This window comes from Halichoeres trimaculatus, unplaced genomic scaffold (assembly GCF_033239565.1).
Source record: "Halichoeres trimaculatus isolate MK-OKI-2021-1 unplaced genomic scaffold, fHalTri1.1 fHalTri1_scaffold_22, whole genome shotgun sequence".
Classification (NCBI taxonomy): domain Eukaryota; kingdom Metazoa; phylum Chordata; class Actinopteri; order Labriformes; family Labridae; genus Halichoeres; species Halichoeres trimaculatus.
In genome coordinates, this window is record NW_027437200.1 from 1,369,193 (window position 1) to 1,513,371 (window position 144,179).

The 144,179-nt window shown below is 41.4% G+C and overlaps 4 protein-coding genes and 1 long non-coding RNA gene across 11 annotated transcripts in view; 1 reads left to right on the plus strand and 4 right to left on the minus strand.

Moving 5' to 3' along the window:
• LOC141784225 (cysteine and histidine-rich domain-containing protein 1) overlaps nucleotides 1–4,177 on the minus strand; it is a 6,694-nt gene extending 2,517 nt beyond the window's left edge. Inside the window, exons 1-6 of the mRNA XM_074661980.1 lie at nucleotides 3,946–4,177; nucleotides 3,232–3,281; nucleotides 3,070–3,126; nucleotides 2,840–2,994; nucleotides 2,644–2,747; nucleotides 150–199 (exon numbers count right to left, since the gene is read on the minus strand). Of these exons, the coding sequence (XP_074518081.1) occupies nucleotides 150–199; nucleotides 2,644–2,747; nucleotides 2,840–2,994; nucleotides 3,070–3,126; nucleotides 3,232–3,281; nucleotides 3,946–4,009 (480 nt within the window). The 5' untranslated portion in view covers nucleotides 4,010–4,177. The remainder of the gene's footprint in view (nucleotides 1–149; nucleotides 200–2,643; nucleotides 2,748–2,839; nucleotides 2,995–3,069; nucleotides 3,127–3,231; nucleotides 3,282–3,945) is intronic.
• A 9,618-nt stretch (nucleotides 4,178–13,795) lies between these two features.
• On the minus strand, nucleotides 13,796–118,397 carry LOC141811042 (phosphatidylinositol-binding clathrin assembly protein). Of its 6 annotated transcripts, XM_074698890.1 has the most exons (21): nucleotides 117,439–118,397; nucleotides 88,738–88,880; nucleotides 63,944–64,019; nucleotides 63,645–63,747; nucleotides 61,074–61,167; nucleotides 60,378–60,489; nucleotides 59,746–59,852; nucleotides 57,282–57,323; nucleotides 52,832–52,852; nucleotides 46,583–46,668; nucleotides 46,377–46,500; nucleotides 40,529–40,662; nucleotides 37,490–37,590; nucleotides 34,265–34,375; nucleotides 25,696–25,839; nucleotides 25,400–25,430; nucleotides 24,883–25,015; nucleotides 22,430–22,453; nucleotides 16,809–16,865; nucleotides 15,279–15,395; nucleotides 13,796–14,879 (listed from the first exon to the last, which is right to left on the minus strand). In XM_074698890.1, the coding sequence occupies exons 1-21, from the start codon at nucleotides 117,566–117,568 to the stop codon at nucleotides 14,865–14,867; spliced, it is 1,905 nt and encodes a 634-aa protein (XP_074554991.1). In that variant the 5' UTR covers nucleotides 117,569–118,397; the 3' UTR covers nucleotides 13,796–14,864. The 6 variants fall into 6 exon arrangements, with proteins under 6 accessions (XP_074554991.1, XP_074554994.1, XP_074554992.1 ...); XM_074698893.1 differs by lacking the exon at nucleotides 57,282–57,323; XM_074698891.1 differs by lacking the exon at nucleotides 52,832–52,852.
• Nucleotides 118,398–124,263: 5,866 nt separating this feature from the next.
• LOC141784288 (uncharacterized) lies at nucleotides 124,264–128,589 on the minus strand. The gene is made up of 3 exons (XR_012597429.1): nucleotides 128,377–128,589; nucleotides 128,013–128,102; nucleotides 124,264–125,218 (listed from the first exon to the last, which is right to left on the minus strand). It is a non-coding gene; the product is annotated as an uncharacterized LOC141784288 (long non-coding RNA).
• Nucleotides 128,590–131,164: 2,575 nt separating this feature from the next.
• Nucleotides 131,165–139,505, minus strand: LOC141811301 (ras-related protein Rab-38). Its single transcript, XM_074699306.1, has 5 exons — nucleotides 138,298–139,505; nucleotides 136,568–136,953; nucleotides 133,554–133,684; nucleotides 132,706–132,855; nucleotides 131,165–132,009 (listed from the first exon to the last, which is right to left on the minus strand). The coding sequence occupies exons 2-5, from the start codon at nucleotides 136,761–136,763 to the stop codon at nucleotides 131,791–131,793; spliced, it is 696 nt and encodes a 231-aa protein (XP_074555407.1). The 5' UTR covers nucleotides 136,764–136,953; nucleotides 138,298–139,505; the 3' UTR covers nucleotides 131,165–131,790.
• Nucleotides 138,678–144,179, plus strand: part of rab39bb (RAB39B, member RAS oncogene family b) — a 14,842-nt gene continuing 9,340 nt past the window's right edge. Inside the window, exons 1-2 of one of the 2 annotated variants that reach the window (XM_074699308.1) lie at nucleotides 138,678–139,214; nucleotides 143,222–143,497. In XM_074699308.1, the coding sequence (XP_074555409.1) occupies nucleotides 143,283–143,497 (215 nt within the window). In that variant the 5' untranslated portion in view covers nucleotides 138,678–139,214; nucleotides 143,222–143,282. Of the gene's footprint in view, nucleotides 139,220–143,221; nucleotides 143,498–144,179 lie in introns of both variants that reach the window. The other variant, XM_074699307.1, reaches the window with a different exon arrangement.

Sequence of the window (144,179 nt, forward strand, 5' to 3'; positions counted from 1 at the left end):
TGCATGTTGTTTTTATTTTGGCCACTAGATGGAGCCATTAAAAAGCTTTACAGCTCAGAATAATGAGGAAAGAAACTTGAAGTTCTGACTGAGCAGCTTCAACAGGGAAAAAAGTCCCTCTGTCCTGATAAAGATCAAGTGCTGCTCACTGTTTTACATCCTGAGTTCTTGCATCGGGTCCCAACCACGATCTCACTCTCTGTCAGGGAAAAAAAAAAAAGAGACAAAAGGTGAAACATCTTCCATTATTAGCCTCTCTAAACTAGCTTAGTTTGTCTGGAATGATCTATAAGAATAATTCTTTTTCCAAAAATTCCAGCAGAACTGTGCAAAAGTCCATATTTACACCAAAACATACTCATAAACTTGGAGACTGTCATGGTTCAGGTTTTCAGTTGGGTTTTGTATTATTCTGTATTTGTGTATTTGAGGTTCTCAGTTTATATTAGTGATTCTTGTCTCTGTGTTGATCTTAGTTATTCCTGATTGTTCAGTGTTTCCTGTTTTTGTCCTCAGTTAGTGTCCCTTGTGATTTTGATATGGTTCTTGTCATGTGTATGTCTTATTGTGGTTAACTGTAGTGTTTCAGTGTATTTTATGTATTTGGTCTCTGTCCTGAGTTTCCCTGTGTTTGGTTTGGTTCTCCTTGTGTTTGACCTGTGTCTTGTTTCACACCTGTGTTAATCGCTCCCCTGTGTTTAAAGTCTCTGTGTTTCCTTTGTTCTGGGTTGGTTCATTGTAGCTGTTTCTGTGTGCGTATGTCGTGTCTCGTGTCTAGTGTCCTGTGCCTCTTGTGCCTCTTGTTTGTTTTTCTGTAAGTTTCTTAGTACTTTTGATTTTGTTTTTTGATTTTGTCAGAGTTTTTGAGTTTTTTAATTTAGTTTTTTTGAGTTAAGTTGTAATAAAGCTTTTAGTTAATCTGCACTTGGGTCCTCCTCTTTTTGTTTCCCTGGGATTCATGACAGAGACTGTTTTTATTTTTCAAAAAAACTTGTCAAAGTACACTAAAAATATGTAATTAGGCTCAATTCATGTTTACAAAAAGAATTCTTGTAACTTTTATATGAAAAAAACTGATCGTAGGCAGTTATGTATAATATTGTGTTGATTTAATTACATAATAATCAATTACCAGTTACAGTTTTTTCATTTCTGTTCAAACAATATCAGCTGAAAATCATTAACTACAGCTTAATTTTATTTTATCAGTAATTCAACAATGTTTTTGAAAAATTAATAAATAGAAATGAGTAAATTAATCACTGCACACCTCATGGTTCATCATTGTTCTGTGTTACAGTGAGTGAGCTCACAGGTTCACTGGCAGTAGCTAACACCATGATTCAGAGTTCATGGTTGTTTTGAAAGGTGAGTAAAAGTAAGATTTACTGCACCTTGTTTCCTAGTTTTCCACACACCTTAGCCCCTCCCAGCTGTTGTCTGAAGCTACAGCTTTCAAGTTTTACCCAGAATGCCTCTATGAATGTCAACCATACAGTTATAAGACCATGCTGTTATTGGAAACGGTCTCACACACACCTGCTGCATACAGGATGACTGTAAAGTCTGTCTAAATTTAAGTATGTCTTTGTATTTTGTTGCCTTACACAAAAACACTTTCTGAAAAATGCTAAAAATTGATGTGTAAACATGCATGGCTAAATGTTTCACTGCTGTTTTCTTATGTATGCTAATTTATTTACTGACTTTCAGAAAATGCTTGGCACCAGAAGGCAGGATATTATGTAGAGCAACAAAGTGACAATCAATAACATTAAAAAGATTTTAAGCCATGTGAAACCAACTTTATTAATTGAATCCAAATCATCCAGATAATTAGAGAGGCAGCCTCAGTTTCACCCATAAAATTAGTAAATATAGAATCACATCATGAAGATAGTAAATGAATGGAAATCAATTTCAGATAGATGGTTAGTTAGTATAAATTAATTCTGTGTAATAAATCAGTAAATCTCAACTACTTTTGCAGATATTTGTTATATCGAAATTATGTTGTTGTTATTTTTTAGATACCTAGTAATTTTTAAACAGGCTCCCCTGCAAAATTTATGGATTTATTCATTTTATGCTTTCTTATTGATAAGATCACAAATATTTCAACCTGTGATGTCACTATTTCCTTTTTTTTTTTTTCATTTGCTTCATTAAATCAATAGTTTTTGATTAAAGTTGAAGTAACAAATCTATTGCCTCCGTCTTTTTAAGTAAGCAATGGTCAAACTTTATATTCCTGCTTTGTTTTGTTCTTTATTTATGTTGAATAACCTTAAAATTTACTGTGAAATTCTCTGAAAATGTCCACAGTAATTTGCACAACTTTTGGGGAAACTTTCCAGTAATATTCTAGTGCCTAAAAGTTTCAGGGAAAAGTTATGAGCGTTAAAAACAAAAGGGCACCTAAATTTTTCCCGGAAAATTTCCTGAAATCTTCAAGGATATTTATTGAGAATATCAGTGGAAAACTACAAAATTTTCACAGAAATTTTGAGAAAAGTCTTCCAGAGTGGTGGTAATTGGCCTCATGAGCTTCCTTAAATATCCCGAAATTATGTTTTTACTGTGCACAAGTCAAAGATGTGTTCAGGAAGGAAAAAAAAATGTAGGAGAGAAGATGACACTGACCTTTTTTCTCTTTCTCAGCTTTCTTAGTGATGTCAAGTTTCTCCAGAGCCTGAGCCAGAGAGGCCGACACTTTGTGGGGGAGTTTGGTCTTGGGCTCGTCGGAACTGTACACAAACAGAAAACAAAGACACGATGTTCATCTGTAAAAACATGTCCCCCCCTGATCTTTCTGCCTTTTCCTGACCCACATACAAACCTGGGTCTCTCCTTCTGAAGCGTCTCGGCAGATTTGGGTCCCTGGTAGATGATCTCAGGGCCGTTTGCCTGTTTGACGTCCGTCTTATCCGACGTCACCTCAGGCCTCATTGGCTCCTGAGGCTTCACATTGCTGTGACGACCTCGAGTGCATCCCTGAAACAAAAAAGTAGTTATCAATGTGAAGAAACTCTGACTTAATAAATACAAAAATGCACACGTTGTTGTTACCTTGATGGAGAGAAACTCTGAAAAGTCTGTAGTCCTTTTCCTGCAACATGACCAGCCCTGAATTTAATAAAAAACACAAAACTGTTATTTATTTTTTAGTCTGTTGAGTGAAAGTTGTTTTGTTTTTTTGTTTTTTTTGTGAACTCATTTTCTAGTTTTTACCTTCAGAGCGTCGTGGAAGATGGGGACGCCTGGATGAAAGATGCAGGAGTCTACGGGAGGTAAAGAGAGAAGCTGTGAGTCTGACTGCAGACCCTCAGAGTCAGCAGGGGGGACCAGCTGTTCTGGGGGGCCGGGTCACAGAGTCCCTAAAAGGAAGCTGGTTTCCAGGAACATAGTTGTGGACACATGGCCTGCTACACACGCTAAGCTATGCTAGCTCAAACTGACAGAAAACCATGTGAGAGAACATCTTTAAAATGCAAACAAATTTGGTCCCAAAAATGCTCCTTCAAAATAAAAGCATATGTTTGCAAAACTTTGCACCAAAATGGTCTTAGTAGGGATTGGAAAAGTTTCATTTTTTGTTAAGTTGGAATACATTTTCTTTAGCCCAGGATCTGGGACAGAATTTTCTGGATTTCAGATGTTTTTTTGTTATTTTTTCAAGTTACAGACCTTCAAAGTGCCATTTGAGCTCACAAACGACAAAAAACTTCAACAAGAGGAGCAACAGACAGTAAATTACACCTTATCAACTAAAATTAGACGAATCAGATCCCATCAGCACTTTTCAGAATTCAAAATCAAACTTTGAAGTTCTGTTTCACTGACTTTCACAGAGGCTACATGAGCTTTGTGACAGAAATATCAAACAGAAGGAGCCAAACTCACCCGAGTATTCAAATTAAACTCAGAAACAAACTGGGATCTTACCCTCCTTGTTCTTGTCAGCATCGTATTTAAGTCCACAGCCTTTGTTGTAGCAGAGCAGAGCCATGCCAGCCTCTCAGTGTCTTTCACTTCTGATCTGGACTCTCAAGTTCCTGGTTTTGTTCCTCCAGGGATTCTGTCCTGGTCTTAAAGCTGAGGTCAGACCTCCAGAAGTTTCTCTTGCAGCTTTAGAAAGAGAGATCCAGAAGCAGAGAGGGTCTGTGTGTCTCTGACTCTGGTTCAGGCCTGGCTGAATGAAAGATAAAAATAGACTCTCACCTCCCTCCTCCTCCTCCTCCTCCTCTCAGTTTACAGCTGTCAAAACTTATCTGAGAGTGGGGGGTCGGCGTTCCTCCTGCTGAGTGTCGCCTGTCACACCAACAGGCCTGCAGTGACCGGAGAGGAGCGATAACTTCTGGGTGTCTGTGGCTTTATCTGTTGATCCACTTTGGTCACATGGGTTTGTTTGTCTAGAAGAAGAAGTCTTCAGATTCTTTGTATACCTGACGAATATTCAATTAGGATGTATATGTGTAGATTTTTAAAAAAGCCTTCCTAAATCCAACATCTACCATGAAAATCTTTTTTTTTTTTTTTTTTTTTTTTTTTGGAAGAAACAACCTGGAAGAATTCTTCAGACCAACTTCTCTCTTAGTGTCGCTGTGCTCATGTATGTTTTCCTCAGAGACCAGATGATTGAACAACTATTTCAAATGTTATTTCTTTTCCTTTTTTTTGTCTTTTTTGTCTTATGAAACATTTCTAATTCCTAACATTAACATTTAAATTTTTATAACAATGAAACATTTCAGCATTGTGACCTTTTAAGATGATAAGATAAGATAAGATAAGATAAGATAAGATAAGATAAGATAAGATAAGATAAGATAAGATAAGATAAGATAAGATAAGATAAAAGTTAATTGATCCCCTGGGGGGAAGTTATTTTTATTAATTCATGTAAATTATTTTTTTTTACAAGACACAAAATATTTTTTCCAGGTACTGTTACATTTTAGACTTTTTTGTACGGTTATAACTTCTTTGACATACCAGTATGAAATAAAGTATTTTCTATTATATATATATATATATATATATATATATATATATATATATATATATATATATATATATATAATACTTTATTTCGTATCTATCTATCTATCTATCTATCTATCTATCTATCTATCTATCTATCTATCTATCTATCTATCTATCTATCTATCTATCTATCTATCTATCTATCTATCTATCTATCTATCTATCTATGCTATAGCAGAGGCCAGCATGACATATATCTGGTTTAAAATCAGGTTGCATGTAAACTTCTGGTGGTTATAGTTATGTCACTATTTTTGATTGTGGCCTTACTTCTTAAATACTGAACGAGATGACGTGTAAACGCACAAAAGTGTCCTTTCAAAGACAGGGTGACAGCTCTTTTAGCCTTCTCCACACCACTGTTGTGTGCTGTAGGAGAGATATAACATGTTGAACGGACTGAAAATGAAACTCTTGTGAGGAAATTTTGAACATTTGTTTGTGTGTTCAGAGAAGAAAGTCGATATTCTGCTGGAAAAATGAAGTTTATTGTTGTATGCTCACGGCTAGCAGATATTAATGCAGTTTCTCTTTGTTCGTCAGCATAGCACAAGGTTTATACACATTAAACTTACTTTAAAGTATGATTGACCTGAAGCTCTTAACTTTAAACAAAAAAGCAGATCTTCTAGCTCAGGCTAGCTATTGTTAGCAAATTATCTTCAAAGCTCCAAAGAAATAAAAACAGGTACATTTTATAGCCTTTATAGGACTTGCTACACGGTGTTGTTCTAGATACCTGGATGATTCTCTGTATACCACTGACCGACACTTTAGGAAACACTCAATTTAATCTCTGCCATCATAACACTGTCTACTGTCACTTCCTAATGTTTCTTTCGGTGAACCAGAAATGCCCAAACATCTTCACACCAATGTGAGTGATCTGTGCACAGAGCCCATTGTACAGAGAAAAGAAAAACTAATGTAAGTCTGGGTTCAAAAACATCTAACTTAACTTTATCAACACTCTATCAGCATGGTACTTTCACCCATTGAAGTTGTTACTTTAGTCAGAAGCAAAAATTCAACAATCTGAAAATATTTGGCCAAATGTGAAAACTGTAAGCAGATACCATGTACACATAACATTAGCTTGAATGCTATTATTTGTTCTTCAAATAGGAATGTGCGATGCTTAGTAACACCCAGAAAGCTGATTTTTAATTATAGCACCTAACACTTGCAGTAGAAACTCCATCCCAAACCTTTCCAGCCTTCAATAAAAAAGTCTGCAGCACTCAAAGAGTGTTTGTAACGTGGGCGAGCCAGATGAAAATACTGACATGTTCACCGCACACAGTAATTAGCTCAACGTCTCATTTTTTCATTTACTGGTGGGAAAACCTTAGTGAACATGATTACTGTTTTTATGTCATTTTTCATTGTATACATTTGTCTGTACACATCATTTCACACTGCTGTCCCCGCCTGTAGAGACATGTTGACCTAAAGCACTGATTCAGCTCAGTAACCACAAAGCCTCGGCGCTCCCACAGCCAGAGATTCAGAGCTGCTTCCACCTCCAGACTCCTGCTGAGCTCTGAATAATGAAACTGTTTGTGTTCATTTGTTCAACATCACATCAGAAATCTCTCACGGTCACCAGGCGCTGATGTATTTGATTTTATCTCAGGGTTTTTCGACTAAACAGCCCTCGGTAAGAAATATTTCACTCAAATTGCACCTTGACTGACAAACAGCAGCATTTTGTCTGGTGTGAATAATTCATTGTTGAACCACCTGCAGACACTGCTTGGTAATTTGTCTCTGTGTGTCAGGATGAAAGATATATTAGAACAAAAACTCAATATATTAAAACAACCTCTGCTACACACTACATAATTCACTGTTCTACCTCAAAAAAAAAAAAAAAAAAGCTGAAATAATTCCTGCTTTTCACTGGCAGAGGTAACAAGACCATGAATGTGTCAAGTTTGGCGGGAAACAATGGCTAAACAATCAGAGACATTTTCAGCAAGTACACTTTATCTGGTCAAGATTAAGAGAAATATGAGTATGTAGATTCCTTTGAGGATGTTTTAAGAGAGAACTCATACTGGTTCCTTCAAAACTAAATTTTAGACTGTTACAGCACAAGAGACTAGTGAGTTCAAATTTAAAAAAGAAGCAGTACTTCAGAAAATAAAAACATAAAATGTTCAAAAACATACTACAGTATTAGTAAGCGAGAGTGAAATAGATTTATTTTTTTTCACCTATGTTGAAAAAATGTGAGGCCTGTTAGCCTGCTGCTGATGGAAGCTAGCAAGCTAAAGGCAAGGTAGCTCTCTGTCAAAACTCAAACCTTACAAGAGCAATATTTATGAATATAAAAACATGAATTTATTTTGAAAATAAACAACAGAGAGAAGAGTGAAAGAAAATTCATATTTTTACATTTGCTAAACACACTGACTGTTAGCTTGCTGCTGCTGGAAGCTAGCAGGCTAACAACAGAGCAGTGCTCTGTCCAAACTCAAGCCTTACAGGATGCAATATCTGTGCTTATAAGAACATAAAATACATTCAAAAAATGTTCCCCAGAGGGAATTAGTTACCAAGGGTAAAAGATTTGATTAACTGTTTTTACCTTTACATCTGTACCAAATAATGAGACCGCTGCTGGAAGCTCGCAGGCTAAAAACCAAGCTAGCGCCCTGTCCATACTCTTACCAAACAGATTTTTTTGGATGTAAAAACATGCAACTAAAGAAAACCTTCAACTAGAAACTAAGTTATTAGCCATTTTTAGCCTGGTTATGGGTCGAGTTTTATAGATTCAAATGTGAGGCGTAAAACTACATGAAAAGCTTGAAATGGAAGCCCATATAATCAAATCTGCTAATCGTCATGATACTCTGGTTAATTCTCCCTGAGTAAAATAAAAGCAAATATGAATATTAAAGTAGGACTTAGAACTCCTAAATCTGCTCTTAACTTTCAGAGTTTTCAGTGGAACTAATAGTTTGCTTGTCCATTACTATAGGCTATGACTCCCAAAAGCACCCTGAATGACAAATTACTGACCAGAATTCATTGTAGGGTGAGGCCAAATCTGCGACTTTTGCTGTCGTCAGTAATGAGCGACATCCATGCGTGACTGCAAACAGTGAATAATACTTTACATTTGTTAAACCTGTAAAATTTCAATAGGTTAGTTTAAAAGTTCTTTTCTGGCCAAAACCCTGACTTCTGAAAAGGAAAAACTTTTCCCACAGGTGATTTTTTGTGAAAACCGTCTCCATCTTTTAATGCACCAGTCCACTTCAGACGAAGAAGTTTCAACAGTTTGTCTTAAGTTGTGTAGATCTGAAGCAGACAGTTCAACAACTTCAGAGTTACCAAACAGAGCATAAAGGGTAAAATAATAAACTATTGAACATATTTGGTGATTTAAAGCTGGTATCTCGCTCTTAAAGAGGCAGCAGTCAGAAAACACATTCTCAATGCCTGCGGCGCTGCAATTAAAAACCAGAAGACTCGCTCTCTGACGTTTAAAGACCTTCAAATTCTCTCATGTTCCACTTTTAAGTAGATTTTCAAGGTTTGCGAACTTTGACAGCTTTGAGATGTGAGTGGAGACTGGAAATCAAAGACAGACGCGATGTAGGAATGGAAAATGACTTTTTATTTCTTCCAAAAAAAGAGAGAAAACAGATCCCTAGAATAAACAAATATACTGCTGTAAAATAAAAGCCTGTGATTTGTTTGTCGACTGTAACATTTGTTTGCCTTTCCATGCTCGATACAATCCATATATTTCTGCTTTAAATAAATAGAAAATAAAATGTACAAAGAGAAATCAGGGAAGGAGTCAGATTAAAAGGTGTACTCATTTGGCATCATTGAGAAGTCATGGCTGATTCTGATGTTCAGGGAGGTCTGCAGCCCTCCAAATCCGCCCATCCCGCTGAGAAATCATCTATATACTGCTGTAAGAACGCTAATATCTTCCAGAAAAATAAAGAGTAAATGCAAAATAACGCAATTGCAAGTTATGAGTATGTCTTTAAGCTCTGTGTGAGGTGTGTGAATGTGTGTGTTTCTCTATATACAGAATAGTGAGGCAGCAATCCGAGGGTTCTTACCAAAAAACACAGATGTAGAAAAAACAAAACGTGCACAAGAGAATCTTTGATTCAACACACCGACGAAACAAGGAGATTTATCCGTTTAACAGCCTCTCTCACTCTGTTTTTGACCTCTAGTTTCACTGCAGCTGCCAGCAGATGGCGCCAAAACAGTGAGGGACAAGTCTGTGCTGCAGGTAACAAGTGTGACATCTTTGGGAGAGGTAAAACAAAACAAAAAAAAAGTTTGGTGCTAAAAACATCTGTCTGATTCAGTCCAGAGACTGATGAAGCAGCTGTTGTGGACGGCGAATGATTGGTCAAGAGACGTTTGATCCATTGCGGCCTCGCAGCCCCCCGCCCGCCCCCGCTGCGCCTGACAGACATTTCAAAACAGGGACAACAAGAGGAGCGAATTTATCTTCATCATCACCATCAATGTCATGCGTTTTTTGGAGAAAACAAGACGACAAACATCGACATTGTTACAACCATGCACTCACCAAACCCCCAGAAAGAGAGGGAGACGAGTCTGCTCTCTGAATGTTTGATACACTTGGCCTCAGCAGAGGACATTTAATATGACATCAAGATTTATCTGTGTCTCCGCCCAGATTCATGCTACAACAGTGCAGAGAGAAGTGGTAGCAGCTTTTAAAGGTTGCCTGGTCTGATCCAAAAAAGAAACTGCGGTCATTCTGGGAAATTCCCAGCTGAGCAAATAAGAGGTTGGATTTTGAGGAAAAGGGAGTCGCCAAAAAAAAAGACAAAAAAAAGGGGGGCTGCATGCTTGGCTAAAACCCCTCCCTGGGTCCGAAACGGAACAAGAAAAAGCTGTGATAATTACCATCAACGCTAAAGAGACCAGGACACAAGCCAGTAACATTTAAAGGACTTCACAGAAACCACAGCAGCCTCTCTCCTCCTACAGAAACTCAACTGCTTCCAAACCACACCGAGAAAACCTGGTTGCATCAGGCAGGATGGGATCCATGCAGAAAAACACAGTAAAGAAATGAACGCTTCAAACTGACCAAGGAGGACAACGAAATGCGACTTGCTAGCCATAAAAAACAGCCAGACATTTTCCTTTTTCTCTGATTTCACCCACCTTCACACTAGCGCCGGCATGGTTTGTATCTGACAGAGGTAACCACAAACATCAGGACTGATCACATCCTGATATGATTCATTAGATCCAAAGTGAACATGATCCCTTCCTGGATCCCTTTCCATGATAACAGCATCTAGTCCTGCAGTGCTAATTCATCACAGCAGATTAGAGACAGCTGTCCCCAAAAATAAGGAGCTATCATTTGAAGCCAGATCAGAAGATTAATGGTTAGAGAAGTTTGGAGTCAAAACGTAAAAGGTGTGATAGTTTAAGGACTACAGAGGTCATGTTTGGGACATTAGCAGATGTGTTAAAACGGGTCAGAATAGAACTCAAACACCAGACCTGTTTTCTTACTACCAAGGTTAAGATCTACACTTGTGGTCAAAGTGTCTCTTGGTATCCAGGCCATCTAGTCTAGTTTTGGTTGAATAAGTAGGGGTTTAGAGGAAGATAAAAGATTCATGTTTAAGGCCCTGTTGGGAGACCGAATGTGTCCAAGAACCAATCAAGTCTTCCACCAAAAACCCTGGATATCTCAGCTTTTGGATCAGCTTTTGGATCAGCTATTTTAGAAACTGAAAGCAAAAAGAATCAAAAGCTGTAGGATCTCTAGAACGGTTAAGTCCAACAAAGTCTTTGTTACACCATATGCAAGTTCCCTGGATACCCACGCTGGTGAGGATCCTCTCCTGGTTCATGTTGGGCTGTAAAACCTTCAACCTGTTGACTCCTGGTCTGGGTTTACTCATTGTGCCGGTTTGTTGTCATAGTCAAGATAAACACCGTCTGGTTTTGACACGCTTTGTTTTATTTTGAAGGTCAATGGGCGGTTTTCTGGTGTTTCCATGTACGACTTCCTGTCCCATTGGATCTGCTATGATCTGGTGCTGTGATAGAGCGGACCAGAGACGCATCTAGTGTATTTTGACCTTAGAAAATTAACAATGTCAAAGAGGCTGTTTCTAATGGGGCTGACTCTTCTTGGTATGTTTTGGCTTGGCTAGCGAACACAACTTCCTCGAATCAGCGTCCAGAGTGACTTCTCTCGCTACTTTAGACAAAATACTCTGACCGTCAAGCTGCTGCTGCTCAAACCAAGAAGAATTTCCATGTGGCCAACCTTAGAATCATAGGCTAACATCTGATATCGACAGTGTTTGAGAAAGATTATTACTTCTTGTTTTCTATTTTCAAGTGTAACAGTTTATAATATCAAAAAGAAGCTTTAGAGGTCAGATCAGTTTTTGGCTAGACTTCAGAAGAAGCTAAACAGTTGTCAGATGTTAGCCAGAATTGCCCAAAAGTCTATTTCAAACCCTGGTTGGACCCTTTCTTCTGTCACCAACAAAACCTCACTTCTGATGCTGAAATCCTGAAAGTCCAAACCATTTGGAACAACATGCCAATCAGAGACAGTTAAAGGCTGCTGATATCCTAACAAGTGGCAAAAAATTGTAGATGTGAGCAAAATGGGGGAGGGCGGGTTAATGTAGAGGAACATATCTACCAGACACTGGAGCGATGCTAACAGCGAGAAGAAAGTTAGCACTCTACCTAGCGAAAAAGCGAACCACAAAGCCTGAGCCCGAGAGCCTCTGGAAGGTTCCGTCTACAGCTAAAAGACAGACACCAAGAGAGATAGAAGAGCTTTAGTTACGAGATGCTGGCAGGGGTGAGGACGAGGCGGGAAACCGACCAACCGATTGACCGACCACAGACCTACCTACCGCTGGAGGATACTATGACAAAATGCTAGGCTAACACAAGACTGTGACAAGAAGCATCTAAGAGCAATATCTATCCAACAGCGACAGTGATGACTGGGTGGAGACGATCTAGACAGAAACTGGTTATTATTACTATTTTTTTACATATCTACACACCAAACAGTGACGAAGCAAGCTAAGAAAGCATCCTAGAGATAGACCAACTAGACAGAGTTGAGAAGCGAGATTCTAGAGATTGAAGCTGGACCATCGGTGATGATGGGGTAAAGACACTGGAGCGGGACCAGGGATGGGACTACAAAAAGTTCAAGTTCTTAGAACGGCAGGAAAATAAGTTTCGTTACCTGCCACAGTGGCTGGTAGATTAGACAAACTTCTTCTCGTAAAAACTCAAATAATTTCTACAAACTTCGAATCTTTTCTCAACCTTTTTGAGCCAGAATACTGAGCCGGCGACAGCTCCAAACGGCAGGATAGTCACTTCAGTGCAAAATTTTTGCCTGTGCATTTTGCAACAAAATTGGATTTTTACAAAAACAAAACAAGCACATTTTTTGGCGTCAAACTCGCAGGCTCACATTTGGCTCGAGATTTGACACAATTTGACCCTCTGAAAAATAGCCCTCAATGAAAAAACGAGCACATTGATGTGTAAGCACACACGTGAACACACGGTAAAAATGCATATATGCACACGTTTACCCAACAGTCAAACTCACGGCGAAGGATGCTTTGGCTGAGGAATGGCTGTGACCTTTTACAGGAGTCGAATTTGTTCCCCCCAAATGATGGGTGACGCCAAACGTTCAGTGTCATTTGGCTCTGTGTGCAGACAGTCTCACTTAAAGCCACTCTCTTTGATTCAGTGCAATTTAAAGTGAATTCAGTAATGTTTTAATCACCCGCTCAGTGCTGCTGTCGTCAATCGTTGGCACGTTATGTGGACCTGCTGTAGGGTAGACCTGATGAAGAAAGCTCTTATTCTAGAAACCTCTAACGTCTGAATCTGACTGGTGAGCTGAGGAGGACGCGAAGAACAGAAACACACAAGGTTAAACCAGGGCTAGCGAGAAGCTAACAGGCAGCTAACAGGCTAATTACACTTGAAACACCCTGGTGTCTCTTTAGCACAACGTAGTACTCTCTTCTGAGAGTAGCACCTGTGAAATCCTGTCCAGATGAGGAGTTTTGGTACTTGCCTGGTCACATAACTGTTTAAAAAATGTGAAAAACAAATTTCATGGCAAAAATAGTTTTTTTTCACCAGGGTAAAGAAAATCTGGGTATTTCTTGCCCCCTAACTTCTTTTGTGACAGCTTTGAGGTTACTACAGGGCTCAACTTTCAAGAATGAGTCCCCCCCCCAAAAAAAAGCTAGCACCACTAGCTCTATTTAGCATCTCTCTTTGGAGCATACGCTGCTCTACAAGAGAGGAATTGAATAGATTGAAGCATCTTTTGACTGAAGCATGAGATCTTATTGTTCCGTTAGCCACCAAGCTAACTTTGTAACAGTGGTGCTTTTACTGCACAGAAAAGAAAGCTAACTTCAGAGTGCTAAGCCTTCAGCAAAAGAAAGCTAGCACCAGTAGCTCTATTTAGCTCTTCTCTCTAGAGTAGACACTGCTAAAAAAAGAGAGGAATGGGCTGCAGATTGAAGCATTTTTGGACTGAACTGTGTCAACTTGTTGTTTCGTTGGTGACCAAGCTAAAAGAGATTCTGGATAGTTCGCTAGTTAGAACACTAGCTAGCTGGATAGTCCTCTTCCCTCCTGTTAATAACTCTGTATTACCTTAAATGTACAACCTTTGGAGGGAAAATCCAGGGAGAGGTGACAGAAACAGTAAGTAGACATTTTTACGAGAGTTGTATCCCTTTTAGCAGCTAGCTTAACAGCTAAAGTAGCTACAAGCTAGTCATGGAAATAGATTTTTGTTTGGCACGTTTTTTTCTTTGTTTTTTTTTTTGACAGACTTCTTTCTTTTGTGACCAGGCCGGAGGAATAACTTCAGCAAATATTGACAAAAAATTAAGTCCCCAATGCTAGCTGATTGTTAGCGCTAACCCTGTTTCCCATATGTGTATCTGTTGCTTCGACGCAGTACGGCTAACAAAGACTAACAACAAACATTGAGCTACTATGAACAAATGGTTTAACAAACCGCTGTACAAGCCCCAGTAACATTCAGGAGAGGCTGCAGAAAAAATCAGATCGAAAAATACAAAGATCTCCAAAAAGAGCGAAAAACCACAAAAAACACTGGAGACGATCTGAAAGCCTCCTGCTGATTGGACAATCATGGACGCAGATGAAGGGGATGGAGGAGGTGGGTGTTCGGGTGTTGTCTGGAACAACTTTCAAGCACTTACACTCTTACACATGTTTAACAAACACTTGTCGCCTCGTTAGCGGCACCACATGGTAGCCCGGAGAGGACAAAATAGCACCAGTTTGAAATAAAGCTAAATCTGCAGCAACGCTCTCACAAGCTTCGTCACTCTCCTCATCTTTCCTCTCCGCTTCTTTCTCGCTCGTCAGAAATCGTTCTCCTGAAACTTCCCTCCATCCAGAGAATTTAGAACACAAATCAGACAGTAACAGAAATCAGCAACACACACACAAACACACACACACACACACAAATATGTATGCAAGAAGTTGTTTCAGACAACAACCAGCCAGAATGACATCATCGCCACCCTCCATTCCTCCTCCTCTGTCTTCTTCTTCTCCTCTTCTTCCCTCTGTTTTTGGTGTTGGTTGGTTACTTTGTCAGTCTCTTAGTCGTTTTAGCTCCATCACATCAATCCTCCGTCCATCCCATCCGTCCCCTCGTGTGTTATCTTCTGCCTTTTTTGTTTGTTTGTCGCTTTTGGCACTCTGCTTCACCCCTGACTGGTTTACATAAACTGCATCTACAGAAAACAAAGGCCAGAGAAGGAGATGAGTGGTTTATTCTCATTGTTTTTACCCATGCATAGAAATGAGGTTCATTCAGAGAAAGGAAAAGAAACAGTTTTGAGTTAAACAAGATGTAAACTTTTAAATTGTCCACCTAAGGTCTCCAAAACTCCAAATCAAAATTAAACGTTGGCTGTCCTGTTCATTCTTTCAGCAAATCTGCATTTATAAACTTCTTTTCTCTTTTGAATCACTCCTTGACAGATCACAAAATGTACAGTTGCTGTGTTGCAGTTGCTCTCAACCTTGTTGAGGATTGGAAAGATTGAATTTTTCGATGATAGATTTCAAAGATTGTGTCCAAATAAAGGAAACAGGGTGTTGTTTTAGGACTTGTGTAGATGTGAACCGACCTGGGCTCCGGGCATGGGTGCGAAGGGGTTGGTGGGTCTGAGGACAGGCTGGTTGTACATCATTGGCTGTGGAGCCATCACTGGTACCCCGCCCATCTGACCCATCTGGGGAGGGACCTGAACAGACAGAGAGAAACAGAGAGGAGGGTGGTTCAGACAAGATTAAAGCAGATTCAAATAGCAGGATAATGAAAAAGAAGAAGGCTGAGAGAGAGCTGAAATAAAGCTGCTGATCTCTTCCTCAAAACTTAAAGAGGGGTACTCTGCCTTGTCATATCTTACACATGACTTTAAAGTACTAATCCTGGATATTCAGAGTGAGTGTGTGCAGATTTTCAAACCTCTAGATATCCATATGTTGCAGAAATCTCTGAATCTGTCTGTGCACAGATAAAAAAAACTCTAAAAATAATACCAAAGGCTATCACATAAAGATCCTTTATCTGGTTCTTAACATGTCAGAGGGTTGGGACCTCAAACACTGAGGGCGGCCCATGGCTCCACTGCCTACAGACGGCAGCAGAGTGCTGGCCAATTAGAGTGAAAGGTGTCTTAAAGTGACAGCAGCTTAAATGAAGCAGGAATAAGGGTTTTCAAAAACACCAGAAGGAGCTGTATATCATGTAAAGATACTACAGAGGCCCCAGAGGGACAGAATACAGGCTAAGCCAAGTCCCTTCAGAACTTAAGTACTTAACACATGATTTGCACTTTCGGAGGTGAGCAAGCTGCATGTATACAACCCTGCAGAGCATATGTTGACTACTGCAGGAAGATACCAGGTAAAACAGTTTAAGCTCTTAAACTGCCAGAAGGTGGCGCTCAAAGCAGCATAGGTCGATATGACCTAACTCACCACTCTCAACAACAGCTCTGAAAACTCCACCAAACACTATCTGACATCCAACATTCAACAAAATAAAAGTCTACACAGGAACAACAAACTTTAGATTTAATGTCTCAGCTTTTTCTGAAGAAGCAGAGGGTCACTTCATGCTCCATCTCTGTCATTCTCCTCTGCCCACTCAGTATGTTGGTCTTATCTTGTGTTTTATACAGAGGCTGAAATGCTGGTTTTCTAAACCACCAGTGAGAGATTTTTTTTTCAAAGCTGTGAATCATGAAAGTGATTGATGCATGTATTTAATGTAGGTTTATTGATCACAGTAGATCACAGATTGTCTCCTCTTCCTGTTAAGAAGTGATCCTGATGGTGTTTGTCCTCAGTAAGTCTTGTCCACATGGGGATGAAATATCAAGAGGAGAAGGGGGATACACTGCTGTGTGTATACAGAGAGGAAAGCTGTGGGTGCAGTGTGTGTTTGGGGACGCACATACATCAAATAAGCCAATATCCTGATAGTAATGAGGCAGATAATGTAGTTAAACACTGTAATTGAGCCCTCTGTTGCAGGTTTAGCATCAATCTGGTGCAACATGGGGATAGCAAAGTGAGAAGAGAATCTCTAGACTGTATGCAAAGGCACAAGAGGTCTGACTGGATCCACTTAATGGTTTCTGCACACTCACCATTCCATACACAGGCACTTGCGGTGTGGTCATGGGAAAAGCCATGGGAGCTGGAGCCTGCATGGGAGAAACATTCAGGTTACAGCAGGTAGAAAACACGGAAAAGTCCAGCAAACATTAGCCTGTTCACTTGGAAAGCTACTGTAGCAGAGAGGGAAATTCAGATATCTCCCTGTCTGTCCTCAGACAAACATCTGGTCCGTGTGTGTGGATGTGTGTGTGTGTGAACGTGATAAATAAAGCACACACAGTGTGATGTAGGGTCGAGGAGAATGCGTTTAATGCTGATAAAGTGTGTGAACATCAGGAGTGCAGCAGCACAGCATGCAGCAGAGGTACTTAGAGGAGTCCCGCTGGGAGAGATCATTTAAAAGAGGAGGCTCAGTAGGACGGTGTTCAGACCTGCCCTCCTCACTCCACAAATCAAATCCACTCCGCCTGAACGGGCTTCAAATTCAACGTGACAGGCAATTTGTTGCTGTTGTTTATAACCCACGCACATCCTTCTCAAAGGAAAGCGGAAGATCTCTGCTGCACGCGTCTGTAATTTATGAGAGCCGCGGTGTCAGTGAACGCCCCGCAGGAAAACCAGTTCAGGAGATTCAGAGAGAAGATGCTCACTTCTCCATCAGCAAGCATCTGAAAGGTGCACGAGTGTCTGTTCAAACTGAGCGTACGATGAGTCAAAGATTTTATCACTAATTCATGAAGTTTTTCTAAGAACCGGTCTCCAGCCGTCCAGAGTTTGCTGCAGTCAGGTGTTTTAACTCTGCAGGTCGGCCCACTCACCCTGACTCGCTCTGTTTTCAAAACTCCATCAAAAACTGCTTTCAGAAACACACTGCTGCCTTCACTGACCCAATCCATCATTGTAAATGAGACAACTCAGGAATTATTAGCTCACACAGTTTCATAAAGCTTCAATCACAGCAGAAATATAACAGATCCTGGACTGAGCAGCTGTAGTAACGATGTGTGTAAATAAAAAAGCTTCATTCAGCAGTAATTAGGCGTGTTAAATCAGCGCAGCAGTCAGAATATGATGAAGTATATCAATCAGGGGACACTAAAGCAGGTTTTACCTTCTAAGGATGAAATAACAGCAGCACATTAGGCTTTGATTACTGCTCTTTTAATGAAGCATCATTACCATGCTGTGTTAAACACTGTTTGGTCAAAGACACAATAACAACAATCATTTAACAGTCACCCAGCAGCAGAGGCAACATCAAATATCTCAAAGGCCATATCAACTGGGGAAAACTGGAACTTCAACTCTGCCTGTTGACAGTGTGGCAAAAATACCCAGTGAGCCTCTGATTCAGCAAATTAAACAACATAGAGGATGTTAGCGCAACTCTGAGTCTCCTGATCCCTACATAGAAAGTCAAAGAGGGTTTCTGCCTAAGGAGTTATTCACAAGATCTTTGCAAAAGCGTAATGAGAACTTCACCTAAAGTATCCTTATAATACTGTTGCAAGATATTCTTGAGTTATTCACAAAATATATTGACAAGGTCTTTACCAGTTCCTGCAAGTCCTTTGCAAGATCTTAGTAAGAGCTTTGTGAGATCTTTGCGGGGTTGTTGGGAATTCTGATATAGGCCTTCTCAAGATACTGACAGAATCATAACGAGCTATTCACAAGATCTTGGAGTGATTTTCACAAGACCTTAAACAGGTCTTCACGTGATCTTGACGACATATTGACAAAATCTTTACAAGATCATCATGGTATATTTACAAGATCTTAACAAGATCATCACGGTATATTAAGAAGATCTTTACCACAACTAAATCTTTACAAGATCATCATGACATATTAACTAAATCTTTATGACATCATCATGACTTATTAACCAGATCTTTACAAGATCATCATGACATTTTAACAAGACTAACAAGATTTTATTAACAAGATCTTTATGACATATTAACCAGATCCATCAAGATCCTCACAAGGCTTGCTGAATTGACAAGGTCAACCTATCAGAATCTCCTAACTGGTTTATGGCATGTCAGAGGGGCAGGGCCTCAAACACCAAGCTCTACACCAGGGCTCTAAGGCCCCGTTTACACGGAGACTCCCGCAACGATTCTTCCTTTGGGTTTTCAAAAGCCACCCGCGTTTACATGAGGACGGCGTGAAAACGATCCGCGTTCATACGACTCCAGGAGGAGAAGTCTCCTCTTCTGTTCTTTCTTTTTCTGCCGTTTTGTTGTGTGAGACGGTCGGCAATCCAACCATAACGCACATTACCGCCAACTACTGGCTCAACTGGAAATGTGGCTGAGCGCGGAGCCTTCACCTGAAACTGCGAGTGCGCATGCGGTGACGTCAGCGTTTCACCCTGAGACGCTCCGCTCTGTGTTTACACGAAGCTGGATGGAGGAGCGGATTCAGATCTTTCCACTCTGGGGAGCGTTTTCAAAAGTTTGCGTTTTCACTGAAAACGCAACGTGGTCTCGTCTAAACGGAAGGCCAAAACGCAACGAAATGTTTGCGGAATCGACCGTTTTCGGCGTCGTGTAAACGGGGCCTGAGTTAGCTCTTTTGATCACCTGCCAGTGTGACGAATATGTTTCTCAAGTTATCAGCCAATCAGAATTTCCATTAGCCAAATTTTTCTTGCGCCAATTAAATAAATTAAACTGTTGTTCTTAGACTGTTGTTTATTGTTGTGCTACTGCTGTCACACTTTGTTTTGGTGAAAACACCATGAAGAAAGGGGGAGAGGGCCACTGACACATCCCGCTCACCTGGAGAGAGTCTGTGTACAAGATGTGTGATGCAACTCTCCACGGTTGCGTTCCCATAGAAACCACGCTCATGCATGCTGTGAAATAGATGGCTGCAGTGCCTCATTTTTCACTGGCCAAGGATGGCTAGTGAGTTTTTATAATACCAACCAAATTAAATTTTCACCCTCATTTGGCGGATTGGTGGGTGTTAATCTAGAGCCGTGGTCTACACTCATACCTTTGTCCCCAACAGGCCTCCAATCAAAGTGAAGGGGGTTTGTGGAGCTGGGAGTCTTAAAGTGGCGGCTGCTTAAAATGAAATGTTTCAGGCAGAGGCTGAAATAAGGTTTTATGCAAACACCGGAGAGAGAAAAACTAGGATGCTCCATAAGTGACATTACACTGATATGTATATATTTTTTACATTTATCCATCTGAGCAGATCCCATGTCTCTTCATCCTTTTCTTCAAAGACTCAGTAAGTGGATGGAAAAAGTCTTGTCCATAGTCACATTCTATTTCAGACCTGGCAGTTCAAAAAGGGTGGTGTGTTGTTTGGGCGTTTCTGTAAAATGTGCTGTTGATGAAGAGAAACTAGAGGGGAGCTATGTGTATCTGTGTGTGTTTGGGGACACACACACATATATAAAATAACCAAAGACAGACTAAAATACCCCACAAACCCCCTCTTTAATGTGTATTTTATACTGATCTATTTTGCTCTTGTATTGTACCAGGCTCTAGTTGTAATGTGGTACTTTTACCACATGGTGGCTGCCACCCATCTGACACTTCACTGCCTGGTTTTTCAGAGGAAGAAGACTGTGAGACTCTGAAAACTAGCAGGTTATCCAGAGAAAGCCAGACCCCCAGAACTCCGAGGGTGACTGCCTGAACAATCGCCCAAGTGTCCCCAGGTGTGTTCGAGCCTAAAACGCTCATCCCTACTTAAGAGGTGATCATTGTGACTAATCTGGCATCAGCTATTAATGCCTGCCTCCAGGAAGGGGCTGTAAAAAGTGATCATAACCATCGATCACCTGGATCTCTGAGAGACTGCCAACCAGAGGAGAAAGGAGCCAAACGACTGGACTTTGATTTCTCCACAGGAGGGTTTTACTTTTCCAAATCCTGGGTAGAGATTTATTGATGTGGCCTGAATATGCTCGGAATCCTTTCTTTATTAAACAAACATCTGAAGTTCATCCTTCACTTTCTAAAGACTGTCATCCCAGCCGTCCTTCATCAATGGATCATCTTATCTTCCACCTGTCTGTTTTAGTGTTTTTATCCCCAGTTTGTCGTCTTTTCTCCCTCCCCCTGACTCCCCTCCTCCTCCTGCCGTAGAGCCTGACCCCTCCTGACCTGCGTGTTGCGGTAAAGGTTAAAGAAGTGAAACATCTTTGCAGGATTTCTGGCTGGCATTTTAAGCACCAAACCAGAGCAGAGTGTTGCAGCTTTGCCCTTCTGGCAAGGCTCTCTGATGTACTTATCATTCCTGGTGCGTGACACCTCTGCTACCTGTGATGTCTCGTATATATCACGGCTGCTTCGTTTTAACAGCTTAAAGAGGTCGTTTTTCTGGACAACAGGGAGCTGGTGTTTTTCCTCTCTGGGCAGCGTTTCTTTGTGTTTGCTCGTGTTGCTAAACTAAGGCTCAGTTCTCTGCTGAACAAACACGATTTGACTTTTGACTTCTGCTGACTGAACAATGACTTCATCGTTTTGGGTTTGTGCTCCAGAATTAATCCTGTACCAGCATTTCCTGTGTGGGATTTAAAGGTGAAACACTACAGACGGTAAAATGTCACCAAAACAGGACGTAAAGGACACAGAGCTTTGATTATGGAGCGTCTTCTTTGCTTTTGTGTGTCAGGGTTCAGGATTAAAAGACTTATGTTCTTATTTTTAGCCCTTAACTCATGATAATTACAGCCTGCTTTGGCCTCTTTCTGTTATTCTGCAGACTGTTCAATCTATAGACTTCAGTCTTCAAAAATAAGCCTACAAAATGTTCAGTTTCATGTCTTTTGGGCCAGGCTCTGTTGCTTGTTAGCCAACATTACTCAGACAGGACTTAGTCTTCCATTCTGCTGTATTTCAGGCTCAAAACAAAGCATTGGTAATCAATCTTTAAAACAAACTTTGGGGTCACCTCTGACTGTTTTTTTGGACAACAGTTGGGGGTGACACCCTCAACATCCTGCAGTTCATCAAGTGTCCACTAGAGGCTATTTACTGAGAGTTCACGTATTAGCCTGCTTTGTTCACAGCTAACTCCTACTATTGTTTATAGCACTACAAAGAACTAAAAAACTGAGATTTTTCTACAGCTTTTCCAGACATTATTGTTTATTCTTCTCAGATCTAATAAAATATTGTTTTATTTTTCACCTTTGCTCAGAAACAGGACAGTGGATATGACTGGAGCTGAAGGGTTAGGGTCAGTCTGCTTTGAGGACTGTTGTCTCTGTGCACAGGTCACATGAGTGAACCACTGAGCTTAACAGATGTTCTGTGTGTTTCTATGTCTGTTTAATGTCTGTGTTATTATAATGTCACACATTAGGCACTTGTAGGAATTCCTCCAGACTCCGAGGGGTCGATCAGAAACCAAACGAGCCACATGCTGAATTTAGAAAGACCGTCTGTGGAGTCTAAAGTCAAACTGGTTTCTCACTTCCTGGTATCAGAGTTGACTCTGAGCTTATATAACTGGTACAGATCAGCAGCCAGAGGCACAGAGGTGAGCGGGCTATTTGATGAAACTGTGTAAGAACAAACACCACAACAAGTTTCTCCAAAAAAAACAAAAAACAACAGGAAACAGACAGAGAGAGGTGACAGAGACAGAGAGTGAACAGGCATAAAGTACTTACATAACTAGTATAGAACATTCCATTCTGCATCAGGACGCAACCAGGGAAGAAGACAAAAAACAGAAGAAGAAGAAAAAGAAGAAGAGGAAGACGGTGGATGGAGATAGACAGGAGAGAGAGAGAAGACGATGAGAGGAAGTGACAAAATGAGGGAGAAAGATGAGATTCAAGAAAACGAGGAGATGACGAAAGGGGGCGCAAAAGATGGGTGAAACGAGGTAGAGAGGACGGTAAGGTGAGGAAGAAAAGAGACAGCAGGAGGGAGGAAAGAGGTGGAAGAAAAGTTCAGAGGAGGGAGAAATAGAAAGGAAGGGGTCGAAAAACGGACGGGCAGATGTCAGAGTGGAAACAGGACAAACAGATGACAACGCAAAACAGGGCATGAGGAGGGAGGACAGGAAGGAAGACGAGGGGATGACAGTGCAAAAACAGATGTTAGAGGACCAGGGACAGGAAAGAAAGAGAGGAGGAGCAACAGGAGGGAAGGAGGGAGGGACAGAAAGAGAGAAAGGAAGGGAGGAAGAGAGGAAGAGAGGAAGTGGAGGGTTAGTGACAGTTTGTCCTCGTCAGCTAGAAAACTCTGTCCAGAGATCAGGAGGACAATCAGGAGCTGCCAGGATCAGCACACACCCACACACACACACACACACACACACACACACACACACACACACACACACACACACACACACACACACACACCCACACCCACACCCACACACACACACACACACACACACACACACACACACACACACACACACACACACACACACACACACACACACACACACACACACACACACACAGCAATATTCTGCTGCACATCAATGCACTCACACAAACCTCAGTCTGACTGAGGATGAAAAGAACCAAACGTCACACAGTGTGTTAGAAAGATGTCACATGAAGTTTGAGTCAGGGAAATTTTAAGATTTCAGAAAACACTTCTATCTATGCACCTACAGTTACTTCTTTTAAAATCTATTTCTTATGAAGTTAAGTTTCTTTTTTCCAAAATTTTAAATGTTCAAATCTCAGAGCAGAGCTGAGATTTCAGCTGCTCAGAGACCTCATAAATCTGAACCTAACACTGTTGGCATGGCAACACTTCATCTATCATCGAAAGGTTTTTTTTATTCCAAAGGAGGACGGTTCTGTAGTCACTAAACAAATTCAAGATTCAGCCCCTGTGGCACATCACACTCAGAATTGGAGTATTTTGATGGCCTCTGCACAACAAAAAACTGCAACAAAAAAGAAAAAAAAAAACAGAAAAGACACAAAAAAATACGAAAACATGACAACAGAAGAAGAGAAGACAAAACCGGAAAACAAGAAGAAAACCGAAAGGTATAATTTTAATTTTATATTGGTTCCCTCGTTGCGTTTTCTATTTGATTTATGCAGATCAAAACAAATCAAAACAAATCAAAACAAAACAAAATAAACTTGAAAAAAAAATGAAAGAAGAAAAATGAAGAAAAAAGAAAAGAAAAAAAAAGAAGGAAATCAGGTCGGTATCTTTGAGAGACTAGAATCATTTCATTTCTTGGCTGAGTTTTCTATTTTATTTGTGTCTTATTTCTGTTTCCTTTTTGTGTACAAACCATACTGAAAAAGAGCACATTAGCAAAAAAAGACAAAACAAAAACAGAAAAGACGACAAGGCAAAAAAGGAAAACCTGACAACAGAGGAAAAGAGGACAAAAAAAGGAAAAAAAAAACAACCTAAAAGAAACCACACAAACTTAAAGAAAACAACCAAACAAAACAAAGCAATACAAAACAAAACCTCACAGAAAAATAAAATATGGAAGAGGTAGGTGTCTTTGGGGGACTGGAACCACTTTTGTTTTATTATTATCTATCATATTTTAGTGTTTTGCATTAAAGGCCACTTTATTTATGTTGTAATGTCTACATCATCTACAGAAACATTCATACTTTAACTAGAGAGTTAAACACTCACACTAACTTTAACGAATAATCCAAAGGTGTAAAAAAAATAATAAATAAAAATAATGAACATTTAAATACATGCTACAAGAATTTACTGTGTGCAAAAAATGAGATATGGTATTGTGTCTGCAAGGTGTTTAAAGTTTTATTAGGATAAATGAAATATTTTGCAGCAGGAAATTAAAGTAATAAAAGTTCTTGAAATAAGCTTTTATTTGTAAAATCACATTTTTAAGTGCATTTCTTTTTTATTTTAATCCTCCTTTAGTCATCATTCTGACTTTAAATTCAGAGTTCTGAGAAAATCAAGTTCATTATTTTTGTGTAAATATATCTTAAATTTATGACGGTCTCAGCTGTAAAATCATTATAAGAGGTAAAATAATCTTTTAGGACCTTTTTCAGGACTTTCAGACACCTTGCTGTATCTATGTCTTGATATTTCCCCGCTCTGTGTGTGTGTGTGTGTGTGTGTGTGTGTGTCTCCTCACCACGTGTTGTACAGGCATGGGCTGTGGGGCCATGGGTGCGGGTCCCCACTGTGTGGTCGACATGGTCTTATTCTGCCAGTTCTGCCCCCCTGTCAGCTTCTTCTCCCCAGGCTGGTTCCACTGCATCTCTGGCCTGGAGGAGAAAGGAGAGCCACAGAAGGAGCACGCTGTCAGACTTTCTCTCTGCCTTTTCTGTTTTCCTAACCTGAAGCTAATCCCTCCAAACACACGTACATCAAAATGCAGATTTGGTGTTTTTACTTGTAGATTCTCTGTCTCGTGAAACTTGTTATTCTGCATGAGGTGCATCATGAATTTTAAAGACTAAAAAATCTAAAATGAGGCAGAAAATGAAGCACCTTCTCACAAACCTGAGCAGAAGAAAACATTAAATACTTCATAGCTAATTGGACTTTGACTCTAAGTAGTAACAGCTAGGTGCTGGTAGACGTGAGGAAGGGGTGCTTGCAAAAAGGCGTGTATGTTCGACGGTTTCATCACAACTTTAAAGACTCACTTCTTGGCGGGGGTCCCACCAAACTGCAGATCTGAGGAGAGACAGAGACAGAAAGAAGTCTGAATCGTGGTTGAATTAAAGACAAAGAAGAAGGTTTTTAGCCTCAGAAACTGCTGGTTAATTTGTGCTGTCCTTCATGATACAAGTCAAAAGATGCTCAAATCCAACTACAGAAAAGTTTCTCTCCATTATATATCTCACTTTTCTGACTTCTACTTTTCCCTTGTACTGAAACTTTAACAACAGTTTCTTTCAGACACTTTGCTGTATATATGTGTGTGTTTCTTGACACTCACTGCCCACGAGGTTGGCCAGAGAGGAGTCAAGGTCATTGGCTAGCAGCTTTCCTCCGTGATGAATGGCCATTTGAGGAGGAGGAGGAGGAGGTGCAGAGTGTGTGGGAATCGTAGGCTTCAACAAGTCACCTAGAGCATCGAAACCTGAGGAAGAAATCAACCTCAGCGTGAGCTGCTGCACAAAACTGTGAAACTGTCTTTCGATAAGAAATGCTGGTTAAATCATATTGGCAGGTTGGCATAAACATGTTAGGACACAGACAAAGAGCAAACGAGTTAAGTGAAGATCTAGCTGGAGAATGAGTTTGGAGGCAGAAAAAAGTCATTAGTTGAAGAAATGAAGACCTAACAATGAGCAACAGCCTTCCTCTGAGCAGTAATATCACAACAATAGCTGGTTCTTTGAACAACCAACACTGATTAAGGCTGTTGAAGGTCATTTAAAGAGTTACCTCTTTTAGGCTTTCAAAACCAGGAACAAGACAGGACAGTGGATAAAGCAGGAAACAGGGAGAGAACTGGGAGTGACATATTGGAGAGAGGCTGCGGGTTGGCTTCAACAATAAGCTAGCTGCTACAGTGTTAGGCTGATGAGGCCAGAAACCTTAAGCTACACGACACTAACTTCCCATTCAAAGGCATAAAAATCACAACAGAATTTTAAGAAAAAGAAAAAGAAACTTGTGATGTGAATCCTCGGGTCAGATTATTACGGAAAATCCTGACGCTATATTTTTGACGAGCCAGCCAGAAGGAAAAACAAGAATTCTTCAATCTAGTAGGATGAATCTGCTTTTTTTCTTCTTTATGGCAAAAATTCACAAACTATATGAGTGAAAGTCAGATGGCATCTACGTAGCTAACATATTTCACAGTGGGTGTGGATGTCAAGCACAGCATGGAGCCAATATCAGCTTTACCTGCCAGGTTAAAGAACATTTGCTCGGTCAAATTCAAGGTTGTTCATATATGATACGAGTTTATTTAATATGTAACCATTTACTGTTCCATCCAAGAAAAAATGTACTTTTGTATGACCTTGTTTTGAAAGAGACAGTACATTCGAGTTTGAAGTTTTGAACTCAATAGTCTTGAAAAGAAAAAATCTTGTAATGAACATCCTAAGGTCAGACAATAGGGACAGTAACAAATAAGGGTTGGTCTCAAAAATCTGCTTCAACTTGTTAAAACAACATGTTGGATGTTTATCACAATGTAGTTTATATTTCTCTTGGTGTCATAGTGTTCTTTAAGACATTTCTACAATTTTTAACCAATTCAAGAATCAGTCCCATTAAGCTGCCAGATGGTGTAAGCACAAAAGTGAGACAAGTATTAAAAAATTCACCTTCCTAAAAGTTATGACAGTGTACTGATGAAATAATTCATATGTTGTGAAATGTTTTCTCAACATAAATTTCAAACGTTTCATTTCTAAACGTGATGGTCTGGTTTATTGTACTGAGTGAGTCAGTATGCTGTAGACATCAAAATGTTCACTATATTTTTGGGTCAGTTGATTTAAAATCATTACAAAGGTTTTTTTTTTTCCCCACAGTGTAGTAGTAGACTGATTAAATCAGATTCATAGTAACATTTCCTTGCAATATTATTATTTTTTTAAATGAGACACATTGGTTACACCAATTGACATTCACCAACTGGCTCTGTCTTTCATCCTATCACAAAAAATCTAGCCTCTAAATTTTTGGCGAGCCAGCCAGGAGACAATTCAAGGCTTTTTCTATTTAACAAGATAAATCTGTTCTTTTTCTTCCTTTTAGAGCAGAAATCAACCAACCAACTTGAAACAAAAGTGCTTAAGCGATAATTGAAGGAAAAAGTGTCTAAGTCAAAAACATGGAGCCATGTTTTTATTCAACTTTAATTATTTATTTCTTTTTATTTTGGTGGTGGTTTTCTGTCTTTTTAAATTGTCTGATTCTTTTTTATTGTTTATTTTAATTTTGAAATCATTTTACAACCTGGTTTTAAAACAGTGGTACACAACTCCAGTTTTCCTAAGTTCGCTTTGAGGGTTGTTCCCCCAAGTCTGAAGACTAGAGAATGAAGACTGAGTTATTAAGTCGGGTTTTAATTCAATCTAGGACCTTGGTTTTAGAGAAACTGCACACTGTGAGCTGTGCATAAACTGTGTTCATGTTGTATTAAAAAAAAACAAGATGGTGAAAAAGTGAAAGGAAGCTCCTGCTTTGTGTGACAAACGTCCCCTCGGCATTTCTGTCAGTCAAATATCGCTGAGTTGGACATCGATAATATCAATCTTAATTTCTCTGTTAACTGTTATCTCCACTCTATTTTCAGGATTTACCTCCACTCTCCACTTGTTCTAAAGGCCACTGATTTATGTGTCTGCAGCCATCATGTGATCCCTTTTAGACGTGTTTGTGTGTGTGTGTGTGTGTGTGAAAACTGTTTGTGCATGTCTTTTTGACGCAAATGACGTCCATTTCCTGTTCTCCTACAAATAAAAGTGCTTCTGTTAACTACCTCACATAACAGCAATCATCAGGCTAATGGCTCAGTGTTACTCTGCAGGAAGACTCATGACGGTGTGATGATATTCATTGGTATTCAGCTCCTCGTACAAAGCATGATCTGTGACATTTCCAGTCACCTGCTTGCTGAGTATTTGATTTTACACACTGTTTCTTTGACCTGATGACTTTTGGAGGATGAAACATGAAAACATGGAGAAGCAGAAATAAAATGTGGAACTAAAGTGAGAGACAACTGCTGTAAACATACTCTGTGTTTCTGTAACAACACAGAGAAGGAGGAGGAGGAGAAAGGCAGAGAAAGGAAGAGAAGCAGCTGATGGTGGGAAAAAAAGAGGGCGGAATAATATTTAGTTAGGAAGCAGAGCGTAGGTCTGACAGCGGTGCTGACACAAGAGATTCAGAAAACACTTTTCCTGCTAGCCAAGCAGATGAGAGAGAAAAAAACAGACAGAGGGGGAAACAAAACGAACGAAGAGAGTGAAAAAAGTCACCACTATCTTTTCCTTATTGTTACAACTTTAAGAAAAGACGTGAGGGACGTGGGTGATTTCATGTTTCTTCACTTGGCCTGTCAGTAAATCCCTCTGAATTAAACTTAACCAAGAGAGCTCGAGGGGGCAGGGTGAGACAGAGAGCTGGACAGAGGGAGGAGAAACACACACAGAAGAAGAAGAAGAGGAAGAAGAAGAAGAAGAAGAAGAAGAAGAAGAAGAAGAAGAAGAAGAAGAAGAAGAAGAAGAAGAAGAAGAAGAAGAAGAAGAAGAAGAGAAGGAGATGAAGCCAGCATGGAGAATTGTATTGAACATGGGGGATAATGCTTTCAGCGTTAGCTTAGGTGGTTCAGGGAAAGATCTGACAGTCGATAGTTTAAGATCAAAGGGGGGAGGGGAACAAATCCACGTTGAGGGTTCAATTCCAAAAAGACAGCAGAGGGCTTCGTTTTTGCTAAATAAGCCAAACGTTTAGAGGGATTGGATTAGCTTAAGCCTTTTTTCAGACTGCTGGATTCATTTATTGGTTCAGTTAAAGGCTTTTTATTCTGACCTTCACAGATGTGAAAGACTTTGTTACTGCCTGGAAAAGTCTACCTACGCTGCCATGAAGACAGTTTTTACATCTATACGAATCAGATGCCTGCGTGTTGCATTACATAAATCTCACTGACTCGCTTGCATGTATTGCAATTTATTATGAAACTTGTGTTTTGGAGGAGTTGAGCCAGCGATCGCAGCCTGGAGGTCTAGTGTCTCTGTACATGGGGCACATGCTTCAAATGCTAGGCCAACAGCACTGTGCAAGTTTCACACCTTTTTTTTGCCTTAAAAGAGGCAGAGATCATGCCCGTAAAGCTCAACTTCTCTTCTTCCAGGAACCATTTGAGTTCCATGAAATCTGAATTTCTCTTGCCCAAATATTTGAAGACTTACAGTAATGAGAACCGCTTGTGTCACCTGTGATTGGATCGTCGTTGCACATGGATTCCTTTACATTGACGTAATAGCTCAGATATCACTGTGAAGCTTGTATTCTCTTCTCTAAGGAGCTGTTTACATATTCTATCTTGCCCAAATGGTTGAGGGGTTGCAGTAATTTAAAGAGCTCTTGTTAAATGGGAGCGATGATGCTCTGGTTGGTTTTAAAGAACATAAAGGGGGTTTTAGACTTGTTATTTAAAAATAAGTCACCTAATGACTTAAAGATCCCTTTAAATGACTTTTGTTGTTGTGATACTGACCCTGTAAAAAAGTGACTTCTTGACTTTAAAGAGGGGTATAAACCTTTCCCAAATTGTAAACACAAATACTAAGTACTAATGTTGGATGTTCAGACCCAGCATGTGCAGAATTTCAAAGCTCTGAATGTTCATATGTTGGAGGGATGGGCCTCAAACACCAAGGTCTGCTCATAGCTAGGCTGTCAGAAGGCCAGCCAATCAGAGTGAAGGGAGTTTGTGGAGCTTAGAGCCTTAAAGGAACAACAGCTAAAACGAAAGAATGGTTTTCTATTATACAAGGGAAAGAAAAAGAGGGATTTGATTTTAGCTGTAAATGATGCTATGGGGGGCACCAGAGGGACAGGATGAAGACTAAAACAAGCACAATACCCCCTCCATAAGGAGAAGTGATTTAGAAACTAATTCGGATGCCTGAAAGTAGCCCCAAGGGCAAGATAGAAAAAATGTCCATAAAGAAAAAGAAAAAGTAGTGATTGCAATGAAAGGTTAGTGTAAAAATATAAATACAGGTTAACACATGGGTGGAGAGACACAGCAATTTGTCATTTCAATGAAACCAAAGCAGAATGTTATTCCAGGAAAGTTGTCAAAAGTAATTACAACGGCTGCCAGAAATGACAGCAAATCCCCCTGATAGGAAATTAGAAAGTTTATCAACATGAATGGAAACAGTGCTTTACCTTTAAGAAAGAAGCTTAATACAGAAAAGAGAAACGTGACTTTAACTCTCTGATCCTCAAAGCCCAAACAGAGTGAGATATCAGCCAAAAAAACATCAGATAAAGAACAGAAAGTGAGGAGGAGGAGGACGAAGGAGTAAGACAGAGCAGGGAGAACACGAGGAGGAGGGGAGCAGATGGAAAGGAGTTGCCTGAGTGATTCTTGTCTTTGATGTGTGATGGAGAGACGATGAAGCAGATAGAGAGAGATGAAATAAACAGAGGGAGAGGGAGGAGGAGGAGGAGGAGGAGGAGGAGGAGGAGGAGGTGGGAAAGGTGTGATGAGCAACAAACAAAAAGAGACAAACAGAAGCAGACAGATGGGATGGAGAAATGACAGACAGGGTGTGAGCAGATGTGGACATGCTCAGAAACAAACACCAGCAAATATGACGACACATGTGGACACACACGCACGTTAACACACACACATGAACACACACAGATTTTTGTGACATGCTGCCAGTGGTCCAGATGGTGTATTGGTAGTTGTAGCGGCAGCTTCGACACACAGGAACTATTAATAGACAGAAGTCAGAGCAGCCAAAGCCAAAGCCAGGCGGCACACCAGAGCCTCCAACTGTTCCCTCCAAGCAGAGCAGAAAACAGCCACGGGTTAAACAAGATTAGAGCGAGAAAACCAGTGGGCCCTGAACGCAATCTGCACTCTGACTCCTTAAACATTGACTCTATCTGACAAATGTTTGAGGAAGAACTGCTACAGCTGAGCAAACACAGCTTTTAATCTGTGCCATGATGATAAAGTGACAGAAAGGCATCAGGAGGAAGCCGAGGGTTTTCAGATTCCTCAGGTTTATGATTGATAATCTGCAGATTAAATCTGGAACATTTCCTCTAATTAACTTTAAAATACCACCCTTTAAGTATTTCTAATTTCTGCCCCAGTATAACCATTAAATGATGAAAACCAAGGACGCAGTGGAATCTCTTTCTCTTGGTACGTTCTGCCTGATGGAGCATGAAGATCATGAGTCAGTGAGCCTGGAGCCCATCAAAAGAAGAGATAAAGACAATGATAGGATCTCTGACAAACAAACTCAAAAAGATCCAACTTCTGACTCAACTGAGGCTCCATTTTCCACTTGGGGGGATCTGAGGTGCTGATGTGTGCTAATGGAAAAGAAAAGAATCTATAAAAACAAAAAATCTAAAAAGTACAACACAAATACAAAAAAAACCCACTCTAACAAATGCCCAAAAGGAAAAAAGATGCTACAAAGACCAAAAGAAAATACCAAGAAAGTGCCGAAGCAAGATGCAAAAACACACTTAAGCTACCAAACCAAGATACTGAGACTTACACAAAGTTTTTGAAGTTACAAAAGCAAAATGAAGCATATACACTAAAGCATGACATTAGAGTTCCTATGAAGAATTTCTAAGTGATCTTGTAAAAGTCTCTCTTCTAGATGTATGCCTGATCGTAATCCACACTTTAAAATGAGATTATCAGCACCAATATTACAGGTTACAGGTTAATTCAAGATGCTTCGTAGCTCATATTTTTGTAGCTATTCACGTTAAACTTTACAGATATATCTTAGAGCACTGGGCTGTCAGAGGAATATATGGACGGCTACTAAACTACTGTATGAACTGACAGTCAGCTTGTTGTCATGTTAGCCTATGGATACACTATAGCACTAGGCTATTATTAGCGCTACATTTAGCTGGCTACTGACGTACTGCACAGACTCACGTTTGAGGGGTGTCACATTTCAAACCATAGCTCTACGTAACTGTTCTGATAAAAACCTAACCTCGGCGTGTTGTATTCAGTGAAAAGTTGACTTCAACAAATTAAACTACCTCTGATCAGATCTCCATTTAGTTCTAAAACAAACACACACCTACAGGCTAAAAGTCATTTACGACAGTGTGTGTGAGACTCTGGGCCAGAAGGTGGTGAGAGAGTGCAATTCAAAAGATCCTCCTCACAGCATCTTTACAAAGTTTTATGATGTGATAAAGATGAAAACAAGATACCTTTATATATATTAAAACATGACACTGACAATGCCTCAACAAGATTATTAAACACCCAGTAAAAAATCCAAAGAAGATGTTGTAAAAAATATGCATAAACAAGAAACTAAGCTGCCAAAATCAGATTCCAAAAGTGCCGAAACAATATACCAAAATGGTTAATAGTGCAATGCAAACCAAACAAGATGTCAAGAAACCTCCAAACAAGTGGCCAAAATATCCCAAAGCCAGACAGAAAGAGAATTCAGAGTCACCTTTCCAAAAGAATCACATTTTGAAAATTAAAAAAACACCAAAGTACACCAACGCAAGTGAATAAAAACTACTAAATATAGCAAAAAGTTCTAAAACTGATCAAGACAAGACATGTAAATATACTACAGCAAGACACTTAATAAAAAGATTCAAATACAGAATAAGATAACGGAAAATGCCAATGAAACAAAGTGTAACAAAGCCAGACATTTAAAATATTCCAAAAGAAGATTCTTAAAATCATGATGTACAGCGCTCCCAAAACAAGACACCAAAATACACCCAAAGACCTAAAACTGTAGAAACAAGATACCTTAATATACCAAAGGAAAACAATAAATATTCCAAAATGAGAAACTGAAATGCAACAGAATACTGTAAAAACTCCAAGGAAGAAACCAAAAAACAGACTCCAAAAATGCAAACGTAAAACAAGATCAGTTTGGAGACTTCTTTCTTTTTGCGACTGGGTTGCCAACGACTAATTAGAGCGCTCTGTGTCCTTCCTGCTCAGCATTAGTCATGACTAGCTGTCACGACAGAAAACAGGAGCTGGCTGATGCCACAGCTCCTCTGGTGTCAAGTGACTGCATCATAAAGGAGGAACATGTGGGCACAGCACAGCTGGCTAACAGGCTTCTCATGGTTTCCTGGTAACATCTCATGTCTTTGATGGAGCATACGACACAGGGACTCTCTTTTGAATGATTTAGAAATCAAAGCTGAAAAGTATAAAGTGCCATCAGTCTAACTTTCTCTGAGCTGTTGCAGTCTTGGCTCTGAACTCTCTGCTCTCCCTTCATGATAAAAATAGTCTTCAGATGACCTCTGCAGGTAGGCGCTCTTATCTGCCGCGCCTCTGGAGCTGTCGATAACTCACCATGTCTTAGAATTATGTGCTTTGCAGGAGTGTCTCCAGACCCAAAAGAGCGCTGTGATTGATCGTGTCAGTTGCTGAGAGGTTAAAAGAAAGTAAGCTAATAAGAGGGCTCAGAGCCAGAGTCCCAGACCTGCTCCACTTCAGACATCAGCCCAGAGCTGTTAGCGGAGCGGGCTGCAACGCCGCAACAGGAGAGGATTCCTGCCCTTTGTTTATCACATTTAACTTTTTTATGAATGGAAAGTTGTTCCTAAACACAACCAGAGACGTAACAGGCTCAGAGATTATCAGCAAGAATTAGAAAGGTGTGTAAGAAAGAGCTGAGGAGCTGGAAACATGCCACCAGCAGCAGCAGAGAGGGAGAGTTAGTACAGTGCTACGCTTGTGCTGCCAGCAAAGCCAGAAGGTTTTTAGTTTCTCCGTCTGGACAGTCAGACCGAGCAGGCTTTACCGGCTGCAGGTTGTGTGCCGTTGTTGCTTGGCGTTGTCTTATTTCCAAACACAGCATCAAAATCTACGGTCATGGCCGGGGCGGTCTGCTGCAGAGGCTGGCGCTCCAATCCTGAGGGATGCAGTTAGACTTGTTAACAAACCCTTTCAAAGTGTGTGTGAGATAACAGTGCCACTGGTCCAGATTTAAACATCAGATTGTGATTAAGGCTGCTACACTTCAGGACTCCAACACCTCCCACCAAACTAATCCCATTTGATTAGGAACACGGACATTAAAGTCTGCTGCGTGCTGCCATTGTTGTTGCTTGGTAACGTGGGATTGTGCTCAGGCTGCGGGGAATGTCGAGCTTTCAGGGGAGGAAAATCCAGCCGTACACCTTTTGTTTTTCTGTCTTCATCCACATCCCTGCTGGGGATTAGAGTGTGGAGCCTCGGAGAGCGGACGTCTTTGTGGACACCGCAGAACAAGACAAAAAACACAAGAGACGCTTCAACGTAGCGGCTATAAATAAATATGATGTGGCTGCTGCAGGGAGACTTCCAGGAAACAGGTTTAGAGGGATGATGGAGACACGGCAGAGATTAGATATAGCTGATACAAACTGGTGTACCAGCAGCACTTCAACACAAACATCTTTGGTTACTTGTTTTGGGATTTTTTTGTCTTCTTTGGTGTTTTGGAGGATCTTGATTGGTCTTTTCTTTTGGTATCCTGGTTTATTTGTTACTTTGTGATTGCTTTTCCGTCTTTTGGATCAACTACTGTTTTGCTTTGGTATATTTTGGTATCTTGTTTAAAAAATGTGAATTCTATGTTGGCATTTTGGAATCCTGTTAGGGGTCTGGCTTTGTTATAGTTTGTTTAATTGACATTTGTGATTTGACAATTTTGTTCTGAATTAGGATCAAGTTGATCCTTTAGTATCTTGCCTTGGTACATAAAAGTATCTTGTTTTGATCATTTCCAAAACTTTTTGGTTTATTTTGTTGTTTATTTTGTTGTTTTTTTACGATCTAGCGTTGGTGAATTTTGGCATCTTGAATTTTGGAATCTGCAATTTGTTTCTCTGTTTGGTATTGTATCTTTAAATTCTTTTACCGTCTTGCTTTGGGATAGTAAAGTGTCTTATTTCCATACTTAAATTTGTTTTTTTCATATTTTGGTTTCTTGTTTTGGTACTGCTTTCATCATGTTTATGAGTGTCTCTTTTTAGATTTTTCAGATTCTGACTTATAAATAGTATGTTTTCTTGGCATTTTTTAAATCTTGTTCTGTTTTCCATCACCCTCATTCTTTTGTATCTTGTGTTATATTTAAGTCTCTTATTTTATCCCTCTAAGAACTTTTTGGTATATTTTTTTGTTTTTATCTTGTGCTAATTTATTTTGAGATTATGTGTTAATTTCTATTATCATCATGTTTTTAAGTATCTCCTTTTGGAGTAGTTTCAGTGTCTGGCTATGTTAGATTTGTTTTATTGCATTTTCTGAAATCATGTTCTGCATCTGCATCATTTTAATTTCACAATATCTTGTTTTTTTCTCATTTTTAGAACTTTCTATTATATTCTGTTATTTTTATTATCTTGCATTGGTGTATGTTGGTATCTTGTTTTTTTAAATTACAACACGTCCTTTGTTGTATCTTGTCTTTGAATTCTCTTTCATGCTTTCAGATATTTCTTGTTCACTTAGTTCAGTGTTTATCCTAAAGTATATTCTATTCTTGGTATCTTCTTTGGGTCTCTTTAGTATCTCTGAGCCCTGTGATTGGCTGGCGACCAGTCCAGGGTGTAACCCTCTCGCCCAATGACAGCTGGGATAGGCTCCAGCCACCTGCGACCCTGAACAGGATAAGTGGTAAAGAAAATGGAAAGATGGACAGTATCTCTGATCAGGTTTCTATCCCTAAATCTGTACTGAGTACTTCTGTGCTTAAAAAACATTTTTTGTAACTTTTCAAACTTGGTCAAATATGAAGCTACAGTCAAAAGTAGGTCAGTATGGCTTAACCTAAAGATAAACAGGAGTTAAATTTGATCTAAACCATGCAAACAGAAAATGCTTGATCTGTTTTTTTTGTTAAAGATCAGGTAGACTGATTCTCTCCCAATAAGCCAAGGTTCTAAATTTGTTGGTCCTAGCGGGCTAAAATGTTTGGTAACCCCTGAGTAAGCTTAGCACTTAACACTTAAAACTACTGCTCTGGCTTCAGTTACTTCATTCAAATAATTAACTCCATGTTTTTGAAGCTCCAGCTTAGTTTCCTGCTCCTGTCGATTTTGGTGCCCCAGTGTAGAAATTCATTCCTCCTATGTAAGTTTATTTTTTAACAAATATCTCCTTCTTCTGTCTTTAACAGATGAAAATCTCACTTGCTGAAAATCTTTGCACTAAAAAAATGAACAAAAACGACTTTCAGAGTGATGCAAACTACCTAATCTAACTCCAACCTTCCACCGATGGACTCCAGGTTGCATTACATCAAATTTCAACTTTATTACTAAAGCTAAATCCCAAATTGAAATCATCTGCTTTTTCCTTTACCTCATCTCACTGGTTTGCAGCCACAGACTGAACTTTAGTTCTGAGTGAAATAACACAGGATGCACTTAAACAAGGTCTTCCTCACTTTAAACCGCCGTATTAAAGCTGCTCATACTCCACTAACACTTCTCCTGTTGTATCTTTGAGCTACTCATCAAATCTGAGCTGAAATGTCACTTTTTCCTCAGATAGAGAGAGAGTTACAGAAGCTGCAGGAATATTTCATCTCCTCCAACAACAAAAGAAAGAAAAAGTGGGTGATTCTTCCTGCAACTGGAGCTTGGACACACTGGATTTATTATCACTACATAACGCTGGGTGTATTTACAGTTTAGTTTCACCAACTCTCTGCACAGGATTCACTGACAGGGGCCTGCAACATCAGTTTTAGGAGGATGGAGGGATGATGGTGGGAGGATGAATGGGTTAAATGAAAAACATCATGAATGGATGGATGGATGGACGTGTGAGGTATAGGTCTGAGGGAGAACACGGGCTGAAAATGATGCTCTGACTTTGATTTTCGAGTGTTTATCTCAGTTTGCAGGTATGGAGACATCTGTCTTGTCATGTCTGAGTCCCTGCGTGCTAAAGCAGGTGTGTGTGTGTGTGTGTGTGTGTGTGTGTGTGTGTGTGTGTGTGTGTGTGTGTGTGTGTGTGTGTGTAGGTAGCTCACCTCCCCAGGCACTGTTGGCGGTGGAGATTGAAGGAGTGCTCTGCACAGCGGGGATGAAGGCCGGCTGAAGATCAAACAGGTCACTGTTCAGATTGGGCACGCTGAGGAGCCAAAGAGCAGAGACAGACAGCAGGAGCAGAGGTGAGAGGGAGAGCATTAATATTTAATCAATCTGCTCTAAATAGCTTAAGTCACCACTAACAGTCTTGGATTGTCGCAGATAAAGATGAGTCCTGGCTCTCCAAAGAGCTGTAAAAACTTCCTCAGAGCGATAAAACAGTTAGCAGCAGTAAATTCACGCTGAGTTACAGCGCGTGCATGCTGAGGGGAAACTCTGCGCCCATTATCCAGGATAAATGGTCTAACTTTGTCTCTCTGTCACAGGCAGATCAGGCGGAGTGTGACCAAGGATTTAGAGGAGGATATTTCAGGGAAGAGAAATCTGACATCCAGCTCCAAAAAAGACATTTTCTGAAATGAAATGAGTGTTAGAGCTCTCATTATTAAAGTGAACAAACAGAATCTCACCGACATGCTTGTTGGGTTAAGGAGGTATTCTCATTTTACATGATTTAAACAAAGTAACAGTGCTGAAAGTTCAGGAAAATGAGCAGATATTCAAAAGAAATAACACAAAATCTTCCTAAGATCTGAACAAGATTTCATAAAAAATGCCACCAGAGCGTCACAAGATCCTCAAGAGATCTTAGCAAGATCCAGATGGTTGAGATGGAAAGAGATTGTCGGGCAGTCACCACATGCTCATCACGAAATCTTCACGCAATATTTTCCAGATCCTTGTGAGACCTTCAAGACATCTTAACAAGAACTTTACAGGATCTTCCTTTCAGGAATCTTGGTGAGTCTCTGAGGAGATATTCTCAAGATTGTCGGTCATCACAAAACCTTCTCAAGATTTTAACAAGATCTAAAATAGCGACATAGGATCATCACCAGATGTGCTCAAGATTGGCACAAAATCTTCAAGAGATTGCAACTAGATCCTGAAGGGGTATATCGCAAAATTGATGGACAGTTGTAAAAATATCGTAACAAGATCGTTGCAAAATCTTAACATGATCTTCACAAACTTCACAATATCATCACCAGAAAAATCACAAGATCATTATGAGATTTTCATGAGATATTTGCTAGATCCTCAGAATACTTTAACATGATCTTTATGAGATCTAAATGAGAACTTAAAGTGGACATATCATGCTTGTTTCTCCTTTTCACTATGCCAGACTAGGATGCCTGTAAAGCATTTCTGCCCTCAGTACAAGTCATTTAGTTCCTTCATTGCCCCACAATAGTGTTCTCAATATCCTCATTTTAGGCCATTCTGAAGATCTCGTTGAAACGCTCCGTTTCCAGAATGACCTCCAGTAACCGTGCAACGTCACAGCCCTTTGTGCTCTGATTGGTCAGTTCTATCAGAGGGGCGGAGGGGGTAGAGCCAGGGGGCAGTTTTTGCAGCATGGCAGTATTTACAAAATCGCCACATTGAATGGGGCAGACCGAGCGAGTTTGCTGTTTGCCAAAACTTCACCATAAGGCATTGATAGCACTAATAAAATAGCAGAGTGTAGGATACGTCCTTTGAGTCAGACCCGGACGGTTCTGCAGCTCAGGAGGAAGAAAATCCACCTGGACACAGATCATCTCAGGACGCTTCAGTGTGGTGAGTCAAAGCGGTACTGTAACATGTATAGTTTATACGTGGAAATATAGGCAGACTTCACCAATAAACTCTTTCTACAACAGGGCTCCATCCTGCTCCTTCACTTTTCTCTGTCTGTTTTATCCATCATGCTGAAAGTGTAGACTAAAGATCGCCTCTACCGTCAGTTCCTCACTATGTTATTACCGCAGCATTATTGTGGTCCAGGTTCACAGTGCATGTCAGAACAAGCATGCAAATTTCACAGTCTCACAAGTGTTACGACGTCTGCTAAAACTACAGTGTATCAACTGCTAATTCACCATGTAAAGCCGAGCTGCTCAGCAGAGCAGAGTCCCTGCATTCAGCACTCAGTCAAGTTAGCCAGAGCTAGTAGGGAGCTGTATTTATGCTCGGCTCTTGGTGGGTGTATCCCTCGGTGGTGGTTGTGTGACTAACTGACATCACAGAGGAGGAGCTGCTTTATCAGATTACTCCAATAAAAAGAAAGGATCCTTGTGTCATCACGAGGTTTGAAATCTCTAGATCATCTCGCAATTACCTATTTTCAGAGGTATCAAATCTTGTTCTAGGATATCAGAAAAAATACATTTCATTTTTTGAAAATTCAGGGGGTGAAAGATCTTGTTTTCAAATTTATTATATTATATGTAAGTATTAAATCAGCATGATATGTCCCCTTTAAGATTTTAACAAGATCTCAAAAATACAGTTTCAATATCCTCACAAGGTTTTCAAGAGATCGTTACAAGATCCTGAAGAGATGATCACAAAATTGACAGGTGGTTATTACAAGATCTTCAAGTGATCTTGACAATATTGTCACCAGAAAAATCACATCCTCATAAGATCTCCAAGGAATCTTCACAAAATCCTGATGAGAAAGTCATGAAATTGTCAGACAATCATCAAGAGATCGTAACAAGATCTTAACATAATCTTTGTTGTCACCAGAGTGTCACAAGATCCTCATGAGATCATCAAGAGATCCTGAAGAGATGGTGGCAAGATTGATAGATAATCATCACAAGATGGTTACAAGCTTTTAACCAGATCTAAACAAGATCTTTACAATATCGCTACCAAAAAGTTAGAGAACAAAGAAGGTGTGGACCTTAAACACCAAGTTTTATCCCTAGCCCCGCCCCTAACTGGCCCTTAGAGAACTGGCCAATCAGATGAAAGGGGGTTATCTCAAAGAGAGAGTAGCTAAATAAAGTGTTTCATACAGAGGCTTAAAAAAGAGATTTTTAAACACCAGAGAGAAAAATAGAGATTCTACTGAGCTGTAAATCATGTCTTCTTGATAATACAGAAGCCAAACGTTTGGCCACCTTGTGGTTTGGTGTGCTCACCTGTTGGTGGACAGCGTGGAGCAGAACAGCTCTGGTGTGGGTGTGATGTGGTTGTTGTTGGCGCTGCCTATCGACTGGCTGCTGGGAGAGGCAGAGGGCGGGGTCCGCATGCTTATCTCCTTCAGCCGCTGATCCTAAACACACACACACACACACACACACACACACACACACACACACACACACACACACACACACACACACACACACACACACACACACACACACACACACACATGAAAGAGAGAGTCAAAAACATGTGACCAGGAAGGCTTTGTTTAACAGTTACTTCCCCGTGGAAATGAATAAGAGTTTCTGTCCCAGTGAAGTGGACTTCTGGAGAACAGACGAACATGTTCTCACGCACATAAAGCAGATTGAACTCAGAGGTGTACAAAGAGAAAGACACACTTAAAGTCAGAAGAAAGTGTAACTTCTTGAATCCAGCCCTTCTGTCTCTCTGACTCTTCTCTCTGCCAAGAATGTCCCTCCGAACACGCCCGGTGTTGAGTCATTAACAGCAGAAACATGAAGGGAAAAGTTAAATCTGTGTTCTTTGCTGATATTTAAATAGTTATTGGCTCTGGATTAAAGACTTAAACTCAGGCTTTCATCCAAATAAACTTCCTCAGTCAGTTAATTGCTGAGTTATTTGTGCCAGTGAGAGCTGCTGGAAACACAATACTTAAAGAGGACCAAGCGAAGGTACTTAATAACCACTGACAATGCTTTTCTAATGACCATTAAAAGCTCTCCAGATCGGTTTTGTTTTGTTGGAGTAAATCTTTATCAGGATCATCAGCAGAGGCTGCTCTAAGATCTGAATTCAAGTCGAAACAGTCCAGCTATTGTGGAAGAATCTGCTGTTTTATTTTCAGCAATAAGATACACCTGATGTGAGTGATTGTGATGGTCACTTAAGTTCTTGAAAACACTCAAATACAGATATTTGTCACAGCTTTGTTAATGTTGTTCAAAACAACATTTGATGATTTGGAAATCAGTTGAGCGCCATATTTAGATAACAAAGTGTAAAAATCACATCCGTTTTTTTAATCAAAGATAAACCCTGATTTTAAATTTGAAAAAAAAAAAAAACTGGCAGAATATCTCCCAATGGGTAAATCAATTCCATCAAAAAAAAAAAAAAGAGAGAAGAAGAATCACAAGCGTGGAATATTTTTTGTAGTATGGTTCTACCCTTCATGTGCATGCATACAAAGACAGGGCAGGGAGAGCATACCAGCCTTTTTATGAGCACACGTGTTAAATAAACACAGGATAAGTACACCTATTCTCTTATTTTATGTAATTATAGCCAAGACAGGGAGAGCACATCTCATTTCTCTTTCATGTACATACATTAAAAAAACAAGGCAGGAAGTGCACACCTTTAAACTCATCTGCCTACATATAAAGTTAAGGCAGGAGGAGCACATCTTCTCTCTCTTTTATGTATACCCATAAAACTAAAGAGACTAGGGAGAGCACATATCCTCTGTCTTTATGTGCTTAATTGAAAAAGACAAGACAGAGAGAGCACACCTCCCAACCTTTTTAAATGCGCTCATGACAGTAAACAGGAAGAGGACATGTACTCTCTTTTTCATGTAATAAGAGCCAAGGCAGGGAGAGCACATCTTCTTTCTCTTTCAATTGCATACATGGTTAAGGCAGGAAGACCACACCTTAAAAGCATGCCATGGTATAAATTAAAACCCTTCTCTCACTTTAATGTACATACATGTTAAGTCAAGGCAGGGAGAGCACACTCTTTCTTTTATGTAGGGACATAAAAAGTCAAGGCAAGGAGAGCAAGCTTCCTCTCTCCTTTATGAAGGTACATTAGAAGTCAAGGCAGGGAGAGCACATTTTCTCTCACTTTCATTTTTTTTAGTTGAAAAGACAAGGCAGAAAGAGCACACCTCCCAGCCTTTTTAAGTGCATACATGAAAAGTAAACAGGAAGCGAACACTTATTCTCTTATTCATTTAATTATAGCCAATGCAGGGGAAGCACATCTACTGTATCTTTTATTTACATACATAGGCAGTCAGGGAAAGCCCACTTCCTCACTCTTTCATGTAGGTACATCAAATCAGTGTCTGCCATAGACGTCTATAGGTGTCAGTTGGATCACAACTGTTGACTGGTCAATTGTGTTTTTGGGCCGGGGTAGGGGGGTTTGGCAACACTTTTTAATCAATATCAGGCTTTTAAATTCATGTAGGTGGCAGCAGTGTGCTCTTTGGATGAGAAATCAGCATTGACATTTGGGGAAGATAAGAGGTTAAAGAGACAGCAAGACACTACAAGTCAAAAAAGTCCAGGCAGCGCACATTTGAACCGAAGACGTGTCGCTGTAGTTCAGAGAAAGAGGAGAGTCTTCTCAGGTAGTTTTGGTGTTGAAATAGTCATACAACAATGGTCCTGGTCTTGAAAGACCATTCAAGGTGGTCTGAAAGTGGCAGACAGCCGATGAGTTAAAGTCAAGGCAGGGAAAGCATGTGTCCTCTCTTTTTCGTTTGCATACACATGAATTTATGTTTATTCACTAAAATCCAAGGCAGGGAGAGCACACCCACTATATTTTTCACATGTACAATGAATAAATCTTTGTGGTGCTTCAGTTGTCTTTGGTTGCATGAGACAATGTTCTTACAAAAATAAAAAACATCTACAACAGTTTTTTGAATATTTTTATGATTAGATTTGTCGGCCACAGGAAGTTTAGTTAAATGATAAACATTTATTTTCTATCCAGGCTCGGTATGTGGCATCCATGAGCACCAGACTCTGGAGGAAAGAGATGGTACCGTGTTAAAACTCCTGGGTGTGTAAACCAAACACACAGAGGAGCTCTGAGGCAGAATTCCCTCTGAACCAATCCATACTACCAATCTACACCCTTTGTCTCACAGTAAATTGCTTTCCTTTTCGGAAGCGTTCAACTGTAATTTCCCAGGACTTGTCCCCACATGATAAGAAACTGGTATATTGATTCCTGGGGAGGTATTAGACCAGTAATAAGATCCAGGGGGAGGTAACAGATCCAATACCCGCACAAGAAATAAGCACTAACTGTAAAACCCATGAGGAGATGAGTGTCGTGTTGTGGGGTTTGATAGAAACAAGTCATGCTGCACTTAGTCAGCCAGAGGAGCTACTGGACTCCAGTCAACATCCTGTCCTGCAATCCAGACACCGTGGAATTTGAGGGATTATGTTTTTAAGCTGTAATAAATCGTCTTTAACTTAATATTTAGTGTCCTCTTGTTGATGTCTTAAGTGGAGCAGGTGTCTCTGCAGTCAGACCTCCTCCAGGCTGAGGGCGCCCCCTCACACGCTCCCCTCTCTGAGCGGGTGAACAAACAGAATCTCCTGCAGCAGACCATCCTCTTCATCTGTATTCTGACGGCACACGCAGGAACAAATGGGAGCTGCTGTTATTGTTTGGGCTGCGGCCCCAGCTGGACAGTAGCTGAGTGTGTGTGTGTGTGTGTTTCTACTTCACATGAGTGTGTGTCTGAGCGTGTGATGACTCCATATGGACACCAGGGCTCTCAGACAGCTGTAGCCCAGTATCTGTGTGACCTCTGCCCCCCCCAGTCTGTTATGATCTCACCGCTCTATCTTCAAAATAAAAGCCTGAGGTAATCAGTGGACCCCGGCAGGAACAGGGCAACCAAGGGCACAGAGTAAACATGGCGCTAAAATCCAATCAACCGCACACACACACTCTCACACACACTCCCACACACACTCTCACACAGGCAGCACATAGAGCACGTAATCCGCCAGGAAATACTCACGCTTTGGAAACATACTGTATCCTTTCTGCCTGGGTTTAAGCACGCTTTAAACACACACACATACTCACACACACAGATTCAGGACAGACTCAATTACAGCTGGCTGTAAGGCAGGGCTCCCAGGGCACGGGCGAGAAATGTCAACACATTTTACACTTGACTTTTCTATTGCTCAGAGACTCTCGGCCTTTATCCTCAGCTCTGAACTCACAGGACGGGAAAGTTTGAGAGAAATCCATCAGCAGAAAACACTCTGATTTCTAAAGCACAACGTGGAGCCGTATATCAGTGCTGCTGGCTTTTTTGTCCACCACCAGTGGCTTTTAACAGGGCTCAAGTGTTCTTCAGGTGCTGCAGATGGGGTGTGTGTTGGAGCTCTCATGGTCCGCTCTGAAATCTCTGACAGAAGACGTGGAAACACGTGTTGTTGCGTGAGTTTAGTCTAAAATACTGATTATCAGACTTTTTGAGGTAGAGGATCTTTTTAAAAACAATGATCACAAAGTGGGCTCTGTGGAAAACATTTCAAAAAGAGCAACACTTGAAAAGTAAAGACCAAAAAAGAAACAAGGATACCATGGGGAGTATATAAGGAAAAAAAGACTGTAATCATAGAAATCTGCCATTTTTTCAAGAATTCCATTTTCTATTCTGACTTTCAAATTGAATTCCAACCTTTTTTTTTTTTTTTTTTTTTTTTACAAAAGTTTGACTTTTTGTTTGATTCAAGAATTTTGGGTTTATTTCGTTTTCTAGAAGTCTGCTTTTTGTTTCTTTAATTCAGTCTTTTTTCAAAATCCAGAATTCTGACCCTTTTTCAGAAGATCTGACTTTTATCTCTAAAATTAGTCCCTTTTTTTCTTGGAAACAGATTTCTTCTCCTCCTTTTTTAAAAAGAATTCTTTATTTTTCTTGCATTATTTCCAGAATTGCATTGTATGATTTTCACCTTAAATCCTAATACAATTCCAATTTCTTTTCTCTCTTTATTTTTTAGAAACCTGACTTTCACACTGAATTCAAGAGTTCTGACTTAAAAGTAATACTCCGGGATGGAACAAGCTGGGTCCTATCACAAGGTTTAGGGCAGAAATTACCCCTACAACAAATTTTAACTGAACACTTTGTTTTTAGTGGGAGGGCATCTGGTGCTAAAATAAATTTGTATGATTTTAAAAACCATATCCCAACCTTGTGATCTCAGAGGTTTGTTGCCTCAAGTTTCACATGTGGTGAATAAAGGATGTAAAGAAACCGGCTCATGTCAGTAAATAAACTCAGATCATGAGTTCAGAGTGTTCAGAGTTCACGTCAGATTGGAGTTTATTTGTCCTTTACTCCGCACAAACACAAAGTTTAGCCTGCGTTTCTCTGAAGCTCTGTGTTCTTTCCCTCCGTGCAAACAAAAACATGCAGAGACAATATTTACACGGACGTGAAGTCACACAAAGAAAGAAGCCAGAGGCTGATGAACGGCGTGATAAAGGGGAAGATGTTCTTTCTGGATGTTTAGTTTCCACTCTGAGGATTTGATCCGGATGAAAAAAACAAGGGGAAGGGAGGTCATTGATTCTACACATTTCAGCTTGTTTGGAGTTTTTGAGGAAACAATTCTGAGAGTAGAAGTTGTACGAAGTCTTTTATCTTTTTTGGGGGGTGGGGGGGTGGGGGTATGGGTATTTGGGTTCATGTCAGTCAGGGTGAGGGACTGAACCCACAGAGGGGGGTCATCTGGAGTTTCCAATTCCCTGAAGTCCAAATTCCAGCACAGTGTAGTGTGTTTGACTAATACAGACTGGTTTCTAACTCACAGGCTGAATGTGTCCCATACATGGGGCAAAAAGCGAGCAGTGCGTTGAGATCTGGGACTGGAGGAGCAGCTGAGGGTTGCTGAAAACGGAGAAGGAGGGGAGCAGAAAGGTGAAGGCTGCGACTGCTCGACCTGCTGCTGCTGCAGCTGGCGTTTCTGCTGCCACAGCACTGAGTCTGACCTCCTCTCTGAGGTGATTCGCTACAAAAGCAAGAAAATCTGTTACCTTCAGAGCCTGCAGTCTGGCTTGTTCCTCCTCCAGGGCCTGCTGCTTCTCCTTCTCGTCCATGCGGCTGAAGGACATGCCAGTGGAGGAGAGAGAGGAGACGGCGCTGGAGAGGGTGGACGCTCTGCCGAAACACGAGACACACTCAGATCAGTCTCTTCCAGGTGGCGTGAGACATGTTAATGATGGAGAGCCAAGATGTCTACCTGGTGTCTGCACTGAGCTCCTTGGTCTTTTTGCCCTCCAGGGAGGCCAAATGTTGCTCCAAAGCCTCCAGGAGGCTGCTGGGGGCCTGATGAGGACAAACATTCAGTCATGAACTCAACTTTCCTCCACTCTGTTCACCTTCTGTCTCTCACATAGCCTGCACACACACACACACACACACACACACACACACACACACACACACACACACACACACACACACACACACACACACACACACACACACACACACACACACACACTCAGCAGCAGCACCCAGAGTTAGTTGGTCTCCCAGGAAGGTAACAGAGTGCATCAGGCTCCAGGAATAGCCATGGCAACATGCAGCAAACAGTCACACGGTTAGCAGGAGACAGAGAACAAAGAAGGAGGCTGAGAGACAAAGAGAAGGGAAAAGGTGGAGAACGGAGGAGAGGTCGCGACTCTTTGCATGAGCAGAAGGCGATAACTCCTCAGCTGTTTCATGTTTCTATTTTAATCCCCCGGCTGTGAAAGCCTGTCTTATCTCTGTGTGTCACTCTGGGTGTGAAGTCCTGTCACACCTGCACAAAAAGACGTCTCTGCTGCAGCTTTAAACCAAACCTCTGCACAATTACTCCACCAGGGGATTGAGATTAGGCTTTAATCTGTGCACATTTTCCTAACGACTGGTCCAGATAAACGGTGAGGATCTGAAACGCTCTTTGTTGGACGATGACAGCTGCATTAAACTTGACTTGTTTCTGGGATACATGTTAGTGAGCAGGTTGCTCGGGATTGTTGCTAAGCTACGGCTGGAAACAGCTGCAGACTGGAGTTCAAACCCAAGTTGCTCGTATTGCCCAACACAAAGTCTTGAAGTGCTGGTGAAGTGCCTCATTAAAAGCAGCCAGTAAGAAGAGCTGCAGCGTTACAAGGTTGTCAAACCTGCAGATTGATACGCTGGATGACTCTGGACTTCCTCCTGAAAACCTGACAATAATCTGAGAAAGTCTGCCCTCTTTCAAGAATTGTGACTTTTTTCTCAAGGTTTTTTAAACACCTGACTTTTGAATTAAATTCTAAATTTTTTCCACCATTATGATTTTTTTCCCCTAGCATAGCCCCCAAAAGCATACTATGCCAATTTTACTTTTAAACCATTTTTTGTTGTTGCTACTGTTGTTGTTGTTGTTGTTTTAGAGTTCTGACTTTATTTTTTTTTCAAGAATCCTTATTATTATTATTAATATTATTATTATTATTATTATTATTATTATTATTATTATTATTATTATTATTATTATTATTATTATTATTATTTTATTTTTTATTATCTTTTATATTTGTGACCATTGTCTTTTAATTCAGACTTTTTTCAAGTTCTGGAATTATGAATCTTATTTCAGAAGTTCTAACTTTTATCTCAATTGTGTGGCATTTTTTGTTAATTCTCTAAAAAAAAATTTTTTTTTCAATTTCTTTATTTCATTTTCATTATTATTATTTGAATGCTAAAGTGAATCCTTGAATCTTTACTTGACTATTATCTGAGGAATCTGACTTTTTTTTTCCTTTTGGAATTCTTAATTTTTTAGGGGTTTTGATTTTTACCTCAAATTTTTTTTAACGTCCCAAAAATTTGCCTTTTTAAAAATTATTTTTCTTTTTTCTTCAAGAATCCTGAAATGACTACAAGACTTCTGATTACTTTTTTTTGAAACCCCGACTAACATATGAGAAATCTGACCTTAATCACTTTATTTCTCCAGAAGCCTGACTTTTCCCCTGAATTGTAACTTTCCCCCACAGTTCTGACTTTTATATTTGTAGAATCATGACTTCACTCCTCAAAATTTAATATTTTTTTCTTTTTTTCTATCTTTCTTTCTTTCTTTCAAAAATGTGACATTTCTAGAATCCTAACTTGAAACTAAAAGTTCCATTTTTTATTATTATTTTTTTACTCAAAAATCAGAGAATTAATAAAAGAGGTCACTTTTCTTTTGTGGCCGTAATACTCCCCTGTAGTTGTCTGCTTTCATTGATTCACTTTGCTCTTAAGTGAAGGGATGTCTGTTTCCAAACTAAATTTCTATGGTTTTAAAAAAACAGTACCCTCACGTTGGATAAATCCTCAGCTGTGTCATGTTTCTATCTTAATCCTCCAGCTGTGAAAGTCTCTCCTATCTCTCAGTGTCACTGTGGGTGTGAAGTCCTGTCTCATCTCACCTGCACAAAAAAACGAGACGCAGGAGAAGGAAAAGTTCTGCGCTCTGTTTTTGGCAGAGGAAGGAAATTCTTCTGCTGAGAAAATATGACAACGTCATGTCTGCCTCTCCGTCCACAAGAATGTAAAGTGTGCTGTCAGCAGGGCTGCAGACACACACACACACACACACACACACACACACACACACACACACACACACACACACACACACACACACACACACACACACAAACACACACTCAGAGGAATGTTTTGGCTTTGGGAGTTGTTAGCAGTGGGCCAGACGGCGGCCTCTCACCAAACTGTTGCCTGGTTGTTAAAGAAACGGAGCTACTCAGGAAAGAAAGGAGGTCTGGCTTTAACTGCTCAGAGCTGTTACTGGCTGAAAGGAACTGTGTGTGTGTGTGTGTGTGTGTGTGTGTGTGTGTGTGTGTGTGTGTGTGTGTGTGTGTGTGTGTGTGTGTGTGTGTGTGTGTGTGTGTGTGTGTGAGTGGTCAATATTAGCTCTGACACACACTCAGCAGTGCGCTCCCTCGTCTGTACCCTCTCTGCGTCACTCACAGATGTTTCCAGACTGTTCCTTTAAAGATAAAAAGTTGACACTGATCCAACTAGAGGAGAAACAAACGGGTGTTGTGAAGTTTTCTAGTTTGTGCTGTTCTGGTCCTCGTTCTCATTGTTTCTCAGACTGTAAATGAAGACCAAGCACAGAACAGGAAGTCTTGGCTCTGAGAACATATTGCTAACCACTAGTTACACCCCAAGCCCCAGAAAGTTGGCATAACCATGGCCAGTGGCTTCTGGGATTGATTGTACCATGGTCCGTCGCCAGTGTCTGACCATTTCAACCACAAGCCCTGCCTCCGTGTGTCGTACTGTTGTAGTATCTGGTTTCTCACCGCACTGAACCTCTTCATCATCCTGAAACAGTCTTCTGTCTCACTTTTGAGTCCCGTTTTAACACTTAAAGAATATGAACCGTCACCTTTCTTCTGCAAGACCAGGCGGTTGAAGACTTAGCTCCACGAAGCTCACAGACTGACTCAAAACAAAGGGTAGACTGATGTTAAAAAAAACAACAGAGGGTAAAGACAGGCAGAGCATCCAGACTCTACCCTCCAGTTCCCTCACAGTCAGTCCTCCATAGCCAGCATCAAACAGGACCTTCCTCAAATCTTGAGGCTTAAATCTTCAAAATCTTATATTTTTCAGGATTGTGATTTTTTTTTTTGAATTCTGAAAATCTTCTGAAGTATTTGGCTTTATTTCTAGGAATTCTAACATCAATCTAAGACTTCACACTTTTCCTGTTTTTCCTTTAGTTCTAACTTTTCACCCACAGTTCTGACTTTTTTCTACAATTATTAATTCATGCTTTTCTTTTAATTTAAGAAAGAAATATGGCTTTTTTTCTAGAAGTCTGTTTTTTTTCTTTCTCCCCAGAACCCTGACTTCAATGTTTGAGTCTGTTTTTTTTTACCTCTGAATTCAAAGTCATAAGTTTAACAAAGAAGTCACATTTCTTCTGTGGCCCTAAACCTCTCTGTACTCCTCTGTTCTCAGTGATTCACTCTGTTTTATGTCAGGTGATGTCTGGTGCCAAAAACCTTGATCCTTGCTCTCAGTGTCAGAGGTAAAGTTTCTACCTACTCATCTTCAGCTCAGCTAACCTGATGTAACAAAACAGCAGAGAGCAGAGAGCGACAGAGCATCCAGCAGACTGGAGTCAGACTCTTCTAGCTTCTTGGCTAGGCGCTGCCCAAGTAGCTGCCTGTTGCAGCAGCTCTCTCTTCTTTGTTCTTGTAATTTCTTTCGTCTCTTTTTCGTCATCTTTGTATTTGGAGTGGATCATCACTTTGTATGGTTCATTGTTGGTCATGGACACCAAACTTTTTGTGTCTTCAGTGATATTTTTACTACTTTTCTCCTGTGTTTGTCTGGAGATCCTACATGTAACCATGGCTGCATTGTTTACATGTGAAATTAGCTGTTAGCAGCCTGTAGCATGTCAATGCTAACTAGTGTAAGGCTTGATGATTGGGGGATGGACGAGCTAGCCGTGCTAGCCCAGTGGCAGAGGGGCTGTCGGACGGCAGAGTGGCGTTGTGCTGTTCACGGACGTGGCTGACGGAGCTGACATCAGACGCCGGCGCCACATTGGAGGAGCTTCACCTGCTGTGAGCAGACAGGATCCAGGAGACAGAGACTGAACAGACTGCTGGGGAGGCTCAGTCCTGGACCCTGTGGAGGTGGAGACTGGCTGGGCTGGAGAGTGGTGGACAGCTGTCGTCATTTATTTTCTTGTGGACCTTTTTGCACTTTCTATACACTTTCTTACTTTCGTTTTCTTGATTGCTGCGGTGACTCCTGAATTTCCCCTAGGGGATAAATAAAGTATTTTCTATTTCTTCTATCTATTTTCTATTTCTACTCTTCAGTTCCCTGACAGTTAGCCCTCCATAGTGAGCACAAAGCATTACTTTAGACACAACAAGCTTTTTGCTGTTTCACCAATAAGTAGCTTTACAGCAGAGAGTGACGTAGCATCCAGCAGTCTGAAGTCTGGCTGCTCTACCTCACTCTGTCTGCCACTTCCTTTACAGGATTAGCTTCCACCATCACTTCAGTAACAACAAGTTGAGCTAGCTTCATCAGCTTCATCAGCAAACATCACTAGACCAGGGAGTGATGCTGATCCAGCAGATTGGAGTCTGGCTGCTCTACCTCACCCACCCCAGGTTATAGAGAATGAAGTCCTCTGTTTTACTTTTCATGTATCTTAGAAGACTTCAGATAGACCTCTGTGTAGAGAAAAAGCAGGTTTTCACACAGCAGGTGAAGGACAAAGTCTACTTGCTCTTAGAAAAGGACGTAATGTTTCACCAACGAGTCGTGAGCAGAGAGTGGCACAGCAGATTGGAGTCTGGCTTCTCTGCCTCACTACAATGAATCACCTGCTTTACCTTCTACTCCTCCTTTGAGCCTCACCTTTTTAAAAACTAGATTGAGCTGAGCAGAGAGCGTCAGAGCATCCAGCTGGTTAAAAACCAAACTAAGACGTATTCCAGTGATTGTACACCTGTAGGAACGAGTCAGGCTGAGGAGCTGGAAACTGGAGGGGGGTATGCTGAAAATACTGAGTGCAACAACATGAGAGAAGAGCAGGAAAGACAGACATCTCTCTCTGTATCTCTGCAGTCCAGCCTGTCAACACAGCTTTCTTAGTAGAGATATAACCTCGAGCTCACAGGGGCAAACACGACCAAACAGTGACCTTTGACCTCTTCAGTCCCAGCGGATGTTTGTGCCAAAATCTAGAGTCTTTCTCTGCAGGATTCCTCAGATGGTTCATCCACAGGGATGGGTGGATGGATATGTGTACAGTTTGATGAAATAACCCCAGAAAAAAAATCCTTAGACCAGCTCGGCCCTGCCTCAAACCACATCCCTGGTTTTCTTCTGGACGTGTTTCCAGATCCTGCTCAATCAGAGAGGTCTGCCCTTTCCTCTCTCTCATTTTCCCTCCTCCACTGATAACTCTGGGGTCATTCACTCCTGAAGCACCTCCATGCATACTGAGGCGACGATGCTGTGCATGACAAACATGAAATAAACAATCTGAGGAGGAGGGAGGAATCTCAACCAGCAGGCGGGAACCCGGTGCAGGGATTCTTTCATGCAAATGCAAACAGAGGGGTGAAGCCTCATTCTCTATTCATGAGGTTTCGTGGCCTTTTGCTTGTCGTGCCAGACTTCTCTCCTCGTGTGTGTTTGTGTGTGTGTGTGCTGATCAGTGTGTGTGGGAGAGCTACAAGCAAGCCACCCGAGGCCAACACACTGGTATTGTACTCGGTCAACACCCTGTCATTCCCCACGGGAGGAAAAACAAGAGCATGCCTGTGAGTGTGTGAGTGTGTGAGGTGTTTGTGTGGGGTTAGACACACACACTCACACAGATACACACCATGCATTCATATATGTTGTTCATGCAGGGGGGAGGAGGGGGGGGCAGTACAGTGTGCAACCCACCACCTACAATGTAAGATCCTTTTGTTTTCTGCGACAGACAGAGGAGAGGAGAAAAGGTCTGTTTAACGACCACAGCAGAGTGTTCAGTTTTACTACGAGTTCAACACCCACACACTCCATACACACACTCCATACACACACTCCATACACACACTCCATACACACACTCCATACACACACTCCATACACACACTCCATACACACTCCGTACACACACTCCGTACACACACTCCGTACACACACTCCATACACACACTCCATACACACACTCCATACACACACTCCATACACACACTCCATACACATGCCGTTAACTCCCAGCTTTACACTCTGTAACGATTTTTAGAGAAGCATGAGCTCACGCCCCCAAGGTTGTAAAGTGTTACAGTGGCGTCCCTGTGTGGGAGATCTTTTTACAGATTGATGGAGGCAGAGGAGCACCAGAATAGAAACCTTTTCCATGAGAGTGTGTGTGAGTGACTGTTTGAAGTTTGTCATCTTGATCAATGCAGCTTTAGTTTCCTACAGTATCAATAAATCTGAGGAGGAGACTTTGAAAACTTTGAGTTAAAAACTGATCAAACACCAATTGTAATCAGATTGTTTTTATAAAACACTCTAATAAGCCACCTGGAGGGGGTTCCAGTGTGTAACTTAACCATCTTTTCCAAGATTACATGGTAAAACAGAACCTGGCATGAAACCCCCAACCTTCCACAGGCAAAATCACTTACTCTTCCACTCCCTCACAGTCACAAGGATGCATTTAGGTACCTAAACACGGTACCTTTTGATTCTACGTGCATCGGTACTCGCTACTTTTGACAAAACTCGGTTGGTACCTATACAGGGTATATGCTAAAATCCTGAGGTTGATTTCAATACCTTTTTAAGACTTTTTCAAAAACCTTTAAAAAAGTTTTAAGACTTTATCGCAACTTTCAGCTGTTGTTGGCATCCACTTTTTAACAGTTGTAGTTTACATTTTTACAGAAATGATGTAAGCTAAGGAGGTATAAAGCTTGAAAGAACAAATGAAACTAAAGGCAGGTTTATTGACACTCCCACAACAAGAAACAGCAGTTATTCGAGGCCAACTTGCTGAAGAAAATGAGAAATTATTTAATCATTTTTTAAATTTAGGACATGTGCCGGAGATAGTGCGATTTGCTTTAATGTTATATTTAATTTCTCTTTATGGAACTAGAAATGACGTTAATTTATAGCTGGTGTTTATACTGCTCACAGTCCTTATCGTTGTATTTTATTGTAACTAGAGACTTTATGTTTTTTTTTTTCTTTTCTTTTTTCTTTTTGTATTTTTCTACTGACTCCATCGATTTCTGCTGTTAACACAACAATGTTCCAGTTTGGGATCAGTACAGTAACTCTATTCTTTTCTATTCTATTCTATTTTAGAACTTTATCGGCTGAATGTTTAGTGTCCCAATCAGGGAACAGTTGCAAGGAGGAAAATAAATATTCATGGATATTTTTGGGTCAAAGCTTGAATGCCTATGAAACTTAATACCTTATAAAACCACAATTAAGACTTTTTAATACTTTTTAAGGCCCTTAATTTCCCCAAAATTGATATATCAACTTTTAATACTTTCAAGACCCCGCGGACACCCTGCTATAAAAGTGCCTAATTTGGTACCCATCCCTAGTGTGTTGTAGATTAAGTATGCAACATAAGAGACTTCAAAAATAAATCAAAAGGCACATTAGTCAGAAAATTGGTTTGGAGTTAAAATGTTAAAAGAATCCAAACTGATTTTCTGGCTAAAGGGCCTTCTGATTGTCTGACTAACAGGTCTTCTGATTGTCTGACTAACAGGTCTTCTGATTGTCTGACTAACAGGCCTTCTGATTGTCTGACTAACAGGCCTTCTGATTGTCTCAAAAGGAGTCATCTAAATTTCTGACTAACAGACTGTCCGACTAACAGGTCCACAGAATTTCTGACAAACAGGCCTTTAGAATGATGGGCTTTCTGATTTTCTGACTAATAGGCCTTCTGTTTTTCTGACACATGGGCTTTCTGATTGTTGACTAACAGGCCTTCTGTTTTTCTGAAAAATGGGCTCTCTAATTTTCTGAATAATGGACCACATAATTTTCAGAGAGCTAGCTTGCTAATTTTCTGACAAACACACCCTCTGACTAATCAGCTTTCTAACTGACAGACTTACTTTCTAACTGACTTCTTACCACCAGACCCTCTGACTAACAAGCCTTGCAATGTTCTGACTAATGCACCTTCTTGATAACAGACCCTCTGACTAACAAGCCTTTCAATGTCCTGACTAATGGGCCTTCTGTGAATAGGGCGGATCTCTAACAGGACTATGGTCACCTTGCTTTGAGCAGGGAGTGAGGAAGCGTCCAGCAGCCTGGATTCTGGCTGCTCTGACTCTGTTTTTGGTCTCAGTTTCTTAGAATGGGGTTTACATCTGAAATGCTTCAGTAGACATGACAGTTAGCAGGAGTAGAACAGGTCAGAGCAGACAGACTGTGTCTACACAACGTCTTTATCATTTGTGTTAAAGTTTCCCTCTGTTTTCAACTTTTAACTTTGCATATGTACATCAGTTTATTTAATTTCCTCATCCTTTACCATTTTATTTCCCTATCGTTTCTGTGTATTACGTGTTTGTTAGCTTAATTCCGCTGCTCAACATGTGATATACCCCTGATCAGAGAGCATTTGAGCAGCCAACACACTGTAGCTTCACTGCTTTTCTTTGTTTATGTACTATGTAATGTTACTTTAATGCTACGTTATAATGTTATACTGTATAACTCTAACAGACACATAATTCTGACTTTTCATTGATCACAACATCATTTTAGCTCAACACTACCTGCCTCTGGTCTAAACCAGCAGTACAAGTTAAAATACTCAAAGTTTTAGCAGCAAACTTCAAACTGTTGTGTTTTCCTAGTGTTTGATATTTTCCACATTTGCTGTTTTGTTGCTCTTTGATTTATTCTGTTGCCAAACCAGAGTTGAACAGCTTGCAATTATTTTTTTAATGCCGTAACCTTGAGATCAGGAGTTAATTATTGGTTATCTCCAGGTAACAAAGCTCATTTCCTAACAAAAACAAAAGCAGGTTGATTAATCTGGGTATCACAAGGAAACAAGAGACGGATTGCTCAGGAATATTTATCTTTCCCTGGAGTTCAGCAGGTTCTTAAAGGAGTAATTAAAAAGCTGAGGTAAGGAGGACTAAGGAGTGGATAAACATTAATATGCATCTGGTTTTTAGTCATATGAGGAACTATTTATTGATTTGAATGTGGGTTCATCTTCTCAAATCAGAGCTGCCGTGGTTTTCAGCTTCTGCAGGTTGGAGTTTTGAAAGCTTTTCACTTATTATGTTTTTAAGTTATTTTTTTTACTGCAAATGACAATTTTTTGTGAATTTCTAAGTTACTTAAATTTCAACATCTCCATTCATTTTAATGGAAACACTTCAGAAAAGGTTGAATATTTTAAAAAGTACAAGGCTAAGAAATGTGAAAAGTACACACACAATTCTCTTGAACATGCTGGACATGTTACAATTCAGACAGGGAAAATCTGTGACTGCTTGTTGGAGGAGTAGTGTGTTGAAATTGTATGTTAAAATGATAAGTTAATAATGCCAAAGTCAGATTTCTCCATTTGTTTCCTGAAATTTTAATTGTTTTCACTCTAAATAACTGTTATAAATTGGATTTTTATGTTATCTAAATTTCTATTGCTGTAAATCTGTAAAAAGGTTGTTTTTGGTCAAGATTTCGTCATGAAAAGACATTTTCTGCAGCATGTTTTTTTGACGCAGACATAAAAAGGTAAAATTCGAAACTGAAAGCAGCTCCTTCAACAAAGCATCAAGATATATCACTTCATTCTGTTTCACTTCAAAAGTCTGTAATTTTTCCAGCCTGATGTGTGATTTCATATGTTGCAGCCCGGCCATCCTCCTGTTAACCATCAGGAGGAGAAAGAGAAGCAGCGATCGCTCTGAATTTTAAATCAGCACATTTATCCTTGACAATTAAAAACAAAAGCCTCAGAGTCTATCCCCCTGAAGTCCTGCTGTCTTTTTTAAGCCCTTTGTTGTTGTAATTATCATCCTTTTTTTACAAGAAGCAAGGTCTAACATTGGTTTATCATGGAGGTTTCAAATCCATAAGAGCGAACGAACTCTGCACAGAGGCTCCGCCTGTGGTCGGATCTATACGAAGCATCTAGAGCCAGAAGAGAAAGTAGGAAATCAATCAGAGCAGAGTGGAGCTGCCTTGACCCGGATCAGGTTAACTGAGATCTTGGGGGCGAAGAGGGGAGCGGGTGTGAAAGGAAGGGAAACAGGTATATGAAAGAGTGAAACCAGGTGATGAAGAGTTTAAGGAAGCAGGAAGAGGAAGCGAGGAGAGGAAGAGTGGAAGGTGAGATGCACACTGACCTGTGAGAGATCTGGGATGTCACCCTGATCTATTCCAACTTGCTGTCGTCAAAAAAACAAATCAAAGAAATAAAAAAGGAGAAAGGTGGGAAGGTAGAAAAAAAAAGATGAGAAAAAGAAACAAAACAGGGGAATTAATATTCCATGCAGCGGCACAAAAACGACAACAGAAATAAACAAGGAAAAGTTTCTGACAACCGGATTGGCTCATGGAGCCACCAATCCTGACAGTGAGTGATGACTGGACAGTGATAAATGTGTCTGACCAATGAGAGAGCAGGAATGGGCGAGTGATGAACAGTGAAAACATGAAGACATTCATAAAACGGACAGCTACGCCCGGACTCTCAGGACACAGAGGAAACAGGAAGTCCTGGACGCTTGGACAGAAAACCTTCACTTTCCAATTCAGGGAACTTTATGAAGTGTGAACATTTTTTCATTGAGCTTCTTTGTTTTTAATGATGTCTGAACAAAAAACTTCATAGTCAGGGGAGCGTCTGGAACCCTCATTATCAAAGATAAAAGTAGGTTTTATTCTGAAAAAAACAAAAAGTGAGGAAGAGGAGAAAAAAGAGGGATGATCTGTGGCGCCGTGCGAGGGGAAAGCCTCCCGAGGATCCATCTTTGTCAGGAGGAGAGCAAAGAGAGCGGGAGGAGAAGGATTAGGCGGAGGAGTGTGGGGAGCGGAGGGAGACGGACTTAACGGAGCGCCTAACCACATCCTCCATCTTAGGGTTATTTTGGGTGTGTATGTTCTCTATACGTGTGTGTGAGTGTGTGTAAATGTGGGGCAGAGGGGAGCTCACTGAAGAGACGCTGTGTGAGCAGAAGTGGAGGAGCTGGAGGGAGAGAAACAGCTTTTCAAGTGGAGAGCGTGGAGGTATGGAGGTTTGGTGGTGCATCGCTGGTTCATTTGTTTTGTTTGATTTCCGTATGACACACTTTAATCTGAGTTTCCTCACTGTCCAGACCATAAAACACTCCCTGACCACTTCTTTTGAGGACTTCTAGGCACGTTAACAGAATTCTACGTACTTTTATTAACTACGTACTTTTAAAAGAAAGAATGTCTGCTTCAACCCTTTCATCTACCTGATGTCCATTTATGACGTCCACATGTAGACTGTGTAAAATATGGACGTAGTCTCTGTGATGTCATCCATCTGTTCCTGAAAAAGTGAAATAAAGCCAATAGGCAGACGCAGCCATATTGGATGTGACGCAGACTCTGAGCTTCATGGGTGCCCGTCAGTCACGTAAGCTGAGAGGTGTCTCTGATAGGACAATCAGACAATCCTAGTAATTTCTTAACTGCTGAGTTGGTCTTTTTAATGTGTCTCAGTGGGGATAGAGGTCTATTAGATTGTGAGCTCAAGAGCATCACATCAGGGTTTTTGTGAATTTAAGGACACACTGCGCACAGCGGTCACACTGGCAAACCGTGCTGTGCCTAAGCCCTAAAGCACGTTTGGAAAGGCGTCCATGCCGTGCTCAAGCACAATTCACTTCTCTACTTTGGCTCGCCACGAGAGGTGGGCTTCAGCACGATTTACTTCATGAAAGAGCACAAGCACGCGGACGGCGCATGTGATACATGACGTATGATCACAGAGCGCATCTCTCGACAATGATTGTAAACGAAGCAGGGTGTTAGAGGGCTGTGTCGGGCCAAAATGACTTACTATAAGTCCAAAAGTCTCTAAAGTTGTAGCAGTGCTCTCTGTGTCTCATTGTGCTGACTCTGATGAGATCGCGCTTCATGTAAACAGACGCTTCATGTAAACAGACGCTTCATGATGACGTTGGTGGGCCATGCGTGTGTGTTCATATTGGGGTAGTGTGACCGCTGGCCGTATTCTCCAGCTGGGGAAGAGCTCTGTGGGGGGGGGGGGGGGGCAATCATGCTCAAGCACGGCACGGTTTGGATGGCCAGTGTGACCCAGCCCAAAATCACCAGGTTGGATTGTTTTAGAGAGGGACGGACATCAGAGCTAGAATCTACCGGCTCATCTTGAGATTCTCAGATTCTATTGGTCCAGATGACACACAGACTTTGTATTCCTTCAAGTGTCAAAGGACTCATTTTTTAAAAATCCATAATTTGAGGCTCTTTGACTTCAGGGATATCAAAAAAAAAGTTAACAATTAATTCAAATAAGTGGCTTTAAGGGGCTGCTCCAGCAGAACTGTGTGTGGACTTCTGTGTTTGAGTGCAGGGGAAGCTTTAAGGGTCAGAAAAAGACGAGAGAGGATTTCAAAAAGAGCAAAAAATGTAAAAATCCTTCCACATCCAAGAGAAAATCAATTAAATATGTTATTTAATCCAGTTCCTGCTTTTTGAAGCCCATTTTCTGTGTGAGAGTGTGTGTGTGTGTGTGTGTGTGTGTGTGTGTGTGTGTGTGTGTGTGTGTGTGTGTGTGTGTGTGTGTGTGTGTGTGTGTGAGAGTGTGTGTGTGGGTACCTCAGCCACTTTAAGGAACTCTGACAGCTTCGTCATCCTGTAAAGAAATTTCTTATAGATGTCCAGAGCGTCTTTGCACTGGTTCTTCTTCATGTCAAAGTATTTCTCTGTGGAAAGACAGGAGAGGGGAAGAGAGTGTTTACGGGGGACAAGGAAAGGACAGAAGAAAAGAAGGTAGAAAGGAAGGAAGGAAGGAAGGAAGGAATCATCAGTGATTGAGTGGAGACAAACAGAAGCACTTAGCAGCTACATGACAGCCTGTCAAAAGGCTCTCTGCTGGCGTGACGAGCAGGCTGTGATCACATATGCTTCAGTGTGTGTGTGTGTGTGTGTGTGTGTGTGTGTGTGTGTGTGTGTGTGTGTGTGTGTGTGTGTGTGTGTGTTTCTTTTTACATCACTCCGACATCAGTGTATGTCTTTGTGCTCACAGGACAAACTGTGGCTATACTTATGCCTCATCATTTCTGACACGTGTAGGAGAGAGCAGAGGAAACTCTGTGTGTGTGTGTGTGTGTGTGTGTGTGTGTGTGTGTGTGTGTGTGTGTGTGTGTGTGTGTGTGTGTGTGTGTGTGTGTGTGTGTGTGTGTGTGTGTGTGTGTGTGTGTGTGTGTGTGTGTGTGTGTGTTTGTTACCCAAAAGATTGATGACCCCTTCGTTGTAAGCAGCAAACAGCCTGATGGAGTCTTTGAAGAGCAGCATGAAGGCCGAGTTGATCACTCCGTTGGTCAGCTCATTAGGGTTGGCCTGAAGAGACCAGAGAGGAAGAGGAGACGTTTCCATCCAAGCTTTCACAGAAATGAAAACAGCTCTTTCACATTCCCACAAACATTTTTCCTTTCTGACAAATCAAACCTGCTCGCTCCCCTCACATAGAAACGCTTCCAGTTTTCACACACCAGACACACACACACACACACGCTGAATCCCAAGCAGGCACACAAATATGCATTCCAATGAAAAACTTCACCGTCCATTTTTATCGCTCTTTGAAGCTTGCTGGCACAAACCACAATTCACCCACTGATCTGCAAATCCCCACCCAATTCCTTTTTCCCTTCACACACATACAATCACACTCACACACACTCACACACACAGATAACAGCCAAACCCTGAAATCTGTCATCATTATATGCTCCTTACACTCCATCAAGAGCGAGGTTTCAAACTCCTCTAAACTCTTGTTTCAATTTACATTTTGATTGGAAAGTGAAAGCACAACTTTGACCAGCATGCATAAACACCACACACACACACACACACACACACACACACACACACACACACACACACACACACACACACACACACACACACGCACACACTACCTGGAAATCCAGCAGAGCGTCCAGCTGGTTCTGAATGATGGGCAGCGTCTTAATCAGCTTCTCTGTGCTCATGGTGCGCATCACCCCGTCGATCCTACACATACACAAACACAAACACACAAACACACACACACACACACACACACACACACACACACACACACACACACACACACACACACACACACACACACAGATTGCTGCAGACGTCTTCATTGTGATTTATTTTCAGGTAAATTTACACCAAAAAGGAAGGATGAAACATGAGGAGCAGGACTTGTGTTTGCATACCAAAGTTACCACAGTAACACAAAGTTCCTGCAGACACCTGAGGTGAAGCTTTAGCAACAAATGACGCCTGAAAGAGAAGCTCTGAGAGGAATAATGAGCGTGCTCAGTGGGAGGCGCTGTGTGAAGGACAGAGTGTCGCACAACAACACAACAACAACACAACATCACAATTTCAGCTTCCTGTCTGAGCTCAGAGTTAAATATAAAACACTCAATTCTCATAGCTAAGTCTGGCGCCCCCTGTGGACATAGCTAACATTTTTTGTTGATGTCTGAGCTGACACATCAAGCGTTATGAATAACTGTAGTTGCTTAAAAGTGTCAGCAACCAGATTTAGGATGAGCAGAATGGATACTTAAAACTGCAGTTCCTCAAATGTCCACCAGAGGCTGGTTTCTAAAGCTCTTTTATCTCCTTAACATTAATGTAAAAGTGCCCGGTTTAACAACACATATGGACTTATCTAAAGCTTGTTAACACAATGATTCATACATTTGTGTTCTTTTTACTCTGATTCATTGTACTGGTTTTCGCACAGTCAGAAAACAGAAGACAAAAAAAGCAGCTAAACCCAGGGCGCAGCTTAAACCCTGTTTCCACCAACAGTTCAGTTTGGTACGGGTTGGATCAGTAAAGCCTGATCCTGTTTGTGTTTCCACAGCCAACCGTGCCCTTCTTGGTAGGCAGCATGCAAGCCGGATACTAATAGACGCATCGGCTACGAAAAAGCTTGACACCATAGCAATTCGACACAGTGTATGCCACTAATAAATCCAACGAAGAAGAAAAATCAACCTTATCTTCACAATAAAATCTAGGGCTTAATTATCTTAACCAATATTTTGGGGGAATTTATTAAACTGTACATGGGATGTCTAACTTCTTTTGTTTTTAATAAAATTGCAAAAACTCAAAAATTTGAATTTGCAAAAATAAAAAAAAAATAATAAAAAAAATAGAAATTTAAAAATTTTGAAATACTTTTTTTAATAATGTGACATTTAATACATTTGCAAAAATTTCATTTGAAATTTCATGATTTTGTTTGCTAATGTCTTGCCACTTATTAAGCATGTATATGAAGCCGGCACCTTGGGAGTTAAATGAATCCATCCACACAGAATTAAAATCTGTATTTTCTTCCAGATTAGTCTTTTTGTAGATGTAGTTATCTTCCCAGGGCTGTAAAACTTAAGGTTAGCCACTGGTGCATGGAAAGTTGGTGGGCTGTTGATGATTGATTCTATAACAAGGGGACTATTTCAGGTAAGCAAAGAAGTAAAAAAAAAAAAATCTGTTTTAAATTCTATTTGATTGCAAATGATACACCCAGAATGTACTTTAGTCATTAGTTGACAAGCTTAAGCGCTAATAAATTCTTAGATATTTAAGTAACAAAAAAACGTTGGAGCATAATTTTGTCAACTGTGTTAAGGTCAAAAGTTGTGACCATTTTTTCAGAATAAATCCATATTATACTTAATTTAGTTATTCAACATTTCTCTGTCAGACTATGCTCCCTAGAAATGTTCCTCATCATTTATATCACAGCTTAGACAAAATAAAAAAAAATTATGTTATGTTATTCTTTATTTCAATTATATTTTTTTAAAGCTACAAGGAGCCACTGTAAAGGAGTCAAAGAGCCGCATGAGGCTCCGGAGCCACAGGTTGAAGACCCCTGGTCTAGCTGCACCTTCTGGAGTTGGATTGTATGTCTGGCACCCCTACAGAAAGGTACCAAAAAGTGAGTCGGTTTGGGTTGGTAATTTGGGGGCCTGTTCTGGTCTTGATCAAAGAAAACGCCACAAAATGCGTGCCATACCAGACTGAACGGAGCTTGGTGAAACGGAAAGAAGAAGCCTGATGGTTGGCAGTAGAAAATTATTGTCCTGTTTTGATGCAAACCAAAGAAATCTTTGCATTGTAAACTTAGGAGATGACGCCCCTGTTGAAGAGTGATTGGAGCCTCTTTCTGCTCAGGCTGTAAGGTTTATAGGTTCCTCTTTTTGAATAATTGTGCATCAAATCGAAGCTGAAAGCTGGTCCCAGGACTTTGTGCAAAGCTTGCTGCTGTAAACCTAAATCTGATCATCTTTATTAAAAGCCCCTAAGCTACAGATACAGTGTAGCCATCTAAATAAGACGCGCTGTCACTTTAAATCAACTCCTTCCTCCAACTGCAGAGCGAAAAGTTTAAGAGCCGTCTAGTGTGGTGTGAGGAGCCGAGTGGGAAATGATGATTGGGGTTGTCATTTACTGTGCTGGCTCTCCCTCACCCTCTCTTCATCTTGGTGAAATCCACGGCCACCAGTCTGTAGGACATGGCCTTCTCGTTCAGGTAACGGCTGTATCTCCTGATGAAGGTCGACATGTCGTAACCTGCAGGAAGAGAGACGCGCAGAGGGAAGGGTGCTGCCTGAAATGTCATGTGGCACGGATACAGATGTGTTCTGAGATGTCAGAGTCTGTCCTGAAACTCAACAAAGATGCTGCAAAATATTTCCATCAATGTATGATTTAACAGGTTTCTGAGTGTGTGTGTGAGTGTGTGTGTGTGTGTGTGTGTGTGTTTTACCTTGCAGAGCTCCTTTATCCAGGAAGTTGTTCAGGTTGAACAGAGTGTTTCTGGAGGCCAGGTACTGGATGAAACGCTGCGATAAAAAAAAGACAAACAACCAAAATTAAAACTTCAAATGAAGCTTTGAGAGAGGCTGATGGGAAAATAAATATGCAGCCAACAGAAAACAAACAAACCTTCAAACAGATAGCGACTTTATTTGTTTTTTATTCATCAAGAATCAGATTTAATACCCTCCAAACTTTGTGCAGAAAGTAGATTTTGGAACGCTGAAGGAACAATTGTGGAAATGTTAATGAGATCAGTCTAAAGGCTGGATGAATCACAGCGTCTCTTACTTACAGGCTTTCTGACATCTCTGTTTGTTATTTGGACATTTTTCTACTGCTGCGTGACATAACGGATCTTCAGCCTGTCCGTTACGATAACGTCAAAGTCGACATGGAAAAAACATGATGCTTTGGCAGGTTTGATGAGGGAAAGAGAGCTGGAAGCTTGTTTATGTTTCAGATTTCAGATGCTGAGCAAGTCCTCTCTGTCGTTCAGAGCTCACGGTCAGGGTGTTTCTGTTTCACGTAAATCAGAAACTGACAGGGATGTTGGACTCTAACCTTCATTTCTGTGAGGTTTGTCCCTTCACCACTTCATCTGCTGATAAAGTTCAGAGAGAAAACAGATATGTCCCTTTTCTCTGCTGAAAAGGATTACTTGTATTCATTTTATTTGGCTTCTAAAACGCACTACCGCTTCTGTCCACAGGTGTCACTGTAACCTACACTGACAGATCAGGTCGTCCCTATCAGGATTGAATTTCCTCCATTTCCGCTTCTGTTGCTGAACAGGAAAGAATTCCTGTGCATGAAGAACATCTGCTGCCAAGTCAAACATCCAGGGAGACCTGATTTAAACTCCGGACTTAAGATTTAACCTAGACCAAGTCTCTGAGGACCGGAGCAGAACTCCCAGTTGGTCCCTGGTGAGCGTCTCTTCTATCGCTCCTCCAGCAGTCTGCTGAGGACACAGTCTTGGCCGCTGTCCATGGTTTTGGAAACTCAGGCCTCAGGCTCCCCAAAAGCATCTTAAAGTTAAGGCGGTCTCTGTCCAACTGACTTAAAATGATCTGAGATTTGCTGGCTTGCCAATTTCTCAATCTGGACGCGAACCAGCTCTTCCTGGCTGGTTGAAGCATCTAAGGATCTGTGTGTGTGTGTGTGTGTGTGTGTGTGTGTGTGTGTGTGTGTGTTTGTGTGTGTGCGTGTGTGTGTGTGTGTGTGTGTGTGTGTGTGTGTGTGTGTGTGTGTGCGTGTGTGTGAGCAGAAATATGCTTGCGGGCATGTGTGTTGGATTCAGCTGCTCTGACTGGTTTCCAGGGGCTCTGCTGGGACTATTTAAAAAAGCATTAAGAATTCAGTTTGGTTCTGCTCCTTTTTCTTCAGAGCTCACGCTGTGGGGACAAACTTTGTTGTAGCCGTCTCAGGAGGGGACTCAGATCCCACATGTGGACAGAAACTGATTCCTTGAAAGATTCAGCGCTGATGTAAGAGCTGGGACTCGTGTTTGGGATCAGAGCTGGGTCTAAGAATAGATCTGGGTTTGGTTTTCTGGGAAATGTGGGTGAGAGTTGGCATTTTAGGAAACTGTCAAACGTGTTTTCAACCCAAAGGTTTGGAGTTTATACATTAATTTCTAACAAAGCCTGACATGCTTGTTTTTATCAGTGGATTAAACTGAAGTTGTCAACAGGCCAAAAGGGATTAAGAAACTAACGACTGATTTTACTAAATACAAATGTTCCTCTGCTTTCGCTCTGCAGGACACTGTCTTCTTTTTTTATTCTGCTCTTAAAGTTTTTAAACAACTTCATTGTTCTCTAGTCTTTAAATTCACCCTTATAATTCATTTATAGGTTTTTTGGGTTTTATTTTTAACCCAGCAGCACTGCATTCAACTTTGATTGTTTCAATTTTCTTTTTGTCCTACATGTGCCTCAGCACTCAACATCAAACAGGATGAACTTTATGTCAAAATGTTTTTTGGTAATTCTCTTTGTCATTATTTCTTTTTATACTTTGAAAAGCATTAGAACATATATTTTATTTATTGATTATTTGCTGTTAAAATTAAAACAATAATCAGATTAATCCCATCACCATGATTAATCTGATAAAGAATTTAAAATCAATTAACTCATCTGCTGTGCAGAATGACTCAAAATCCCTGAAATGTCTCTGACAAAGCATATAGTGGAGAAGCATTAAGTATCATGCTCACTGTGCAGGAAAGAGTTTTCTTTCTGATTCAGGGCCTCACTTAGTCTACCTCAGACAAATTGACACGGTTGCAAAGTGAACTGCAACAAACTCCAGACCCATTAATATCAGTGAGGACATGATTTTCACAGAGGTTTTTCGAGTTGCCTTTCAAGATGCATCGGCTCCATCAAGAAGCACAAAGGATTTTTGTTAACATGAACTGTTGAAGGTGTTAAACACGTTAAGTGCAAAAATAATTCCTCCTTTCTTGAGTCTGTTTGCTCATGCAAAATGAAAACTGATTGATATCCACAGCAACCATGAAATTAATCTGATTTGATATTTTAATCATTTGAGAGCACTACTCAAAAACTAGACATGCACCGATCAATCGGCCAGCAGACCCATCGGTGCCGATTTCCTTCATTTTGGGGGATCGGTGATTGGTGATCGGTGATTGGCGATGGGCCCATCCTTACATATGAAACTGATCTTATATACCTCCGAGATGGTCTGACAGCCATTGTTGCTTTTTGCTCGGACACCTAAAGCTCAGGACACTTTATTGGTTGTTGAAGTTAAAACGTAAAGATTTTATTGTTTCAAAGGTATTGTATGATTATTTTAACAAAATAAGATTGAAACATTGAAGGTATATGCTGTCAGTTATAAATATAAAACATAAAATTGGTATCGGCCCAAATCGGTAATGGCAGGTCAGGCTTTTTAAAGATTGGTGATCGGTGATCAGCCAAAAATTGTGATGGTGACAGTGCACCTAGAATTCAAGTCAGTTGTAGTTTTTCAGTAGATAGATTCTATCTGTACATTTTACGAAGCCCAAAGGAAATGTGTGATAAATCATGATTAATCATGAGTAATCATAGAAATGTTTGATCACATGTTGTCACATCGTCATGTTGATGAGATAAAGGTCTTTGAAACTCATGAATCAAATATGATACACTCAGTAGTGTTGGGTGAAGCAGCAACTTCAAATCTAAAACTATGAAGCCTATTCAGGAGTGTTAAAAACTACAGTTCCTCAAGTGTCCACTAGAGGCTGTGTGCAGAAACAGCACAAACCACACACACACACACACACCCATTCAAAAAGCCGATCTGTACAGCAAAGATTAATGTTTACAGCCCGGTTCAAAAAGGTGGTTTAGGTCTGAGCACCGTTTTTATTACTTATTGTGTACAAAGTTAATTAACTCAGGAATTTTGCCCATATAAAGGCATGACTGCCAGGTGGGAGCAAGAGGCTTAAGCCCCGCCTCTTTACCTCTTAAATAAAACGATACCCTTTAAAACTCTGAATGTGAAACAGATGGGTGATGTCACAGAGTGGGTTTTACAATAATAAAATATTAAGGAAAGTTATTAGACTTTTATCATTTCTGGATTTGAGTTTGTCTATTTCATTTTTACCCAGTGAGATGATAATCTCATAGAATATGAAACCAATGAAAGCTTTGAATCAAAAACCTGAATTTTCCAAGGATAGCTAATTTTTCTTTATACTTTCTGCTTAAAAACACTACCTGAGACATCTTTAACAGGTAAATATTTGACAAACAGTGGGGTAGTGGTTATTCCCGTTGATTTATGGGTTTCAGGTTCGACTACCTGATGTAATTAAGGATTTACCATAACATTCGCTCACAAATTTCCGGATTGTCTCTTCCTGCAGAGTAGTTCACAGCTGGTCAGCTTCACAAGTTGAGACAGAGGCTGTAAACCCAAGCTGAGGGCTGGGTGGCTCTTTAAGGCTCACTATAAATATCTCAGGTGTTTTTGTATGCCACAAAAAAACTCTGATAGACAGAAATATGAGATTGAAGATGATGGAAAAATCCCTGTGGCATGGCAGAGGACGAAGAAGTGATGCTCTGTTTTCAGTCTGAAAGGTTGAGTTTCACAGATGGGGATAATGATGGAGTTCCTGCTGGGTTAAAAATGAACCCAGGTTAAGGATTAGATCGTCAGAGATAAAAACAGAGGGAGACATGGCAACAGATGAGCTCATACAACCCTAAGCTCCCTCTCTTCAGACTGCTGTCTTCTTTCCTCATCAAAAGTCAGTCTGACGAGCTTGCTCCTCTCCTCTCCTCTCCTCTCCTCTCCTCTCCTCTCCTCTCCTCTCCTCTCCTCTCCTCTCCTCTCCTCTCCTCTCCTCTCCTCTCCTCAGAGACAAAAGGCAGCAGCAGCAGAGGGAACCCACACAAAATGCATGGATGTAGTTAAAAAGAAGAAATCTATAAAGGGGCAGACAAACCCGGCGCGGAGCGAGAGGGAGGCTCAGAAACCCCGCTGAGCGCCAGATTATTCAGCGAAGTGGCTTCCAAGAAACAGATCCTGTTCTGAGAGGAGATGGTGAACAAACGTGAGCGAGAAGGAGAGGATGTACAGAGACGGAGGGAGAGAAGCAGGTCGGCTCGGGCTGTCAAATAATTCATGTTAGCATATCGGAGAACAACCTCATGTTTTATTGATACGTTTAGATCCTCCCTGCCTCTCCTTGCGCTGGAACACAGATATACATAGGAGCTGCCAGAGCCCGGCTTTCTTCCAGCGTCTCCAGCTCAGAGCGCTCAGGTTGGTGGTTTCTAGAGTAACAGAGCACCAGGGCACCTTCTCTGACCTGAGGAGGCATTGTTTGAGTCATGAAGTCAGGTCATGGAGAGGAGGAGACCAGGAAAAAGTTCTGCAGACTACAGACTCCATATACTGATGCTGAAGCTAGCTGAACTAGGATTCAGGATGGATCAGGGGTTCAATCATCTTTCTGAGTGAATGGTCCAGAAGATGAAAACAGGAAGCTACGATATCACAAGCTCCCTGACATCTCAACCAGGCCCTGGAAAACGAGTGCAATGCAACAAAGGAAAGAAGAGTGAAAATGGTGCCCGAGGGAAGAGAGGAAAAAGTCTGCAAGTTTCAACACAGAGAAGTCATCATCGCAATAAAGATGCATCAAAAAAACACGAAGCAGCAAGAGCCGCAGCTAGCATGATGCAACACACAGCAAAAAGTGAAATCTAAAAGTGCTTATGACATTTTTCTTTTTTTAAAATGCATGATTAGACTAAATACCAGACACAAGTACCTGACAAGTGCAGAAAATCCAGTTTCATGGTATAAAAAGACAAAGATGACCACTGAATTGCTCAAAAATGAAAAAATAAATAAATAAATAAAATATACTTGTCATGTCCCCTTCCCCTCAGGTTTGCACAAGCTATATATTTTAGAAACTAAATGAAAAAAAGTCAATTAAATGTTTGTTTTTTAAAAAAGATATTCAAGTCAACACATCTGTCCCAGATCTTTTTAATTCCATTGCCCAAATGCTCCAAGAGTTACGGTAGTATGTTTTTCCCAAATATGCAGATTAAGCTGATTGTTTTCAGATTTTCTGACATTACATCATATAAACCATTTTCCAAATCTGTTATTGAGGCTCAGGTGGGCTGAAAAGCTAAAAGCAGTTGTGAGTCAGAGATCCCAAAGTTTGGGAGCTTATCCGACACAGCAGCTCTGCAGCTCTGTTTGATTTTATGAAGACTGCTGAGGATGAATGTCGCTCTCATGACAAACACTCCTTTTACACCCTCACAATCCTCCCTGCGACTGCTTTCACACCAAACTTTGCTGAAAAAGTCAGAGAAACTTTGTTCTCCCTCCACCTTCAGGTGTGCAGACTTTGTTTGACTCAGCGTTGAGTCGCTCTTTAACTCTCAAACGTCCAGCCTAGACGATAAGGACTTTGCATTCCTCTGGGTCATTTACAGATAAGTTCAGGGTTACAGCACCACTGTGAAAGGGAGCACAGTTAAGGGCCAGACACAACATTTGTTTGAGATAACCACACACACGTTTAGGTCAGAGTGTCTTCACAGGAATTCACACTGCTGCCTTCACGTCACACCAGGAGGAGTCAGGTCAGTGAATAGATAATAATAGATGAGACTGAAGAGGAGGCACAATAGCCACAGTTACATAAGGAGTTTTTCATCTTTCCGAATGGAATCTTTCCAAATGACTTCCCCGAAAACAATATACATACAAAGGAATATTCCAATCTCTGGTCTACATGGGCCGCTGTAATCAAACAGAATAGTCAATGGGGCATGCGCAGAAAAACGTAAACATCACGTGATTTATCAAAGCTGGAGGACGACAGTTTGTTTATCACGGTGTTGCAATACTCCGTATTGGGAGTTTGTCGTCTGTCCAGTCTTGAAATTACGTTCATTTCTTTCAAAGTTTGGACCAAAAACAAACTTTCCGCAGCAGTCCAGTGCTGACGGCTCACCGCCGTTTGTAAAGTTGAGGAACGTCTCTAGCTGCGTCTTACGTCATATCTGAGCATGCGCTGAAAGAACGCACCCTGACAACTTTCCGTTTGAGTGGATACATGATACCTCAATCGGTTTGGGGAAAGGAATATTCCACCCCTGTGAAACCGATTATATGTCCATTCAGATTGGCACTTTTCTTTCGGAATAAGGTGTATACAAAGGTTAAATTCTTTCCATTTGAGCAAATAAACCGAATGCAAGTGGAATATTTGGGTCCATGTACTCGTGGCTAATGTTCCTGCAGCTTTCAGATTTAAGATCAGATTTTAGTCCAAATTAGAGGAAAACAGACGATTCTATTTATTTCTGTGTCTCAGCTTTCTGTCACACTCATTTCCTGTATTTCAAACCATGAAATATGAAGCATACATCTAAATATATGAACTGCTGAATTAAAGATGCTATGAGGAGGATTTGTTTTAATTGCACTCCCTTGCCACCTTGTGGCCTGGAGTCTCACACACATTGTCATAAATTACTTTTAGAGAGGTGTGTGTTTTGGAATTAGATGGAGATCGAATCAAAATGAATTTTCTTTGTTCAAGACAACTTTTTTCAGGATACAACCATAACACGTGGAGGAAAGCTATTTATCAGTTAAGTTACGTAGCGCTATGGTTTGAAATGTGACATCAAGCAAACATTATCCCTGTGCTCTGACATATCTACCAATCAGAGCTAACGTAACCTCACTCTTCATTTTATTGATAGACTCTCAAGTTTGAACAGACCACTGCAGAATAACTGCTGACTGTGGGTTGGAATCAACATTAGCACAAGCAGTTGGGCCCTTTTAGCCTTTAGCCTTTAGCTCATGCTCCATCTCTCTCCTGTTTATCTTTCTTCTGTGGATATTTGGTGCCAGTCTGATGATAATCGTACATGATATGCCACTGTCTCTTTAATTCATCGCTCCTCAAACACATCATCCCCATCGCAGCTTATTAGCAGCATGTTGGCTCATGGTGAGGCTGGTTTTCCTTCAACCAAAAACATTTTCCTTACTTTTAAGACTGTAGGTACAAAAGCTGAATATTCCCTTCCTTATTCAGACACAAAATCTTCCATACTTGGTTTTTAGGAGCAGTTATCTGTAAATAATTGCGTTAAAAGCACTCCACACACCATTAAGTGTTTCATAATGAGTACAACATGCTCCTGTATGCATGCTCATGTTCAATAATTCATGCCCGATATGTGCTTCTTAATATAAAGCCTTGGTAATGTGTGGAAGCAGGAGGCTGAAAACCAAACCACTCTTTAAAGAGGAGTGAGTAATCAGCTTGGGGAAAGTTGAACTCTCTGACTTCAGATCCTTTTCATCTCTCCTCCTCCCCATGGTATTTAAAAAAAGAGGACTCACAGAGCAGGCTGCCCGCTAAACATGAGTGTGCAGAGTGTGTGCAGCTCGCTGACGTCACGTTACATGTTATATGGGAATCGGTTCATGGAGCCAATGAGCAGCCAGGACTTCACCGGAGCTGGGAATGATTGACTGTTGTGTTAGAGATTCACTTTCTCAAGGACGCCAAACCTGAGTCCTTAAAATAACTGCCTGTGTGTTTAAAGTCTCAACATATTGTACGCAGTGTTTACAGGGAATCAAAGAGATTCACTTCGCAGGCCAGGAAATCCACATGGGACTTTATTTTTGGCTGCAGCGCTCTGCCTTACTCTTCCCTCTCATTGACACACACACATGCAGAAAATCGTCAGAAGTGACTGCAAACTCGGTTCCACTGAAAGGTGATGACTCACAAGAGAAGAATGAGTCGTGATCGGGCGGCGCTGAATGAAAGCAGCTCTTATGCAAGCAGAGAAAACACACATGCACACACTCACACAGGGGGAAACAAGACGTGTGGAAACATACGGACACATGGGCACACGCAAACTGCTAAATCCAGCCTGGAATTCTCCTCCTTGTCCTCCTCGCCTCCTCCTCAGTAGTATTCCTCCTCCTCTTACATAATCAAACATTTAGCTCCTGAATCCCATCCCAGTGTGAAAGAGTGGTTAACAGGCACAGGGCGGGTGCTGGGAGTGATAGGATTAAAGAAATATGTCCACATTTAAAAGGTTTTTGCAAGAGCATTTCCTGTTTCAGCAATACCCCAGTCTGTGTGTGTGTGTGTGTGTGTGGGTGTGTATGACAGAGAGAGAGACTGTGTGTCAATGGCTACAAGGTGACAAGGCTAATAGTGTGTAGGCTTCCGCTCCCAGGGGAGCACTTGTGTCTTGCTGGTGGATGAGTGTGTCTGCAAGGTCAATGATGCAGCTCAGCAACATGAGTCATAAAACACACACACACACACACACACACACACACACACACACACACACACACACAAATCCACAGCAGGTAGAAGAACAGCTAACTCCCTACAGCACACTGATCCTGGCGCTGGCTTGTACACATCTGATATCCTACAAAGAGTCAGGTACATGATCCTGTGTTAACACAAGCAACTTTGACAGAATTGCTCCAACTTCATACATGTGAGATGCCTAAGCCTGAGGCAGGGAGAGCACACCTCCCCTCTCCTTAAAGTGCATTTATGAATAATCTAAGGCAGGCAGATCCCACCTCATTTTTCTTCCTTGTGTACACAAAAAAGGAAGCAAGGCATGGAGAGCACACCTTGCTATCTTCAAAGTGATAAATGAAAAGACAAGGCAGAAAGAGCACACATCTAATCTTTTACTTGTGGGAATATAAAATGTCAAGGCAGGGAGAACACACGTCCACTCTTTTATAGGTGCATAGGTGTACTCTTTTATAGGTAAAACTAAGGCAGAAAGAGCACATACTCTCCATAGAGAGTCAGGGCAGGGAGAGCACACCCCCTTGCTCTTTTTTTAAGAGCAAACATGAAAAGACAAGGCAAGGAGGGCACACATAGGGGCAGGGGATAAGGGCAAACAAATATATCTTTCTTATTTTTTCAAATTTTCCAATAGCGATATTCTGACAATATTGAAGAAAAAATACTGAAAAAGTACTTACCTATCAAGAGGAAATCTATGGATCAACACCTCATTTCAGAACAACAGATCTTGTTGATTTTTAAAGTACTTCATACATCTCTGTAAAACATTGCCCAATAATATTCTATGGCAATTTAATGTTTCCCTTATGTACGGGGGGGGGGGGCACGCCAAAGCCGAGTTGATTTTATTTTTTCCATATAGCACCAGATTACAGCAGAAGTGGTTTAGTTACCTCTCTCATTTTTTCTCTTCATTTAACAGAAATAAAACGCCTTATGTTATTTATCTAATTTATTTGACAGGATGTCATTGGTACATCGCCATGTTCACATTTCTCCTCGCACTGTTTTGCGCATGGTGAAGTTCCACTCCAACGCATTCACAGACACACAAACGCGCACGCACATTTACACACACAGACAAGCTCATTCCATATAGCGGACAGAGAGCTGGGAAACCACCCCAAGAAACATCTCCCAACACTTTCTCTGAGAAGATGCAACACTTGCTCCAAATCATTTCCAGGCAAAGGATGTAGACCCTCGTCTTGCTATTAAATCATCTGCTGAGACGTGAGACTTCTGCATGTTTCCTACATGACTATGTAGTGTTTTGGTTTCCACCAAGTCACATGACTGAACCCTGTCCACCGATTGGCTTCTAAGGGGAGCATTCAGCGAATGAGGACTTTCAAGCACCTCTCCTTTGCCATCTTTGCACCGTCTGTTTATCTTTTTTTCCAAACAGTAATACTTCATGATGTAAAATTGCACACACATCTTATCTCTTTCTTCAAGATGTACAAACAGCAAAGGCAGGGAGAGCACATCTGTATTCTCTTATATCTGCATACATAATCACCATGCAGAGAGAGCAAAAATCCATTGGATTTCAAACACATATTTGAAAAGCCAGGACAGGGAGAACACACTTTTCCCTCTTTTCCATGTTAAATCATGAAAAGCAAAGACAGGGAGAGCATACCTCTGCTCACTTTCAGGTGTGTATGTTTACAACCAAGGCAGGGAGAGTACACATCCCCTCTCATTCCTGGAAAACATCAAAAGCCAGGCAGGGAGATCACACCTCAGCTCTCTTATAAGTGCACAAACTACAGTATAAGTAAATGTAGGGAGAACACACATCCCGATTTTCCCCATGTGTATGTTAAAAGCCAAGGTAGGAAGAGCACTACTCAGGTTCCTCATAAGCCCATACATGAAAAGCCAATTCAGGGAGAGCACACCTCTTCTTTCAGTGTATTTATGAAAAGAAAGGGCAGAAATAGCCCTCCTTAATAATGACTGTCACCTTTCGGACATGTTGTACTGTTGTATTCGTTTGACCTAACCAGAGTTGTTGGTTAAGCAAAGACCAGTTCCCTGACTATGCTGAAAACATCAGACTGTTTTCAGAACTCTTCTCCTGGAGACACTTTATTCTTGTTTATTTATAGGACAAACTAAATAGAAGTTGTGTCTGCAGCCTGGAGATCTGTGGTTTAAATTCATGGATCACTTTAGGCGAGAGCACGGATGCAGTTGAATAGCTAATTGTAATGGTTTAAAAACCATTGTATCAGAGGCTGAGGCTGCCAAGCTAATTACAGTACCACTAATTAAACCTGGCACTTGAGAAGAAAGTAGTAGAAAGAGTAAAATGACTTCTCACAGGCTTTTATGAGGAAGTGAGTAACAGGGGAGCAAACATTAAAGAGATGCAGTAAAATAAAGATTACCCCATAACAGACACAAAAAGAAAAGCTGAAGACAGAGAAAGACAAGCAGCATCAGTTTGTTTCCACGGAAGCTGGATGCAGCATTCAGAGGAGGGGGGATGTGGCATTTCTCAATTTCATGGAACATTAGGAGGCAGAGTACAGTCCCCTTTAAGCACTATTGGACACTGTCCTCCCACACATGCAAAGCGTGTTTTCCAACAAATGTAAATCTGACTTCAGCTTCGTCTCACTGGGTTTATTGAACTTTTGAGTCACATAATGATGCTTCTAAGTAAATACTTCAAAAAAAATTACTGTTACACATTCCAGATGAGTCAATGAGCTTCTACAGCCTGATATCAAATGGTGTGTTGAAAATTTTCACTATAGGGAAATAGAATGTTCTAGTATAAAAGAGTATCATCAGCAAACACATAAACTTAATTTAAACCTGTGGATTCAACAACACACATCAGGTATACATTCAACTACTGCACATTCAGAGCCAGGATGCTAAATGAGTATTTTACACAAAATAAACAAACAGGATAAGGTTTAGCAGGCAGCTGTAAAGTAGCATAGCCTCCTGACTACCAGGAAAAAAAATATTGTCCAATCACAAAGATTTTTTCCCCAATCTTTGTGAGGTTATTAGAATGCTGAACACAATTTTTTGGAAAACATTTTTTTATATTTCAGATATTATGTGTCTACTACAGTGGACATTGGAACGCCGTACATGTGAAACTGAACCTTGATGGCAATCATTTCATGCCAAAGAAAATACCAAAAAGAAAATTTAAAAACAAGTTTAACTCCCCTTTAACACAAAGGGAAACTTTGCACTTGTGCATTAAATATGTTTTGCCCTTGCAGCTGGATCTGTGACATCTTGAGTTTTTGTCTCCATTTCTGAAAGATGGATGGCATGTTGGTGTTGTACTCAGCAATCGTAAGGGGCCTTGACACCTGGACCAACCTTCTGTCTTTCTTGGACCTTTTCTACAATACAAACTGAAGGTGTACTTTGGATTCTTGCTCCACAGTTGACGCCGACTGAACTTAGATGTGGACCGTTCTGCTTCATCTGACTCCTCTGCATCTGCTTGCCCTGCCTGAGTTTCATCCTCAGAGCTCTCTGAATCATCTTCCTCTGCCTATGCATCTTGATCTTCATCAGACAACTCAATATCTGAGTTTCCATCAACAATTGGCAGTAAAATTCTCTCTGCTTCTGAGAATGAGTCCCTTTCTTGCCATTTGAAAAAGGTAGAACAAAATGAAGTAAATAACTACAAATGTCCACAATGGAGGACAATTTTAAAACACTTAATTACAATGATAAAATACAAAAAAAAATATTCATATTAAATGTGTTGTTAAGAGTTCCATATAAAATATTCCACCAAAATTTCAAGCCAAAATTTGCTTATTAGAAAGTTTTATGCACTTACTTTTCCTCTTCCCATAAATTGCACTTGCACTGATGGATGCCATTTTCCTTAATGAAAAAGAGAAAGGTACCAAAGCCCCACCCTTTATCATTTGGTATCATTGAAAAGCCCCAAATGTCCTCTGTAGATGGCATGAGGAGTTTATTCAGTAGTGTGAAGTAAGTGGAAGATATTTAGGTTTAAAAATGTCCTCCACATGCTCATATTCTGAGTAACTTTTAGTGAGATGAAATCAATTTCATGGCATTAAATCACATAATAAATGAAGTAAATACTGTTTTTTTATGTTAAGGTTCAGTTTCACATCAGCAGGTATGTCAGGTCATCCAATTCCATAGTGACAACATTACACAGTAACTGAAATAGATGCCGACATCCCTGACTGCGAGGATCTGTATCGAGCCAGCTGCTCCCTGCGAGGTTCTACATGGCTGAGTCTGCTGAGCCCAGTAGGTGGGACTGCAAAACACACACACACATACACACACACACACACACACACACAAACACACAAACACACACACACACACACACACACACACACACACACACACACACACACACACACACACACACACACACAGAGTACTTTCATCTATTGATCACACAGATAAAGCCAATTTACTTGGGTTGGGAAAACTTGTTTATGTGCCTGAGGTAGCGTAAAGGAAGTGTGTAGGGAGAGCTCAGCGTGGGTCAGCCTGGAGTTTTTTACAGACCGGATGTTTGGGTATCGGAGATAAGAAGGGGTCCTCCTATGGCGCATATACACACACACACAAACAAACACAAACACACACACACACCCGCACACACACACACACACACACACACACACACACACACACACACACACACACACACACACACACACACACACTCATACTGTCCAGCTAAATCCATCCATTTCTGTTCATCTTAAATCAATACCAAAATGGAAAAACTTAAAATGAGGTGTTTTTTAATAATACAGCAATATCTAACGACTTCATCATCAGCATATAAAGGTAATGCATGTAGGGTATAAAGGTGTAAAATATAACCTTAAAGTTAGACACACACACACACACACAAACACACACACGCTGCTCATGCTGTGCAATCTCCCTCCACACAAATCATCTTTATGTTGGCGTCAACAGCAGCTGATAGGAAGCACATGTGATGACTTTGTGTTCACCCATGCGCTTCAGATTATCACAAGTGACCCCTATTAGAGTCAGGGTGACCTCACACACACACACACACACACACACACACACACACACACACACACACACACACACACACACACACACACACACACACACACACACACAAATAACAGCCTCGCCGTCCCTGCTCCCTCTGACACAGCGCTGCTTGAGTCAGCACTTTAACAACCCTTTATTCCTCCTCTGTTCATCGCTCCTGCCGCCTCTCGTGGTCCTGCCGTCTTTCTTCCTCGTAATATTCCTCACGTTCAAACCTGTCAATGCTTCAGTGTGTGTGTGTATGTGTGTGTGTGTGTGTGTGTGTGTGTGTGTGTGTGTGTGTGTGTGTGTAAACGGCATTCAGAGGGAGGGGAGGGATGTGGTGATGAGAGTGCTCCAGTGATGTCACCAAGAGACAAACGGGCAGTTGGTTTGTTCACTATCTGGGACACTGTTGTTAAACTCTCAGACACAGACACACGTACACACACACACACACACACACACACACACACACACACACACACACACACACACACACACACACACACACACACACACACACACAAAAGGAAAGCATCGTCCTGCAACCATCAGCACTTCCACTCGTCCTCGCCAGATTGTCCCTGTCTCCTCTCATGTCCTTAATGACTCCTGCACTCTCTTTCGCCTCCTGCTGTATTCCTCTCCTCCTTCCCCTGAACTCCATCCTTCGATCTATCCATCCATCCATTCATCCATCTTTCCATCCATCCATCCATCCATCCATCCGTTTGTATTCACTCTTCATGCAGTCACAGCTCTCCATCCCGCTCCTCGATGTACTTTGGTGCGATCAATCAGACAGTAATTTTCCCCTGCAGACACTTACGGCGATCCTGTTCTGTCCAAGAAGGCATGATGGGTAGTATTTCATAAAAGCTGTATGTCCTTGAAAACAGAACCCGAAAAAAAGCATTCCACAGAGGTGTGTGTGTGTGTGTGTGTGTGTGTGTGTGTGTGTGTGTGTGTGTGTGTGTGTGTGTGTGTGTGTGTGTGTGTGTGTGTGTTTTCCTGCAAATTGTTTGGCTTTGAGATTCGCAGAAGTCCCCGTCCACTAAGAGTAAAGTCAGAACTTCAGAAGGTTTCTAGGTTTAAATGAGCATGGATACACAGCCAGGCTGTGCCAGGGTTTGATTGTCTGCTGTGAGGAGAGTATTCCAACAAATCTAAGAGGGTAAAACAACAAAAACAACACAACTGGATGAGTCAAAACTGTGCATACCTTTTGGCCTAAAGATGCTGGATGAATTAGTACAACTGTTCCAGAAGTATTCCACAGAATGTTGTGGAAGTTGGTGCAAAACTTCATGAAACCTAAAGAATGCTAAACTTGGTGCCCCACTTTCCTGTGACTGTCGGTTTAATACCAAATACAATACACCAGCTAAAGTGATTCCCAAACGTCAACTTGATACCATTTAGAGGTCATAAGTGGTGTGGTTTATGTGTCTTTCCTAACAGTTAGCTAAGCCAAGCTAACATGAGTTACATGGTAACAATGTTTGTGAGCAAGAGACAGAGAGCTAACATGCTAACATGCTCATTCTATATGTTGTCTCTGAGCTGTAGGGGGCTATAACTCCAGTTAAACGCTATACTAACAAAATGTAAACAAACACAGATGGTAGCTTGCGGCTGCTTTGGCAGCATTTTAAGCTAGTAAGTGGAGAAAGTTGTAAATAGGCTGTCGTAAAATGAGCAACCAGTGACAGAAAGCGGACATGCAAGGAGGAGTGAGGGCTTCTAGAGCAAGCCTAACTTTGGTTGAATAAACTCTCATGCATCTTGTGATGTCAACAAACGCCCCAATCTTCCTGTTTTTACCCTGTGAACGTGTTAGCACAATGCTAGCTTTAATTTGCCAATCCTAGTTACTTCTTCAATTATCTGCTAGCATGTCTAAGGCTGTTTTGAAGCTGTAGAAGTCACATCCAGTTTTTCTCCGTCTGGTTTGGCTGAGTTGCCTTCGACAGCTGTTTGTATTTACCAAAGCATCTTTCTGGGAAATGATTCCACCATATTTGAGGCTTTTGCCCTTTTAACAAGGAGCTTTCTGAGCTTTTTAGCCACGAAGTATGAGGCTCATGAGATTCTACCCTCAAGGGTACAAAGAAAAGGGATTTATTGTTAAATGAAAAGAAGTTACTTGATATGACAGATTTAGAATAATAATTTCTCAGTGTCTGTTTCAAAATATCATTTGACATGTCTTGTAATGAAGGGGCTCACTGGAAACCAAACCAAGTGAAGCACCAGCTTCAAAGATGCAGTCATAAAGAGACAACATGAGGTAAAAGAGGAGGATATCAGGTGTTCTCTGTGCTGGGTATCCATCTACAGAAGAGCTTTTAGTCTCACAAACATTGATTTTAAAATAAGTCTGACTTTGATACGACCCCATTTACAGGAAAACCTCTTTCTCGTGCGGTCATTTGCAACGTTGCTCCCCCATATTCCCTGAGTTTTATGAACAGATTCACCTTTGTTTCCCTTCGATTCATCACTTCTTTATCTCACTGTAACCTTGCTGAGGTGTGGGATGTGGAAGCATCCAGACTCCCAGGAGAGCGATGCAGCGGTCTGAGGGAAGACGTTTTATTGTGGACAGAGACTGAGCTCTCCTGTACGTGGATGGAGGTATGAATGTCTTTTCAAGTCACTGTTTGTTGTTTCCTGTTTGATTGTTTTCCAGCACACGCTGACAAATGATAACAGCTGAGACAAAAGCTGCACAAAGAGGACAAAAAGGACTAATCACATCTCTGGGTGTAGATAGCTCCATTTCTGAGTTGGCTAATCTGTGAGCTCTTTGTATGCAGCTCACTCTCTGAAACGAACCCCCCAGAAGAAGAAACCACTCAGACTCCGGGTGCTGCAGTGGTGTTTCTTCGACATGTGGCTTTGGACCAGCACTAAAGTGAAATCCTGATCAAAGATATTGACAGAGTCTTGATCGCTCGTAAGATTCAGAGTGTCACCGGGGAGAGAGCCAGGATTGCTTCTTGGCAGGGAGGAAAAAACAGAGGTGAGGAACTGAACGAGCATCAATTCAGGGCCTGTCGACTCTTCCCTCTCTCTCTCACACACATAACACACACACACACACACACACACACACACACACACACACACACACACACACACACACACACACACACACACACACACACACACACACACACACACACACACACACACACAGAGTGGGCTATTACTCCAATCACCGACCCAATCCTTTTGACGAATATGGCAGCTGAGGCAAAGAAGAGATGGAGAAAGTGAATCCACCTGCCGTTCGCGCTGAACGCCAGATACAATTTGAAAGGATGAATTTACGAGCAGGAATGAAAAAAGTAAAAACATTTTGCTGACATGCAGAGCGGCTCGCGGTGAATGCAAACAGAGGAATATATTTTAATATGCTGACAAACACTGAGCAGACGCAGATACAGAGAGAAGAGAGGCAGTCAGCTAACACCATGGACCTGTGGATGTGATGTGCGGCTGAGCTACGCTCGGCGATACACTAAGAGTCGGGTAATTAGTAAACACAATAACACAGATCCATTAATCTTGCTTAACGACCCATTAGTGCCATAAAACGTCATCTTAGGGAAATAATCAGGATTCAAACTCAGTACACTGATGGTAAAAACTGTAGTTGATCATAATCTCAGATTCTTCTTGATAAAAACATTGTTTTTTTCTTTCAATCCTTTTTTTGGGAAGATCTTTTTTGTTTTGTTTTGTTTTTTTAATTTACAGCATGTTTTCATTTTCCAGTTAATTCAATTGCTAGCTTTTATCTTTCAATCTTTTATTTATTAGCCCATCACCAAAAAAGAACCCAAGCATGTTTCGCATCTGCCCGTTGACACTGTGGCAGAAACCTTAGTTACTATGAGTATTCTGAACTGAAAAACAGCATAGCAGATATTTTAAAAGCACTTTGAGTGGTTCCCTGAAGAAGCTGGTGATAGACGTGAGCAAGGGTCTTCAACCTGTGGCTCTGGGTCCTCATGTGGCTCTTTGACTCCTTTGCAGTGGCTCCTTGTCGCCCCCCCAAAAGTTTTTTAATAATCAATCATTTTTTATTTTTCTTACAGAGGGTATTGATGAGTAAAATCATGTGTCAACATTTTGTTGAATTAAATCTTCTTCCCATCTGTCAATAAAGTCTGCCACCGCTCTACTTCACCTCCTACAACATCAACAGCCCACCAACTTTCCATGCACCTGTGGCCAACCTCAAGTTTTACAGCCCTGGGAAGATAACTACATCTACAAAAAGACTAATCTGGAAGAAAAAAATGATTTTAATTCTGTGTGGATGGATTCATTCAACTGACAACGTGCCAATTTAAATGAACATGCTTGATATATGGCAAAACATTTGCAAACCACAAGAAAGAGGAGTTGAGCTCCATGATCAACATATGTTATCAAATTCAAGTTTTCTTCTAATAGTGTAGAATTTTTTGAATTTTCATTCTTTCTTTTTTTTTTTTTTTTTGCATCTTTACATTTCAAAATTTTTGAAGTTTTGGCTGTTTATTATTTTTGCAATTTTTTGTGATTCTCTGCACATTTTTTGAATTTCAAAACTTTTAAGTATTGTAGATTTCTAATCTTTTTTTGAAATTTTTGAAATTCCATTTTTTTTCATTTTGCCTTTTTTTTCTTAATTTTTACTTTTGTCAATTTTTTGTAACCTCAAAATTTTGGGAATTTTGACAAATTCTTAAAAATGTTAAAAACTTGAGGGATTTTTGAAAATGATTATATTTAGAATAGAATAGAATAGAATAGAATAGAATAGAATAGAATAGAATAATTTTTTATTGTCCACTAATGTGTAAAATTGACTTGACTTCAATTTTTTTACTGTGTTTAGAATTTCGTACACTTTTTTTTCTTCATTGTGAAGATAAAGTAGATTTTGTGGCTCCGGAATGACTTTAATCCAGGTGAGATGAGGGAAAATGGTTCCTATGAAAGTAAAGGTTGCAGACCCCCGGATTAGAACCCCATTGATGGAGCTGCAGCATAAAGGCCATGTAGAGCTTTAAAAACAAGAAAAAACACTTTAACATCAGTTCTTAAAGAGACAGTGAGCCAGAGCAGAGTTTGAAGAAGGAGATAAGGCTTTACCTAAACACCGGGGACAGAGCAATGGGGGTTTTTATAAGCTGTGAATCATGTAGAGATACTACAGTGGCACCAGAGGGACAAAATAAAAACTTGAAAAAAGCACAATACCCCCTCTTTAATGTTAACTCAGCCTGTAGACTGATGAGAAAATACATAATCTGATGAAGCAGCACAAGAACTGATCAATACTTTGAGTCATCATGTTTATTTTATCATCTTTATCAATTATGACTTCAACCCCCTTCTTTTACTTCTTGGTTCCTTCCTTTCCTTCTCTCCCTCTTTTCTTCCTCTAACTCCTCTTCGCAGTTCCTTTTCTATCTCTCCGCGCCCATCTCCCCATCCCTGACACTGTAAGTGATGTCAATGTTCAAACAGATTAAAGTTGAGTTAATGAAACATAACGGTGTCACTGTATGTAGAAATAAGTGTTCAGTTTTTCTGATGAGCTTCTTATCAGCAGCGAGAAGCCTGTAACAGTTCGGCTCGCTGTCCTTGGCAGGCCACACCTGTCACTGAAGCCCAAACACATGAAATGAGGCTCTTTGAGGCAGGGTGACCCGAGTGTGTGAAAGCTTTCAGTATCATCAGGAGTCAATGACGATAAACTGTAAGTGTTTATCAGGCTCTGCAGCCACCAGGCCGTCCTCGTCCTCGGCGTGCCGGCCGAGCTGGCAGCGGTCAGTGTGTTGATCTCAACAGGAATGTACAGTCTATTGACCCCAATTCTGCGGGTCTTTGCTTCCTAATTTTACAGCCAGGTTTCTCTCAGCGCTGACTGTAATGGATGGGATGGCCGCGAGGGAGCGGGGACACCTGGCCGCCGCGCCGCAGTCAGCACCGCTGCCCTGACAGGCCTGATGAATGCAGCCTGATGAGTGCACACTACGAGCGCCGAGAGACTGGCTCCGTGGTGCTGAGGCAGAGACGCAGTGCTGTTATCCTCTTTATGTGAAGGCTTTTAAATTCCTCTAAATCATGTTGCGAGTTTCTGCAATTAATAACCTGCAAACAGAAGCATATTCTCTGTAAATCAGCGCGTAAACGTCTGCTGTACTTGAATTATCAGCAGCTTTAGAGTAACCAGCTTAGCATGCTCACTGCTGTTCATTTAAGGGAACAAGATTACAACGTGTAGCACCATTCACATTTTATATCCCTGACTTATTTACTCGCTACAGGCTGTGTGCAGGAGCACAAAGAGGCTTTAATTGTTTCTGTTTTAAGTGTTGGAGCACAAAAGATGCTGCTGGAGCATTAATAACACCATCAGACAAAAGAGAAATGAGAGAAATCTTTCTTTTATCCTGTTAGCGCTGATAGATTTAGCACAGCTGCCGTGCAGCAGCCGCCTCTTCATGTGCCGTCTCTTTAAGTCTCTCGACTTGAATCAACCACATCATGCCTCCAAACCACTTCCTGCTCACTGCTTTGCCCCACTTAGCGTGTTTAGCTTCATCAAAAACTGATGCAGGATTTTCCACAGCTCCAGAAACATTAACAGCGCCGTCATCTGATGACCTGATGTCCCTTTGATCAGCATGTGAGGTCCCAGCTCATTACTGAAAGGTGCCAGCTCATCTCTGACACACCTAAACGCCTCGTTTTGACCGGCTCTCCACACCTCAGAGTGCTTCTCCTTCCCCAGCAGCAGGGCGGGGAGATCTGTAGGGCGGCCTGTTTTGGTTCACGCCACAACAGAATGATGTCACACCCCAGTCTTCCTCTTTATAGAGGAAGTTTAGATTGATGCACTAAAGAAGGAACCAGCAGGAGGAAGCGTTGCGTAATGTCCACATAACTGATCTTGACCAAACAAGGAAGCGACGCCACTTCTCGTTTTAAATGGAGTCAGAAAGGAATGTGGCGCGGGGTGTGGTGGAGTTCAGATGTTGTTTGATTACAGTGGGTGTGTTCCAGAGCGAGGAGGTATTTCTGTCTATGCATTCAAGAATGTTATTAGTACACAGTTTGCAGGAAACATACAGCTCACATATGTGAATGTACAGATTTTAGTCTGATACATCACAAAACAGCTTGGTTCTGCTTCTTGGAGACTGACTCTAGATACATGGTGAACACACTCAGACTTCTAAGGCTCTTTCTGGTCTTCTGACCATAAAAAGAGCTTCTTTTTCCTTTTCGACTTTCAGCTGCAGTGTTTGAATTGAAATACTTTGTAGGGATGATGACATTGATGATGTTTCTTTTACGGTGGAGTGCTACCCTAGTAACACAAACGTAAAGGGAACACTAGCTTTTGGTGGTCTAAAGGTTAGTTAGAACCAAACCAAGATCTAATGTTTAGAGTAGGGCTGCACGATAATCGCAATCACAACGTCAGCACATGCAATTCAGATTTTTCTCCATGATAATCAAGCAAGTCTGTAGACTCATCATGACACAACTTTTTTTAATAAATTGCAAGCACAATCGTAATATTGTCCACTTAATTGCAAATCGCACCTTTTCCCCAAATCGTGCAGCACTAGTTTAGAGAACGTTCCTTCTTGGTTACACTGAAACTTTACAACGCCTTACGTACCCTAAACGTTGAGAGAACCGAAAAGTCCTCCAGTGGTTGCAGCTCTACCTTCACACAACATTGGGTTGGTTGTTGTTTAGCTGTTTTTTGGTTGATCTGAGAACAAACTTTTTGGCTCTTAATTTGCCTGTAGCCTATGTAAAGTGCCTGTTTATGCGACAATGACAACCTGGGAGTGCTATTCAAGGCTAAATGGGAAATCCCAGACATTTAAAGTGCTATAAGCCTAAAATGTGACTGAAGAAACTGGAGAAAGGAAAAACATTTTCTTTTTGCATCATTATCTATGTGGAAATAATTATTTACACATATTGCGTTTTTTACGTGACTCTATAGAGCCACGTAAAAAACGCAATTTCTAATTGAAGAGATTTGTCTCACAAATTTACAAGAATGAATTTGTAAATTTAAGAGAATAAAGTTGTAAATTTACGAGAATAAGATGGTAAATTTGCAGGAACAAAGACAACAATTTGAGAGAATTAAGTCATAAGTTTAGGAGAATAAGCCTTTAAGAGAATACAGTCCTACAGTAAAATAAAAAGTCGTAAATAAGTAAGTTGTAAATTTAAGAGAACTAAGTTGTCAATTTGAGAGAAGAAAGTTGTAATTTTACAAGATATAATTGTAAATCTGTGAGCATCAAGATATAAATTTTGAATTATTTTAATAATAAAGTCTTCTATTTACGAGAAATAAGTCGTTTTGTCACCTCTGTGAAATGCTTTTTGGTTTTCCTTTTTCAAGGACATACAGCTTTCATGAAATATTTTGTAAATTTGTGAGATTAATCTCAAAATCGTTCTCTTTGTTTTTCTTTCACTTTGCCCGTATCCCCTGTTGTATCCTTTGGCTCTCTCAGCTTACATCAGCTCAGCCAGCAAAACACAATACAAGCGATAACAACCAGAACTGACTACCACTGAGCTGCGGCTATCTCCAGTGAGTCAACTGAAATCACCAGCCTCTTGTAGACAATGTGTATTGATATGTTTTTTTAACAATTCTCAAGATGAAGGACATTTTTCGTACAGTATGACACCTGTATGAGGTGACTGTGCGCCAGATGCAGCACATCATCAGTTGTAGTAGCTCAAACTACGTAAAGGTTAAATACTCCTTAATGGTGGTTTGACAGTATCAGTGCATGTTTCCAAAGAGGAGGTTTAGTAATCAGAGTCATCCCAGGTTTGGATCCAACCCCCTCTGCCTGCTGATTCTGAATTCACTCTAAAGAAAATCACACATGGTATGACAATTTTAGAACCAGTTACAGAAAAATACTCACAAACCAAACGTCTACATACTGTACCAAAAACCAGCATGAGGAAGAGTATACATTCAACCTTTGATCTTAATCAAATCCAGATTTTGGGGTTACGATACAATTCACCTTATGATGGCCAGAAAAATTCATGACAGAAAAGGCAGAAACCTACCAAATATGCTATCAATTCATGTATTTATTCTGGTGTCCTTGGTGCTCACACCACCTTTTCTTTCCCTTTTAAAACAGAATTTCATATCTTTTGCTTCTTTTGATCTCCATTCACTGCTAGAACCACTATAGAATAAAACTGCTATCAGGGTGACATCGTCCAACAAAATACTGTATCAAAAACCAGCAAGAGGAAGTGATCTATACCATCTCATGACATAGTTTGTTTATTTTGAAAGTCACAAGGTGTTTTGAGGTGGTTTACATGCACGACTTCCTGTCCTACTCGATCTGCTTTTTGAAAACTGACACGTCAACTGCTCTGACATACAACATTACTAAAAAATTTCCTGTTTTTTCAAGATAGCAGAGTTAAAAAGTAAATTATTTGCTGTTTCTATAACATGGCAAAATTGAAAATAAATAATTTCCTGTTTTTACAAGAGAGCGGAGTTAAAAACAAATTATTTCTTGTTTTTGTGAGATGGCAAAATTAAGAAAAAATAAATAACAATTTCCTGTTTTTTACAAGTTATCAGAGTTAAATATAATTAATTTTCTGTGTTTACGAGATGGCAAAATCAAAAATAAATAATTTCATTTTTGTACAAGAAAGCAAAAAAAAAAAAATGAATAATTTCTTGTTTTCATGATATAGTCATCCTGTTAAAAAGGATTTTTTTGTGTGTGTGTGAGTGAATGCAATAGGCCACCGTAGATATGAGTGGAAATCACGGAAACAAAATATAAACTCCAGACCAACTTAAATTTGTAAATATTGGTAGATGTGATACACATTATGCCGGTCAATGACCAAAAACCAACCAAAACTAATGATCAGTATGATCTGAGCTGCAGTCAGGTGGCTGTGACAGAGGGTGGAGCAGGGAGACACACGGACTTAGTGTTTTGCTCTTGGCCTCTTTCTCTCTGATGAAAATGTGTCGTATGCATTCAGGTGAAAATAAAGGTGTGAAAACATAGAAAATGAAGCTCTGAGATGATAATAAGCACACTGCATGCCTAACGACCCCCTTCAAACCCAGCAAACCAGGTAATCCGACGTATACAGTATGATGTGATCAAAGGAGTCATGTCACAACAAAGCCTCACACACGCCAAGATGGGCGTCCTCATTATTTATACATTCAACAACATACGTACGGTTATAGAAAGAATCTGTTTAATCAGTTTCCTAAAGAACAAGAAGAGCACACGCTGTGCATCGAATTAGAGATTTAAACACTGAAGAAATGAATTATCTGCATGTGAAAAGCTGCAGAGCTATGGAGACATTAGGCTGACAGAGCAGCTTTTGGTAAAAATCACAATTAACAAAAAACAGAAAGTTCTGCAGAGAGATTGTTTGAATCCTAATTATGGTGTTTGACTCCACGGAGGAGGAGAGTGATCCTCAAGCAGCTTCAAACGTGTTTTTTTTTTCATCAAGTTCATTTGTTTGATTATTCATTTGCTTCTCTCCTCGTCCCTCGTCTCGCTGCCAGCTTGAGCTAATTAATTTCTCTGCAGCTATTTCTATTTTTCTGAGTCTGATGTGTACATCTGATGGTGACGCTGATGGAAACATGGATGAATCATTCATATGTGACTGTGTCAGAGTGTGTTTCAGCCTCCTACCTCGTTGCCGTACATCATGAGGTGGTGAGTAGTGATCAGGGCTTTGAAGACCACCACCCAGCTGGAGTTGGCCGTGCGTTCAAACAGCGTGTCGGCCAGCTGGGGAATGTTCACGTTCATCTCGTTGGTGCAGTGGATCAGATCTGTGAAGAGAAGGCCCAGGGAGAGTTAGAAAAGAAAGAGCAAAGGTGCAGAGAAAGCTTTTTTTAAAAAGCTCTGATAACCCTGATCGACAACAACGGCAAATTGCTTTCCTCGCACAGAGACGGAGAAATGCAGACGCGCAGACACACCAAGGACAGACAAACACACTTCAGCTGAATGGAAATGAAGTGTGAAGGACGGTTTCTAAAGCTGTGAGGACTCTTCTCTAACCTCCTCCTCCTCAGCTGCTGCAGCTCTCTCTTTTCTGCTTCCTCCTGAGCTGAAGTTCAGGTGTCACTCACTCACTGAACCGGCAGGAAAATTGAACCTCCAGGCGTTCGACAGACGCCTAAGAAACTACAGATAAGAACTGCTGAGGAAGATACTGTTATACGGTGATAAACACAAGAAACACAGGAGCAACTCTTCAACTCTGTGAACGCTGGAAGGATGGACTGTTTGTCCTAATGCAGCTGAACAGTATTGCAATTTAACAGATACGTTTTCAACTGATGTGATGGCAGAAGGCCTGTTAGTCAGACAATCTGAAGGCCTATCAGTCAGAAAATTAATTTAAAGATATCAACTAAATCCTACCAAAAAATCAGACTAATAGGCCTTCTGATTTTTGATTTTTGGATTTTTTTGGTTAATAACAGCATTCTAATGGGAATACTAAAGGGTTATTCTTTAAAGGGGACATATCATGCTTGTTTCTCCTTTTCACTATGCCAGACTAGGATGCCTGTAAAGCATTTCTGCCCTCAGTACAAGTCATTTAGTTCCTTCATTGCCCCACAATAGCGTTCTCAATATCCTCAGTTTAGACCATTCTGAAGATCTCGTTGAAACGCTCCGTTTCCAGAATGACCTCCAGTAACCTCGCAATGTCACAGCCCTTTGTGCTCTGATTGGTCAGTTCTATCAGAGGGGTGGAGGGGGTAGATCCAGGGGGCGGTTTTTGCAGCATGGCAGTATTTACAAAATCGCCACATTGAATGGGGCAGACCGAGCGAGTTTGCTGTTTGCCAAAACTTCATCCTAAGGCATTGATAGCACTAATAAAATGGCAGAGTGTAGGATACGTCCTTTTGTATTGGACCCCGAGTCAGACCCGGACGGTTCTGCAGCTCAGGAGGAAGAAAATCCACCTGGACACAGATCATCTCAGGACGCTTCAGTGTGGTGAGTCAAAGCGGTACTGTAACATGTATAGTTTATAAGTGGAAATATAGGCAGACTTCACCAATAAACTATTTCTATAACAGGGCTCCATCCTGCTCCTTCACTTTTCTCTGTCTGTTTTATCCATCATGCTGAAAGTGTAGTCTAAAGATCGCCTCTACCGTCAGTTCCTCACTATGTTATTACCGCAGCATTATTGTGGTCCAGGTTCACAGTGCATGTCAGAACAAGCATGCAAATATCACAGTCTCACAAGTATTACCACGTCTGCTAACACTACAGTGTTTTAACTGCTAATTCCCCATGTAAAGCCGAGCTGCTCAGCAGAGCAGAGTCCCCGCATCCAGCACTCAGTCAGTCGGCTCTTGGTGGGTGTATCCCTCGGTGGCGGTTGTGTGACTGACATCACAGAGGAGGAGCTGCTTTATCAGATTACTCCAATAAAAAGAAAGGATCCTCGTGTTGTCACGAAGGTCGAAGTCTCGCGGCAAAATGGCAATGACCTATTTTCAGAGGCATCAAATCTCGTTCTAGGATATCAGAAAAAATACAGTATCTCATTTTTTGAAAATTCAGGGGGTGTAAGGTCTTGTTTTCAAATTTATTATGTTATATGTAAGTATTAAATCAGGCATCAGCATGATATGTCCTCTTTAATTTCAATTCCCAGATTAGGAGAGTTGAAGAAAGTGTTTCTCTGATGATTTCTTTTGAAACAAAGTAATCCTGCCTCATTTTTAACATGTTTTTACTCAAATACAAACACTGCTTAAAAAAAAACCTTGAACAAAAATACCTCTGGAAATACAGAAACAATCAAAATTTAATGAAAGTTTAAAAAGTGAAAGAAGGCCACTGTTCCCTTCTCTCCCCTGTGTAAACGGTAACACAGAGCTCATGGAGTCAAAGCAGGTAAGTTTCATTTTGACCATTGGAACCAGGGTAGAAATTTAGTTCTGGAGACAGCTTTTAAGGGATGGCTTTTTGTTGACGGCTTTGTCTCTAGAATTCGTCTTCCTAAGGATTCAACACATCCACCTGCAGTGAGATAAAGCTCCATCAAAAGCAACACAGGCTGAAGATCCTCCATGCTAACAGGCTAACGGGCTAGCTGCACGGCCTGGCCTGTCTGTCTCCTTCTATGACTGTATTCAGACCAGAAAAGTCCTTTGGTCCACTTGTTTGGTCCGGACCAAAAGCGGACTTTATTTTTTTCGTTTGGTGCGGTTCGTATTCAGATTGTACTTTTTGCAAGTGGACTATATTCTGTAAACACATCCACCTGTGTGACGATCAGTGCTCTCCTTGGACAGCACTGACAAAGACAGCACACAGAATACAGACCCGGAAATAGAGTTAAACATGTGTGTCTGTGCTCTCATTGGAGCTGCAAAATCATTTTCAGTTTCAAGAGCAGCTCCTTCAAAGCAGGCTTAGGGGCCGTTTACACCACAACGGTTTTAGGGTGAAACGCAATAGTTTTGTTGCATTTCAGCCTCGCGTTTACTCGAAAACGACGTTTCAGCCGACCTAAAACGCAAACTTTTGAAAACGGCCTCCAGAGTGAGATTTTTCTGAAACGCTCCTGACACCATTGCCATGTAAACAGTAAGCCAGCATGTTCAGTGGAAACGCTAAAGTCACACTCTGCATCACGTGCGCATACAACAGGACAACAGTACCGTTGGTACAATCGTCACGGACTACCATGTTGTGCTTGTGCTGCTCAATCTGCTGCATCTGCTGACTGTCTTTCAACAAAATCTACATCTGTTGCTCCACTTTTTGACTTAGTATTCCCCAATACACCAGATGACCGGCTCAACTCTTCTTCAGTGGAGATCCCACAAAAGTGGCTTCTGGATAAGACAGTTATAGCACCACCTATAGGCCTGGGGTGCTCACCACAGCGTTTTCAGTCCATCAGCGTTTCCGTGTAAACGCAGATTTTTGTCACTGAGTTTTCACTGCGTTTTAGCATTTTCAGATGAAACGTTGTCGTGTAAACGGGGCCTTAACAACACCATTTCAAATTTTGTAACAGCGAAGACGAATGCGTGCAGCAAGGAGACGCTATGCTCTGCGTGTGCTGACTCACAACATGCTAGCAACAGCATGGCTAAACAGAAGACGGAGGATCAGGTGTGAACCAAAGACGGTTAGCTTACGGTGGCTTTATAGGCCCAAAAGGCGCATGTATCCTGTAGTTAGTTCAGATGGACCTTGGTTTGTATCCAGACCTGCACCAGAACCACGAACCGCACCAGAGTCCGTTTGGAAGCTGACCGAGACCACCTCAAAAAGTGGTTCTTGGTCCGGTTGTTTGGTCCACACCAGGGTTCGTTTGTGTCTATTCACACCTGCATGAAAAGTCCACACCAGCGTGGGAAACGAACCCTGGTCCATTTAAAGTGGACCAAACAGTCCAGGTCTGAATACGCCCTATGGTGTTGTCTTTGCTGAAAGGCCTGTGTTGTTTTCTTACTGCCCTCTATTGGGATGCTGGTGCTTTGCAGTGACACTTTTTCCCCTTCACAGTTGCATTATACACTTCTTAAACACAGCTGTAGTTCCCCTGTACTCTTAAAGGAGAACACAGATATAATCCAGGGATAAGGAATACGAGTGTGTGGTGTATGAACTTCTGAACGGTCCTCTTTCCAACAGGTCAAATAACAGGCCTGATTGATGCTCTGTAAACAATGCATCGACGTGCATCAAACCCTCTTTCATCTCCAGCAAAGATGAATCCATTTCCAGTGAGTTTGACACTGAGCTCCTCCTCCTGGCTCTCACCACTTTAGCCCAGATCGATCTGGACCGATACGGGTCCCAAAGCTTATTATAAAGATTCACTATCTCCACTCTCAACAGGTAGCAGACACACTCAGAGCCCTCTGGAGCACAAACATAGACACACACACACAGATACATCGATCACTCCATCCACATGTTTGTTTCATTCCTCCTCCGCCTCTACCTCCAACCTTCATCCTCCTCCTCCTCCTCCTGCTTGCAGTCTTTTGTTCCTCACCGCAGGACGTGACGGGCTGCCGGCTCTCACACCTGGTAACTACGGAAACGGCTTCTCATTAGACGTACTGTAGCAGGGAGAGTCCCGTGGGGGGACTTCATCATCATAATCAGAGGCGTGTGTGTGCACTGCACTTTCAATAAAGCCAGGGTTCACGTTTTCCTTCACACACACACACACACGCACACGCACACACACACACACACACACACACACACACACACACACACACACACACACACACACACACACACACACACACACACACACACACACACACACACACACACACACACACCAGGTGCTTCAGTCGATACAAATGAGTCCAGAGTAATGTAATACACGAAGTACATTACTGCACAACACATCCATTTGGAGCTGTGAATGACAGCCGGGCAGAGCCGCGCTCAGACGCTAACTGAGTGCTTCTGAATTGCAGTTTGTGGCGCGCTGAGAGGCGGGAGGATAAATCACAGCGTTTTCATGCCTGCTGGGAAATGTTCCAGACGTATGACTGAATCAGCATGTTGACTGAGGCCTCCACGCTCCTCGCTATCTCTCTGAGTCCCTGCTCTTTGTGACAGAGAAACTCAGTGTTATCGTCAGGATGTAAAAAGCGACTGGTGGCCTTGTTGTTGAAGCGTTTCTTTGTCGTGTACTCTCTTTCAATTCACAAGCTACCTTTTCTCTCTGTCTCTCCTCTGTCCGTCCATCTCGGCTCCTTTTCCACAGAGCTCATGTTTTTTCATTAGGTCTGGAGTGGTGTGAGAGAGAAGAGGAGGACTGATGAGGTCTGTGGGGACGCCCGTCTGTGTGTGTGTGTGTGTGTGTGAGGGTGATAATGTAAAGAGGGGACATGTGCTGACTTAATCAGGCAGAGTGGAAAGCTTTGGATGCCACTGATCTCAGACCAGGAGAGGGAAAAGGGTGAGGAGAGGCAGGCGAGTCAAAAACAGGGGAGGTGAAAGAGGGTGAGGAATACAGAGAGAGGAAAGGAGGAAAAGATAATGCGACACGAGAGACCTGAGAGTCTCTTCATAGAGACAATTTGCAGGAATCCACACACGACTCGCCTCGGCTTTATCTCTCCTCCTCCTCCTCCTGTGATCTGTAGCAGAAACAGGTGTTCAGGTTGTTTTTCTCTCTAACCCTGAGCAATTGCTTCAACCTGATACAGGAAGAAAAAGCATTAAACTGAGTCTAATCTACAACCGGCACCTCCACGTCCTGCAGGTAAACACAGCTGTGCGGTGAGCTGGGCTAATTAATGCCAACACATTACATGATAGATAAACCACAGGCTGGAGAAGACACACACCTCAGGTATTCTATATGGATGGAAGACATCTTGAAATGCTGACCTGCTCACTGGAAAACTTAAAGAGGGGCTATCCTGCTCTCTCATGTATCATTAACATGAATTCAAAGTGCATGATGTTCAGACTGAGCATGTGTGGACTTCATGTATCATGACCTTCTGACTACTTCAGGACACTTTTGAGTAGCTGGGACCTGAAACACCAAGGTCTACACCCATAGCTAGGGATGGGTACTGAATTAGGTACTTTTATAGGTACCAACCAATTTCTATCAAAAGTGTCGCACCGATTCACGTAAAATCAAAAGGTACCATGTTTAGGTCCTTGAATGCATCTTTGTGACTGTGAAGGAGTGGAAGAGTAGATGATTTTCCATGCTGGACATTATCACAGCATTGCAAGGTTATATATTAAAGAATAAATATGTTAAATTGAAAAAAAGATATATGTTGTATTTTTTTATTGATATTTTTACTACATAAACACAAAAAAAGTACCTAAAATTAATGCCGTTGAGTACTGGTACCGATTACCATGTACCGGGCATTGGTACCGTATCGCTTCAAATGGAAAAAGTACCCATCCCTACCCATAGCTCCGCCCCTGACAGGCCTCCAGAGGGGCTGGCCAACTGGAGGGAAGGAAGGACGTTAAAGAGACAGTAGCGAGCCTGAAATAAGGGTTTTCTGGTTTGGTGCAAAGATTCTACTGGGGCACCAGAGGGACAGAATAAAGATTTTAAAAAAGGAGAATACCCCCTCTTTAACCTTTTACTGCCTGACTTAATTTACTATCATAGGGAGAGAATTAAAGATAGAGATTGTAAATTTGAATATACCAAATGCAATAGATCAGTGATTCCCAACCTGTGGGTTGTGCCCCCTGTGGTGGGCCACCAAGTCATTTTGAAATTAAATATGATTAAATATATGAGAATAAAACTGTAAAAAGTGTAATACTGAACATGATGCAACATGTCACTGTGCGAGCAACTATGGACCTTCAAACATGTTTCTCCTGTATTCAGTTATATGGCCTCCCTCCAGATTTATGGGGTCAAATGAGGTGGCACAAAAACTGTTGAGACTTAAAAGTGGGCCCTGAGTTGGGGATACGAAGGTTAATCAGCTTCACTGACACCTGATGTGGCAAATCAGGTATGTTGGGACAACCATACTGAAGGGGTTAAGTCTATGTTAGTGCATTCCTATGTTAAACATCAGCTCTGAAGGGGTTTCCTTGGCTTTTGGAGTGGACACAGGAGGAACTGCAGAATCTGCCCTGGCTTCAGTTTTCCAGCACCAGAGGCTACTGCTTCGGAAATTTCAGGTTCTTGACCAAAAAGATCAAAATTTCAATTCAGATGATTTTAACTGTCATATCTGTTGGAGACGTTGCATGCTAACCCTAAAGCAATGCTCATGTTGGCTGGATAAACGGAGACTAACGCCCGCAGCGGCACCATCAAAGCTAGAGCATCATAAAGTTGTCCTTGCTTTGCCAAGTCAAATACCAGCTCTAGATGCAGCCTCAGAGTTACGGGTTGGGAGACATGATGGGAAATTGGTATTTCCTAGTTTTTTGTACAAACATTTTCAGAAGGCGAAGGAGTCCCAATGTCAGACAAAACAGCTCAGAAGTATCCCAGTCATGTTTTAAGAAGCGACTGAAACAGCAGACAGGAGAGGTGTAGCTGACGGTGTACTCTTAATGTTTCTGTCTCCGCTCTCTCTGACACTGTCACAGAGCATTATCAGATGTTTATAACTGAACCGTCTACTTGTTATTCTGTCGCAGGCTCACTCACTTGCCTTCAGATGCCCCTTGAAGAACGAATACAGTATCCTGAACTGAAAAGTGTCCTTATGGAACTGTGCTGTTATATGATTCCCCTCACAGTCACATTTCCTCATCTGTCCATCCTCTAAATGCATGATCTCATCCCAGACACTGACTCCCTCTGTCCCTCTCTGATCTGAGCTCCTTTGTTACCCACACCACAATGGACCAGGGGAGTTCCTGGTACCGAGGCAACGTGAGAGCTGCAGGAACCTCAGTCTGGAGGAAGTTTGCAGTACTCTGTGCCTGCGTTAAAGTGATTGTACGAGTCGTGGCGGCGAGCGTCTGAACTGTATGTTTGTGTGTTTGCAAGGGAAAGCAGGTGGTCGGATCAACAGAGGAAGAAGGGCAGGAGGAGGAGGCAGAGATCACATCTGGCCCAGCTGGCAAGCCTCTATCTGTGCTTTCCCCTCTCCTCTCTTCATCCACCTTTGAATCCCACATATCCACCCGCTCCAAGGCAACACACACACAAACACACACACTCCAGCTTTTCTGTCTACTTCTATCTCTTTCTCTGCTTCTGTTTTCACTGGTGCACTAATTTCATTTTCCTCGTCCCATTTCTCCCCTGATTAACACTTTAAACCTCCTCCCTCCCCGCTCCCTGTGCTCTCTGCTTCTCTTTAGTTAATCCTCCTCAGCCACATGGGATCCACTGCCACGCTACAACACGGAGGAAAGAGACAAAATTAGCTCCAGAATCCAGTTCACACGGGCTGATGCTGCTGCAACTTTAGAGTTAAAGCCCCACAGTCGTTTGTTTTTCACACTGTTGTAGTTTGAGGAATGTTACAGTATCAGTTTAACCCAATGACGGAGTCAGTAAGATAAACCTAAAGGGATATTTCACTATTTTGTAGTGGACTCCTTTCCTGCAACAAGGTGGATTAACTCTTTCAAAAAATAACGCCACAGTCAGCTTTTCAATGACTAGTTTATAGTCAAGCATCAGTCAGCTCACAGTGTTCAGTCTCTACCGTCCCTTCAGAGACCACCAAAAGACGGTCAGGCTCACATAGCTTGAACTCCAAAAGATACGTCTCCTGAGAAAATTCAGCAGTTCAAGGTTGATATCAAAGGACTGACAGCTTCAGATCTTAGAAAGAAGACCACAGTATGGGCGTTGAAAGAAGACTCTCCTGAAAACTGTGCTGTCATTAAAACTACTCAATATTTATCTACCTGGTACTTGATTGGTTAAGTTTCAATTCAGGATGGTTGGAAATATCTGTATCTGTGCAGTACGGAGCCTGAAAGAGTGTACTCGGAGCATCCCAGACTAAAAAGTCTTTAAACAATGATCTTCATTTGTGTTTCACTGCTTTGATTTCATTAGCAGCTCTTCTCTCTTCACTTCCCATCAAGGTAGCTCCATCACTGCAGCTGCTACTTGGTGTGTCATAGATTATTTTTGAAGAACTACCCACAGCACTAAAACATATGTGACATCCTGCAAGAATTCTGAAAAATAAAGTGTTCAGCCCAGGACCTAGCTTGATGGTCCTCTCCTGGTTCATGTTGGGCTGTAAAACCTCAAACCTGGTGACTCCGGGACCCTGTTCTACGAAGCAGGATTACAGTCTAGCGAGGTAGCTTTGAGGATAGGTCCCCGATACCCTATTCTACGACACGGGATCACTCCTCAGCGAGGCGTGTCTCCATGACAACATACGCTGAACGGCTAACCTGCTCCGGGGCAGGTTAGGTTCCAGATTGAACTCGCGGACTATAAAAACCCCGCCCACTGACCAATGAGCCCTCACGAAAAAATGGCTCGTCCGTTCTTAGAGGATCCCATGGACATCAAAGCTCGCATTGTCCGAGGAGCACTCCGGCGCGCGAGAGTTTTCAGGGACCGCACCGACCCACTCTCTTTTTGGGATGACCACCTTTATGAAAGGTATGGGTTTTCCAGGGAGGGGTTGGTAGTACATGACACTTTCTACAGGTAGTTAAAGGGAATGAAGAACTCTCATGCCGTAATAAGATCTTCACTGCAAACACTTCTGTCCCATGACAATATTTTATTGTCTGTCTTAAAATTGTGACAGGAATTCATGTAGGGCTCATGTGGGCTACATATCACACAAAAATGTAAACACGATAGTAATGAACAAATGAATAAATTCATCTAAGAAATAAATCAGGTATGGTGCATGTTACAGTAAAAGTGCATGGTGAACAGTGCTATTTCAGGATGATAATGGCACAAAAGATTTTTTTTGTACTACACTTACGCATTTAGACTGTCAGCAATTTTCTGTCAGCACTCCTTCCGTGCTTAAGCAGTGGCGACGGTGTTGCTTTTAACGTTAATTACATGTTTCACCTCGTCATACTTCCTCATGATCACCTCCTGCTCCTCCTGTGTGAAGTATGCGGTCCTTCTCTCTCCGGCCTGCTCTGACACTCCAGACTGCTCCATGTTTGTGATTGGTCAGATGCAGCGGGCTCCGCCTTATACGCGTGCACGCGCTCATTGCCTAGCTGGATCCTCTTATGAGGCTGATAACCAGCGTTGTAAAACCGTGTAGCGAGACCGCCGGCTACCGCTCTCAGTCCAGCGAGGTAGCTCCAAGGCTATCTCGCTAGGCTGAACTTGCTTCGTAGAATAGGGCCCTGGTCTGGCCCTGCTCATATCAACGGTTTGTTGTTTACACTGTTAATTTTGTTCTGAAAATACCAACTTTATAGATGTTTCAGTGCCAGAATTTCTTTACTGCTCGATTTGTTTGGTGAAAATCAATGCAGCTTTGCTCCAGCGTTTGACGTCTTGCATATCTGATCTGGACAACTCTGATCTGCTGGATCCAAGACACAAGTAACCCCAGAGAATTAGTGCTTTAATGGATCTGGTGTGACACTTTCCCAACTGCACCAAAACATCTTGTTCATCTTGCAAAAACTCTACAAAAGGCAAAAACTAGTTGACTTCCTCATCAATCTCTATCAGATATCTGATTTGGCGCCTCCCATATGGTCAACAACTCCGCCACTGACTGTGACTTTTCAGGCGTTAAGCTGCCCTGACACTACCCTGTTGTACAGTTTTCAACTTCTGCGCTATGCTGGTCAGAATAAAGCGTTAGTGATATTTGTTCCCATACTATGAGTTTTTCCGAACACGCTGCAAGCATTAGCTCAGAAAAACTCTATAACTGGGTTTTTATTTTCACGATCTCCATGTTCATGAGTCATAGAACCCACCCTGAACGAGCCATGTGATACCAGTTTAACGTCTTGCTCAAGGACACTCTGGCAGGCCTAAAAAGGTTGAATGTTGTTTGTCCAGTTAAAGGGTGACGTTATTACTCTGACCGCTCTGTGGGGAATTCAGATCATTGAGGTGTAATAACCCTGCTGGCTAAGCAAGGGTAAGGCCGCAGAGTTTCTGACCTTCATTCAAAGTCTGTGGGCGTGCAGACGAACAGGAGGGCGCAGACGCTCACAGACAGCACACAGATGTAAAGTCAGGAAGGGAGGGCTCCAGGAGCAGCCCCAATCTGTTTAAGATTAACACTCGGCAGTATCAGCACCTTGTCTGGCGTGTACTGGTAATCTCCTTCTCTCTTCTGTCTGTCTCTGTGTTAAGGACTGCAGACTGAAAAGAGGATTCCCCGTCCACCCCTCCCTCCTCTTTTCTTCTCCTCTAAAATCCTCCTGATAGCAGACGCAAAAGAAGTCAGGGCGAGGTGTGAAGAATCATAAGCCTGCTAAATTTGAAAAAAAAAAAACCCAACCTTTTTCTTTTTCTTCTAATCACACTAAGTCGGCTTTTTGTAAAACAGCTCTTTGGAAAACGTGTGAATGAAAGCGCCACTCTTGTTTTTCTGGTGCTGACAGAGCAAACAAAGCTTTAAGCACACACTTCTCTAACTCTGTCATATCCTTTCTCTTTCCACCATCGCTCACTTTGCTGCCAATAAACTCAGAGACACAGAGAGGTACATCGCTGATCTGTGTTTATGTTGATGCTGTCAGGATGAGACGGCAGATACAGGAGTGATTTGATGGACGTTTTCCGAGGAGGGAAGCAGTTATTTCTCAACAAGTAGCATCATTTCATCCTGACGTTGCTGTCTGATCACTCCTCTTTGTAAAGAAGAGATCTGAGTCCCGACACTGAAGCCAGAAAATCAAATCTGCAAATCTTCAGAGTGGAAGTTTGGTTGCAGCCTCGTGTGACCTTTCCCCAAAAAGAAGGAATGATCCGAAACAGTGAGAGACAGATTTTAAATTGAAAAAGAAAGAGGGGGGCATCAAATCAAGAAAGAAGAAGGGATGAGAAGAGGAAGAAAGGGGAAAGGAGGGACACTAAGACAAAGTGTCACCCGAAGTTTGTCTATTAATAGAGCAGCTCTTCTTCCATAGATTTAATTCTCCCCCTGAGCTCTTGAGGAAGAGCAGCTTCTCCTCTTTTATGCGACTCTGTTTCTCTTAGTCATACAGAAAGAGAGGGAGAGAGCACAACTCCAGCCGGGATGTTTTCACGCAGGGATTCGGCAAATCTTGTCAAGTGAATAGGATTGAAGTCTCTTCGTGTTCTCAGCACAAACGCCTGGAGGGGGGAGGGGGCTGTCTGTGGGTCTGTGTCAGGCAGAGGGAGTGACACCGACAGAAACAGGCAGGCAGACGCACACGCACACAGGTAGAGGAGGGAAAACAAGCGGTTGAACTCAGCCAAAGGCTCTGCAGAGATCACACGGCTAAAAATAACCAGGCATCAGAACCAGGACGGGAACAGAAGCACTGAATGTTCCCAAACACACAAACACAGACAAAGACGGTTTAAATACACACATACCAACATCACTTAATGCGCTAAACGAGCATGCAGTGCTCCTGCTGTAGTGTACAGTTCTGCTGTAGAAAAGAGGACAGTCAGGGTTTCCTGAAGAAGCAGGCCGGGAGTTTCCCCTCACAGATGAAACCTCAGTGTGCTCATTATTTCACTTCTTCAAGCGCAGACGCTCCACTCTACAGGGTCCCAACACCATCTTGTTAGGCAACATGCAGTTATTCAGCATGTGTAACTTAGTGTATGTTTTCAGCTCTCCTGCTTAAGATTACCTGCTTTTCACAAACCCTGCTTTTCAACCTGGCCCTGAGCTCCATGCAAAAGACTTCTCCATAGAATTCAATGGGTTATGAAAGCGTCCTTCAACAAAGGTAAAGACCTTCACGAATCATATGAGCTTTAAAAGAAATCAGTCTCACATACTCAGAGGAAAATGTGTCAGAGGGATGAAAACATGACAATTACCTGAGCAGAGTTTGATTTGGGGGAATGCTTCAAATGGTGAATGAGTGAGAAAAGAAGCAACTGGCTGTCCTAGAAGCCCTCCTGCCAAAGTGTCCTTGAGCAAGTCACTAGACCCCAAATTGCTCGGAGTGGTGGTCAGTCATGTGTGAATGGGTATGGAAGTGATAGATAAAGTGTTGGTTCCTATCGTAGGATCAGTCTCTGCAGTCAGTGAGTGATTGTGGTGAGGATGGGCGAATGAGACCAGAAAGAAGAGAGAAAGATTTTTTTAAAAATTGCTATAAGTACTGGTCAAATTACCCTTTACCATTAGCTGCTAGAGCAGTCACTGCTGAGAGGAGGCAACACTGCTTCAGAAGAGATGTTTCAGCTAGAGGAGTGGCAGCTAGAGGAGTGGCAGCTAGAGGAGTGGCAGCTAGTGGAGTCACAGCTAGAGGAGTCACAGCTAGAGGAGTGGCAGCTAGAGGAGTGGCAGCTAGAGGAGTGGCAGCTAGTGGAGTCACAGCTAGAGGAGTCACAGCTAGAGGAGTGGCAGCTAGAGCAGTCGCAGCTAGAGGAGTCGCAGCTAGAGGAGTGGCAGCTAGAGGAGTCACAGCTAGAGGAGTGGCAGCTAGTGGAGTCGCAGCTAGAGGAGTCGCAGCTAGAGGAGTGGCAGCTAGAGGAGTGGCAGCTAGAGGAGTGGCAGCTAGTGGAGTCGCAGCTAGAGGAGTGGCAGCTAGAGGAGTCACAGCTAGAGGAGTGGCAGCTAGTGGAGTCGCAGCTAGAGGAGTCGCAGCTAGAGGAGTGGCAGCTAGAGGAGTGGCAGCTAGAGGAGTGGCAGCTAGAGGAGTCGCAGCTAGAGGAGTGGCAGCTAGAGGAGTCGCAGCTAGTGGAGTCACAGCTAGAGGAGTGGCAGCTAGAGGAGTCGCAGCTAGAGGAGTGGCAGCTAGAGGAGTCGCTGCTAGAGGAGTCGCAGCTAGAGGAGTGGCAGCTAGAGGAGTCTCTGCTAGAGGAGTGGCAGCTAGAGGAGTGGCAGCTAGAGGAGTGGCAGCTAGAGGAGTCGCAGCTAGAGGAGCGGCAGCTAGTGGAGCCGCAGCTAGAGGAGTGGCAGCTAGTGGAGTCGCAGCTAGAGGAGTGGCAGCTAGAGGAGTGGCAGCTAGTGGAGTCGCAGCTAGAGGAGTGGCAGCTAGAGGAGTGGCAGCTAGAGGAGTGGCAGCTAGTGGAGTCGCAGCTAGAGGAGTGGCAGCTAGAGGAGTGGCAGCTAGAGGAGTGGCAGCTAGTGGAGTCGCAGCTAGAGGAGTGGCAGCTAGAGGAGTGGCAGCTAGAGGAGCGGCAGCTAGTGGAGTCGCAGCTAGAGGAGTGGCAGCTAGAGGAGTGGCAGCTAGAGGAGTGGCAGCTAGAGGAGTCGCAGCTAGAGGAGTGGCAGCTAGAGGAGTGGCAGCTAGAGGAGTGGCAGCTAGAGGAGTGGCAGCTAGTGGAGTCGCAGCTAGAGGAGTCGCAGCTAGAGGAGTGGCAGCTAGAGGAGTGGCAGCTAGAGGAGTGGCAGCTAGAGGTAAATGGTAAATGGACCAGTACTTATATAGCACTTTTCTCGTCTTACTGACCACTCAAAGCGCTTTACACTGCCAGCCACATTCACTCATCCACACTACATTCACACACTGATGGTAGGGGATTTCTACTGAAGAGCTATCAGTTTTAACTAACACATTCACACCCAATCATACACCACTGAGCAACAGCAGGAGCAGTTGGGTTCAGTGTCTTGCTCAAGGACACTTCATCTTGTGACTGCAGGAGCTGGAATCCAACCCCTGACCTTCAGATTGAGAGGCGACAATTCTACCACTGAGCCACAGCGGCTGAGGCAATAGCAGCTAAAGGAGTCGCAGACGAAGGAGTTGCAGCTAGAGGCATCACTGCAAGAGGAGTCGAAGTTAAGAGTAGTTACAGCCAGAGAAGTTCCAGTTAGAGTAGTTGCAGCCAGAGAAGTTCCAGTTAGAGTAGTTACAGCCAGAGAAGTTCCAATTAGAGTAGTTACAGCCAGAGAAGTTCCAGTTAGAGTAGTTGCAGCCAGAGAAGTTCCAGTTAGAGTAGTTACAGCCAGAGAAGTTCCAATTAGAGTAGTTACAGCCAGAGAAGTTCCAGTTAGAGTAGTTGCAGCTAGAGAAGTTCCAGTTAGAGTAGTTACAGCCAGAGAAGTTCCAATTAGAGTAGTTACAGCCAGAGAAGTTCCAGTTAGAGTAGATGCAGCTAGAGAAGTTCCAGTTAGAGTAGTTGCAGCTAGAGAAGTTTAAGCTGAAGGAGTTAAAGCTTAAGATGGCGCAGTAAGAGAAACTGCAGCTTGAGGAGTTGTGGCAAGAGAAGTTCCAGTCAAAGGAGTTGCAGCTAGAGGGGTCACAGCTAGAGGATCTGCAGTTATGGAAGTTGCAGCTAGAGAGTAGCTGCTGGTACTCATGTTAAGAACTACAGATTCACTTTCTTCTGTCAGAAGATCAACCCATGAGTCCCAGACCAGCAAAACTGACTCAAAAGAGACCCTCAGAATTATTTACATGCAACAACCTGCTCTGGCTGCAGCTGGGAGGGACTGCTGCCCACGAGTGTGAAAAGGACTTGTTCTCCTGCAAGTGGTAGGGTGGAGCCCCTGCTCTTTGAGAAGAGTCAATTTGATATGTGCATCCCCTAACTCCAGAAAAAGTCATTAGATTTGTGTTTTTCTATACAAAAAAAAAAAAAAGAAAAAGAAAAAAAGACGCTACATATAGTTGTCAATAACACGTTTGCATACACTGGGTAGGATTGAGATACCAGGGTTTCTCAGAATCAATTGGCTGTTGGATCAATCTCAGATGGGGGACAGCTATACCTGAATCACAGGGCTCGTAGCCTGCATTATTTTGGTGTGCAGTGACACTATACAAAGCTAGAAATCTACAGTGTTTTCATGCTTCAAAAGGCCCTCCAGCAATGACGGAAACAGCTCTGTTTGGTCACGACTGACTCCTTAAGACATTTAAAATTCAAGTTAATATGAAGCTGTCACCGCTGGTGGTGGTTCATCTGATGTGTTAAATGCTGTGCCTGAAGGGGCTTGGTTTAGTCTTCATTCTGTCCATCTGAAATGTTTCATTCTAGCTGCTGTCTCTTTAAGGCACAAACCCCCTTCACTCTGATTGGATAGCCGTCCGGAAGGCCGTCGGGGGGCTGTCAGGAGGCGGAGCAAACATTTTGTCTTGTGTATTGTGGCTCAAAGTCTTCACACATAGATTATGAACACCCTTATATCTTACTTTATATCCATGTTTGAGCCACGGTAAAGCAGAATACCCCCTCTTTAGAGATCTTTCTTTCTCTATTATGACATGTTTGAATATAAAATAGTTTGTAAAATGTAATCTATATGACATGGACTCTGTAGCAGCAGCGTGATAGCTAAATTATGTATCAAGAGTGGTGAAAGAAGCAGGTGGGTACAGCTCCTATGTGCTGTTTCATCACATGATGTGTTCCCAATGTGAGCCTGGCAGCGATATTTGAACAATCAATCACGACTTGAGAGCGCTGAGGGTATTAAATATTCACCACCTATGTACCGTATAGCATGTTTGAGATTGAAGCACTATTAAAAGAGGCAGAGAAGCCACTGCAGTCTCTCCTTCTTCCCACACACACACTCAGTGCCTCACACACTCGACGTGTCCTCCCTCGGGCTTCACTTAAAACAGACGTACCCAGACAGTCAGCAGTCAGCCCTTTTTCCTGCCTGCTAGTCTAAACTGAGCCTATCTGAGCTCTGCAGCCAGGGAGGGGCTGTCCCGCTCTGTTTAGATAGCGCTACACTCATCTACAATCACTTAAGACACCGGCGGCGTCCCCACCATGCTGCTGCACAGCTACACCCTGCAGCAGGTCTATCAGGACGGCAATCAATGGAACACAAATAGAAGGAAGTGAGCTGCACTGTGTGTATCCTGTAACCTTTTCAATAGGCTCCATTCTTTCTTCAGAGGTATTCAGACTGAAACACTCCCAAAGTGTGTGTGTGTGTGTGTGTGTGTGTGTGTGTGTGTGTGTGTGTGTGTGTGTGTGTGTGTGTGTGTGTGTGTGTGTGTGTGTGTGTGTGTGTCATGACTGAATTAAGAGAGAGTGGCAGAAAAATGAAACACTGAACACGGGGGAATCAGGACCAGTAGATCTAGCCTCAAAGTGGATTTTCAGATTTAAAGTCTCTTCATTTCTGCGCGGTGAATAATAAACTGGAAACACCTGCAACATTTCAACTTTTCACCTTTTAAAAAATCTTTTTAGGCTCTTTTCAAAAAGGCATTTCCAACACAGCTGTAATTCTTTAAAAGAAGGTTTCTTGGGTTATCAACATGTTAACTGGAAGCTGATCCAAATACTCGTTCAGTCAAACCAACATAGCATCAGCTTTAACACTTCGGGAAACCAAGTCCTTCTATATTTGTACCATAAACGTATTATAAAGTCAGGCTAGCTTGTAGTAAAGGACCATAGGACAACTACAGCAGGTTTCCCAAACATAAAACAAACAGAAGAAAAGCATTTCTGTTTCCAAAGCCTAAGGAAGCTCTTATTTTGAAAATCCTTTAAGGACATCTTTAATTGCTATGTGAGACACGGCCCAGCAATATGAAACGATGCGCTGCATTATGTACTAATGCATAACAGCGCGTTCCAATGCCTTATGACGTGTTGTGTTGCACTACGGTGCATCATGTTAGTTAAGGTGCATTGCATAGCGTCACAATGTGTTGAATTGAGTTATAATGCAAAAAATCTGGCTATAACACTTACAATGTGTTGTGCTACAGTGCACAATGCATTATGCTACAGAGCCTAAAGGCTGGGTTATGGTTTCTGCAAGAAAGTAACACACAAATGAGACGCACAGAATCAACACATGTGGCTTTTAGACTTTTTATCACTACGCACAACCTCTGTTAGCGTTCATTGCTAAACTGCAGGGGGCGGCATATTCCAAACACATGTATACAAACTTTCTAAACCTGGGTAGAAGAACTTGTTTGCTCTGTTTGTGATTCTCACCCCTGAAATTCTTCTTTACGTGGTCATTACGGTAATCTCTGTGTGATGAATCACATAAATGCCAGGATAGTTTGTACTTTAGACACTAGGAGCTCTTGTTAGTTCATGCATGTCCCTGCAGAAGTTAGAAACTTTAGGATGATTTAGGGGCTCTCAGAGGAAATTGGGTTTTCTATATCATTATTTGTTTTCAATCAATCAATCAATCAATCAATAAACCAGACTTTATTTGTGTTGCGCCAAATCTTAACAAATGTTATCTCAAGACACCAAAATAACGTGTGTTAGTTTCTCATTTACATTGAAGTTATAGATAGATTAGCTCCTTTGTTGTTGTTGATGAAGCCGGCTGGACGGTAGTTGCATGGGCACGGATGGACAGCTACATTTCATTCAAAGGAGCTGAAGGAGTGACTCACAAGGATGACCAGATGACAACCAAAAAAAACTGTCAGGTTCTTTCAGGTAGGGGTGGGTATCAAATTAGATACTTATACAGGTACCAACTGAATCCCATGTGTGGTATCAAGTACTGACTCAAGGAAAAATCAAAAGGCACCATGTTAAGGTACCTAAACGCATCCTTGTGACTGTGAGGGAATGGGGGAGTAGGAGATTTTCCATGATGGACATGAACACAGTATTGCAATTTTATACACTGACGAATATATATGTTAAATTTAAACTAAACTAGCTAGCTAACGAGCTAAACTTCAAGATTTTATTAATAAACAAATTATTATTATTACCACATGAACACACACAAAAAGTACTGAAAACTGGAACCGATCGAGAACTGATTGCACCGGAATTGTATGATTTCAAATGTGAAAGGTACCCATCCCTAAAATACACCACAAGTTTTGCAACTCAACGAGAAACATGACATATTTAGAAGGAAATGGACATAACTTGTTGAGCACTTTTGAATACAGCATACCTGTCTAGGCTTTCTTGACAGAGAAGCTACTCCACATATACAACCCCCGGGTCAGTATGACAGAATAGAATAGAATAGAACTTTATTTGTCATTGCAACAAGTACAACAAAATTGCAATTGGACACATTAAATAATAAAATCATATCATTCAACCGGCACCATCATAATAAAACCAGCTTGTGGCCTGTAGTTCAACTTCCCTTTATTTGATCTATATTAACAAACTGGATGTTGAAAAACAAACAAGTTTTCATAATTTCATCAGATCTGTCCTCTGCTGATCATGTGAAGAAGTTAGACAACAACTGTTGGAGTGGATATTTGTGTTTGAATACATTAAGTCTGATAAGCTTAAAAAAAGTTATGAACCTCTTTAATCTCAGAAGTCTTGAGAAGCTTATTAAGCCTTCACACTTTGATATAATGCATGAATTTTTAATATTTCAAGCCAAAATTTCCAGAGGCTTAAAAAACAGTCAGGGATTAAAGTTACATAATTTGCTCTGTCAGGTAGCAGTGAGTCATTGTTTACAGTATTCAGAAGTGACTTCAGCTCAGCCGCAGAGCGAGGTATGGTCCTGTTTGACACAGAGTCCCACAGTGAGTTAATGAGGAAGTTTAGTTTGAGGTCAATGTCTCAGTGTCATTAGTCAGGTTCGGACCACACACACAGAAATACTCAGCTCTAAAAGTGAGTTTCAGAGACCTAGGTTTGGCACTGAGAGCACCACATCCTTACACACCCTGCCTTTCAGTCCAACACAAACAAGTGGACACAATGAGCAGGTGTGTAAAGGTGACCTGGAAGCTCTGTCTGAAACAGAGCTGTAAAGTTTGCCAGGGCACCAGCAGAAACCACAGAGCTCAATAACCTACTGTACACAGAGCCTCTAACCCACAGACACACAGACACTGTAGCCCAGACAGGCACAGGCCGTGTAGAGGACTACTCCAGCCCCACATCAATTTGTCATGCAAGTGTAACCTAGATTTAAGGTTTGGCTAAAAATGGCTCAACCTGGTGTTACAGGGACGTGTGGGCCTGCGGCTCAGCCAGCTGGTAAAAACGATGTGGCGTGTCGTGTTAAACCAGCAGAAGCTCGGCTACTGAGGAGGAAAGACTGAAAGTGACCTCAATAACAGCACAGCCTGCCAAGAGCTCAGACCTCTGTTAAGAATGGCACCTAGGTGGGATAAATCTGTTTTTCCTGGGTGGTGAAACAACACAGGCGCTGGGAACAAGTATGACAGGCCACGAGCAGGTTCTGAAAGTCAACCCAGGAACCAACCAGCTAAAAGCTCTTTCTGGAGGCCAGGAGGAACAGATGGTTTGGAGGAGGCGTGAAGGAGGCCATCAGCAGCACATCAAGCTTCATCCACTGTCTCTGAACAAAGCCAAAGAGGGACCGCAGAACGACTTCACCGTCTGACACTTACAACAGCTCATTCACACCTCGGATTATGCGACTGCAATGACTCTCTCTCATGTGACAGAGAGGTGCTAATTGCTGGATGAGCTTTAGTGCTGGAGAGATCCCAACAACGTCTTTGGTTAATCTGTGAACTGGGAAGTGAACAAAGTTAATCTGAGGGGAATCTGTCTGTCAGGGTAGAACGTACAAGGAGGCGGGTGGATTTAGTGGAAGGGTGCCCAGAGACCTACACACACTTGTAGAGGACTTTGACATGAAAGACATTTTGATTGTGAAATGGCAACACAACACCCTCATGGTCCAGTCTCACCAGCTGCCACGCACAAGTTTGATGGAGCAGTTCAACCCTTTGGCTTTTTGGAGCGTTTGGCTTCAGGCTTCCTAAAGTTGAGCCTGGATGCTTTTCAAGCAGTTGATTCTAAAACAGGCTTCAACCTGCGAAACATGCATTAATCTCTGCGGTCTAAGTATGAAAACACCAGAGAACTTTCTGTTTCAACTGAGGACTTTGAGTGGGATGCATCCTTCTCAATTCTAGATCATCAAATCCTTATCAGTTGAGGATGACTGATGTCAATCTAACTAGGATGAATTCCTGATGAAAAACTGGATATCCACTTGCATGTTCAGCTGAAGGTCTCCAGTTTACAGGGTCACTCTTTAAACTGGGACACAAGGAGCTGACAGAGACACATTCACACTATCAGGCTCAAAAAAGACCATTGGTTAGGAGGAACTAAACCAAGTCCATCTGTGTCCAAAGTTCCTGGAAATTAAGGCAGTTTAAGCAGTAGATGAATTACCCCAGAACTAAATTTAGACCCTAGTTCCTGTAGTGAAAAAATGCACTAAGTTCCTCAAGAAGTCCCTAGATCCACAGGAAAGTTCTGGCTGTTGAAAAGCCCCTTCACTCACTCAGGATCTGAAACTTTTTGAGTCCTGTTATTGTTTTTTTTTTCTTTTCTTTTTTTTTTGAAGGATATAAAAATCAGTTAGGATGATAATTTATGGAGTGATGAAGCCAGGATGGTGGAGTTTTTTAAGCCTTGTCGTCCAGTTAAAGTGAAAGGACAGAGTGATTTCTATGGGTCATAAGTAAGGTTTCCAGCCTCGACGTCCTCTATTTGTTTTCTGTTCTATCCCTGAGCTTTTAATAAAAGTTTCAAGTCAAGCTTTGGGCCTTTTACTGTCTTATTCAAAGACGACATGATGTTTGATGGAGCAGGAAGAGGATCACAGGTTGGATTTGAATTTGAGTGAGCCTCATTCAGGGGCCCTCACCCATTACCCTGTTTCTTCCTTATTTTTATATTATTTTTTAGCTGATCTTTCAGTTTGTCATTTTGACTGTTGTAGACTTCAGATTGTTTGTCTTTGCCTGGGGTTAAAGGTTAGGGGTTAGAGTTGTTTCCATGGTGATTTGTTCTATAGTTGATCTTCCACTTTGTTGTCTTACTGTTGTGAACTTCAGATTTTATTTGTCTTTAAACTTTATTTCCCCTTGTTTCCTCTGTTGTGGTACTTTTCCCGCCCCAGCAGCTACATCTTCAGTGTCCTTAACGTGTGGTCTTCTGTCCGTTAGTTAATGGAAAACTGCAAACCTTGGCGTGCTGTAATTGACCAGTTAGAATCAAGTATTCAGCACTATTAGTTCTCCCATTACCTGGATCCTTCATTACACTTTTATTCACCACTTCAGCTGCATAAACATCACAAAGCATGCAGCTGATTTCACCATCAAACTTCCCCCCATCAAAGAGAGACCATTTAACACAAGCCAATTGGCTGCTTCGCTGCCATGACAACAGAGTGCCGGTGAATGAGGGGAACTAGATTTGAGATTGAATGTCACAACTTCTCTATGAAAAAGCTGGAAGATGGCGAAACAATGAGCGTTTCAATGACGGCGAAGAGGAAAGAAGTGGCCTCCAGAGCGCGCAGGGTCTGTTTGCAATCAGTTAGCTGCTCTAAAAGGCTGGATTAAACACCAGATAACTCTCACCTTGACAACCTGCAGGCTGCAAGCACACACAGGCAACACATTTCCACCATCCCTCATTGATTTTTATGATGCTAATTTCCATAAATAGAGAAGCTTTTCAGAGCTGAAGGGAAGGACTCGTCACATTTGCCGCCGACTCTGAAAGCCAGGGTTAATTGAGGTGGACAGTCCCAGTCGTGACACTAAATGGCTTTAAACGTCTCTTATTTTCGCCAGCGGTGCGTGAATGTCACGGCTGCTCGAGTTAACAGCAGACCCCCGAACCCTTGCACACTCACTGCTGGCTGAAACGCCTCTCTCAGGGTTATTCGGTTATTGGGTTTGGATGCAAATATGCTGTGAGATCATTCATAGCTTGGTTTCAGACAGTCACAGCTGTTTGTGGGGAAATCGTGCCAAAGGGAGAGAAACAATGCAAAGACTTGGGGGGGAGGGGATCACTGTGGAAACAAAACTCACCTTTTAACGTCAGGTAACTTTAAGTTTTTCCTTTAATACTGACAAACAGCTCCACGGGACTACACTCCTCTCCACAGTGGGCTTATTAACTGACTCACACATCAGATATCTGCCTCTCAGCTGCTGCCAAATGCCCGCTCACCATCCCAGATTCTGTTCAAACCTGTAGCATCTTGTCTCCAGATGTATCCCCAATGTGCCAACACGGACCGTTTCTTGGCCTTGTGTTTAAAATAATGTGTCTTGTTGGCAACTTTCACTTCCCTTCATCATTTTTGCCCAAATACACACTTTAACACTCAAAACAAAGTGCTGTAAGCTTCGGCAGTTATTAGGAAACTCAGCATGCGGGCTGATTTCAAAACCTTGCAAGGTCTCAAAGGGGAACTTTGGACTTCTGCAGACTTTCTAAGTCGGGAAAATTCTTTTATACCTGAAGCTTTTCTTCCAGATGTTGTTCAAGGTAACTTTGTGGTCTCCTCCTGCCTACTTTGCACCAGTTTTATCAATTATAACCTACTCTGTGAAAACTTTGTTTGCAGTGACACCTGTGGCCAGAATCTGTAGTGTTTCTAATGGGATTACGACTCCGTTCCTCACAAGCACCATCACCCACTGTTATTTGGATGTATTCCATTTGTTTTGGAGAGCAGATCTGTTTTTTAACACTCATTTTCTTTGTTCAAGACAACTTTTCCCAGGATTCAAAGTGAAAAGATGATACATTTATACCCATTTCCACCAAGCAGTTCAGTTCAGTTCGGCATGGTATGTCACTCATTTTATGGCCTTTCCTTTGTCTAAAACCAGAAAAGGTCTCAAACTTACCGACCCGTACCATCCCACTTCTTGGTACCCTTCTGTTTTGGGTGCCAGACATATCAGACCCCAGAAGCTGGTGCTTGAAACATTGCAGTCTGTTGACTGATGGAAAGACTCATCACTTCCCGTGTGACAGCGGATGCTGTATTTCTCCTGGTGGTAACCTTCTCTGAAACAAGGCTTGATTGTTCTTTGGCGATCACAAAGAAGAAGAGTTGCTGGATGTCTTCCATCACTGATCTTTGATTATTGTGTTGCGTTTTTCTTCTTCGTTAGATTTATTAGCAGTGTACTCTGTGTCACACTGCTTTGCTGGTACACACAACTGACGTGGCTATCAGCATCTGGCTTACATGTCATTTATTTAAGAAGGGCATGGTTGCCTGTGGAAACACAAACAGGATCAGGCTTTACCGATCCAACCCATACCTAACTGTGCCGATCCAAACCGGACCACTTGGTGGGAACAGGACTTAAGAGGCTTTCTGTCTACGTGTTGTTGGTTGTTAGACCCAACCACAGATCCTGACAAATTACATTTAGAACTGACATGATGGCGCTGATTATCTTGTTTTGAATTGTGGACTATGAACAGGCAAAAAAATAAAAGTGAGACTAATTCAGATCCCTGATCAAGTCCTCATGAGGCTGACTTTTAAGCTCCTCTGGGCTTTGCTCAGAAGCCTAGCGGGTGATGTTTGGGCTTGTTCTCCATCTACATCAGAAATATTGATTGAATGGTGGTTTCAGCTGACAGAGGTGTTTGAGCTGCACAGATAGAACAAAGAGGGGAGGGAATCCAGTATCACTTTCACTCTAGTTTTGGTTGTCTCATTAGATATGGGATGTAAATGTATCCCCCTTAGACTTTCCCAACACACTCTCTGTTCATTCACTCCTCAGTTTGAATAAAGCAGACCGGCAGACTTTCTCACCCTGCCGCCTGTGTTCATTATCCCACTGGGAAACTTGGATGAGGCGTGTGGCTAGTTGACTGAGAAATGATCAGCTAACCGACTCACAAATTGACTACCTGCCTCAGTGAATCACAACCTCACCTATAACCCTCTGCTCCTTTCTGTCGGACAGCTTTATGACAATGCAGACCACACAAAGAGCCTGTCAGCCTGCCGAGGCCGGATGTTACCTTCATCAAAAGGAACAAATAAGGAGGACAGTGTGCCACCAGCTGACCGCTCCCTCTGTGGTACCAAGGAGGTTGCCCCCTCACAGGAATCAATATCCAACAATGATTAACCTCGACATGCTGTACTGGCTGAAAGGTCTGTCCAAGTTCAGAGACAATACATGACTTTAGCCGAGCGTCAGCAGCTGAGTCTTGAGGGTGAGGGGGAGGTGATAGGTAAACCAGAGGCTTTCACAAGCTTTCTACGCACAGCGTCTTAATTGATTAATCGACTCATATTTTTAATGAACACATTTACTCATTCTGTCTGTATGTCGTCCTCCTCGCGTCACAAACACCTTCAACGTGACTCGATTTAACGTCAGCGGGCTGAGCTGGCAGTGTGGAGGATCTTAATCTGTGTTTTATTACAAACAGGATTCAGCTGTCAGAGGAAATATCATCCTCTGTGTGAATTTGTTGGATTCGACAAAATAAAACCCAAGGGGATGTTGGTGTTTGGGGGTGTCTTTACTGTGTGAGCACACCGTGTCCTGGCTGTGCTGCAGTTTGATGAAATACCTGTTCCTGCCGTTTCTGTCACTAGTTTTGTTATCTGTATGTGTGAAGTGTGCACAACAGAAACCTGCCAAACTAAATGCTTTCAATGGAAGTCACGACTTGTCTGAAAACGTTGGTGGTTTTACCTCGAGAGAAGTAAACAAGTGATGAAAACAGGCATGTTATAGATCTTGCACTCAGAAGACAAAACACAGCCCTACATTATCAAGTTGAATGTTAAGGGATGAAAACTAAGTTCCAGTTTCACCCTGATTTACAAAGAAACTAAGACCCTGACCCTGAAGCTAAACTGAATTAAAGGTTTTGGAATAAATATGTGAAAAAAGTTAGTCAAAAACAGTTTTATCATTTGTTTAATGAACAATCAAAGCAAAAGAAAAAGTGAAAAGAAAAAGCGTTGTTTCTTTTCTAAATGATGAAATATATGTCCTGCTTTTAGACGTTTCATAAGATTAATAATGTTGACCTTTAAATCAGGCCACAATAAACCCCAAGTTAAGACATATTAAGTCAACTGTCCCTTCAAACTCCACTGATAAGTCCAGCCGGACAAAATTTGATGAATCCACTGCTTTCGCTCTAATATGTGCTTCATAGCCCTCCCTAGACAACCCCCAAATTTTTAAAATCCAGCCCCTTCAGCTACTTTGACCTTCATGATGAAAATTTTTGGAGCATAACTATCACGCCAAGAGCTACAAAAAAAAGTGTCTTATGACTGTAGTGAAATCCTATCAATAAGTTCATAGGTTTAAGGAGAAATTGGCAGTTTTTGGCAATTTCTAGGGCACGTACTTTAAAGAGCCCCTCTTTGGTTTTTCATCAGATCAACTCTGAATTTAGTCTGAATATTGTAGACACAATGAAGACCAAAGTTTATCAAGGGATTTCTTGTAACTCATTGGGTACAACCAAAGCAGACAGTTTTTCAAAGTTGACGATAACCTTGTCAACATGCAAACCTTAATAATCCTCATAAACAATGTAGGACCTGGACCAAAACACACACATGAAATATCGCAGCCAGAGCATATACATGCTTTCATGTTCACCTTCACAGCAGTTCAAATGTGCTAAGAACACTTCATTATGCCGTCACACCTTTTTCGGGTCATGTCTTGTAGGTAAAGGGTGTGTCACTGCGCACGCTTCAAACCCTGATGTCTCGCTGTGAGCCAGGAAGTCAGTGTAACTCCACCATACAAGGTGTAATCTGCTTCAAAATTCACATCCACCACCAAGGTACACCTCTAAACACATCTATGAGCTTGTTTTTCTGCCACTGCAGTGGTCAAACGCAGTATTGCAATGTACTCTATGGTTTAAATATCCTATGTATGCTCGCTGTTGGGCCTAACCTCATCTACATGGGTGCAAAGGAAGATCTTGCTTTACTTGCAGCTGCAACATCCCCTGACAAGCACAAGGATGTGAGGGACTGTTCATTGACGCTTGTGGCTTTAATGTACCCATTTAGACCTGATGCAACATTCACACTTATATACCTTTAAGGACAGATGACAGCAGTTGTCATTTCTTAACTGTCAAAAATTAACTGAAACTTTCTACTCCACGTGTATTGCAGCAAATCTCATGAGTTATATATCTTGAAAGTGAAGACACCATCTAAAATTACCAACAGGTCCCATCCGACCTGAGAGGTAAAAACAGGTAAGTGGTGCATCTGGTCTAAATGGTTTCATTACAGCATCACTGTTTGAAGAGGTATGTCTTTCTGAACAGCTCCATTCTGCCTACGAATGATCCACAGAAAAGACCATCAGTTTAAAGATCGACTGAAGACTTATTTCTTCAACTGATTTACTGCATGCTATTAAAATGGCTTCTGTTAACATTTTTGAATTGCAAGTTTTTCTGCTGGGTGACACATTAATATATTTAAAAAAAAAAAAAAATGTTGCCACTCCTCCTACCACTAATATTATATTATATTATATTTATTATATTTTATTATATTATATTATATTATATTATATTATATTATATTATATTATATTATATTATATGACATAAAATTATATTATATTATATTATATTATATGACATAAAATTATATTATATTATATATTAATATTATAGTTGTTCATGGTTATTATTATAATCATTCTTATTATTACTTTAATAATTATTATTATTCATATTTTTCTCGCCCAATGATTGCTGGGATAGGCTCCAGCCACCCGCGACCCTGTAACAGGATAAGCGGTATAGAAAATGGATGGATGGATATTCATATTTTTATTCATTTATTAATTTATTTTTTCTTTATTCTTATTTATTTAGTTTTTTTTTCTTCTCTCTCTTCTTCTTAACTATTGTTATTATCATCCATGTCACAGTAACAATGCAACATTTTCTTATCATTCAATTAATATTGTCCTCTGTAATAACAAATATCATCAATCACATTTTTAGCACACACAACCACAAAGTTTTTTTGTTTACACCTGGTATGTCCCTGTATTGTCTAATTGCACAAATTAAAAAAATAAAAATAAAAATAGCTTCTGTTAACATGTTTGCATTGCAAGTTTTTCTACTGGGTGACACATTTCTATATTTAAATGCCGTTAAGAAAAAAGACTAGAAGTAGTAATTTTTGAGAAGGAAACTGAGGAAGTTTTGAGTTAATTATGTTGTAAACCTGAGAAATTAAACTTAAAATTTTTGAGTTTTTGAATGTTTTGACTTTGGGGGGAAAATCCCAAATTTCACAGATTTGATAAAAATGTAGATTAATATTTTAAGTGTAAAGTAAAACTTTCACAGGAAAACTTTGAACTTATAGATTGCTAACAAGCTGCCTTTTGTCCATTTCTTGGCCACATGGACCCACTTGGCAGTCTTGTCAAACTGGGCTTCCTACGTGGACTCCGCAATAAGGAGATATGTCCGATTTTGTCCCAGAATCATCACATTATGATAAGCATTCAGACTTGGAAAAGACAATGCTGAAGTATTGGGGCTTGCGGTGGAAAGCAGCGCGCTTCATTTGAAGGAGAAGTTAATAAATTTGTACATTTTCAAGTTTCTTAAGTTGAAAAATGAGTTTTCTTACTTAATTTTTTAATCTTTAAGTAGCCCTTATATGTTGTCATACATAAGTGTAAGAATGTATATGTTATTTTATAAGTACACAACAAATTAAGCAGATAAGAGGAGAAAAATCAGCATAGAGCTAAAAGTTCCTTACAGGTGCTTTAATTTGTAGGCAGCAAAGCAGTGGACTTGAAGGTCCAAACCCTGAGTGGGATGTTTTAGTTTTATATGCTGATGCAGATGAAAGAATTCATGAGGTTTAAGAAGAAAAGTGATGATATAACGATCAGGAGCTGGTCTCCCTGCCTGTCAGCTGAAGGAATGTGAATCAAACCGGTCTGTCTGCTGCCTGAAGCCCTGCAGCTGCCTGTCTGACAACAACACCGCTTTAGAAACACGGGAGGAGGAGGATGAGGAAGAGGAGTGGGAACACTCACAGTCGAGGTGTTTCTTCTTGGGTCCGCTCACTTCGTGTGTGGTGGCTTTGCACACAGCCTTGCTGATCGCAGACCCGGTCATGCTGTGCTGAGCTGCTGCGATCCTGTCCGTGATGGATTGGCCCGACATCTCTGCGTTTTTCCCTTATTCAGCTCAAAGACGGATCCGATCAGTGGATCAGATCAGCGTGACTGCTCTGTGGAGAGGCGCTCCCTAATCCCCCGGCGTGTAAAAATCAACAGATAGTTTATTTTATATGTTGGGAACACTTTATTCTCACTGTGCAGTAAACAAACACTCTAATCTGAGCTAGTCTGTGTTAGCTAATGTTCCCGTTGCAGCACTCAAACCAGGAAAGAGTCCCACTGTGGAAGTTGTAAACACTGGAAATGACTTTCTGTCCACTAATAAACATCGCTAACTGTCTGCTCCGTGTGTCCGGGGTGATTCTGTGATCCTACTTCCTCCTCAGGACAGGTCAAAAATAAAATAATAATCCGTGTGAAATCACAACCTCTCTCCTCCTCCACGTCAACTTGTTAGCTCGTGTGGCTATCAGTGGAATTCGCGTGAAAAAGTGAGTTTTGAAGCCCCGCGCGGGTGGAAAAAGTCCCTCAGGAAGCAGCAGCACATTGTTCGGAGGTATTCAGATGATGCGGAGGAGATGACAGCCCGAACAGGTGACAGGTGACAGGTGAGAGAAGGCGCAGAGCAGCTGGGTGTTAGCCGAGGAGCTACCAGGGTGAAGTCTGAGAGGGAAACCGGCGGAGCCGTGAAGTTCACAGCTCCCAGAGCTCCGTGGGGTCTCTCCGCGGGGTCTCTCCGCGGTCCTGTAGCTCAGTTTGTGCTCCCCTCCTCCGCTCTGCGGGTTTTAGGAGTCCAGACAGTCCCGTGCGGAGCGGTGCTGCTGTCTAAAGTCTCTCCGGTGGTTTCTCTTCACGGACTGACTGCCTGCTTGCTCTCTGCCGGACAAAATGGAAGCGTAAAAAATCAGCTGATCTCACAACTGTGCCGCCTTCAGGGACCATGGGAAGCTCGGAATTTTTATCACTTAAAGCCAAACTCTTCACCTCATTTAACAATTCCACTTTGACTCAATCCTTTCTCTTTTCTCTGAAACTAATTTGATTTACTAATATCTTAGACAAGCTTTCTGTGAGCGTTTAGTCACTGTTAGATTTCATGTTGATTTATAGGTTAACTTAAGTTTACATTTCACATCTTTTTTCCTTTTTGCTTTCTGTCAGGTACAGGTTTGATTCTAAACTTTTCAAATTACTTCCAGTTCACTGTTTTATTGTTAATGGGAACAGCATTTCATTTAATTTTAGTTTCCTACCTTTCAGACCTCATTTTATCTCAAATAATTTACAGCTCAGGTAATACTCCATATTTATTCAATGTTTTTAACTTTATTTTATTTAATTTTTAATTTCTTTGGTTTGAAACTAATTTTTTTCACACACGTTCATTGTATAAATAAATTTAATTTATTATTATTATTATTTTTCTATTTTTTTATTATTAAAAATAATATTAATATTTTTAAGTTCTCAATTTTTATACATATATATGTATTTTTTTCAGTTTATTTGGTTCATTTGGCTGGCATGTGGTGAGTCAAAAAGAGGCTAAAAAATAATTTCCAATTAAAATGAATGAATCCAAAATAAAAACAGAGTCGTTTGTGAAAAATATATTTTTAGAAAAATATTCGTAACATAAAAAGTTGTTCATGTTTGTGCATTTGTACATTACAAACACAAGAGGAGTGTCCGTTTTCATTTTTGTTCTTTTATTCATTTATTTTTTGTTTGTTTCTTTGTTTTGTTCTGTTCTTGTGTTATGATCTGAGGATCACCCTTGTCAACTTTTTTTCGTTCAGTTATAAGTCATTTGTTTTTTTTTACTCCGATAGCCTCTGAACGCCTCTCCAGCGGATTGGCTGAAACCTGGGGAGTGCATGTAGTTTTTAAGGTGTCACGGGTGTAATTGTAGCGGAATTTGTGAAACAAAAGTGTAAAGTTTTCTGTATTTTTCCCACCTCAGGTACGCTTCTGATGAATTAAAACATGAAACCCCTTGAAACCTTCCGTCTGTGCCTGTGTACAGGCCCGTGCCGCGCTGCTGTAACAGACATTTAAGGTGGTATTAAGTGATTCCTCAGACGCCGTGTCCTTGTTTGACTCCAGACTATGTGGAACACGGTGTGCTGAAGAAGCAGCGGGGAAACGCTGGAGCAGCAGCGTGCGCGCTCTGAGGGCTGAAGAAATCAGACGCAGGGCAGAGGAGGGCTGGATTTCACACTCCGGATGAGATGTGATATTACACACAAGCTGCTGCTGGTCTCACACACTGATTACAGCTGGAGTCTGTCAGGATGCAAAAAAAAGCTTAATGAAAAACCCGATTTTACCAAGACATGACCTTACAGTGAGAGCACATGAGGACGTGAAGCTGTGAGCTGTGACAGGATGAGTGGGTGATACCGTTAACCACATGTGCAGGCTGATGTATTTCTGCAGGGGCGTGTGTCAGACTGTCAGACAGATACTTTCAGTTTCAAAGGGGGGGCTGCAAAGTGCAGTATTTCCTGCCTGGGTGAGAAATTCTGCACACTGACTCCAGAAACAAAACCAGGAGCAGGTAAATTACCAGTGTTTGCAATGCTTTGACCTACAGTGACCTCTCTCCTCCTCAGACAGGAAGGAGAGACCGTGAGATGAGATGATTGATACGATGGAAAGAGAAACCGTTCACATGAGACACACTGGGCAGTCAGCCTGTCTGCTTTAATATTCAAAGCAGGGGTACACTTCTTTTTTGTCTTTGTTCTGTCTCTCTCTGAAACAGGGGTCAGATTTTGGTGTAAATGAAAAGAATGCTAAGCAACCGCCTTTTGCTTAAGCTAAAGTCCAAAAACGTCTCTAGGTTGGCTATTTATTGTAAAATCTGGTATGTAAATCAAACTGATAAATCAAAAGAAGTCTGTATTTTGGCACATTCAGAAATGTGCTGTTTCCTTGCAGATGTGTAGCTCTTTGTTACAAACCGCTGAGAAAGATAAGAATCATTTTGTCTTGTTTTTTTTCTCTCAGAACTTCTCTGACGCTCAGGCTGTTCAATGTTTTCCCCTAAAAATAACCAAAGAGATTCTCTGACATGAGCTCCACGTCAGACAAGATGAAACCGTAGTTTTATTCACTCAACTGAAGCTGCATTTGACATCAATATGAGACGCACAGAGGACGTGCCACAGCATGCAGCCGGGAGTCAGGAGCAGGGATGAGACACAGCGGGGTGAAAATGTGTGAATCCAATCCACACAGAGACAACCACTCTTTCTTCTTCTTCTCCTATTCCTGTGAAATCTGCAGACAGAGCAAAGAGCAGCAGAGAGAAAAGGGAGGAAGAGGAGCAGCCACAGAGGATGGAAGTGGTTAGTGCTTCACAGACCACCAAAGACGGAGAGTGTCCTCGCCAACATGCACTGAGAACAAAAAAATAGCTTTCATGTGCCGTAACAGCTGCAGCATGACTGAATCCAGGGCTTTTCAAAATAAAATTCACAATGATGATGAGGTTTGATATTTCTGCTTGAGTGTTGTGAGATAAAGACAGCGCTCCAAAAATGTCTTTATTGCATCATGAGAAGAGGAGCAGGAATTCATGAGGCATGAGTAATGCTTCAGGGACTTCACCACCTCCACCTGACGTGAATATAAGAGATGGAGACCCACGTGAACTCGTGCAATCCCACCTGCACCCTGCAGACACTGATTCCACCACTCGTGTACTCATTTAACCTCTCCCTCCATTCTGGCTGACGCGGAGTGCAGTGTTGCCATCTGCAGGCAGAAAGCCCAAACTCCCTATTACCATGGCAACAGTTAGAATGCGGGGAGAACCCTTACCGTAGCCCCTGGCAACAGCCTCCCGGTCCCGTTGGTGGGCTGTCAGTCACAGGGATGAGCTGCTGCTCTGCACATGTGCTCTGAGAGATAGGGGTACATCCATTAGCGTGCAGCAGACAGAGACGAGGTCAGGTGACAAAGAGACAAAGATGGAGGGCGGACGATGGGAAGGTGGTCACAGGTCAGACATGATGTAGAAATGTGCTGGAGGATGTCGGGGAGGAGGATTTAAAGGATGAGGAGGTTCAACAGGGGCTGAGATATATGGGAAAAACAGCTGCCAAGAGTCTGAAGCTTCATGTTTCTGAATTCACATTAAGAAGTTTGTCTTCATTCAATTCACAACACAGTAAATAAAGATGAACAACACACCTCATCTTCTAGAAACTGAAAATGCTCCAGAGATTCCCACCAGATTTCCACGAGATATTCACAAGACTCGCTGATAGGATGATGACACCACACAGAAATCTGAAATCTATTCATAACATATTACGGGCCTCAAACATCAAGGTCTGCCAAAGGCTTCATCACAGACTGACCTCCAGAGGGCTGGCCAATCAGAGAGAAGGTGGTTTGTGGGGCAGGGAGCCACAAAGAGACAGCAGCTAAAAAAAAAAAGGTGGAAATAAGGGTTTTCTATTCACCATTGAGAGGAAAATAGGGATTTCATTGAGCTGTAAATCATGAAAGATACTACAGGAGAAAAACTAAAACTGGCACAATACCCCCTCTGTAAAAGAAAGGATGATCCTTTGCAACCATTCTGTCCAGTCCACTTGAGCATAGAGTCCTGTGTTGCTTTGAGGCTGACCCTTTGAGTTTTTGGAAGGTCAGATGATGTTTGCAGGACCTGTTAGGCAGAAAATCTTCAAGCGTGTTAGTCAGAAAATCAGAAGGCTTGTTAGTCAAGCAATCAGAAGGCATGTTAAATCAGAAGACCTGTTTGGCAGGAAATCTTCTAGCTTATTAGTCAGGAAATCAGAGGGCCAATCAGTCAGAAAAAACATCAGATGGTTTGGCAAACAGAAAATCAAAAGGCCTGTTAGTCAGAAAACCACCAAGCTTAATAAGCAGATAATCATAGGCCTGTTTGTCAGAAAATTAGAGAGCGTATTAGTCATAAAATCAGAAGGTCTGTCAGTCAGAAAATAAGAAGGCTTGTTAGTCAGAAAATCAAAAGGTTCGTAAGTCAGAATAATCAGAGGACCTGTTGGTCAGACACTGATGGCCTGATGACAGACAGCTCTGGTACAGATAACATGAATGACCAATGAATTATGTCATCTTATTATAGAAGAACAATTTCAGAGCAGGCCTTCTTACAGGAAGGTGGACTCAGTTTCTGCTTCTTAAAATTAAACTGAATTTGTGATTTCTGATTTCTGATCTTTGGTTCATTTTTGTAAACACCCAGCACTGATCATCTCCTGTATTTTCACAGTTTCAATGAGCACACTGTCTTACTTCAATAAAAGATTCACCACAAGGTGTTATACTTCTCCATTTTGTCTCTAGCTGAATGAAGACAAACAGGCAGGTAGTGAAGAGGAGGTCGAACGGGTGGAAAATGGGACATCTGACACCATCTGGTGGATGGATGGAGAATGGTAGAAGGGTAGACTCATAGTGCCCCATACAAGAGGATTCTGGATCAGGTTCATGTCCCAGGTTGCCATCCCAATGATCGAAAGGTGTGGCCTAATTCAGAGCTGACACAAATAATCTTCAAGTTTGTGGTAAAAATACGACTTGATCGGCATTGTTCAGATTGAGATTTAGGATCTGTCTGAGCTTTGAATGTTGGAACCAGTAGCTGGCCAATCAGAGGGAGGGTGGTTTGTGGAGCCACGCATGCTTGTAAAGGCAGAAGTGGAAAGATTAATAAAAATTTGTACTCAGATACAAGAGCTGGTACATTGCTTCAACTGTGCTTAATTACAAGTAAAAGTATTGGTGTTAAATAATACTTCAGTAAAAAGTACAAAGTCTACTCAAAGTATTAATTACTTTTTAACAAGAGATGTTTTATTGTGTTGTCAGTAGCAGACAATCAGTTGTTGCTGTCAGAGTGATGTCATGGTACTGATCAATCTGTGATGATGTCTCCTTTTCTCTCTCTGTGCATAAAATTTCCTCCGGCCACAGGCACTTGTCAGGTATCAAGCCTGTTGCGTTGGTATTTTACCTCCAAACACCTGAGCATGCAGTGGTGAAGTTTTCCTTTCTTTACATCACTGGCGTGGTGGTGATCGAATAGCCTTTTTGGCTCCAGTATGGAGCTGGAAGGCTTGGATATTGATTCAGATGGTGGCGTACTCAGAGGAGACTTGGGATTTAAAAAGTTATGAAGTGGATTACATGGTGTAAATTGTACTTCAGTATGAGTAAGAAAACACACTTGGAAAAAAATAATTGTGAAAGTACAAGTACCAAAAAATATCTACATAATTACAGTAACTTGAGTTTTTGTCATTCATTACTTCCACCCCTGTGTAAAGATTATTTCTCTCTGCACAGTGAGCAGAAAACATCCCTCCATCACGATGCCCCTCAATGTTAGTTTGAGCAAACCTGATCCCTCCAGATCTGCAGGACACTTTGTTTGTCAAGAGACACCGAGGTGACTCATCTCTGCTGAAATGTTTCACAATCAGCCAAAGAGACGCAGACACTGAAGAGTCACTGAGAGCACTTCACAGAGGATTTATATAACATGAAAATAAAGAGACTGTGCAGCAGACCCAGTTCTCATGGTGCCAACACAAGGTTATAGAAGCAGAGCATTTTAGGTCCTTCATATCAGAACCACATCAGAAAAAGAATTATACAGCATAAACTGACGCTGAATGACATCAGCCTTTACCTAAGATCTTTTAACACCACTCATTATAAGATCTCAGCCTCTCCAGGTGGGAAAGGTTGGCTGTTTCACTCACCACCACTTTTAAGTGCAAAGTCCATTTTTCACACCTTTAGGATGACTTTGAGGGACTGGTTGCTCCAAGAATGGCCAACATTTACCTGCAGCCTCAGAGAGACATGAAAAAATACTTCTCTCAAAGTAGGCCAGCATTAATGTGCTTTGTACCGATGATGACGCCACCATGAAGCACAGAGAAGGTCAAGTACATACTGAAAGAGGTTGATGGAGAAACTGGAAGAGGAAGAGCAGATTGGTTGAGAATGTCAAGGAGCTGTGAAGCTTCTGAGAGCTGAAAAAACAGGTGTGAAGATGGGGAAATAATGACGGGAAATGATGGAGACGGGTTAATGGGGGCTCTCAGAAAACCCTGAGACTCAACCAGCCAAGAAAGAAGAAGAATGACTGAATGGATAAGTTTTGTCTGCTGTGTTACTGTGCGTGGTGTAGGAAAAGGAAATGAAAATCATTTCAATATGAAGAAATATCCAACAACAGCTGCTAAAACCAAGATTTAGTGGGATTTATTGGGGTCTATCTTTTCCAACAGTGCAACACCTTTACAGAATATGTCTTCTACAAAGTATTTCAAAAGTTTTTCATAGACTCTGTAGCCCGACATGTCACACACCCAGGTGTGTCATTTTCTTCTTCCAACTCCATTCCCCTCAAGAATCGAGTCAGAGAGAGAAAAGTCAGCTCGTCATGTCAGAAAAGAAAACAAGTGACAGCGACGTCACACCACCCCAGAAAGGGTTTCTGTCTCTGACCCCAAGGTGACGGGTTGGCAGCAGCCGATGCAGATGTACCTGAGGATCCACAGGTAGATGCTGCCAGACAAGACAACGGTGAGACCAAGCAGCAGGAGGCTGATATGGGACTGAGGACTCAGATTGAACAACATCAGGAAGGTATGGAAGGAGTCATCGCTGGATTTCTGAGCTGGAAAGAGACAGAAAAGGCAGGGAAAGAGAAGGGGACAAAGTCACAGAAATGAGAATCAAGGTGGAGGCATATGTTTTTTAAATCTGGAAGTGCAGGGTTTACCACCTGGGGGCATGAATGGTATGACTTTAAGCAACCAATTTGATAAAGTTTTCTTGAAATATGAAAATCTTGGAGGGAAAGCAGTGGTTCAACAAAAGTAAGGGTGGTTCATCCTACGGGGACCATGAATTTCTAAAGCAGGTGGGAAAAGTCTCTAGATCCTTAAAGGTTTCACAGTTCATCCCTTGAGACCCATGAATACACCCAGATCCAAAACTTTGACCAGTTGGAAGAAATGATCAGCTTCACAGTTTGTGGGGTGTTTCATCAGGGAACCATTAATGGATCTTAAAAAAAAAAAAAGAAAGACCAGCTCACCTTGAAAGTAGCTTGATAAGTTTGTGCATATTATTTTTTTCTTTTTGCCCTGAGTGAGAAAGACAAGAAACTATATCATAGGAGTTAGTAGAGTTCATCCTATGGGGACATAAACACTGGGCACTATCCAAACCTAAAAACTGATGCTGTAAACATGGAACAATTTTGCTGTGAAACTTCCAACATTAATATTCTAGTGGAAGCGGTATGACAGAGAATCAAAATCACTTGCATGTATCGTCTGCGGAGCATAAGTTTGAAGATTTTCTACATGAGGACGGTGAAAGTCATAACAAGTCACTATGCCCAACTATCTGGTAGCTATTCTGAAATTTCATGCACATTTTTAATTTTGATTTGCAGATCCTACAAGAGGCAAAGCCATAGAATTACCCAACATTTTTCAGTTCATGCCAAGGGGACAATGAATGTCTATCAAGCTGAAATTCTGGTATTAATCTTTACGTTTTGAAATATAAACCAGAAAATGAGAAGAAAGAAGAAGAGAGAATAGGGAGATAAAACAGAAGCTTTATGATAAAGTCATTTAGATGTATCACTAGTTTTGACTGTTTGATCCTGTCAGAGGAAAAGCCATGTTGGCAGTACCCAGAGTTTTTCAGTCCATCATGAGGGGACCATGAATGTCCAGCACTTTGAAATGCAAACGATAGTTAATGTGTTTTCCAGAGTTAATAAAAATGCTTGGCTGGCCACAGGGTAGTTTAAGACAAAAATTGTGTCATTTTTTAAAAGTTATCAAAGTTCATCCCATAGGGACAATGAATTACCATCCATATCTGTGCTGTAAATGAGGAACAGCTGCACTTGAAGTCTTCCATCATAGACATTTGAGTGGAATGACTGGGAATCAAGTTGACTTGCATGTATCTCCTGAGGAGCAGGAGTGTGAGGATTTATCACCTGAGGACAATCAATGTTTGTGCCAGTTTATCTCACGGCTATTTTGATTTTACTGACTTTAAGATCCAGTTTAAGGAAAAGCCATGGATTGTCCATCAAGTTTCCATTCATCACAAAGAGACCATGAATTTTTTTAACAACATGAACTCCACACAATATTTGTTTCTCATGTGCTTCCCAAGTTACACAAAAGTATCCACCACATAAAGCCACTGGAAGAAAAGGAGAATTTATGTGATAAAGTTGTTACCAACATGTCTTTGAAAGTAGCATGATAAGTTTATGTACATCTGAATTTTTGACCATAGATTAATTACAGTCAAGAAATGTTGGCATCACGTGAGTTGTCCATGAATTTAAATGGGCTGTGAGGAGTTTCTAAGTGATCTTGAAAAAGTCTCCCTTCTAGATACATGCCTGATCCTAATCCTCACTTTAAATGAGATTATTAGCGTACATATAGGTTATTCCTAAATGCTACTTCTCAGATTCCTGATTGAGTTGAAGACCAAAATTGATTTACAGCACTTCTAAGTCTCTATGACAACACCACGCCAGCTGATGACGTTTTTTTTTTGAGAGAAGAGAGATCTGTGTCTTTCTCTGCTGAAAATGATTTCTGTGATTCATTTTGTTGTGGACACTGGAGCCTAACTGTCAGACAGAAAAAAAGACAAAAGAGCAGAAGAAATTCAAACAGGAGAGAGATAGAGCACGAGCCAAAGGCTAAAACATGAGCTAATGGCTAAAATATAAGCTAAAAGCTAAAAGGGCTAAACTGTCTGTGCTAATGTTGATTCCAACCCACAGTCAGCAGTTATTCTGCAGTGGTCTGTTCAAACTTGAGAGTCTATCAATAAAATGAAGAGTGAGGTTACGTTAGCTCTGATTGGTAGATGACTGGCAGGACATAACCAGGATTCACTAACATTACACACAATGAACTCATCTCAAAGCATCTGGCTGTCAGGGCTTCATCAACTACGATACAAACTCACAGTGTTCTTGTTGTCACGTTTAGAACAGAGCTATGTAACTGTACTGATAAATACCTTACCTCATTGCATTGTATCCAGTAAAAAGTTGACTTGAACAAAGAAAATTTGTTCCAAAACAAACACACGCCTGGTTAAAAGTCACAACTTTGCCACAGTGTGCGTGTGCGTGAGACTGAGGCCAGAGGGTGGCGAGGCAGTCCAACGAAAACTTAAGTGAGTCATCCTCTTCACTCTACCTGTCGGGTTAGATAACTGAAAACAGGCTTTAATGAGGATCTTCTGCTCTCTGACACAGCCTAAAGTGAACATTCATGGTACTGCAACTTCCCGAATTAGCTTTATCTCCTAACCTGACTGAACCGACTGATGATAACAAAGAGATGATGTTCTGTTGTAACTGTACTCAGAGAGGAAGTTCTCCAGAGTCAGTCACAGCTGAGGTCACTCACCTCTGCTGGAGTGAAACAGCAGAAACGCGCTGAAGAGGATCCTAACAGCAGCCACCATCTTCATGGAGGATGGGGTTAGCAGACCATTTCCTGTATGGTTTTAAAAATCAGAATGAACTCAATCTGTTCCATTTCCAAGAATTAACATGTGCAAGAACGTCAGTGATTGTTTTGAGTTAAATATCCTGAAACAAAATGAAGTGTGATTATTGTTGAGGAATGCTGTAATATGTCCAATAAGAGGAGCAAGTCAAGCAAGAAGTGGGAGCGAACAATTCAAAGAGGATTATCTCAAAACATTAAAGAAAAATTCAAAATTTGCGCATAATCCTGTTTTAAAATACAGAAAACATGCAGACTTTACCTCAAAGAACCAAAAGCTGAGCACAATCCTCTCTGCCCTGCTGTCGCTCCTCTCAGGCTCGACACTCTTCCTCACAGAGTCTGACCGATGATCTGTTTTCCTCTCAAAAGCACACAAGAAAAACAAATCCATTCAGCAGCCAGCTTTTGCAGCCGGCACCTGCTCCTGACTGGAGAGTCTGCCAGTGTGGCGGACTTTGCAGCATCCTCTTTTACCAACACAGACAACTGCCCATCCCCCCCTCCCCTCCTCCTCTGTCATTCAGCCAGCTGAGATCTTTGTCTCCTTCCTGAGCGTACCTGAACAGATTCAAAACACAAAGAATCCATGATGCGAAGTAAACACACAGATTTTAACTTGATATTCTCTAATTCTTCACATAACAATAAAACATAGCTTTTGGCGCCCTCTCGTGGTTCAATCTTTGCACTGAAATAAAGACTACAAGCTGTGGCAGATATGTGCATTAACGTATGTTTGTAGCTGGTTTTGGAGTGTTTTTCTCACCTGTGATGATGCACAAAGATCTGATTACCATCGATGCGTCTCTCAAGAGTGAGAGATTTGACACCTTGCTATATTTGACCAAGCACATCACACATTTTTATGACCAGATTTAAAAAACAGCTCTCCTCTCCTCACTACGCCACAGCTTCAGCTCCAGCGAGTCACTAACCGTTTCTTTCCGAAGTTCAGTTTAATGTAGCTTGATGACATGCTTTTGGACCTTTTTGGGGCTTATACTGCTAACTTTTTGCATACGATGCTCTTCTTTAGCTTCCAGCTTTGTAAGATGATGGGACTCATCTTACAAGCAATGAGTTAGCGTAGTGTCTTGTGTAGCTTGTGAAAAGGCTAACATATTAGCAAAAAAGGCTAGCCACACAGGAGCAAGATGATACTTCACTTCAAGCAAAGTGTTAGCAGACAGATAGTGACAGCTAGCTTAGCATGAGCAACATAGTTTGATTAAAATGTATATCAAAATCAGAAATACATTATTGATTCCTGAAGGGAAATTAAACTTCACATAAGTTAAATAAATGAGCAAATAAGCTTGTGTGGGCAGTGGGGATGCTATCAAAAATCTAGAGCACTTGTTAAAATGGATGTAAACAAAAATTAAAAAGGGATTGCTTTTGGCTAAATGCTTAGTCAAGCATGCTAACAGTGACGATAACAATTTTTTTTTTAGCACAAGTAACATTTTGCTTAGCATCCTAACTTAGCTTGTTAGGGCTGAACATATAACCTAAGCTAACTGTTATCTGATCATTTCTTTAGCCACGTTTCATTTTAGCCAATTTTAGAGCTGCACAGCTAACCTAGCTAAATTCAGCACATTAACAGTCATGAAGAAAATTGTGAAAACTGACACCCCTGGATTTCCATCCACGGACTCACAACCAGTGACGACAGGACAGTAAAAACATACCTTGGTGAAGACTCTCTGAATAACATTGTTTCTTTATCTACCATAATTTCTCAGAAAACCTTCACACACACAAACACACTCACACAAACCCTCAAGAGCATTTTTAACGACCAAGAATCAATCCCTCTCATGTGAACACTTCAGAAACGGCAAATAGAAACACATCAGCAACAGAGAGTTATGATGTGTTTCTGAGGATCAGTGAATGGAAATATTCACATAGGTGGGCGAAAAATTATAGAGCATCATTCAGCAGGCAGAGCGAAGGGGGGGGTCGTACACATTTGCTGCTTTTGACGATGTGCCGCGTAATTAGAGTTTGATTCTGAGCGTTCAGCTGATGAGAAACACAGCTGTGAGAGCGGGCTGGCAGAAATAAAACAGACAGCAGTGGGGCATGAAGATAAGATAAGAGTAGGTTAAAGGGTAGTGGAAGAAAGTAAGTGCAATCTTACATGGACACATTCAGGAACAGAGGTGAGTATGTCCACATGAGGTCTAGCTCATGTCTACTTTCCTGGTACTTGTTTGTAAAAGAGACCCTACGAACGCACCAAATCTACCTGTTAAGATGGAGCATATCAGTGTTTCTGACGGATATCTTTAAAGAATATGTATGGTTTTTTTTTTTTACTATTTTGTACATCTTTATACCTGTATTTACTGTGAAAACACTCAAAAGGAAGGTTTTTTTTTGTCTTGTTTTGTTGCAAAAAATAAAAATAAAATAAATCCCTTGGAGCATTCCCCATAAATGGGTGGCTTAGACTGAATCCAACCTCTGGTACCTTTCCTGCATTTCTTTTCCCAGTCTTACTCTATTCATTCTTAGACAATAGTCAGAAGTACTCTACTTTAACATAATTAGTCAGGATGATTGGGTTATTACCAGATGTAATGAGGTAGAATGAGACCTGAATTTATCCTAGTGAGTCAAAGCTTCATTGGAGTGAGTACATTTGACTTTCTTGGATGAAGAAATCAATCTCATGTCAGGAAATGTTTTGTAGATAAAATTTGCTTGCCATAATCACGGATACTTTCACCAATTACAGGAAATTCTGGTCATGTATTTTGCTTGAAATTTTTTGAGATGTGATTTATGTCATGTCTGAAGTTTTTTATTATTACTTATTTAATTTTCTTCATTTTTACCAGGAGCACAGAGAAGTGCTTAGGAATGTCATGTTTACATGGTGTCTGAAACTAGCTGAACTCTGATGGAGGAAATGTTAAAGTCCTCAAACTGTTCTTTGACGCCTTAACATGGTTTGCATTTTTTATTTTTGTCTTCAAAGAGTACTATGATATGCTTTGGAAGTTTTTTATTACAAAAACACAAAACAAGGCATTCAAAATGTTGACAGAGAAAAACTGTGTTACAGGTAAAAGTATTCTTTAAATATATTGTTTACTATTCAAAACTACAATCAACACCTGTAAAACCTTAAACATAAGTCCCACCTGTAGTCTCTCTCTGGAGAAAAGGATTTAAACTGGTTCTGCATAAAGGCTTCTACCACACTCAGCACTGTGCAGTTTCTGTGCAGATGTGTAGCTCTTTAAAACACCACCTGTTATCACTCATATCTATTTAGTATTGGAGCTCAGCCTCTGGTAGCTCTGACAGACCCACTGCCTGTGACTAATTCCACCTTATTGGTGCCAGCTCCCTCTACTGGTCCCATGTGGTCTTACATTTAGAAGTCCTATGATGACACCATGCATCTTTTTTATCTCCTGTGCTGCAGATTAAATATTTCTTCTTTATCTTCCATGAAACTGGTTTTTGCTTTTAAACATATGATAACTATTTAAAGCTCATAAAGAAAAGTTGAAACTTGTGCATATCTCTAACTTCAACAAAGTCTGGACCAAGGTGGGATTTAAGTCGCAACAAGACAATCACATAATAGAGTTACTTCCCACCCCTGATCTGTTTCAGTCTCTCTGATCAGAGCAATCCATCCTTCTGTTTTTCACACGTTGTCTCCGTCTCTGGGTTTGTGTGATGAACATCCTGAGCACCCGCTGAGTCCCTTCTCCTTCGTGTTGTATTCAAACCGAGGCAGAACCAGAACGCTACCTTCGGGTTCAGTTCTGGTGGCACCAGACGCGTCCCCTGACTCTCTCTCCTCCTCCACAGACATGATGTTCCTCACCAGGCAGGTGATGGCGGCGTCGATGTTGGTGTTGTCCTAGAGAAAGAGGGGCATTGTGTCAAAAAGAGACACGACTCTGTAGTGGAAGTCACCTCATGGGCTCAAAACCTCTTCAGAGAAGAGGACACCACAGACAAACACGTTCCAGTTTATTCTGTCTCTGCTAAAACCAAAAAAACGAACTGAAAGATGCCAAATCATGTTTAACTCAGGCTCATCTTTTCTACTTCTACATCAAGATTGAGCCTCACATTCATAAAAAGAGAATTAAAAAGTGATCAGAGGTTAAAGAGGGAAGTGAAATCAAGGGGCAAGAGGTTAAAGATACAGGACAAAGGCTCCCCATTGTTCAGCTAAATGGAAGAAAGGCTTCTGTGTTCTAACGCCAGATAAAGATCTGTTCAATAAGAAGATAGAGAAAATCAAATCAGCTGGAGAGAGCAGAGGAGCAAGAACACAGAATGTTACCAACACTCCCTGTGATCCAGCCGCTCTCAGTGCGTAAAGTGTGATGGATTCAAAGGCGTTTATTTATTTATTTATCTATTTTTTGACTGGGAAAACAAGAGTAGCTTTAAAATCAGGAAGACAAACTGAGGCTGAGAGAGGCTGGAGGAAGGCGCAATGGAAAGAGACAAAACCATGAAACGTGTGAACTAAAGCTGAAAAAGGTAAGATAGAAGGTAAACAGGATACATGAGATACGTCTAGAGACGTTTAAGCATGACTTGCCTTTGCTGACGTTTCATACCAGCCCACAAACCCGTACTCTCTGGAGAAGTTCTCCAGTTTGGGGAGCTTTGGACACAGACCGTGACGCCGCTGATCACACTTGTTGGCCAGAAGAACAGCAGGCACAGACCTCCCATTGCTCAGAGCAACCTAACAGAACCAGAACCAATCTATGAGCAGTATTTAGAGGATATTCTTATATCCAAAGTGGTTCTTGGACTAACAAGCCTTCTGGTTTTCTGAATAATGGGCTTTCTGGTTTAGAAGCCCTCTGAATAACAGGCCCTGTGATTAATGGGGGTCCTATGACTAAAGGGCCTTCAACAAGCCCTCTGGTTAACAAACTTTCTAAATGACTGGCCCTCCAGCTAACGGACCTTCTGACCAGCAGGCCTCACAGTTTTCTGACTAATGAGCCGTATGATCAACAGGCCCTCTGATTAATTGAGGGAATATGACCAACCGGCCTTCTGGCTAACAGACCTCTAAGAACAAAGGGCCTTCTGGCCAACAGGCCTTCTATTTTCCAGACGACTGAGTCTTCTGATTTTCTGACTAAAGGGCCTTCTAATTTTCTGGCTAAAGGGCCCTTTGACTAATGGGCCCTCTGACTAATGGGTCTTCCGGCTAAAGGGCCTTCTGATTGTCTGATTAAAGGGCCTTCTGATTTTCTGACCAATGGGCACTCTGGCTAACGGGCCCTCTGGCTGAAAGACCTTTAAGAATAAAGGGCCCTCTGGCTAACAGGCCCTCTGACTTTCTGACTAAAGAGCCTTCTGATTTTCTGACTAACAGGCCTTATGACTTATGGGTCTTGGAGGAATAAGGTGGGCTCCCATCGTGTCTACCTTTGAGTCCAGGTCTCCTTTCCATTTGAGAATCGCCTGAAAGGTGGACAGCCTGGTCATGTCGAAAACAACTAGGGCGCCCACGGCTTCTCGGTAGTAGACTCGGGTCATGTTCCCATAGCGTTCCTGCCCTTTTAACAGAAAAGATGACAGAAAGATCAGAGTCACATGTCACCAGCTGATCCCAGACTTTGTTAAATACCTGAAAATCCCAGAACTCAATTAGAGACTGAGGAAACTTCTTTTTATATTCGCTGGACAACCTGACCTTAGAAAGAGCTACACAAAATCTACTTTAAAGCTAAATGATCCTGTGTGTGTGTGTGTGTGTGTGTGTGTGTGTGTGTGTGTGTGTGTGTGTGTGTGTGTGTGTGTGTGTGTGTGTGTGTGTGTGTGTGTTTGTGCGTGCGTGCGTGCAAACTGCTGCAGCACAGTACGTGACTGTGTGTGTCACTGAGTGTATGAATAAGTCTCTATCCTGAACGCTAACTTCCTCCACATGATCCTGATGTGGTGGTGAATCAGCGAATGAGGATGTGATACACACACACACACACACACACACACACACACACACACACAGCAGGACAATAGCTGATCACAGAACACACAAAAACATGGGTTGACTCTGAATGTAGCATGTTGTTGTTCATGGAAGACTCAACCTGTGACCTGGCGTAACGTCTTCCTGCGAGGAGAGGAGTACTACTTTGAAGTTATCCAGATTAGCACTCAAAACAGTGATGGGATTATCATTATGCTGATGATCATCTGCTGAGGGTTTTTCATTAGAAAAGACCCTCAGACACACTTTAAAGAAGGGACTCCAGCGTGAGACCATCACACTGGCTGGTCTAAAGTCCCACTCCCTGATCGCTTCATGTAAATGACAGCTGCTATCAGCTCTCATGCTGTTAAACAGGAAACAGAAAGCTGTTTTTTGTTAAACCAGTGAGCAGCAAGTGCTGCAGCGTTAACTCAACCATTTTTCTGCAGAGAAAAAGTTTAACCACATGTTCAGGGCGGTCAACAGTTGAACTGTGCATCGTCATAGTTGATTGTGTCAGCAAGATGCAGCCAAAGATTTAACAAAGGGACAGTTCACTAATTCGCATGTTAATTTCTGCAATGCAACCATGACTTCACAAAATGTTATCTTTATCATTAATTTAAAAACATTTGTATTCAAGTCTAAGGTACCCAGAATTAACTATGAATCTCAAAAGTCCACTCATCCAAAGTTTACTCCCTAAGCCATCACAAAATTGGTGTCTACAAACAACATTTTGCAGCACTTGCAGTAGCCTCAACCTTAATTCTGACACTCTTTTTAGCAGTTATTACTGCAAGGTTTTAAAGTTAATCTGTCTGAACATTTGTCAAGCTTTTCCTTTACAAAAAAGGAAGCCATTGTTGTAGACAACTGCCAAAGTCCTGCCCCCAGTGCCGAAAAATACATCATCAAGTTTGTAAGCGTTTCAAAAGTTCAACTTTTTTTCAACTACATTTGCTGTGATGACTCCTTGAGCACTCTGGCATCTAGGATGCTAAGCTTAGAAACTAAATAAAATCAATTTTGAAAAGAAAACAGGTGCTTCCAGTACCAAAAAAAACTGCAGTCAGTGGAAACAGGCCCTTATTCTCGCATGTTTCACTAGTGCAGTGAAATTAACAAGCTGACTCCCTAAACATATTTGCACCCAAGATGCTAAGAGGTTGGAAAACAAAAATAAATCAGGTCTAAAGAGAAAACAGGCGCTGCAAGTGCAAAAATTGCATTTAGTGGACACAGGCCCTCAATGATGCAGGTTTAACTTGTGCAGCAACAGAAACCAGCTGACCCCTTGAGTGTCTCTGCATCCAGCATGTTGTGAGCTTAGAAAGCTTGACTAAATCCATCCTGCATGGGAAAAGGAACAAAATCTGTGCAAGCTAGTGGACACAGGCCCTTATTTGTATAAATTTCTCTTGTGCAGCAACAACAAAAAAGAAAAGCTGACTCTTTGTATTCTTTTGCACCCAGAACACTCAGAGCTTAAAAACCAAAATATATCAGTTTTAAATGAAAAATAGTCAAAACTGTTAAAAGTCCAGGGCGAAAAATTACATTTGGTGGACTAAGGCCCTCGTCCATACAGATTTTGCTCCTGCAGCAAAGTTAACCAGCTTACTCCGTAAACACTTTATCTCCCAAGATACTAAGAGGTTAGAAAACTAGACCAAAACTGTCAATGTGAAGAAAACAGGTGCTGCAAGTGCAAACACTGCAGTTCATGGACACAGGCCCTTGTTCATAAAGACACTCTATGTAAAAACAAACAACACATTCCTAATATGAAAGAACTTTATCAGAATTAATTAGTTGTTGAAAGAAATGAAACGTGAGCTATTTTGACACTTGATACTTGGCCAACCTTGTCAGGTTTTACGTTATCCATGCCAAGCCTCCAAAAGATGGGGGTGTAATTCTATTTTTTGTTTTATCTGCTTCCAGCAAAAATATTACATTATTTGGTCCTAGTCGAACAACAAACAACTGTTGTGGTGAGGTGGTGATGAAACAGTTTGGTTAAGATCTACTTAAACTATTGTTTGCACAATGTTAGTGCAACTTTTTAGCATTTTGCACCATGAGAATCAAATTTTGCAACCCAAACCTGAATTTGAATAATCTCATAAGCACAAAAAAGCCTGTTTTCAGCTTTGTGACTGTGCATTTTCAGCTAATCCAGCTAAACTGTTCATTTAGTTAAGCAGAAAGAGATTTTCCTCGATGCATAAAGGAGCATTTTATTCTTGTGTTCACTAGAGGCAGACTCTTAACTTACCCGTCTGCAGATGACCTAACCCTGCATTTAAAAACTACTTTTCATATTTAAATAACCAGTCAAACAAACTGAGCGTCAGTGTCATCCTGTTTCTTATTTGCCTATGTAAATCCAGTGCCTCTGAGTCCCGTCAGGGTGCTTTTCTGCCTCGTTTTAACACAATCTAAGGGGGACAGTTTGACATACCTGCGATGTCCCACAGCTGCAGGCGCACCACCGTCTTCTGGTCCCAGTTCAGCACTTTGAGGGCGAAGTCGACCCCGATGGTGGCTCTGTAGTGCTGGGAGAAGATCTGGTGTACGTATCGCTTGATGATGGAGGTTTTACCGACTCCCAGGTCGCCGATGACCAGAACTTTGAGCAGGCGCTCGTTCTGCATCATTCCTGCTCCGGTGGAGAGCGCGCAGAGGAGTGAGGTCTCCAATTATGGGTTCCGCATGAGGAAGAGTTGCGAAATACGGAGGGTTTGGCCAACGGTGGAGTCATGTACAGAGGCAGAAAGCTAAGACCTGGCACTGAAATCACCCATAAAGTCTCTTTAAGTAATCTCCTCCTCTGACAAATACCGTTACCTGTTAAAAAGAGAAAGCTACTCTGACCTGAGGTTAATTCCAACGTGCCAAACATAAAATATCTGGGTCCCTTATTTAAAAAGGGTTAAAATCGCTTCAAGAGGCGACAGCAGGAAGACAGAGCCGAACGCAGCTGTCTAAAGTTCAAAGCAGAAGAAATGTGTGAGGGGAAAAAAAACGCACAGTTATCTGTTGTGCCTGCGGTTTGTGTGCACATCTCCTCTGCTGGTCCGCTGCCAACGGCTCTCACTTACTGCTGCGCGTGAGACGCGCCTGTCAGCAGTCCATGCACGAGCTGTGAGAATGGCCACGCCCTCAACTTTATGTGTCAAGTGTTGTCTCAGAGATGCTTTAAGGGAGGCTAAATTTGGACTAATTTGGGTCTGGATGGAAAAAAAAAGAGTCAAAATGATTCAGAATGACAATCATATTTATACAAGAACACAAGGAATTTATATCTTTAGGGTACACTCTCTCTGTACATACATAAATAATCCAAAAAGATTTTAAAATAATTAAAATAATTATGAATATATATATATATATATATATATATATATATATATATATATATATATATATATATATATATATATATATATATATATATATATGTGTGTGTGTGTGTGTGTGTGTGTGTGTGTGTGTGTGTGTGTGTGTGTGTGTGTGTGTGTGTTTTCTGTATTGTTCAGACGCACTGACAGCAGATGCTGCCAATGCAAACCACATTCCATGGACACAGGCCCCAAATTTATAATACAGATGTGAGCAAACTTAGAACACTAAAAACAAAGGTTATGAATATTGTGTTTTCACTTTTTTTGTTACATGTAACATGTTATTGTTTTGTTTCAATCAGTTTTCTAGATGTTTTAAGAATGTGTATGTAGACTAATTGACTAGAAAGGAAAGTACAACGATGTCAGAATTACTTGACAAAGAACCTCCATCTGAAGTTTGTAGACGTTCAGATATATTTTCATCAGGTTTAATCATTTAAGGAAGTGATTTTTAGTGTGAAATAGTCCAGAATGTAAGCATATCTTTAATGACCATAAGAAAATGTAAATATGTATGTTAAAAATAGTGATTGAAATTATATATATATATATATATATATATATATATATATATATATATATATATATATATATATATATATATATATATATATATATATATATATATATTGTGTGTGTGTGTGTGTGTGTGTGTGTGTGTGTGTGTGTGTGTAGATTTTTTTCTTAATGACCACAAGGCTTTTGTTTTGTTTTGTTACCTAAGCAACCACCTCATTTAAACACTCCGTAGTTCTATCAAAAGAGGAAAAACTACATATCCCACCTTGCAGCACATGTAGTTCCGCTCCTGCGCAGTGAGAGTGCAGCTTCCGCCGTGTTGCTCTTAAAATAACCCACTGAGACGTTAAAACACCGAGCACAGTGAGAATTAAAGCCACAGAAATGTGTTGTTTTCCTGAATCAGTGTGTTTGTGTCTGCGTTCATTATAAGATCCCTGAAAAATATGTGGGTTTCTGTCCCCTGGTGTCACATCTCATGTTTTTCAACATCCTGTGGGACAAATTTAAACTTCTATAATCTCCAATCGTGACGGTTTCATGCCAGTAATCCGGACAGTCCCTCCCCCTGGTCACCTTTTGGTCATTTTTCCCACCAGCTCACTCTGAGGTTGGATTTCCTGGTACGTTGCGCCTCTCCACGGTCCTTTACGGTACTGGTACTGATGCGGGATGAGTCAGGCTATATGATGCTGCTGCTACTGCTGCCATTTCATCAGCAGCGAAAGCCTACAAACACACAGCAAACACAGACATGATACCGCGGGATTCCCCTCTGACAGCGCTCATCCTGCCTTTATAGACACTCTGCAGCTCGGTACCGAAACCGAGAGAGGAGCCTCGCAACCGCTTTATTCTGTGCTCCGGTTTCAGGCGCAGGATCCGCTTTTTTCGGTTACATCGCACCTGCTCTGGATGCGTTTTTCACTGCGCTCCCCATCAGGCCTGACATCAACAAGGAAACCAGCCCTTAACTCCAGGGGCCTGCGCTGTACACAGCAGCCTGTGTTTTCAAGACAAACATCGTGTCCCGGAGGCGGTGTCAGAGTTTGGGCTGTTCTGCTGCGTCCTGAAGATCGATCCACACAGACTCGACGGTGCCATGGAGCCCACAGCAGCCTGGTCCTGAGCGGTACGAGGGGACGAGCAAGCTGCCTGGCCTGAGCCATACTCCTGCCCCAAGTGAGGTACGGACTTTAAATCCTTCAGTTTGTGCGTTTTTCGCCTTTAACCAGCCTCAAAGGCTTCTGATAGGGAAGCATCGGGCTTATTTTACAGCCATGGTGTACTTTGATCTAATAATAGCCTCCAGTTCCCGTTAAAGACCTGATTTTAATAGCCATCAGCTGGAAAAGCAGCATTTTGCGCGTACTGAAGTCCAGGCTCTAATGTCCCCTGGTGCCAGATCAGGTTAAAGATCTCTCTTTGTAAATTGTTAAATCCCCACAAACAACAAGAATCGGACAAGCATTGTGTCAGTGCCTCTATGGGACGTGCTTGGAAACAAACGGATATGTTAATGTTGGACATGTGATATGTGTGCGTCGTGCCGGACCTCCATACTGCCATAAAACGCATCCGGTGTGAGAGCCCATAAGGCGGCTATTCACCGGGGATTCAGCCACTAATGTTTGCATACCGAGCCAGCTACGCAACCTGACTCTATAGACACACGGAGGGGCTGATGGGAGGCTCTCTGCCCGCCCCGTGGCCTGCTCAGACTCAGCTGTGGGACAGGAACACCTACTGCAATGGAGAGCAGCTCAGGGTTGGAAACAAGGAAGAACAAGTGTGAGGGGAAAACATGAAAAAGAAAAGCTTTGCATTTTTAAGTACAGTGGTTTAAAGGTGCAAAAGTATGACAGTCAAAATAAAGTTTCCAAATGTTCAGTTTCTTGGATAATGTGACCTATACCCACTCCAAGCAGGGTGATGAGTGTGATGCTTATTTTTCCATTTGCACTGCCATTTAAACAGGGGGGGGGGGGGGGGGTTGCTTTTAGATGCTCATTCTGTCCCTCTGGTGTCCCAATAGCATCTTTGCATGATTTCCTGCTAAAAGAGTATTTTTCCTCTCTTGTGTTTTACAAAACTCCTGTTTCAGCCTCTGTCTTAAACACTTAGTTTTAGGCTCCCTGCTCCACAAACCTTCTGACCTATGATTGGCCAGCACCTTGGTGTTTGAGGCCCTATGCCTCCAATGTGTTGTGAAGCAGTTAGGAGATCCTTGTGTTATGACCTCATCATTTCAGGAAGTCTTGTGAAGATCTCACAAAGATCTCATCCAGATTTCCAGCCACTGAAGTTACTTTAATGCAACACTTAAGAAAATGTAATGTTAATCACACAATTCAAGACCCTTTTTCCTCACAGCAGAGATTAACACTATAACACTGGTGTTATGTAAGAATTGGTTTCACTTCCTCATTGCTTCAAGTCCAGTAAACTCCTCTTTATTGTAAAAAAAAAAAATGATGGCTGCAGATAAACAACCTTTTCTTTATGCTTTCAGTTTAAAAAGTTTGGTCTGACTTTCTTAGAGAGCAGAAATTAACAACTGGATTTTTAAACACAAACCCCTCAGTAGTGTGTCTGAGTGAAGCTGCTGTGAAACGGGGTCACTCAGACATCTTGTCATAAAAAAATCAGGTGCAGAAAAACGCTGCTACGATCCAAATTTATCAACAAGCCAAAGAGGTCACACACATTCAAATACCAAAGCCAGCAATCAAAAAGAGCCAATAATCCAGAAAGCTGGCTTATTAAAACATCAATTGACGCCATCAAGTGACGAGGAAAGCATAAGAGGCTTTTCTCATATATCTCGTGGTTTTAATTAAATCACGCACTGGGTACAATGAAGCTCAGTTATGGGGGTTACAGGGGGCTGGACGGGGGCAAAGCTGGGGCCAAATATCTGAGTTGTTCCAGGAATATTCCTATAATGTAAATACAGTATGTCTCCCATGACTTCTTAATGTTTGCATTCATGTGAGTCATAAAGGGAGACTTGTCACAGAGGACAACTTTATTTCTACACCGAAAGTCAAAACACAGTTAAAAAATGTGCTTTACAACATAAAAATATGAACAATATGAAAGAAATGAAAGAGAAATAAAAGGAGGATGAGATTAAAGCGACAAAAATAACTTGGTGTAAAGAGGGTAAACACCACCACCAGATAAAAGAAAGAAAAACAGAAACAGAAATGCAACAAAAAATAAAAGATTAAAACAATTGAAATAACAAAAATTAAAGATCCTGTCTGTAATTCTGCCTGGGATGAATAAAAGCAGCATTTTGAGGATAAAAGCATGCTCAGATAACATTTTTTTTAAAGATGCTTTGAGGGGGATCTCTTATAATTGTGCTCCCTCGCCACCTTCTGGCGCGGAGTCTCTGCACACTATGGTAAATTACTTTAGCAAGAGTGTGCTTTGTTTTGGAATTAAATGGAAATCGGATCAAAACCAATTTTCTTTGTTCAAGACAACTTTTTACTGGATACAACACCCCGAGGTAAGGTATTTATCAGATAGTTATATAATAGTTATGTAGCGCCACAGTTTGAAACGTGACATCAAGCAAATGTTGTAGTAGCTGTGTTTATTGAGCAACTGGCAGCCCGGTGCTCTGAGACATGTCTGTAATGTGTAACGTCAGTGAATCCTGGTTATGTCCTGCCAGTCATCTACCAAGCAGAGCTAACGTAACCTCACTCTTCATTTTATTGATAGACTCTCAAGTTTGAACAGACCACTGCAGAATAACTGCTGACTGTGGGTTGGAATGGACATTAGCACAAACAGTTAGCCCTTTTAGCTTTTAGCTCTTATTTTAGCCTATAGCCTGCATTTTATTCTTTAGCTTATGTTTTAGCCTTTAGCTCATGCTCCATCTCTCTCCTGTTAGTTTTTCTTCTTCTCTTCTGTTCTTTTTCTGTCTGACAGTTAGGCTCCAGTGTCCACCATCACTACAAAATTAATCACAGAAATCATTTTCAGCAGAGAAAAGCACAGATCTCTCTTCTCTCTACAAAATTGCATCTGTGTCTGAAATCACTCCCTATTCACTTTATAGTGCACTATATAGCAAATACACTATTTTGTAATCTGAGTGAGCATGGTCATTCACTATATAGTCCACTCATTGTATCCTGCAATGCATTTTGAAAAGTAGTGTATTAGAGATGCTCACTATATTAGCAATATATACCATAATGCATTGCGGTTCAAACAGAAGGAATGGCTGATTACATGTCCACTACATCTCATTCACTATACAGTGAGTAGTGAGTAGGGAATGAGTGAATGATTTCAGACACAACCTTCATCAGCCGGCGTGGTGTTGTCATAGAGACCTAAACATGCTGTAAATCAGCCCGGTCCTCCACCTGATCAGGAAGCTAAGAGGTAATATTTTGAAATTAGCTGTAACCTGTAATATTGGTGCTAATAATCTCATTTTAAAGTGTGGATTATGATCAGAATATATCGAGAAGAGAGACTTTTTCAAGATCACTTAGAAACTTCTGACAACCCCTTTAAAAACAAACAAAAAAAAAGAGTTGATTGTTTATTGCAGGCCTGGAGAACTTTCCTTGTTATGTGTTAGGCTGTAGATTGATTTAAGGGAAGATAAATGACACTATTTTGAGCCCTAGTGAGCAAATTGATCATCACAGCTTACAAAATGAGCATATGTAAAAAAGAAAAACAAACAAAATAAAATAGTAAAATAAAATAGAACAGAACTAACTAAAATGTAACAAAAGAATTGGAGTAAAAAAAACAGAATTAACAAAAAAATGGCACATGAAAAATTTTACAAAATCAATAATTAAGAATAGAATAAAATTTACACAACAAAAAGACAACATGAGGCCAAAGCTACAGCTATGGATAAAGAGGATTGAGAGAAAATCTGATTTTAAAGTTTTGGTCCTCAGCATGAGTGTCCCCCCAGCCATTGTAATGTTTGCAGCTTGAGGCCACCGTACAGTCTGTTGCATAGGCTGTCTTAAGTAAGACATGGATGAAACTTGTTTAAAGACTCTGCGGGTGTTTTGAGACAGAATGATTGTCCTTATTCCTGATATGTTCCCGGTAAGAGTGCGTTAGTAGCAGGAAACTAACGTTATTCGACGGCTCTCTCCCTTTCTGTTTCTCTTTAACGCGCTTGCGCACAGACACAGACAGACCCGCAGACGGACCCAGCGCCGAGAGCTGCAGACAGACTCAGCCCGAGTCATGGAGGCGATCTGGCTCTATCAGTTCCGGCTGATCGTCATCGGGGACTCCACGGTGGGGAAGTCGTGTCTGATCCGGCGGTTCACGGAGGGTCGCTTCGCCCAGGTGTCGGATCCCACCGTCGGCGTGGACTTCTTCTCCCGGCTGGTGGAGATCGAGCCCGGGAAGAGGATCAAGCTGCAGATCTGGGACACGGCGGGTCAGGAGCGCTTCAGGTGAGAACAGCTGGGTGGGTGTCAGGTGTGTGCGCGGAAGTATAAAGATGGAGCAAAGGTGGAAGTGTACTAACGCCTCACTCATAAAAAGAAGTCTTATGAGAGACTAATTCAGAAAAACTCCTCAATCAAACTCTAATGTAGGCTATGGAAAGGAAACCTCATTCTGCAGATTAAATATAAGCAAATATTAAAGCAGATGAAGTGACTGTATGGATGCAGCAGGAATTAAAAAATAGGTACTAAACACAGAGGTCTTCGTTTGATATTTAGCTTTTTTCAGTACAACTGTAATATGAGTTTATTGTTAATTTTTCATTTTGTTGAATTTAATATCAACACTAGACAACTTAAACTTTACCCAAAGTCAATATATTTTGCTAACTTTGTTATCACTTTTGTGATAACAAACAGTTTTTCCCTCTAAACTCAGATGGAGCTTGTGTGTTAGGGAACTTTTGCGGTCTGGAAAGTTTGGAAACTCCTATTCAGTGTTAAAGAGTCAAAGAAAAGCAGTGCAACCTTTAGCAGAATAAGACATTTTGGAGGCATTTTTACAATCAAAAGTTCACAATGAGAAATGCAACATAGGTCAAATTTAAAATATAATGTAAATAACAATAATATGATATGAATTCTAAGTGCCAGCAAATCTGAGTTTCAGCATCTGGATCCAGTCATC

Bases quoted from the DNA above. Each gene is read 5' to 3' on its own strand.
- LOC141811301 (XM_074699306.1), bottom strand. From the start codon at position 136,763: ATGATGCAGAACGAGCGCCTGCTCAAAGTTCTGGTCATCGGCGACCTG. The intron at 132,856-133,553 runs GTAGACACGATG...TGGTTCTGTTAG, and splicing joins AAGGAGACCTGGACTCAAAG to GTTGCTCTGAGCAATGGGAG. The intron at 132,010-132,705 runs GCAAGTCATGCT...CTCTTTCTCTAG, and splicing joins GGTATGAAACGTCAGCAAAG to GACAACACCAACATCGACGC.
- LOC141811042 (XM_074698890.1), bottom strand. From the start codon at position 117,568: ATGTCGGGCCAATCCATCACGGACAGGATCGCAGCAGCTCAGCACAGC. The intron at 63,748-63,943 runs GTAAAACACACA...CTCTTCCTGCAG, and splicing joins GGATAAAGGAGCTCTGCAAG to GTTACGACATGTCGACCTTC. The intron at 59,853-60,377 runs GTAACAAACACA...GTCTTTCCACAG, and splicing joins AGGGGTCATCAATCTTTTGG to AGAAATACTTTGACATGAAG.